Raw genomic sequence first — 144,179 nt, 5'->3', positions numbered from 1 at the left:
TTTGCAACTGAGTTTTATCAGTTATTATATCAGGAAATTTTGATCCAAACTCAATACTTCTTTGAATAGGAATTATTTTCCCTTTTTCAATCAAATGACCAAGAAAACGAATATTAGTTTGAAATAAAATCATTTTAGATTTTGAAATAACTAATCCATTTTGGATAACAATATTTTTAAACATTTCTAAATGTTTAAAATGTGTTTCAATATCATTAGAAAACACTAAGATATCATCTATATAAACAATTATAAAATTGCTATAATTATAAAAAATATCATTCATAATTTGTTGAAATTCTGAAGGGGCATTTTTAAGTCCAAATGACATTACTGTCCATTCATAATGTCCTATTGGAACATTAAAAGCAGTTTTGTATCTATCAGATCCTTTTACTTGAATCTGCCAAAATCCTGATTTTAAATCAAATTTTGAAAATATAATTGCATGTACAGGCCTATCTAATAAATATTTTTTATTAGGAATAGGATGCCTAATCCATTTCAAAACCTTATTAAGAGGTTTGTAATTTATTACTAATCTCGGAACTCCTCTTTCCTGTTCAGAATGTTTATTAACATAAAAAACAGTACATGACCAAGGAGATTTAGAAGGTTTTATTAAACCTTTATCTAATAAAGAATGAATTTCATTCTTACATAATTCTAAATATTCCGAATTAATTTGACAAGAACGAGCCTTGGTAGGAATATTCTTTTCATCAAAATTCTCTTCATATGGAAGAGATATAATATGCTTCTTTCTATTCCAAAAAGCATTTGGTAAATCATTACATATTTCTAATGAAAATTTATTATAAATAATTTTTATTTTTTCCTGTAATTTAGGATTCTGTAATTTATCATCTATTGTAATAAATTTTATTTCTTCTTTTAAAGAATTTATTTGAAAGGTTTTTCTTTCAATCTGTTCTTGTAATTCATTTAGAATTCTATGAACAGGTTTAGTTATGAACTAAAAGGAAATAGGATTACCTTTATAAGTTCCTATTATACCTGTTTCATCAACATAAGTTAAAGGATAAATTTGATAAATAAAAGGAAGACAAAGTATAAGTTGGCTAGAAATATCTTTTGCTAATAAAAAACTGGTTTGAATACAGTTTTTATCTTTGCAAATATAAGCTTTTGGTAATTTATAATTTATTTCTAAAGGTTCTCCTCCTGCATGAGAAAGAGAATGAGTAGTTTTATGAAAATATTTTGTAGGAATTAATCCTTCTTGAATAACATTTAAATCTGCACCACTATCTATCATAGCAATGAAATTCTTCTTATAAGAATTATCAATTAGTAAAGTAATATTAGTATACCATTTTTGAGATATTATCATACTCAAAACAGATAAATGTTTTTTATTTTCATTAGGAAATGAAATATCTTGAATATTTTCAAAACTTTCAGGGATTGAATTATTATTATTATTTTCAATAACTGAAATACGATAATTTAAACTATTATTGTTATGTTGTAAGAATTTTATTTGTTCTTTAAGATTTTCAATCTCTCTAACTAAATCCTGTATAGTAACTGGATTTTGTTGACTATATTTTTTTCTGTAAAAGATTTTTTACTTCTTTCATAAAATATGCTTGTTCTTTTTGACAAGATTATTATTATTATTACAGGTTGAAGCAGTATTTTCCATTTGATCAATAATTGTAGATTTTAATATTGGATCCTTAATCATTTTAAGGAATTCTAAAATATTATTATTTGTTAAAACATTAACATTCAAATCTTGAAATTGAGACATAAGTTTATAAAAATCATCATTATTATCATTATTATTATATATGTGATTAATACAAGATTTTCTTTGTATACAATTATTACATTCTTCTAAATCAGAAATATCTGATTCATTATCTATAATATCTTCTGAATTATATGATTCTGAAGAATTTTCAATAATTTCATTATCACTATCAGAATTATTATTTGAATCCATTATTATTTTAAATAATGTTTCTTTTAGATTATCATCTATGTCTAAATTATAAATTTTGATTTTAGCCCAACATTGATTAGCATAATGTCCTGGCTTTTTACATTTTCTACAAATTATCAATTTATTTTTAGCTTTATCAGCTTTCCTTTCAGCTTTCCATGATTCACGGATTTCTTTTCTTTTCTTCTTTTTATATTTTTGTCTATTAGACAAATGTCTTTTCTTATAAATTTTTTCAACTTTATCTTTCTTTTTTCCTTTATTTGGTAAATCCATACCAAATTGATCACAAAATTTACCTAGTTGTTTTTTCTCAAGTAAATTCTATCTTTTAATCTGATTATTTAATTTTAATTCATTACAGAGAGCTAAACCCTCTTGAATACAAGTATTTATTAAATTACCATAAGTATAATTATCATAAGTAATATTTATATCATCTTTCCTTAATACTTTTCTAACTCTTTCAGCAAATAAGAAAGGTAAGCCATCTATGAATTTAGCTTTCCAAAGACTATTATTACAGTCTGGAATCTCATATATACGAGATAAGAAAGTATCTTTATACCATCTAAAATCAGTAAGTGTTTTACATTTTAGATTACTTAATAAAGTTCTAATCTGTTCACTATTATCAGTGAATTTTCCAGTAAAATGTTCAATCATAGTCAATATTAAAGAATAAACTACATTTTCTGATTGAATATTATTTTTCATTTTTATGGAATTAAAGATTTCATCTTTTTGAGAATAATGTAAATAATTATCCCACCAACCTTTAAGTTGGCCAGTAAAACCTGCTGTTATCATTTTAGCAATATTTTTATCAGTATTGCCTGATGTTTTACAAACAGTACTATACATAAGCATTCTGTGAGCAGTATTATAAATCTGCCTGTCACTTAAACCATCAATATTCCATTCATAAATATTTTTCCCATTATAACTATTAGCAAAAATATATTCATTTTCTTCAATAAGAACATCCATGGGAGTAGGTCTATTATAATAATATTTACTTGTGGTAGGTTTATCTGCCCATTTAAGTTTATTAATTTCTTCATCAGAATGATTATTAATTTTTTCTAATTCTTCAAACTCTTTATTAAGAGTATTTAAATTAAGATTTCTAAATTTTTCTTCTAATAATTTTTCTATATCAGAAACCATCTGAGGCTTGGAATCAAAAGAGGAATATGATACGTGGCATTGTTTTACCAAACTTTTCCTTAGTGGCTTTTGCACACATGGAGGTTATTGGTTTCCAGCCTATATACCATCTTCAACTCATATTGAGCTAATAAATAGAGAAATTTAAATTCCAAAATAAAAATGAATATAAGATTCTTATTTGGACGTTTTACAAAACACAAAGGATTTACAAAAGATATACCAAAGAAATTAAACAACAGAGGATTTATCGAGGGCCCAAAGAATCATAAATTCATAAAAATCACCCATAAACGACTTAAACGCCATTTCTCGGCTAAGCAGGCTGAAGGACTACAACATGAATTTATTCTTCCCGGATAAACTCGAACCTTGTGTTTACCATTCCAGGTTCATCTTTAACCTTATGTTCTAACCAAAGACTCTTATATTACATTAAATTCCAAAAATTTAAATAAATCTTTTATTATATCAATCTGATTCCAAGTTACAAATAAATATAGATCATGTCATAGTAAGGTAATAATTTAGCAAGAATACTTTAGCCTGTCATTCAGGCTAATCTTAAGAAATAAAAATATTAAAACAGTAAATAAAATAGAAAATAAAAACAGTAAACTTACAAAGTTGTATACAGAACACTTGAAGCTTTTATTGATATTCAGAAGGTTTTTTTACAAGTAGGGAATAGAGGGGAGCAAACTCAACCGTGTCCCTCTAGGAATACAGAGTTAGCCTATATATAGATAGAAGAGCCGGACATCAAACCCCGGATTCCATCTTAAAATAAAAATAGTAAATGCTTTATTAAAGCAAAAGCAACTTGGTTACAAAATTCAAAAAGTAAATAGTGATATGCCACCCACTTTTTGTCATGATATTGCATGATGTGTTATTCCACCAACTCTTGAATAGTGAGATTCCACTTTCAACGATTCTAGTCATCTTTGATATTATCTTTGAGAGATTTTTTCAAATTTTCAAATATATCATCCATTTGAGATAATTGAGGAATATCCTCATCTGGATCCTTTGCATCATGCATCTTCATTAGATGTATGAATTGATTTTCACTTGATTCGAAAGTCATTGATTTATCTGATTTTGAATCTGAGCATCCAATGTTGGAGTATAAATCTTTTTTCATTTCTTCAATATAAACTTCAATCATCTTCTCTTTGGAATAAATCTCAGAATATTTCTGAGTCAGAATCTTGAAAGGACTCATAGAGTCTTTCTCTTTTTCCTGTTGATTATTGAAGTCTTTCTGATATAAAGAAATTTTTTCCTCCATATTTAGAAGAGTTTCATAACCATAAATGTAGAACCCGTAATTTAGACTACGTATAAGCCATGCATAATTCTAGTATTTTAAATTTAATTGACTTCATTGCATGATTATTTAAATGCTTTTATTTGAAGTTAATTATTTTAGCCAGCAGTTTGATTTTATTCTTTTCAGTTAATTCAGTGAGGCCGGACCGGAGTTGGAGTAAAGAGATAAAATCTAACGTTAAGAAAACATTTCTTGAAATTTATTTAAGATAAATAATAAGTAAATTTATTGTAAAAGAAGGTTTAAGGAATTATTTAAATAAGTTGAGATAAGTAGTAAATAAAGTTCGATAATTAAATCCTTTAATCTCTAAAATATTTAATGAGTAGATAAAACACTAGAGATTTAAAATTCAGTATTTAAGAAATATTTTCCCTTATATTTCCTTAAGATTTCGGCCATTTTACTAAATTTAAAAATTTAGTAGTCAACTCACAATTTAATGGAATTCTTTCCTTATACATTTCTTGAGAGATAATTATATCTCAATAAATCTTCTATGATAATTGATTGAGCAAGATCCCACCCCACCTAGCTAGATAGAAAAAAAATCGGCCATATTATTTTTTTTAAAAGATTTAATTTTGATGCTCTTTCAACTCATTCTTTATTTATCCCCTTAACTTTCTAGATAGATTTACCCTCCCCATCTTTTAAATCACTAGCAAGATTTAATTAAACCAATTCTCCCTTTGCACCTAGACCTTAAAATCGCCCATATACACCTCTAGTATCCCCAAGAAAATCCTTGATATCACTCTCTTTCCTTATCACTCAAACTAGTAGATGGAAAGAATATTTTCCCTTCCCTTTATCTTGTATCTTCCCATTTAACCTCCTAGACTCCCTCCCACTCTCAATCTCGAAAATTTGAGCCTCCATCAGCACAAAATAATTGTGTGAGACTAGGAAAAAAATTAAGGAAGCAAAACAAGAAAGAACACAAGAGAAGCAACTCCGTCTCCTCCGCGCCGTATCGTCTATCTTTTTCGTTTTTCTTTCAAAAGAAACCAGGAATGTCTCTACTTTTTCTAAACCTCAATCAAGCCATATTATCATTATTTTTAACATCACACGATCATCTTTATATGCAAAACCCGAAATACATAAAGGATTTTCAGAAAAATGCAACATGCAGATTTTTCGGCCCTTCATTACATGCTTCACAGGTTTGCTCTTGTTTTGATGTTTCAGGTGGATGGCTCGACTCCAGGCTCACCAGGCTACATTTAGACACATACTAGGGTGTGTCAAGACCATGATGGTCCATTCAAACAATCCCCATGCATGATAGAAATCGGAAATGACAGCAGCTTTCTTCCTTGTCATTTGAGTTTCGAAAATTCTGTTGTGGGCTGTCAAGGGGGTGGATCTGATCTAGGCTGCCACAAGGCATATAGCCATGGTTAGATCACTCCCCTAGCATGTCTAAGACGTGACTAAGTTTCTCTTTTGGTGGCTTGGTCGGTGGTGCATCGGTTTTAAAATAAAATGCAAGAACAGCCCCTCCCCTCTCGGCTTTCAGTTTTTGACAGCAAGTGTGTTCGTTTTGTTGAGGCGTGGTGTGAATCTTGGTTGGCCTAGGGCCCTTAGCCACGGTTTACACCTTGCCCCTAGATGTCTAGATCGTGCCATGATCAATGAAATGGCCATTGGAACGACACGAGACAACAAGCGAAGCCAAACTCCCTACGCGCGCAGAATTTCCTTCTCGGCTAGGTGTGTAGTCTCGTTTCTGGTGTGGTGCGAATTGTGGCTGGTCTTGTGCCCTTAGCCATGGTTCAAATCATTCCATGGGATGTTAATAAGAGTCTCTGGTTGGTGGTTCACGCCCCTAATGGCCGATAGTCTCGAAACCAACACAAGTCTTGTAATTGCGCAGCTGCTGGAAATTTACAGCAAGTTGCTGTGACGGTGCGAAGGCTCGTTCGAGTTCTTGGTTGGCTTTTAGCCTATGGCCTTGGATTGGACAGTGCCACATCGAGTTAGGAAGGTCACGTTTTTGAACGTTCGTGATTCGGATCATTTTTGAGGTCGTACGAGAATTTATGGTGCGATGTGCCAAATTGACTCTCGAAAGAGCGTTTCTTGTTTTGGCCTCCATTTCACATAGGTTTCGACCCTCATAATTTTAGGAGCATAAATTCATAATTTTAAGTGTATTTTAATCATGACGTCACGTTGGTTCAGTGTTGGTTCGGGTTGGTTCAAAGTCATGATTAAAGTACGAGGTCGTAGACGTTTTTGTCGCATTTTCAAAATTTAATTGCATAAGTTTGCCCAAGAAAATCCATTGCATATTTTCATGGTATAGTTAGGTTGGAGCGAGCCTGGGGACGATCCAATCCAGTTGGTAACATATACAGGAATTTTCATTATGCCAGTTAATTATTTTACGTGCATTAAATAGAAAATGATTATTTTTTAGATTTATGCGATATGACTTGTGGTTCATTCACTATGTGGGAGTATTATTTTATACGGTCGCCAGTGACCGCTCAGTTCAGTTTGGTACCACCCGGTCGCCAGTGACCGGCCAGCTCAGTTAAGTTTCAGACTCCCCGGTAGCCAGCTACCGATCAGTTCAGCTTAGTGCAGTGGCCACAGGCGTAAAACATAATCTCAACAGAAAATTTTACCCGTTATTTCAGTGCAGGGCATCATCCATTTGAGATAATTGAGGAATATCCTCATCTGGATCATGTGCATCATGCATCTTCATTAGATGTATGAATTGATTTTCACTTGATTCGGAAGTCATTGATTTATCTGATTTTGAATCTGAGCATCCAATGTTGGATTATAAATCCTTTTTCATTTCTTCAATATAAACTTCAATCATCTTCTCTTTGGAATAAATCTTAGAATATTTCTGAGTCAGAATCTTGAAAGGACTCATAGAGTCTTTCTCTTTTTCATGTTGATTATTGAAGTCTTTCTGATATAAAGAAATTTTTTCCTCCATATTTAGAAGACTTTCATAACCATAAAGTTTTTCAGTTGCTGGATCTTCTCGTAACATTTTATCCCAGAATTTAGTATAACTGACTCTTTTTAAACAAGGGATACCTTCTTCAGTATAATCACATTCTGGTATCCATCTCCAGATCCATGGAATTCCAAATTCCACGAAGAATAGACATAAAGTCTTGTCGTCAATCCAATGTTCAGAAAAGGATTTCTTTATGCATGGGGACACATTTAACCATGTATTCATAGATTTTATAAAAACCTCTGGCAAAATCTTTGCAGATGGACCAAATATTTTCCACCATATATAAAACCAATTTGGAATGCGATGATGAAAAATATTTTCACATATCTTCAGAAACCAAGTATGTTTCTTTTTTTCATTTTCATAAAATAAAGTTTTATTAAAACTTTCAACATAATCCCAAAAATTGAATTTCAAACTCATTTTATGAGGTTCAGAATAAAATTCTTTTTCAACTAATGGAGATATACCCCATTCCTCAATAGATATAATCTTTTTGATAATGAATTTTGAGAAGTTATAACTTCCTTTCTGCTGAGTATTACTGAAAAAGTGAGTTATATCAACACATTTTGTAGATATGAGAAGATTTTCATAAAATCATCTTTGCTTATAAGCACCATATACATATGATGTATTGGTTAAATGATAGTCCATGTAGTTTTTCCCATTGAAAATCTTTTTCTTCTATAAGAAGAATTAATTCACGATGTTTTGTCTCTGTATAAAGAGCTGAATCATTATCATCTTCTTTTATAATATTAGCATATGATGCTGAAGACTGAGAATCTGTATTATTCTTCTGCTTTTGTTTCAAAAATTCTTGAAACTCATTATATAATTCAGTATTTTGCTCAATATTACTAGCTGATGAACTTGATAAGTTCTGGGCTATTAGCCTCTGTTTACCATGTTGTGCTATAATATTAGAGGGTTTTCCCCTGCCACCTCGTCCTCTATAAGAGGACTCTCCTTTTCCTCGGGAATACATATCTATAAAGGAAAACATTAAGAGAAATATTCTCGAGTTAAGAAATCAGGTAGATGATTATCTTCACCTTTTTTATAAATGATTTCAAAATCAAAAGGAGCTAAATGAGCCTGCCATCTTGCAAACATTTGCTTAGAAACATCATGTTTAAAATCTTTATTAAACATAAATTTTGCAGATTTGCAATCAGTTTTTATAATAAACTTTTGATTATAGAAATCATCTTGAAATTTTAAAATACACCTAACAATAGCTAAAATTTCTTTTGCTACTGTGGAATAATTTTTCTGGGCATTATTCCATTTCCCAGAATAAAATCTAATAAGATATTCTTGTTTAGTTTGGGGATTTTTTGTTTCAAAATTCCACCAAAACCTATATCCGAGGCATCTGTTTCTACAATTTTATCCCATAAGGGATTTGCCAGCATAAGACAAGGAAGATTCTTAACTTTATCTTTAATAATCTGAACATCCTTAGTATGATTATCTGTCCAAGGTAAATGATTTTTTTTAAGTCTATCATATAAAATAGCAGAATCTTTAGTAAGATTTTGAATATAAGGAGAAATATAATTTAAACTTCCTAAAAATCTTTGCAACTGAGTTTTATCAGTTATTATATCAGGAAATTTTGATCCAAACTCAATACTTCTTTGAATAGGAATTATTTTCCCTTTTTCAATCATATGACCAAGAAAACGAATATTAGTTTGAAATAAAATCATTTTAGATTTTGAAATAACTAATCCATTTTGGATAACAATATTTTTAAACATTTCTAAATGTTTAAAATGTGTTTCAATATCATTAGAAAACACTAAGATATCATCTATATAAACAATTATAAAATTGCTATAATTATAAAAAATATCATTCATAATTTGTTGAAATTCTGAAGGGGCATTTTTAAGTCCAAATGGCATTACTGTCCATTCATAATGTCCTATTGGAACATTAAAAGCAGTTTTGTATCTATCAGATTCTTTTACTTGAATCTGTCAAAATCCTGATTTTAAATCAAATTTTGAAAATATAATTGCATGTACAAGCCTATCTAATAAATCTTTTTTATTAGGAATAGGATGCCTAATCCATTTCAAAACCTTATTAAGAGGTTTGTAATTTATTACTAATCTCGGAACTCCTCTTTCCTGTTCAGAATGTTTATTAACATAAAAAGCAGTACATGACCAAGGAGATTTAGAAGGTTTTATAAAACCTTTATCCAATAAAGAATGAATTTCATTCTTACATAATTCTAAATATTCAGAATTAATTTGACAAGGACGAGCCTTGGTAGGAATATTCTTTTCATCAAAATTCTCTTCATATGGAAGAGATATAATATGCTTCTTTCTATTCCAAAAAACATTTGGTAAATCATTACATATTTCTAATGAAAATTTATTATAAATAATTTTTATTTTTTCTTGTAATTTAAGATTCTGTAATTTATCATCTATTGTAAGAAATTTTATTTCTTCTTTTAAAGAATTTATTTGAAAGGTTTTTCTTTCAATCTGTTCTTGTAATTCATTTAGAATTCTATGAACAGGTTTAGTTATGAACTGAAAAGAAATAGGATTACATTTATAAGTTCCTATTATACATGTTTCATCAACATAAGTTAAATGATAAATTTGATAAATAAAAGGAAGACCAAGTATAAGTTGGCTAGAAATATCTTTTGCTAATAAAAAACTGGTTTGAATACAGTTTTTATCTTTGCAAATATAAAGCTTTTGGTAATTTATAATTTATTTCTAAAGATTCTCCTCCTGCATGAGAAAGAGAATGAGTAGTTTTATGAAAATATTTTGTAGGAATTAATCCTTCTTGAATAACATTTAAATCTGCACCACTATCTATCATAGCAATGAAATTCTTCTTATAAGAATTATCAATTAGTAAAGTAATATTAGTATACCATTTTTGGATATTATCATACTCAAAACAGATAAATGTTTTTTTATTTTCATTATATTTTCAAAACTTTCAGGGATTGAATTATTATTATTATTTTCAATAACTGAAATACGATAATTTAAACTATTATTGTTATGTTGTAAGAATTTTATTTGTTCTTTAAGATTATCAATCTCTCTAACTAAATCCTGTATAGTAACTGGACTTTGTTGACTATATTTTTTCTGTAAAAGATTTTTTACTTCTTTCATAGAATATGCTTGTTCTTGTTTGACAAGAATATTATTATTATTACTGGTTGAAGCAGTATTTTCCATTTGATCAACAATTGTAGATTTTAATATTGGATCCTTAATCATTTTAAGGAATTCTAAAATATTATTATTTGTTAAAACATTAACATTCAAATCTTGAAATTTGGACATAAGTTTATAAAAATCATCATTATTATCATTATTATTATTTATGTGATTAATAAAAGATTTTCCTTGTATACAATTATTACATTCTTCTAAATTAGAAATATCTGATTCATTATCTATAATATCTTCTGAATTATATGATTCTGAAGAATTTTCAATAATTTCATTATCACTATCAGAATTATTATTTGAATCCATTATTATTTTAAATAATATTTCTTTTAGATTATCATTTATGTCTAAATTATTAATTTTGTTTTTAGCCCAAAATTGATTAGCATAATGTCCTGGATTTTTACATTTTCTACAAATTATCAATTTATTTTTAGCTTTATCAGCTTTCCTTTCAGCTTTCCATGATTCACGGATTTCTTTTCTTTTCTTCTTTTTATCTTTTTGTCTATTAGACAAATGTCTTTTCTTATAAATTTTTTCAACTTTATCTTTCTTTTTTCCTTTATTTGGTAAATCCATACCAAATTGATCACAAAATTTACCTAGTTGTTTTTTCTCAAGTAAATTCTGTCTTTTAATCTGATTATTTAATTTTAATTCATTACAGAGAGCTAAACCCTCTTGAATACAATTATTTATTAAATTACCATAAGTATAATTATCATAAGGAATATTTATATCATCTTTCCTTAATACTTTTCTAACTCTTTCAGCAAATAAGAAAGGTAAGCCATCTATGAATTTAGCTTTTCAAAGACTATTATTACAGTCTGGAATCTCATATATACGAGATAAGAAAGTATCTTTATACCATCTAAAATCAGTAAGTGTTTTACATTTTAGATTACTTAATAAAGTTCTAATCTGTTCACTATTATCAGTGAATTTTCCAGTAAAATGTTCAATCATAGTCAATATTAAAGAATAAACTACATTTTCTGATTGAATATTATTTTCCATTTTTATGGAATTAAAGATTTCATCTTTTTGAGAATAATGTAAATAATTATCCCACCAACCTTTAAGTTGGCCAGTAAAACCTGTTGTTATCATTTTAGCAATATGTTTATCAGTATTGCCTGATGTTTTACAAACAGTACTATACATAAGCATTCTGTGAGCAGTATTATAAATCTGCCTGTTACTTAAACCATCAATATTCCATTCATAAATATTTTTCCCATTATAACTATTAGCAAAAATGTTACACATGAATTTTATTGTGTCGATGATAACTAAAACAAGTAGACCAGCAGACCAGAACAAACAGAATAACTTATCAGTAGCTGATGTTCTAGTAAAACAAAACCAGTAGAAAAAGGGATAACAATACAAAACCAGTAGAGAACGTTTTCTAACGTTGCTATCTTAATTGTTACCGTTAAAGAGTTCCTAGTACTAGTATTAATTGCAGCATTAAATACTATACGGAGTCATTTAATGCATATTACCCAATTTAGTATAAAACAAGACTGATTGTTTTATAGCTTTTCTGCAGGAACTTGTTTCGGTAATAAAGCTGATTGTATCAGTTATCTGAAGACTTCTCTGATTGTGAACGTTGAACTCAGTCGATTATATATACTTGGATCAAATCCTTGTTCGACACGACACTTCGCTTATTATCATTTTCAAGGAACACAGCTTCTCTCTTATCAGACGAATATCAGAATTCCTTGAGCATTTTAGAAAAAGTTCAACACAAAGAAAAGTAGCACACGCTTCATAGCTTGTATCTGATCTTCTAAATATCATCCTGTGCTACTAATTCTTACACTCTTCACAATCTTTACATCACTTATACTTTATCAAGAAGAGTCTGTAATCTGAAAAGAGTCTTTTCAGAACTTTGTGTTTCGCATTTTTGTGAGTTGAGAAACTAAGAGTTTCAGTAGGCTGAGGTGTAAGTCCTTCTGAAGTGGGTGTGTACAAGAGTTGTACTGTAATATCCAAAGTCTTTTAGTTATACCTTCTGGAACCAGAAGAAGGGGAGACGTAGAAGAGTTTATCTTCGAACTTCCATAAACAACTTGTTAGGATCGTGAAAGAGTTAAGAGGGGGGGTGAATGAACTCTTTCACATTTTCTTCTGTAAAATATATTTTCAACCGTTTTTAGGTGGTTCGAAATACTTCTTTCTCAAACGGTCGAAAGAGGTGAACCACAAAAATGTGCGGAAGATGGTTCACTTCCTTTTGACAGATATTTCTCAAATATTTAATAATCTAAACAACAAGGATATCAATAACAGATTGCATAAGATAAGAGACACAGTATTTTATGGATGTTCGGAGATTGAATACTCCTACGTCACCCCTTCTTCCTTGGTAGGAAGGAATCCACTAAAAGACTTTGACTTTACAAATCGTTTGTAACAGCCCAATCCAATCAGGACTTATCACATTGCCTGTTTTGGAACTCCTAGTGATCACTTTACACTTCTGGATATTTAAGAACCCTTAGTTCACCAGACTTCCAAACTTTAATCAAGTAACCATAGGTTATTGATAAAACAGTAGTTTGTTTTGGTAGCACGAAAGGATCCTTGAGAGATCAAATATATGACTGTAAAGCTGCGTGCAAAAGAGCGATAAAGAAAATGTAAGCTGTGAATGCGCTCAAAAATCTCTGTGAAGGCAAGCCGAAAGATTTCTTTCAATCAGAGTTAGAGTTGTGTAGCTTGCACACGCATAACTTGCATTCCTCTCAGATAATATAGCTAGAACATCCAACGGTCAGAAAGTACTTGTAAACGTAAACCTGAGCTCCTGAAGCAGATAAGTCGTTTTCATATTTATGAGTAATAAATGTCTGCATTTAAATCTTCCTTTTGCTTATCATAAATTTGAGGCTCTTTACTTGAGGTTTACTACTTTAGGCAACTGCACATATGCGAAGTCTGTCTCTGAGCGTCCTTTCAGGGAAAGAGATTTTAATGCACATCTACCTTGGAACTGATGTGAGATCGTTGACTTCGAGAATTTGAATGTTTTCAACCGGTCAGGGAATGTTGGAAAGCAATAAGTAGATCTCTTAAATGAAACGGCTGAACCATAAAGAATAGGCGGTCGAAAACTTAGCGGTTGAGAATTTCTAACCGCGGTTGATTTCCAATTCATCATACACCAAAATTCCTGAGATTTCATTTCTTAACAATTTCCCCCTTTTTGGTGATGATAAAACTTAGCCGCAATTAGAGACAATAGTGCTATTTCTTAGATTCTGATTCTTTAGCTTCCTTTTTCTTTAGCGCGGTCAATTCCTCTTGAATACGCTTTTCTTGCTTTCTCTTTTGTTGCTATTTTTCCCCCTTTTTGACATCACCATTGACCAGAAAGTCCATAATTTCTGTAAGCTGAGCTCCTTGAGCATTCATCCTTTGTTCAATACGAGTGATTTGAGATGAAAGACCAAGGCACAGATTGACATTGATCGAGTGATTGCCAGAAACCTTTGAGTTGATGACAGCAAAGTCCTTAGCTATACTGCTCTTGATAACCTGTAGATCCTCCTTTAGATCAAAATTTTTGCGATTAAGAGCGAGGATAGACTGATCCATATTGCCAAGTCGACTGAGCAGATCCTGATGGAAGTTTGTTTCGACAATTGCTTCAGCGTCAGGGGCGAGCATGTCTTGGACCGCAGGTGCTTCGGGATCATCGAGAAGTTTGCCTTTGAAAGCGATTAATTTAGATGATGTGGCTTTGGTAGATGAAGGCAAGGGATCAATGTCCAGGTGGTCATCCGCGATACTTTCAATAAATCGATCAATGTCGTCAGGTGCTATAATCGATGCTGTCCCAATGAGCTGGGATTCCTCTGGTTTGTTAGTTTGACCATCGGCAGAAGAAGATTTGTGGGAGATGTGTATCTCTGCTTTTGGAATCTCTGACGAAGACGCTGAAGGCTGCGTGTGAAGTTCCAGTGGAGCAACAACTGGAGTAGGATCTAGTGAAGATACAATAGAGTCCTGATACCGTTGAGCAGCATCAAAGTTAGAGAGAAATTGTTCCGCCTCATCGACTGAAAGACCTGCTGCTGGGATGGATTCAACAGAGTGCTGAGGGTGAATGATGCCAGTATCAGACGGTGGTGACAAAGCAAGTGGGACATCAGATGTTGTAGGAACCGTGTCTTCATGAGTTGTTGGATTTGGTTGAGCAATGGCCTGGGGTGATGCCATGATAACATGTGTATCAGGGAACACATCCTGACAAATAGGAGAGGCTGGGTGTTGATCTGACTGTGTGGTGCTTGGAATAATACTTGGCTCCAGCTGATCTGTTGTCGGAATGTCTGGTGCAGTAAATTGGGGAGTATTGCAAGGTTGTGACGAAGAAGCCTTCTGAGATGCATTCAGTGGAACTGGTTCTGTACTTAAGTCATCATGAATATCCATTAAAGAGTCAAACTGATTCTGATTTGTACTTGCTGGAAGATTGAGCGTAATACGCATGAAAGCAACTGATGCAGCAAGAGACCGAGCATCCATTTCAAGTTGAGATATGACTGCAGAGTCATCGTGAGCTGTAGGACTGTTTGGATCAAAATTTTTCCTTTTTAACTGGATTATGACTCTGAGAGTGCTCTCTTTCATCTGAAGTTCTATGAATTCACGTCTTTGAAGAGCGGTTGGGATGTCTGTTGTTTCTGCCCATTCCAAAATAGACCGTTCAAGCTTTGCTGCAGTCTTTATTTTCCCAGTTTCGATGAGTGAATCAAAAGAGACAGTAGTACGATATTTTACCCATTTATCAAACTTCTTGATTTTTGACTCAACAGCTTCACAAACACGCTGACTTGTAAGAACGATGGCTGTATGAACTGCATGGTTTTGCGGAGGATTGATACTCATGACCTCTTTGCCTTTGTCTGATGACAGAATGATAGCAACTCCTGAGTAAGATGATTGGATATCCCGTTCTGTGATCTGAATACCTTTCAATTTTGAAATCGAGGCCGATGGGATAGGTGCAGGAATAAGTGGTTCAGAGATGTGCTTGATCAGCTTAATCTTCGTTGCTTTGACAGGAGCGGTTCGTTTCTTTTTGAACACCTGGGAAACTGGAATGTCATCCTTAGTTTCTTCATCAGAACTCGATTTCAGAACCAGCTTTCTTTTTGTTTCCTTGGGAGTGGAAGCAATTGCTTTCTTTTGTTTCACAAATTCAATCCCAGATTCTGTTTTGACTTGAACGAATTCTTCATCTGTCGGTTTGTTTTTCGAAATAAATTTGTCAACCGATACCCATGTGAACAGCTTGGTTTTACCAACTTCAATCATCTCAACTGGTTGAGCACCGGCAGAAATTAACATGTGGCAAATTGGAACCGCAAATCCTTGAGATTGATTATCTTTCTTGATCATGGCCACCAGAATGTTGAAGAGGATGTCAGACCAGTTAACTCCTAGTTGAGACGAGATGGTTGCCATAACAAGAAATTTTTCAAGAGTAATTTTATCATAAGCACCAGCTTTAGCAAGAATTCCTTTAGCCACAATATCAGCCAACAGTCGATATTCAATCTTTAGGTCGCGCTTTTGACAAGTTGGATGAGAGATAGGAGAGGCAGTAAGGGAGAAAGTTTGACGCCAAATGTCAATATTACCATCTGGTAGTGTAGAGAAGTCAGTAACACCACCGTAGGTAACTTAAACAAATCAGCAAACACCTTCTGGGTGAAAGTAAAATGTTTGTCCTGAACAGAGCATAGAATTTCTCCATTCTTCATGTGAGCAGTTTCAAAGAACTCTTTCAGCAGTATTTCAGAGTATGAGTATCGACAACCCAGAAAAGTTCGAAGCCCAGATTCTTCAATTGTACGGAACATGGCCTTCATTGGTTTGTTAGGCATAGAAGAAACAGATGGAAAGTTGATGGCCACTGTATTCTGAGAGATGGATGCAGCCATTTGAGGATACTTGAAAGGATTTTTGGAAAGTGGTTCCTGTAATGTAGGCTGCAATAAAATGAGAAACGATAAATTAAGTAATAATATGTATGTCCGGTTCAAGGATGTACGAACATGTCCATATGGAGGACTGTTGGTATAGTGTTTTCAAAAATATTTTAAAATTTGGACGGCGGCAAAATGAGTGTTTTTCAAATTTCAAGGAGATAACCGTCACATCATATAGGGGCAGTCGAAAACAGTGTAGAGTGTGATTTAATAGAATGACGTGGATTAACTCTGTCCACATAATATGAACCGGATCATTAATATTATTAGGTGGAACCGGTTACAGATAATGATTATCATTCTTAACCATGTTCCCCCTAAACACGTGCATGAATGGGAGAAAACCGTCGGTTGCATATGATAAAGACTCTTCACATTTCCCACCAGAGGCATGATGACATAAGCCCTTAACGCTTGATCTTCATCTATAAATATCAGCAAAGATGTTAACATTATACTTCAAGTTTAAACAAAATGGATAGAGATAGCAGTCTCGATTTAGCAGAGGAGTTTATGAGGGATGTCTTGGCTTCCCGAAAGAAGACCATAATAGACAGAGTGCATGAAAAGCCTCTGGCCATTTGGGAGAGGGTTCACACAATACAGGCCATCCTTGAAAGCGGGGAGGCTCTCTCTCCCAGAAATAAAGCGGCATTGAAAAGATATCGGCGACGGCTTCGTGTCGCGGATAACGCTGGAGTCTTCTCTGACGACGGTGTTTATCTTCTCATGCTGCTGAAGGAGAAGAGAGCTCTGAAGAAGGTGGCCATCTCAGATGAGTTCTCACGTATTTCATTAGGAGGGATGACTGGATGGTTAACCCTTTGGAGGTTGTACGTAGATAAAGAGATTGAGAGGGTTCGCCTCTGCCTCTGATGATGTACAAAACCCCCTTTCCCCCTTTTTAATGAAATATTATTTTGCTTTGCTTCCAGATGTTTGTTTTGTTCTTTCTGTTTTCTGCAAACTTTATCTAGAACATACTCAATAAATAAACACATTATGACAAATCAGTTAAGCCAAGCATATTCCTAAAATGAGAGAACTTAGCCTCGGGTAAAGGTTTTGTAAAGATATCAGTCGTTTGTTGATCAGTGTGAACATATTCAAGCCGTATATCTTTCTTCATCACATGCTCTCGGATGAAGTGATGTCGAATATCAATATGTTTTGTCCGAGAGTGCATGACAGGATTGTATGTTATAGCTATTGCACTTGTATTGTCGCAAAATATAGGAGATTCAGCCGCTTGAATTCCATAGTCTTTTAACTGTTGCTGGATCCATAACATTTGAGCACAACAGCTTCCAGCTGCTAAATATTCTGCTTCAGCGGTTGATGTAGCGATAGATGTTTGCTTTTTGCTGGCCCATGAAATAAGTCTTTCCCCTAAAAATTGGCATGAACCGCTTGTGCTTTTTCGATCAATTTTGCATCCTGCATAATCTGCATCTGAATAACCTACAAGGTTAAAGCTTGAATCTTTGGGATACCAAAGACCTACATTTGCTGTTCCTTTCAAATATTTGAGTATGCGTTTAGAAGCAATAAAATGAGATTGCATAGGATTAGCTTGAAACCGTGCACATAAGCATACAGCAAACATAATGTCCGGTCGACTTGCGGTTAGATACAGTAGAGATCCAATTAGTCCCCTATACATTTTTGTATCCACCGAAATTCCCCCTTCGTATTTATCCAATTTGATTGATGAACTCATTGGAGTGCTAGCCGGAGAGCAATTTTCCATTCCAAATTTCTTTAACATATCTCGAGTATACTTGGCTTGATTAATGAAGATGCCATTTTCAGACTGCTTGACTTGCAGTCCGAAGAAATAATTTAATTCGCCCATCATACTCATTTCAAATTGTTCCTTCATCATCTTTGAAAATCTTTCACAGAGCTTGGTATTAGTTGACCCAAAAATAATATCATCTACATATATTTGAACAAACAGTAAATGATCATTTTTGGAGAATGTAAATAAGGTCTTATCGATTGTACCAATAGAAAATCCATGATCAAGCAGAAATTTGGTTAGTGTATCATACCATGCTCTTGGGGCTTGTTTCAGTCCGTATAGCGCTTTATCCAATTTGTAAACATAATCAGGAAATATATGATTAACAAAACCGGGTGGTTGTTCTACATAAACTTCCTCATTTAACATACCATTTAGAAAGGCAGATTTAACATCCATTTGATATACTTTGAAGTTTTTAAATGCTGCAAATGCTAGAAATATTCTAATGGCTTCTAATCGAGCAACTGGGGCAAAAGATTCATCAAAGTCTATTCCTTCCTCCTGTCTATATCCTTGAGCCACTAGACGAGCCTTATTTCTTATGATTAAACCACTTTCATTCATTTTGTTTCTATAAACCCATCTAGTTCCTATTATATTAACATCATTAGGTCGAGATACTAAGTGCCATACTTTGTTTCTTTCAAACTGATTAAGTTCTTCTTGCATGGCTTCTATCCAGTTTGTATCTAGGAGAGCATCATCAATTTTCTTGGGTTCAATTTGAGAAACGAAAGCAGCTTGCAAAAATTCACTTATCATTTGATTTCTAGTTCTAAGAGGAGCAGTAGGGTTACCAATGACCAGTTCGAGTGGATGATCCTTTTTCCACCGGAGACATGGTCCATATTTATCTTCCTCGGTTGGTGGAATGATGTCATTTTCTCGTTCTGTTGCCTCTTCTGCCAGTGGTGTAATCTGCGGTTGATGGTTGTTCTCTTGATCATTTGTTTGTTGACAATTTTCTTGACCGGTTGGATTCTCTTTGAAGATTGTTTCACCTGTTCTTCGTAAGTCTATTTCATCCTCATCATTGCTAGCTTCAAGGTTAGCAGCTTCAAAATTATTTATTAGATCATGCATGTTGCTATTGCTATTTTCATGACATATGGATGATTCATCGAATACAACATGTATGGATTCTTCGACAGTGAGAGATTTTTGATTATATACTCTATATGCTTTACTTACTGCTGAGTATCCCAGAAAGATGCCATTTTCAGCCTTTACATCAAATGCAGTGAGATGTATTTTGCCATTTATGTGAATAAAGCACTTACAGCCAAAGATGCGAAAATACCCCACTTCTGGCACTTTGCCGGTCCATATTTCATATGGAGTCTTTTCATGATTTTTATTAATCATAGATCGATTCTGAGTAAAACAAGCTGTGTTAATGGCTTCAGCCCAAAATTTTTGCGAGATACCGGATTCAGCCAGCATGGTTCTAGCTGCTTCTTTCAATGTGCGGTTTCTTCTTTCTGCTACTCCATTTTGTTGGGGCGATCTTGCAGCTGATAGCTCGTGTTTAATCCCATGATCTTCAAGATAGGATGATAGATATTTGTTCAGAAATTCAGTTCCTTTATCACTTCTGATTCTGTTGATGTTTTCCCTCTTTTCATTGTGAAGTCTCTTGAGCAGCTTGATTAGATGATCAGCAGTTTGATCTTTGGAGCCAAGAAATATTACCCATGTAAATCTAGAATAATCATCAATGACAACGAGAGTGTATTTCTTTCCCCCTAAGCTCATTACCGGGATTGGTCCAAATAGATCCATGTGAAGAAGATCTAGACATCTATTTGAAGAATGTCTACCTTTGCTTTTAAAAGTTGATCGAACCTGTTTTCCAAGCTGACAAGCATTGCATACTTTATCTTTGGCAAAATCAACGTTAGGCAGTCCAGATACTAACTTAAGCTTACTAATGGTAGAGATGGATTTGAAATTTAGATGATTTAGTCTTTTATGCCATAGCCAATTTTTATTTCCATTTAAAGCAACGAAACAGGTAGATGCATTTAAATTTTGATCATTCCATTCTACCCTATAAGTATTTTGACTTCGATAACCAGTCAACACTGTGTAACCTGCATTGGTTTTAACCATGCATTTTTCTTTATGAAATTCAACCGTGTACCCATTGTCGCAAAGTTGACTTATACTGATCAGATTGTAGCATAAGTTTTCTACTAACAGAACATCTTTGATGATAATTTTGCCATGAGTAATCTTACCCTTACCCATAGCTTTACCTTTAGAGTTGTCACCGAAAGTGATTGTTGGTCCTTTGAGATCTACAATTTCTGATAAGAGATCTTTATTTCCAGTCATATGTCTTGAGCATCCACTGTCTAGGAACCATGATGACTTTTCTATGTTCTTCTTCTTTAGTTCCTGACAATGAAAGATTGGTACCCTTTTTATTTGGGTCCAGGGTTAATTAGACCCTTAGGAATCCACACTTGAATTATCCTTGCGGATTTTTTGTGATATGTTCCAGGGTAATCATGATCAAAATTTGACTCTGGTGAATGCAGTACATGTTGTTTGGGCCTTTGATTATCATCATTCAATCTATACCTCTTTTGAACTGGTCGGCAATTGTAGTAATTGTAAGGTCTGATTTTTGAGTGATATCTGGTTGGCCCTTCGTATCCAGTTGGATTTGGCCTGAGTTTGCGCCAAAATTGTTTGGATTCATAACCCAAACCACATCGCCTCCCATTGTTCTTAAGATTTATGTTTTGAATGCCTTGAACCGTAGGCTCATCATGTTCATATACCGAGCTAGATCTGACAAATTTAATTGATCTTAAACTGTCTTTTTCTAGCAACGGTTGAGTTAAAGCTTCTGAGGTATTACAATCATTTATGCAGTAACCGAGCCCAGTTCTATCCCCGGCTGTTTTCTGCATTTCATGTATCTTATCAAGAGAAGCAGAGGACTTGTTCCACATGTTGATGGTGCTTAATAAACGTTTGTTTTCTTTTAAAGTAGCATGGAACAGTTTTCGTAAATCATCATTCTCAGCTGCTATCAGACTTAGCTTGACTTTTAAACTTTCAACCTCTTTGTGCTGCGAACAGCTGGAGAGAGTTAGTTTATTTTTCAAGTCTTTCTTTTCTGCATCAGCTTCATTGAATTTCATATATAGTCCTTTGAACTCATTTACCATGTTGTTAAGTGCTGTAACAAGATCTTTACGTGTAAATTCTTCAGAATTAAAATCAAATACCATTTCATCAGTAGCTTCTTGATCTTCCTTGGCCATAAGACATTCGACTCTTTCGTTTTCACTTTCACTCGAAGATTCTTCAGAAGAAGACTTTTCTGATTCTGTTTCAGCCCATTTGCCTTTGTCTTCTTCTGCAACCAAAACTTTTTGATTCCTTTTCTTGATGAATTTCTTGTCGTTTTTGAATCGTCTTCTATTTTCCGGCTTCTTTTCATCCTTCTTTGGCTTATTGCATTCTGCAATAAAATGTCCCTTCTTTCCACAGTTAAAACACCCTTGACCATCCTCAGTATGGTCTCTTTTGAAGTAAGGTTTATTCATTTGAGATTGATTTTTGCGCATAAATTTACCAAATTTTTTAACAAACAAAGACATGGCTTCATTGCTTAGTTGCTCAGCCGATTTCTTACTTGTGGACTCTTCGACCGGAAGAGTCACTGTAGCTGCTGCCAAGGCTTTTGTTTGTTGGGTTGTGGACGGCTCTTCTTCAGTTCGTATCCCTAGCTCAAATTCATATGCCTTGAGATCAGCAAATAAATCATGTAGTTCCAGTTTGTTTAGATCTTTGGATTCGCGCATAGCTATTGTTTTCACATCCCACTCTCTGGGAAGAGCTCTCATGACCTTTAAAGCAATTTCTCTGTTGGAGTATTCTTTTCCAAGAGAGGTGAGTTCGATAATAATACTGCTGAATCGCTCATCAATTTCTGCAAGAGTTTCTCCTGACTTCATCTTTGCATTGTCGAATTTTTGAATAGCCACTGTCAGTTTGTTTTCTTTGGTCTGATCATTTCCTTCGCACAGTTGAGTGAGTTTTTCCCATATTTCTTTTGCAGTGGTGCAAGTCTTGATTTTGGCGAACATGTTCTTATCCAGGGTCTTATAGAGAATATCTTTTGCTACGTTGTCTAAGTTTGCTTTCTTTTTATCTTCAGCGGTCCATTCAGATCTGTGTTTTTCTATCATTTGAGGAGCACCTTCAGTTACACCAACAGCTGTGTTTGCTTTCATTATCTTCATTGGTCCATCAGTAATTACAAACCACATATCGTCATCCTGTGCTGCTAGATGTGCCTGCATGCGAATTTTCCAATCATCATAGTCTTCTTTGGAGAACATAGGAATTTTATTAAAAGATGCCATATTACTCAAGAAATATCAATGTTTGAGAAGAACCCGCTCTGATACCAATTGTTAGGATCGAGAAAGAGTTAAGAGGGGGGGTGAATGAACTCTTTCACATTTTCTTCTGTAAAATATATTTTCAACCGTTTTTAGGTGGTTCGAAATACTTCTTTCTCAAACGGTCGAAAGAGGTGAACCACAAAAATGTGCGGAAGATGGTTCACTTCCTTTTGACAGATATTTCTCAAATATTTAATAATCTAAACAACAAGGATATCAATAACAGATTGCATAAGATAATAGACACAGTATTTTATGGATGTTCGGAGATTGAATACTCCTACGTCACCCCTTCTTCCTTGGTAGGAAGGAATCCACTAAAAGACTTTGACTTTACAAATCGTTTGTAACAGCCCAATCCAATCAGGACTTATCCCATTGCCTGTTTTGGAACTCCTAGTGATCACTTTACACTTCTGGATATTTAAGAACCCTTAGTTCACCAGACTTCCAAACTTTAATCAAGTAACCATAGGTTATTGATAAAACAGTAGTTTGTTTTGGTAGCACGAAAGGATCCTTGAGAGATCAAATATATGACTGTAAAGCTGCGTGCAAAAGAGCGATAAAGAAAATGTAAGCTGTGAATGCGCTCAAAAATCTCTGTGAAGGCAAGCCGAAAGATTTCTTTCAATCAGAGTTAGAGTTGTGTAGCTTGCACACGCATAACTTGCATTCCTCTCAGATAATATAGCTAGAACATCCAACGGTCAGAAAGTACTTGTAAACGTAAACCTGAGCTCCTGAAGCAGATAAGTCGTTTTCATATTTACAAGTTAAGATGAGTAAATTAATAACTGAGAATGAAAGAGCCAAAGCAGATTACCAGAAGGTGCTTTCTGAAAATCAGAAGTTGTCGCTACTGGTAAACGCTTGGAATAAGTCTTCTGTTTCATTGGAAAAGATGCAAGAATTACAAAAACAGTCAGGAGATAGGAGTGGTCTCGGTTTTTGTAATAATGAAGGCACTTCTGAAACGAATACTAAGCCAACACTGGAAATATGCAAAGGGAAATACATTCACTTCTTGAAATCCAGTGTGGTACAGGAACCAGAAGTACCTACTGCTTCAGTTGAAAGGAATGTAAATCTGACGAACAGAAGAATGCACTATGGTCTGGGTTACGTTAAACCTAAGGAAAAAGTTGACCAGAATTCTAGATTCAGAAAAGAATTCAACTCTGGAAGACAACATCCTATGAAGGTTAAAAACTACCAGTACTACAACTCTAAACCTGTTCAGAAGAGATACAGACTGGAAAACAGAAACAGAAAGGAAGAACAACATTTTGGTATGCATACTGTTAGAAATAACAGACCTTCTGTTTCACACACATCTTTGGATACCCGAAGCACAAAGTCACCAAGAATTGTACAAATGTGGGTTCCCAAAGGACTGATAAGGCTTGGACCCAAATAGATTTGGGTACCAGATACTAAAATTTGTGTTTGCAGGAACAGCAGAAAGAAGCAGAAATCAGTAACTCTACATGGTATCTGGACAGTAGATGTTCCAGACACATGACTGGACAAAGAAACCTACTTTCCGAGATAGTGAGCTGTACTGGACCAAAGATAACTTTTGGAGACAACTCAAAAGGTAAAACCATGGGTAAGGGTAAGATTATCCATGGTAACATAACTATTAAAATGTGTTATTACTTGACAATCTTTGTTAATCAGCATTAGTCAACTATGTGATAATGGGTATTCTGTGGCTTTTCAAAAGCATTCATGTATAGTGAGAGATTCTGCTGAAACCACTGTGTTAACGGGAAAAAGAGAAGGCAATACTTACAGAGTTTCTTGGAACTCAAATCATGTCAATACTCCTACATGCTTAGTTGCTTCTCTTAGCAATAAACACTGGCTATGGCACAAGAAATTGAATCATCTGAATTTCAAGTCAATCAATTATCTCAAGAAGCAGAATATGGTTGATGGATTACCTGACATTAATTTCGTTAAAAATCATGTTTGTTCTGCTTGTCAGCTTGGGAAACAGATAAGATCCAGTTTCAAGACCAAAGATAGCTAATCAACTTCAAGATGTCTGGAACTTCTGCATATGGATCTATTTGGTCCTATCCCCATCATGAGCTTAGGGGGAATGAAATATACTCTTGTTGTTATTGATAATTTTTCTAGATTTTCTTGGGTAATCTTTCTCGCAGGAAAAGATCAAACCAATAGTGTAATAGCCGAGCCCGGTGTACGGTATGGTTTAAGCTTTACTGTGTTATTTGGGTTTTTGATTAGTCGTTTATAGTTGTGTTTTGGGCTATAGTATTATTGGTTATTATTTATTTGAGGTATTAGTTGGTGTTGATTGTTCGTTTCAGCGTTTCGGATCGATTTTAGTTGAGTTTGTACTGTTCATTGCCGTGAGTAGAGTGCACCCGCGCTCTTAGATGAGTGCCCCCGCGGTGTACTATTCATCATTTTGCATTTGGAGGGCCGTAGCATGACCGCACCCGCGGCAGTGTAAGCACCGCACCCACGGTGAGACCGCACCCGCGGTAATTGTAGGACCGCACCCGCGGTGATCGTGCATGAGATTTATTTTGGAATGCCGTGAGCATAGCGCACCCGCGGTGCTTGTGTTGGCGCACCCGCGGTGTAAGTATGGGCGAGATATATAGCTACTTTTTGGAGTTGTTGGCCATACCTTATCTACTTCTTTCTCTTCCATTCGAAATTTCTCTCATTTCTCAAGGGTTTTCATCCATTTCTTTTGCTTCCTATCTTTGATTCTTGGCTTTGTTTTGATTTCCGACTTGAGATCAACGTTCTCCGTGGTATAAGGAAGCTTAGGTAAGTTTTTGGTGCGATTCTAATGAGGTTTTGAGTTAAGGGTTATTTTGGATTTGATGTTTTGTTGGTTTTATGGATTATTTGACTTGTACTTGTGGATATAGAGTTGATATTGGTGTTATTTATGGGTTATTGTTATAGGTGGTGTACCAAGAGCTTATTTGAGGTGTTCTATTGGGTTGTAAGTGGAATTTCATCCCTTTGCTCACATGATTGATATATGTATTATGTTTTAAAGATTTTAAAGTGCTATTCCCTTCCATTGAACTATTGTTATGTATTGATTTCATTGATTATCTATTGGAGGCATTGTATATCTCGCCATTGTTATAAAGGGAATACAAGTGATATTATGAGATTGCGAAACGACGGCCTTAAATGCTATTGTGAATTCAAATGTTTTATTGGATTGATTAATCATAGTCAGAGCATTGCATGCAATTAGATGATCATCGACCATAGGCTTTTATCCCCTCACAGTTATCGATTTATATCGATGGGATATTGGCAACCACAGTTACAGATACTATTGATATCAATCCAACCATAGAAAAGAGAATACCATCGTATTGCTATCTATTGCTATGCTATTGCTACAGTTATTGCTACAGTATTCATGTTTCAGAGTCAATGGTATTTATGATTTAAAAGCCATGTTTTACAGTGTATACTATGTATCATTGCTATGTAAGAGTTCCACTTGCTGAGATTTATTCTCATTTCAGTTATTTCATGTGATGCAGATAAGAGCGACAGACCAGGGCAGTGATCGTGGATGGGGGTCATATGCATGCACCGTTGGAAGGAAGAATATTTTGTATCATTTTGGGACATGATCATAAGAATGATTATTTTGTATTTTGTATGTCATTTGAATGATCATGTGTTTATTTTGTAAACATTTTTAATGAAATGTATTTTGAAACTCCTTCCATTTTAAAGAAAATTTTAAATTCCGCTGTATTTTAATTGTAACGGGTCAGGGTGTCACATTTAGTGGTATCAGAGCGGTGTTCTTCGGACCAATGCATATGACTTCGTCTACTTTCAACTGTCCGGGTATGTTTTCTTGCATCTATCCATTGTTATATATTGATTGTGTCTTGTGAGCAATTGTAGAGTATGCCTCCTAAGCGTAAGGCGGCAGAGGGTGAGGATAGTTCTTCCTCGAGAGTTGTCGACGAGTTCGGCAAGTTGCTTAAGGAGCAAGCTAAGGTGCATAGCGATCAGATTCAGCAGTTGCTCCGATTGCAAGGAGCAGGACAGGGTCGAGGCCAAGTGAGAGGTCAGGTTGCTCAGGCCGTTGGCACTGATGCCGTCTTTTCTGCTTTTAAGAGAATGGATCCACCGGAGTTCGCAGGTAGCACCGATCCTCTAGTTGCTGTCGAGTGGGTCAAGGCGCTTGAAGCTATCTTCGATCATCTCCAGTATGAGGACAAAGACAGGATTAGCTGTGCAGTGTTCTTGCTGGTTAAAGCTGCACGTATCTGGTGGAATGCCACGAAAGTTGGAGTTGATGTTGCGACACTGAAGTGGTCAGAGTTCACTGACTTGTTCTACGACAAGTATTTCCCCGACGCACTTCGAGCGAGGAAGGTTACGGAGTTCTTGGAGCTTCGACAGGGAAGCATGGATGTTGGCCAGTATATTCTGAAGTTCGAGGAGGGTTGCCTTTTTGCTCCGTATGTTGCATCCAATGACAAAGATAAAGGCGCTCATTTCATTCGAGGCCTTAGAGCTGAGATTCGTCGGGACATCAACATGTCCAAGGCTGTTACTTTCAAGGAGATTGTGTCCAAAGCTTTGTTGGCCGAGCAAGATGATAAGGACATCGCCAGGGAGAGGCAAGAGAGACACCAGGCCATTGCTCAGAGAGGCCAGGGTTCTAATCAGAGGGGCAGGGATCGTTTCAAGGGCAAGGGCAAGATGGAGTCGAGTCCTAGACCTCCGCCAGTTCCAGTTGCTCCATTTGATCCTGAGAAGCCACAGTGTCCAAAGTGTGGTAAGCATCATCGAGGAGAGTGCAGATTGGGCACTCATACTTGTTTTCGTTGTGGCGCGGCAGGCCACGTTGCCAGGAATTGCCCGAGGGGAGATAGCCAAGGGAAGGTGCAGGGTCGTATCTTTTCAATGACGAAGGAAGGTATTAATCGTGACTCTTCATTGATCCTTAGTACTATTTTGATTTCAGGCAGAGTAGCTACTACTTTGATTGATACTGGTGCTACTCATTCTTTTATGTCTGAATTATTTTTGAGATCTTTGGGTATAGTTCCTTCTATTCTTCCCCTCCATCTTAATGTTGTTTTACCTTCGGGGGATGTCTTGTGCCCGACATCGATTGTCTTTGCGTGCCCTGTTCGTATTGAGGAGCGAGTTTTTTTCGCTGATTTGATTGTTATCCCTATGGTTGCTTTCGATGTTATTCTTGGCATGGATTGGCTTTCGACTTACCGTGCAGTTATCGATTGTGTTGCTAAGAAGGTGACTTTTTCAGATGATGGCCAGGGAGGAGCGCTCGCCAGTGCAGGTACTTCGCTGGTCCTTCCTTTTATTTCTTGTCTTGAGGCTGAGAGATTGTTGTGTAGAGGTTGCGATGGGTTTCTTGCTTCTATTGTGGATGTTGATAGATTGATTAAGTTGAATGTAGATGATATTGATGTGGTGAGGGAGTTTGCTGATGTGTTTGAGGATGATGTTCCGGGTTTGCCGCCGGATAGGGATGTTGAGTTTGTGATTGATTTAGCTCCAGGTACGGTTCCTATTTCTAAGGCTCCGTACAGGATGGCCCCTACCGAGATGAAGGAGTTGAAGGCGCAGTTGCAGGATCTTTTAGACAAGGGCTTTATTCGTCCGAGTTCTTCGCCTTGGGGTGCTCCGGTTCTGTTTGTCAAGAAGAAAGATGGTTCTTTGCGGCTGTGTATCGACTACAGGGAGCTCAACAAAGTAACTGTCAAGAACAAGTATCCGTTGCCTCGGATAGATGATTTGTTTGATCAGCTCCATGGTGCTACTGTGTTCTCGAAGATTGATCTTCGGTCTGGCTACTATCAGTTGAAGGTTAGGGAGTCCGATATCCCTAAGACAGCTTTCCGGACCAGGTACGGTCACTATGAGTTTCTTGTGATGTCTTTTGGTTTGATCAATGCCCCTTCAGTCTTCATGGACCTGATGAACCGTGTGTTCAAGCCTTATCTGGATAGCTTCATCATTGTCTTCATCGACGATATCTTGATCTATTCCAAATCCAGAGAGCTTCATGCCGAGCATCTTAGAGTTGTTCTTCAGTTGTTGCGAGAGAAGAGATTGTTTGCCAAGCTGAAGAAGTGTGAGTTTTGGTTGGATCAGATTTCTTTTCTAGGCCATGTGGTTTCGAGAGATGGCATTGCTGTTGATCCGTTGAAGATAGAGGCGATTCAGAGTTGGCCTATTCCTACCACTGTTTCAGAGGTTCGCAGTTTCCTTGGTTTGGCAGGTTACTATCGTCGTTTCATTTCAGGTTTCTCTAAGATTGCCCTGCCATTGTCCAATCTGACGAGGAAGACTGTGAAGTTTGAGTGGTCTATCGATTGCCAGAGTGCATTTCAGGAGTTGAAGGACAGATTGACGACAGCTCCTGTTCTTTCTTTGCCCAGTGGTTCTGAGAATTTTGTGGTCTTTACCGATGCGTCGAAGAGAGGCCTTGGTGCAGTGTTGATGCAGCGAGGTAAGGTCATTGCCTATGCGTCTCGCCAGTTGAAAGATTATGAGAAGAATTATCCGACGCATGATTTGGAGCTCGCAGCTGTGGTTTTCGCCCTGAAGATTTGGAGACATTATCTGTATGGCAAAAAGTGTGAGATCTTCACAGACCACAAGAGTTTGAAGTATTTGTTCTCGCAGAAAGAGCTCAATATGCGACAGAGGAGGTGGTTAGAGCTTGTCAAGGATTATGATGTGATATCAGCTATCACCCAGGGAAAGCGAATGTAGTGGCTGATGCCTTGAGCCGCAAGTCGAGTGCTTCATTGAGTTCTTTGATTCAGAGACCATTGTTGATGGATTTGCAGAGAGAGGAGATTGATCTGGTGATTCCAGGGACCATTGCTCGCTTTTCAGCGTTGGTCATTCGATCTACTTTGACGGATAGGATCCGTAGAGAGCAGTCGACTGATGTTCAGTTGACAGAGTTGAGAGCTAGAGCTGAGGCTAGAGGGAATTCAGAGTTTGGTTCGAATGGTGATGGATTGGTGACTTTCAGAGGCCGTACTTGTGTTCCTGTTGGCGACGATATTCGTAGAGACGTCTTGACAGAGGCTCATACCGCACCTTATTCGATTCATCCAGGCAGTACGAAGATGTATCAGGATCTTCGTCGACTCTACTGGTGGCCAGGTATGAAGAAAGATATTGCTTTGTTCATTTCTCAGTGCCTTACTTGTCAGCAGGTTAAGATTGAGCATCAGAGACCTGCTGGGACATTGCTATCTTTGCCGATTCCTCAGTGGAAGTGGGAGCATATCACTATGGATTTCGTGACTGGTCTGCCCAGGACGCAGAAGGGTTTCAATTCCATTTGGGTCATTGTTGATAGATTAACCAAGTCAGCTCATTTTCTCCCAGTCAAGACGACGTATTCGATGTCTCAGTATGCCGAGGACTACATTGCAGAGATTGTTAGACTTCATGGTGTGCCCGTGTCGATTGTGTCTGATCGTGATCCCAGGTTTACCTCAGAGTTTTGGAAGAGTCTTCACAGAGCTATGGGTTCTCGATTAGCTTTCAGTACAGCTTATCATCCTCAGAGCGACGGTCAGTCAGAGAGAGTCATTCAGATTCTGGAGGATATGCTCAGAGCTTGTACTATTGACTATTCTGGTAGTTGGGATTCTAAATTGCCACTTGTGGAGTTCACGTACAACAATAGCTACCAGGCGACGATTGGCATGGCACCGTATGAGGCACTTTATGGCAGGAAGTGCAGATCTCCTTTGTTTTGGGATGAGGTTGGAGAGAGGAAGATGTTGGGTCCCGAGTTGGTCCAGCAGACTGCCGATGTTGTTGCAGTTATCAGAGAGAGGATGAAGACTGCTCAGTCGAGGCAGAAGAGTTATGCAGATGTTCGTCGCAGACCTTTGCAGTTCGAGGTTGGCGATCATGTTTTTCTGAAGATAGCACCTCTCAAGGGTGTGATAAGATTTGGCAAGAAGGGCAAGTTGAGTCCTAGATTCATTGGTCCATTCGAGATATTGGACAGAGTTGGTGACCGAGCCTACAGATTAGCCCTACCGCCCGATCTTGACAGAGTCCATAATGTGTTTCACGTATCGATGCTCAGGAAGTATATTGCAGATCCTTCCCATGTTCTTCGCCATGAGCCATTGGACTTGACGCCGAGTCTGACTTACCATGAGATTCCGATTCAGATTCTGGATCGAACTGTCAGAGTTTTGAGGAACAAAGAGATCGGCATCATTAAAGTCCTTTGGAGGAACCATTTGATCGAGGAGGCTACGTGGGAACCAGAGATTGAGATGAGAGAGAGGTATCCTGAGTTGTTCGTGCAGTGACGTCAATTTCGCGGACGAAATTCCTCTAAGGAGGGGAGATTGTAATAGCCGAGCCCGGTGTACGGTACGGTTTAAGCTTTACTGTGTTATTTGGGTTTTTGATTAGTCGTTTATAGTTGTGTTTTGGGCTATAGTATTATTGGTTATTATTTATTTGAGGTATTAGTTGGTGTTGATTGTTCGTTTCAGCGTTTCGGATCGATTTTAGTTGAGTTTGTACTGTTCATTGCCGTGAGTAGAGTGCACCCGCGCTCTTAGATGAGTGCCCCCGCGGTGTACTATTCATCATTTTGCATTTGGAGGGCCGTAGCATGACCGCACCCGCGGCAGTGTAAGCACCGCACCCGCGGTGAGACCGCACCCGCGGTAATTGTAGGACCGCACCCGCGGTGATCGTGCATGAGATTTATTTTGGAATGCCGTGAGCATAGCGCACCCGCGGTGCTTGTGTTGGCGCACCCGCGGTGTAATTATGGGCGAGATATCTAGCTACTTTTTGGAGTTGTTGGCCATACCTTATCTACTTCTTTCTCTTCCATTCGAAATTTCTCTCATTTCTCAAGGGTTTTCATCCATTTCTTTTGCTTCCTATCTTTGATTCTTGGCTTTGTTTTGATTTCCGACTTGAGATCAACGTTCTCCGTGGTATAAGGAAGCTTAGGTAAGTTTTTGGTGCGATTCTAATGAGGTTTTGAGTTAAGGGTTATTTTGGATTTGATGTTTTGTTGGTTTTATGGATTATTTGACTTGTACTTGTGGATATAGAGTTGATATTGGTGTTATTTATGGGTTATTGTTATAGGTGGTGTACCAAGAGCTTATTTGAGGTGTTCTATTGGGTTGTAAGTGGAATTTCATCCCTTTGCTCACATGATTGATATATGTATTATGTTTTAAAGATTTTAAAGTGCTATTCCCTTCCATTGAACTATTGTTATGTATTGATTTCATTGATTATCTATTGGAGGCATTGTATGTCTCGCCATTGTTATAAAGGGAATACAAGTGATATTATGAGATTGCGAAACGACGGCCTTAAATTCTATTGTGAATTCAAATGTTTTATTGGATTGATTAATCATAGTCAGAGCATTGCATGCAATTAGATGATCATCGACCATAGGCTTTTATCCCCTCACAGTTATCGATTTATATCGATGGGATATTGGCAACCACAGTTACATATACTATTGATATCAATCCAACCATAGAAAAGAGAATACCATCGTATTGCTATCTATTGCTATGCTATTGCTACAGTTATTGCTACAGTATTCATGTTTCAGAGTCGATGGTATTTATGATTTAAAAGCCATGTTTTACAGTGTATACTATGTATCATTGCTATGTAAGAGTTCCACTTGCTGAGATTTATTCTCATTTCAGTTATTTCATGTGATGCAGATAAGAGCGACAGACCAGGGCAGTGATCGTGGATGGGGGTCATATGCATGCACCGTTGGAAGGAAGAATATTTTGTATCATTTTGGGACATGATCATAAGAATGATTATTTTGTATTTTGTATGTCATTTGAATGATCATGTGTTTATTTTGTAAACATTTTTAATGAAATGTATTTTGAAACTCCTTCCATTTTAAAGAAAATTTTAAATTCCGCTGTATTTTAATTGTAACGGGTCAGGGTGTCACAAATAGACTCTTGATCAAGCTTCTGAAAAGGATTCAAAATGAAAAATCTACTACCATCATTAAAATCAGAAGTGATCGAGGCACTGAATTCACTAACAAGTATCTTCAGTTATATTTGAATGAGCAGGGGATTCATCATGAATATTCAGCAGCGAGAACCCCTCAACAAAACGGAGTAGCTGAGAGGAGAAATAGAACTCTAAAAGAAGCAGCTAGAACAATGCTAGCAGATGCAGACATCTCTCAGCGCTTCTGGGCTGAAGCTATCAATACTGCTTGTTACACGCAAAACAGATCTATGGTCAACAAAAGACACAACCAGACTCCGTATGAAATATGGAAAGAGAAGAAGCCCAATGTATCTTATTTTCATGTGTTTGGTTGCAAATGTTTTGTACTAAATAATGGCAAAAATCATTTGACGGCATTTGACTCAAAATCAGATGCTGGAATATTTCTTGGTTACTCTGCTGTAAGCAGAGCTTTTAGAATCTTCAACAATAGAACTCTTAATGTTGAAGAATCGATTCATGTTGTCTTCGATGAAGACAGCAGTACTGAAATTTCTAACATATCTGATTTAAGTAACATGTTAGACAGGATTCACTTGGAAATTGACAGTGAAGATGATGTAGAAGCAAATACCAAGGATCTTCAAAATCCAGAACCAGACATTCCAATAGTGGAACCAGAAGTACAGACTTTGGATCTACCAATACCAGCAGAAGATGCTCAAGAACCTACTACTGGTTCTATAGAAGACAATCTTAACATATCAAATCAGGAAGATGTCCATTCAAATCCGTTTATCTGGAGAAAATATCATCCTCCATCATTGGTTATTGGTAATCCAGCAGCGCCGTTGAGAACCAGAAGGCAAATGCTTAATGAATACATGCATGCTGCTTTTATATCTCAGGATGAACCAAAGAAAATTGAAGAAGCTCTTCTGGATCCTAGTTGGATTGAAGCCATGCAAGAAGAGCTGAATCAATTCAAACGTAATGAAGTTTGGTTTCTAGTACCTAGACCATCTCATCAAGCTGTCATTGGAACTCGGTGGGTATTCAGAAACAAACTCAATGAAGAAGGCACAGTGGTGAGAAATAAAGCTAGATTGGTAGCTCAAGGCTTCAGACAAGAGGAAGGCATAGACTTTGATGAGACTTATGCACCAGTAGCAAGGCTCGAAGCAATCAGAATATTCTTAGCCTTTGCTGCTTTCAAGAATTTCAAAGTATATCAAATGGATGTGAAAAGTGCTTTTCTAAATGGTCTGTTACAAGAAGAAGTATACGTCGAACAACCTCCAGGTTTTATCGATCATTTCTCTCCGTATCATGTATTTAAATTACACAAAGCATTATATGGTCTAAAACAGGCACCTAGAGCTTGGTATGACACTCTATCACAATTTCTTATTGATCATGATTTTACCATCGGAGCAGTAGATAAAACTTTATTTACTTTAGTCAAGAATAAGCACATTCTTTTAGTACAGATCTATGTTGATGATATTATTTTTGGGTCAACTAACCCCAAATTATGTGCAAAGTTTGGAAAATTGATGCAGGATAAATTCGAGATGAGTATGATGGGAGAATTAACATTCTTCTTAGGATTGCAAATTAAGCAACTGGAGACTGGAATTTTTATAAATCAAGCCAAGTACACCAAGGAGATTCTGAAAAAGTTTGGAATGGAAGCATGATCTGCTGCTTCTACTCCAATGAGCTCATCCATTAAGCTTGATAAAGATGAAAGTGGTATTCCAGTAGAGGTAACGCAGTATCGTGGTCTTATTGGTTCATTATTATATTTAACTGCCAGTAGACCAGATATCATGTTTGCTGTTTGCATTTGTGCTAGATTTCAATCTAACCCCAAACAATCTCATTATATTGCTGCTAAACATATTTTGAAGTACTTGAAAGGAACTCAAAACGTCGGCTTATGGTATCCCAATGATTCATCGTTAAATCTTATTGGATATTCAGATGCTGATTATGCAGGTTGCAAACTAGACCGAAAAAGCACAAGTGGTTTTTGTCAATTTCTTGGTGATAGACTGATATCTTGGTTTAGCAAGAAACAGACTTCCATAGCCACATCTACTGCAGAAGCAGAATATCTGGCTGCTGGAAGCTGCTGCTCTCAGATACTGTGGATTCAACAACAGTTAAGAGACTATGGGATTCAAGCCTCCGAATCACCTATATTCTGTGACAATACCAGTGCAATTGCAATCACACAAAATCCAGTACTTCATTCCAGAACGAAACACATAGACATCAGACATCACTTTATTAGAGATCATGTGCAGAAGAAGAACATTCGTCTGGAATATGTTTCTACTGATCAACAAACAGCAGATATCTTCACGAAACCCTTACCAGAAAATAAGTTTTCTTACTTTCGGAATTCTCTTGGTTTGATAGATTTAACTTAATCATCTTCTGATATCTTAAGTTAAACTTTTATTATTACTTAATTGTTTATCGCATTGAACTAACAGTGAGATATTTGCAGAAGGAAGCAGAAGAGAAAAGTCAGATAAGCAAACTGGAATTTTATTAGAAACCATTTCAGTACTTTACACGATGCAAAAGTAAAAAACAGTAGATCTTCTTTGCTATTTAACCAGTAGCTTTACATGTAGCGTTTATCTTCTGAAATAGGATCTCTCTGATCTTTGCTTGAAAAGTACTTCAACAGGAAAAAGATGGTTTTCTTCGAAGAGAAAGGCCTAGAAATAATCTAAGCAAGCCTTGGTCTTACAAGAATCTGGCAAGCTTGGGTCTTGTCAGCACTAATATATTGGAAAAAGACTTGCAGGGATTCTACTGAAAATCTCAGTATCATCAATCCACCAGCACTCTTTAATTGCATAAGAAAGCCTCCACCAGCACTCCCTTATTGCATTAGCATGCTTCTGGAAGAAATCGATGCAACATTTCAAACTCAATCGAAGCAAAAGATCTGCTTGACTGTGGAAACTACAACTCCAGGAGTGTATTTCAAGGATCATTACGTAAATAATGATATTCTCAAACATCTCTCTGAACACCTTTACTTCGACTCCAGGATCAAATTCTAACTCTCTGTTTACTTGAGTTTTCACTGTTTTTGTTTAACTTTGTTCAAGCTTTGCAGGTATTTATAGAGGGAACAAAGACTCTTGTGAATCGCAAGATTGCGACTGTTCATTTTCAACGGCTCAGATTGAGAGATGGCCAAAAGTCACTTGTCGCAATTATGACTACTTATTAATTGCATTTACCGAGGGGGAACAATATCTTAGTCAGACTAAGAGTTTGACACCTTTTCAGAAAACAGATAGGATGTTTGTCTTTTCGATAAAACTACAAGTCTGTTGGTTTTGACAAAGTGCTCACATATTTCAGCACCCTGAAACTTCCAGCAGACGTTATCATAAAATGAAAAATCCTTTTCTGATTTCTTTAAGTAACCGTCTGGACAGCCCGCTCTTTTTCAAAATTTTCAAAAATCTTTCGTCTCTCTGACAGTTTCTACAAAACTTTTCAAACACTCAACCAAGAACATACTGACACGTGTCTTTATGTTTATTTGACGGCTGTATATCTATTTCATATTTCACATTTTCACCTTTACTGTTTCATAACTATCGCTATTCAGCTACTGCTTTCTCTATATCATCACTAACTACTGCAAAATTTGTCTGATCTCATCTGCATACAGAAATGGCTGGAGCATACACTCTTAACGCTTATCAAGTTAACTTTGCTTCGGTTCTCAACATCAAGGATGAGAATCTCTTGAAAATGTTTCAGGATATTGAGAAATCGGGACTCCGTAAATTCCTGGAAGCACCTGCAGTTATCTACAAAAATGCTCTCCTGGAATTTTACGCTAAAGCAACAGTGCATGAAGGAAGGATTGTTCATACTCAAGGAGATATTTCTATCTCTATTGATGCCGCACACCTAGGAGCAACCTTACTCCTCCCACTTTCAGGTACATCTGAACTCTCTGATATTCCCAAGACAGATATGTCTGTTGCACTCAGCAACTTCTCAGCATCTGGAGAAGAAGTGCTTCTTGTCACAAGAAATTGCTCAAAATAAAGGAAAAAGATTCTGGCCGATATTGTGGCTAAAGCTATTTTGATCAAGGCTGGCACCTTCGAAAAGTTGACGAAGGAGAAGGTTCAAGTAATGACTGCCATCACCAAGGGGATTAAGGTGGACTGGAGTCATTTTATTTTCAGAATTATGAAGGATATGGTTGTCAGGAGAAGTTCTGGTCTCGCGGTTCAGATCAGTGTTTTGCTCAAGAATGCTGGTTTCGCATCTACCAGTGATCTCGATGCTACTTCCGTTACCATGATTGATGCAGCAAATGTACTGGCTTTAAGGCCTAAGCCAACAGTGGCGGAGTTTGTTGCGATGAAGAAGGAAATTGGGGAAAACTGCTTCTGAGGCTCCATAACCTCAAAAGAAAATTTCAAAGAAACGATTGATTATTTCGACTGATTCAGATAAAACAGCATCAGAAGAGTCTGCTGCTGTTGTTCAACCAGCAGTGCCAACCCCAGCCAAGAAGAAACCGCGCACCATTCTTAAGATTAAGAAGACAGCAGCACTGTCTGAAATTGAGAAAGTACCTATTCGACAGGTCTTTCTAGAAGCGGTTCCTTCTGCGCGATCAACTGCTTCTTCGACTGCACACGCTACTGTGTCAATTTCAGCACCTTCTACTGCTACTATTTTTAAGCCAACATCTGGAATCGTTATTCGGGAACCAGCAAGCGGGTCTTCTGCTTTCCGACCTATTGCGCCTATTTCATCTTCTGACAAAGGCAAAGGGAAAATGGTAGAAGAAACACCTGTTTTTAGTCACAAAACCACTGTCACCATCGGCGTTGATCTTCATCTGGCCGAGATTGAGACCTCTGCAAACGATGACATAAAATTCTTTGATGAATGGCATACTGTCCGTTTGTTTCATTCTTTTGCTTACTTCAAAACAAAAGGGAATTATGGCAAGATGATGAATGCAGAAAAGAAGATTTTTCAGCTGGCAAAGACAGAAAATATCATCGAGGCCTTGCGAAGAAGAAATTTTATCCTCGATCAACTGAAATGTCAGAAATTAGAATCAGTTCTGAAAGTTCTTCAATCAAATTTTGATCCTGCTGTTCCTACTGCTGGTCAGGATCAAAACGTTATTATGATTCTATCTGACAGGTTAAAGCAGATGAGTGAGCAACTTCTTGCTCAAGAACAAGGCTTTGGAGAGCCTACTGTCTATCATGTTGGCCTTGTCCCGATCTTTCAACAGAATCAGACAGTTGAGGAAAGGACTGCAGCCTCCCCCAAGGCTGCTGCTCTTAGTACTCCTGCATCTCCGACTAGGCCCATTCAGTCCTCATCACTATTGTCCGTGCATGAACTGGCTTCAGTTGAGGAAGTCATTGAATCGATTGTCCCTTCAGTCTCCACTACTATGGAAGCAGCACCGGCTATTTCCTTGCCCCCTTCTGGTTCTCCTATCCCAGGGCAACAAATAGCAGAACCAGATGCTACTTCTTCTCTACCGGATTTAGAGTTGTTTTCTGCTGCTCATCAAGCAGAAATGAACATCCTTCTGGAACAGCCTTCTGCACCTTTCACTGGAACACCTTCAGAGTCTCAGGCTGTTATTGCACCAACGGAAGAAGCTCTGGCCTCTGACTTGGCCGTTCCTATTGAAGAAATTGCTCTTCCCTTGATTGCTGTTGAACCTACTGTTTCTGCAATTCCAGCAGAAAGCACAGCAGACCTTGCTCCTTCTACTGCATTGATGGATGCTCCTCCTGTTTCTACTGCGTTGACTGTCTCCCTCCCTGTTTTGACTGCGACGAATTCTCGTCTTTCTGAGATCAAACAATGCATTCTTGCACGTACCCCTTCCCCGGAATTAGATGCATTCAACCTGGAACATCATATTCAGCTTCTACAAACCGACCTCAACAACATCTCTGATTTAGTGAAACGTATATCTTGTGAAAACCTTGCGGAATTCAGTGGTGCTAAATCTTTCCGAGAGCGAATGGGCAAACATATCTATAACACTAAGGAGACCGTGGACAAGATGCATGCTGAAACCTCCGTTTTCAGACAAGCTATATCAAGAAATCACGGCGCCATCATGCTTGCTCAAAATGATATACTCACTCGAATCACTGAGCATGATGATCTCTTTCGATCACTCTCTACTTCTGTGGAACTTTTAGATGCCAAGATTGACTCTCAAAATCAATCAATCACTGCATTAGATAATCGCATCTCTTCTCAGACCCCGTATCTGGAGATGCTGACCGATGGCATTCAAAATATTTCCGGCAGACTGAATGATCTCTTTACCCATGTGATTGTCGCTGATGCCAAAAAAGGGGAAGATAGAGTAGCTAGAGGAGATCAAGCAGGAGTTAGGCAAACAGAAGATGAGGCTGAACCTTCTAACAGAAGATATCAAGAACCTCAGGATGAAGAAATCATTTACAGGGATATTGGAACAGATTGATTTGTTTACCTTGATGATTTATTAACATTATCCTTTTTGTTTAAATGATTATCTGTTTTACTTAACGACTTTCTACTGTTTAGGTTTTGGCATCACCACAAAGGGGGAAATTGTTAGACATGAATTTTATTGTGGCGATGATAACTAAAACCAGTAGACCAGCAGACCAGAACAAACATAATAACTTATCAGTAGCTGCTGTTCTAGTAAAACTAAACCAGTAGAAAAAGGGATAACAATACAAAACCAGTAGAGAACGTTTTCTAACGTTGCTATCTTAATTGTTACCGTTAAAGAGTTCCTAGTACTAGTATTAATTGCAGCATTAAATACTATATGGAGTCATTTAATGCATATTACCCAATTTAGTATAAAACAAGACTGATTGTTTTATAGCTTTTCTGTAGGAACTTGTTTCAGTAATAAAGCTGATTGTATCAGTTATCTGAAGACTTCTCTGATTGTGAACGTTGAACTCAGTCGATTATATATACTTGGATCAAATCCTTGTTCAACACGACACTTCGCTTATTATCATTTTCAAGGAACAAAGCTTCTCTCTTATCAGACGAATATCAGAATTCCTTGAGCATTTTAGAAAAAGTTCAACACAAAGAAAAGTAGCACACGCTTCATAGCTTGTATATGATCTTCTAAAGATCATCATGTGCTACTAATTCTTACACTCTTCACAATCTTTACATCACTTATACTTTATCAAGAAGAGTCTGTAATCTGAAAAGAGTCTTTTCATAACTTTGTGTTTCGCATTTTTGTGAGTTGAGAAACTAAGAGTTTCAGTAGGCTGAGGTGTAAGTCCTTCTGAAGTGGGTGTGTACAAGAGTTGTACTGTAATATCCAAAGTCTTTTAGTTATACCTTCTGGAAACAGAAGAAGGGGAGACGTAGAAGAGTTTATCTTCGAACTTCCATAAACAACTGCTGCCTACTGTTTTATTGTTTTTCAACTACTTCATCAGATTGTTTCCGCACGTTTCATTGTAATCAGGTGAAAGTATTCGCACAAGATCAACTACTATCCTTAACAGTATTTTAGTACCTCATCAGAACGAAAAACGAGTAGAGTTTATTCACCCCCTCTTCTAAACTCAACTTCGATCCTCGACAAAAAATATATTCATTTTCTTCAATAAGAACATCAATGGGAGTATGTCTATTATAATAATATTTACTTGTGGTAGGTTTATCTGCCCATTTAAGTTTATTAATTTCTTCATCAGAATTATTATTACTTTTTTCTAATTCTTCAAACTCTTTATTAAGAGTATTTAAATTAAGATTTCTAAATTTTTCTTCTAATAATTTTTCTATATCAGAAACAGAAGATTTAAATTTAAAATTCTTTATCTCAGGAGGGGATTGAATAGAAGAAGTAGCAATAGAAACAATATTAGTTTCTGGTTCTTCTATATGAACATCTGGTTTAATTTTATTGATAGCTAAAATAATTTTATCTATACGTTCTTTAAGAGAATTTATTTCTTCTCCTATAATTGTTAAATATAAATTTGTATAATTTTGTTTTTCAATTATCTGATTAATATGTTTAACAGTTATTTGTAACATATCATTTTCAAATAATTTTGAAAAAGCAGTAAAATTTAAAATTTTATTATTCTTTTCTATAATAAAAGATTGTTGAGGAGGATAAACAGATTTTTGAATCTGTCCTGAAGGAAGTTTATAATTTCTTTCAAGAATAGAAATATAATCTATTATAAATGTTTTGAAAAACCAAGGAACAAAATGAATTAATTTATTCTGGTTTTCACAATATTTATCAAATGTAGAAACAATATAATCAAATTCTTCTTCAGAAAAACTTTTAAAATACCAATCTCTGAAAGATTCCCATTTGGGTAAATAAAATTCTGCATTGATCTTTGCTCTAGCAAGAGATCCTTTAGTAAAATCAATTTTTGGTTTACTATTCATTAAATACTAAAATTCATTTCTGAAACAGTATCAGTTTCTCTACCTTTTTGAAAGTTACTTTTATGAACAATATTATTCTGATTTATAATTAAATCATCTACTGTATTAGTAGATTCTAAATCTTCTCTGACTTGAGAAATAGATGCTCTAGAGGTTTGTGGTATATCAACCATATAATCTAGAGGAGAAATAAAAGAATGACTAGATCTTGATCTAGCATAAACAGAAGATGGTAATAATCTTCTTTGTTCATTATTAAACTGTATTTGAACAGATCCTTCATTATTTTGTATAACTTGTTGTAAAACTCTATTTATTATAGGATTTCTAGGAACAGCTTGTTCAATTATCCAGTTTTCTGGAAATTCAATTTCTTCCCATTTTATAGATCTACGAGTTGTAATATTAGATCTATTAAAATTAGTTTCTATAAGAATAGTTTCATTTAATTTTTTATCTATTCTTTTACACATAGGATTCAGTGTAAATAATGGTTTATAATAAATACGATAACAGATACATATAACTTCTGTTCCAGGAGTATAATTATAACCATGAGTTTTAACATTTAATGTTAAAGAATATAATATATTTATATCAGACAGAGATAAAGATAAATTAGGATAAACATCAAAATATACTGGACCATGAGCCAGACTAGATTGAATTATTCCCATAAGAGATTGTTTCCAATTTAAATTTCTACCATCTCTTAAAGCTGCTATGACCATGAGCCAGACTAGATTTAAATTTCTGGTAAACCTTCTAAAGTTAAAGGTCTAAAAGCAATTTGAATTAAACCTATATAAATAAATCTATAATTTTTCATATAAGGCATGATATCCATATTTTTTAACAATCTAATGACCATTTCTTCATTATGAAGAGGTACTGAAGATTCTGTAGTTTTAACTACTTGTTTAAAACCAATTTTTTCAAAGGTTCCTAACTTATAGATCATTTTAGATTTTATCTTAGGAATAGTCCATTTATTCAATAAATCTAAATTTTCAGGTAAATCATATTCTTCATTTAAACTGTTTTTAACAGTTTCTTTTAAACTGAAAATATTCATTTGAATAAAAAGTACTAAATTATTAACCAGACTATTTCCATGGCTCTGATACCATCTGAGGCTTGGAATCAAAAGAGGAATATTATACGTGTATTCCCGAGGAAGAGGAGAGTCCTCTTATAGAGGGCGAGGTGGCAGGGGAAAACCCCCTAGTATTATAGCACGGCATGGTAAACAGAGGCTAATAGCCCAGAACTTATCAAGTTCATCAGCTAGTAATATTGAGCAAAATACTGAATTATATAATGAGTTTCAAGAATTTTTGAAACAAAAGCAGAAGAATAATACAGATTCTCAGTCTTCAGCATCATATGCTAATATTATAAAAGAAAATGACAATGATTCAGCTCTTTATACAGAGACAAAACATTGTGAATTAATTCTTCTTATAGAAGAAAAAGATCTTCAATGGGAAAAAACTCCATGGACTATCATGGACAGATATTTAACCAATACATCATATGTATATGGTGCTTATAAGCAAAGAGAATTTTATGAAAATCTTCTCATATCTACAAAAAGTGTTGATATAACTCACTTTTTCAGTAATACTCAGCAGAAAGGAAGTTATAACTTCTCAAAATTCATTATCAAAAAGATTATATCTATTGAGGAATGGGGTATATCTCCATTAGTTGAAAAAGAATTTTATTCTGAACCTCATAAAATGAGTTTCAAATTCAATTTTTGGGATTATGTTGAAAGTTTTAATAAAACTTTATTTTATGAAAATGAAAAAAAGAAACATACTTGGTTTATAAAGATATGTGAAAATATTTTTCATCATCACATTCCAAATTGGTTTTATATATGGTGGAAAATATTTGGTCCATCTGCAAAGATTTTGCCAGAGGTTTTTATAAAACCTATGAATACATGGTTAAATGTGTCCCCATGCATAAAGAAATCATTTTCTGAACATTGGATTGACGGCAAGACTTTATGTCTATTCTTCGTGGAATTTGGAATTCCATGGATCTGGAGATGGCAACCAGAATGTGATTATACTGAAGAAGGTATCCCTTGTTTAAAAAGAGTCGGTTATACTAAATTCTGGGATAAAATGTTACGAGAAGATCCAGCAACTGGAAAACTTTATGGTTATGAAACTCTTCTAAATATGGAGGAAAAAATTTCTTTATATCAGAAAGACTTCAATAATCAACAGGAAAAAGAGAAAGACTCTATGAGTCCTTTCAAGATTCTGATTCAGAAATATTCTGAGATTTATTCCAAAGAGAAGATGATTGAAGTTTATATTGAAGAAATGAAAAAGGATTTATACTCCAACATTGGATGCTCAGATTCAAAATCAGATAAATCAATGACTTCCGAATCAAGTGAAAATCAATTCATACATCTAATGAAGATGCATGATGCACAGGATCCAGATGAGGATATTCCTCAATTATCTCAAATGGATGATATCTTTGAAAATTTGAAAAAATCTCTCAAAGATAATATCAAAGATGATTAGAATCGTTGAAAGTGGAATCTCACTATTCAAGAGTTGGTGGAATAACACATCATGCAATATCATGACAAAAAGTGGGTGGCATATCACTATTTACTTTTTGAATTTTGTAACCAAGTTGCTTTTGCTTTAATAAAGCATTTACTATTTTTATTTTAAGATGGAATCCGGGGTTTGATGTCTGGGTCTTCTATCTATATATAGGCTAATTCTGTATTCCTAGAGGGACACGGTTGAGTTTGCTCCCCTCTATTCCCTACTTGTAAAAAAACCTTCTGAATATCAATAAAAGCTTCAAGTGTTCTGTATACAACTTTGTAAGTTTACTGTTTTTATTTTCTGTTTTTATTTACTGTTTTAATATTTTTATTTCTTAAGATTAGCCTGAATGACAGGCTAAAGTATTCGTGCTAAATTATTACCTTACTATGACATGATCTATATTTATTTGTAACTTGGAATCAGATTGATATAATAAAAGATTTATTTAAATTTTTGAAATTTAATGTAATATAAGAGTCTTTGGTTAGAACATAAGGTTAAAGATGAACCTGGAATGGTAAACACAAGGTTCGAGTTTATCCGGGAAAAATAAATTCATGTTGTAGCCCTTCAGCCTGCTTAGCCGAGAAATGGCGTTTAAGGCGTTTATGGGTGATTTTTATGAATTTATGATTCTTTGGGCCCTCGATAAATCATCTGTTGTTTAATTTCTTTGGTATATCTTTTGTAAATCCTTTGTGTTTTGTAAAACGTCCAAATAAGAATCTTATATTCATTTTTATTCTGGAATTTAAATTTCTCCATTTATTAGCTCAATATGAGTTGAAGATGGTATATAGGCTGGAAACCAATAACTTCCGTGTGTGCGAAAGCCACTAAGGAAAAGTTTGGTAAAACAATGCCACGTATCATATTCCTCTTTTGATTCCAAGCCTCAGATGGTATCAGAGCCATGGAAATAGTCTGGTTAATAATTTAGTACTTTTTATTCAAATGAATATTTTCAGTTTAAAAGAAACTGTTAAAAACAGTTTAAATGAAGAATATGATTTACCTGAAAATTTAGATTTATTGAATAAATGGACTATTTCTAATATAGAATCTAAAATGATCTATAAGTTAGGAACCTTTGAAAGAATTGGTTTTAAACAAGTAGTTAAAACTACAGAATCTTCAGTACTTCTTCATAATGAAGAAATGGTCATTAGATTGTTAAAAAATAAGGATATCATGCCTTATATGAAAAATTATAGATTTATTCATATAGGTTTAATTCAAATTGCTTTTAGACATTTAACTTTAGAAGGTTTACCAGAAATCTTCATAGCAGCTTTAAGAGATGGTAGAAATTTAAATTGGAAACAATCCCTTATGGAAATAATTCAATCTAGTCTGGCTCATGGTCCAGTATATTTTGATGTTTATCCTAATTTATCTTTATCTCTGTCTGATATAAATATATTAGATTCTTTAACATTAAATGTTAAAACTCATGGTTATAATTATACTCCTGGAACAGAAGTTATATGTATCTGTTATCGTATTTATTATAAACCATTATTTACACTGAATCCTATGTGTAAAAGAATAGATAAAAAATTAAATGAAACTATTCTTATAGAAACTAATTTTAATAGATCTAATATTACATGTGACACCTCGACCCAATTTAATAAATAACACAGCGGAATTTAAAATTTTCTTTCACATGGAAGGAGTTTCAAAATACATTTCATAAATATTCAAAAGTATACACATGATCAATAAAATGATACAACAAAAAGCAAAATATCATTCTTGTGATCATGTCAAAATGCTAGAAAAATAATTTCTTCCTTCCATCTTTGGTATGCATATGACTCCGGCCCACAATCAACGTCCCGGCCCGTCGCTCTTTTCTGCATCACATGAAAATAACTGAAATGAGTATAAAACTCAGCAAGTGGAACTCTTACATAGCAATGATACATATCATACTCTGAAAACATGACTTTGAAAACATTAAATACCATCAACTCTGAAATAAATATCATATCAATAGCATAACAATGAGATGGTATTTCTCTTTACTATGGTGGATTGATATCAATAGTAACTCTATCTGTGGTGCTCGTATCCCATCGATATAAATCGACAACTCTGAGGGATATAAGCCTATGGTCGTTGATCAACTAATTGCATGCAATCTCTGACTATGTATCTATCAATCCATAAAACATTTGAACTCTCTCTTTGACATTTCATCAAACACTTTGAAAGCATTAATCTCTTGTATTCCCTTTTCAACAATTGAGACATAAAATGCCTCCAATATATATATCAAATGTAACAATACATAATCATGAAGCAAATGAAGAGAATAACACATTAAAACCTTTGAAACACAATACATATAACATCATGTGAGCACAAAGGATGAAATTCCACTTACAACCACTTGAAACCTTGTATCTAATCTCTTGATAGCAATCCTACAACAATAAACCAAGTATTGAACCATCAACAACTCAATTATCATAAACCCATATCAATCAATCCATAAAACCAACACCAACACCAAACCCATGATTTCTTCCAACACTAAACCAAGAATAAATTACACCAAAAGCTTACCTTAGCTTCCTTGATCCCAAAATAAACTTGTTCTCTCAACAAATAACCAACAAGAAGCTTGGATAAAAGAAAAGAAAGGAGAGAAATTGGAACCCTAGTCTCCCAAGGGAAGAAGAATCGAGAAGGAGGAGAAAAGAATGAGGAAAGGTGAACAAATCTATGCTTTATATCATTAAAATCTCGAAAACACGCTTTTGGTACTGTGCCTGGCGCTCGGGCGGTCAAAAATTACCGCTCGGGCGCCGATGATTCTGTCCAAACCCGAAATTCCAGAAGCAGTGGCGCTCGGGCGGCCATAAATTACCGCTCGGGCGCCACTCTGCGCACTGCCACGGTAAAGATCGCTTCATAACCGCCTCTTCCCGTCCGAATTAGAAAAAGTGGTAAACTACAAAGTTGTAGCCCTATGTCTTATCTTCAATCCCTCAAAATTTCAGATCATTTGAAGCTTTGAGTAAAAAGTTATGTCCATTCTCCCAACATGTGTCACTGGAGGAAAGTCGAAACACACGACACACTTCGGGGCACTTTTGGCTTACCTTCCACAATGATTTGAACAAAACTCAAAACGACAAAGTTAAAGCCTTATGTCTTAGCTAACCACTCCAATTGGCCTCACCTCATTTGGATAAAAATACTATTTATCATGAATTTAATCGTAACGACGCTACAATCGAACTACACAACATCTATCACCAACTATACTATAAGTCATAAATCGAAACTCTTAACATCCAAACTATACCTAAACTTGACTAAGTAGTCAATAAACTTATGAAAACTTAAACCGTACCGTACACCAAGCTCGGCTATTACAATCTCCCCTCCTTAGAGGAATTTCGTCCTCGAAATTGACGTCACTGCACGAACAACTCAGGATACTTCTCTCTCATCTCATCCTCCGGTTCCCACGTAGCCTCTTCGATCAAATGGTTCCTCCAAAGAACTTTAACGATGCCGATCTCTTTGTTCCTCAAAACTTTAACTTTGCGGTCCAGAATCTGAACCGGAATCTCTTGGTACGTCAAATTCGGCGTCAAGTCCAATGGCTCGTGGCGAAGAACATGGGAAGGATTCGTAATATACTTCCTGAGCATCGATACGTGAAAAACATTATGGACTCTGTCAAGATCTGGCGGTAGGGCTAACCTGTAGGCTCGATCACCAACTCTGTCCAAGATCTCAAAAGGACCAATAAATCTTGGACTCAACTTGCCCTTCTTGCCAAATCGCATCACACCCTTGAGAGGTGCTATCTTTAGGAACACGTGATCGCCAACCTCAAACTGCAAAGGCCTACGACAAACATCCGCATAGCTATTCTGTCTCGACTGCGCAGTTTTCATCCTCTCACGGATAACAGCAACAACATCGGCTGTCTGTTGGACCAACTCTGGTCCCAACATCTTCCTCTCACCAACCTCATCCCAAAACAAGGGAGATCTACACTTCCTGCCATAAAGTGCTTCGTACGGTGCCATCCCAATCGTTGCCTGGTAGCTATTGTTGTACGTGAACTCCACAAGAGGCAATTTAGAATCCCAGCTACCAGAATAATCAATAGTACAAGCTCTGAGCATATCCTCAAGAATCTGAATGACTCTCTCTGACTGACCGTCGCTCTGAGGGTGATAAGCTGTACTGAAAGCTAACCGTGAACCCATAGCTCTATGCAAACTCTTCCAAAACTCTGAGGTAAATCTAGGGTCACGATCAGACACAATCGACACAGGGACACCGTGAAGTCTAACAATTTCTGCTATGTAATCCTCGGCATACTGGTTCATGAAATACGTCGTCTTGACTGGGAGAAAATGCGCTGACTTGGTCAATCGATCAACAATAACCCAAATAGAGTTAAAACCTTTCTGCGTCCTGGGAAGACCAGTCACGAAATCCATCGTAATATGCTCCCACTTCCACTGAGGAATCGGCAAAGATAGCAATGTCCCAGCAGGCCTCTGATGCTCAATCTTCACCTGCTGACAAGTTAGGCACTGAGAAATGAACATAGCAATATCTTTCTTCATACCTGGCCACCAGTAAAGTCGACGAAGATCCTGATACATCTTGGTGCTGCCTGGATGTATCGAATATGGCGCGGTATGAGCCTCTGTCAAGACGTCTCGCCGAATATCATCGCCAATAGGAACGCAAATACGGCCTCTGAAAGTCACCAAACCGTCTCCATTCATCGCAAACTCTGAGTTACCCCTCTCCTCAGCTCTAGCTCTCAACTCTAACAATTGCAAATCAGTAGCCTGCTCTCTACGGATCCTGTCCGTCAAAGTAGCCCGAATGACCAACGCTGAAAAGCGGGCAATGGTTCCCGGAATCACCAAAGAAATCTCCTCTCGCTGCAAATCCATCAACAACGGCTTCTGAATCAAAGAACTCAAGGAAGCACTCGACTTACGACTCAAAGCATCAGCGACTACATTCGCCTTCCCTGGGTGGTAACTGATAGTCACATCATAATCTTTGACAAGCTCTAACCACCTCCTCTGCCGCATGTTGAGCTCTTTCTGGGAAAACAGATACTTCAAACTCTTGTGGTCTGTGAAGATTTCACACTTTTCGCCATACAAATAATGTCTCCAAATCTTCAAGGCGAAAACCACAGCTGCTAGCTCCAAATCATGAGTCGGATAATTCTTCTCATAGTCTTTCAACTGGCGAGAAGCATAGGCAATAACCTTACCTCGCTGCATCAACACTGCACCGAGACCCTTCTTAGACGCGTCGGTATAGACAACAAAATCCTCTGAACCACTGGGTAGAGAAAGAACAGGAGCTGTCGTCAGCCTGTCCTTCAACTCTTGGAATGCACTCTGGCAATCAATGGACCACTCGAACTTCACAGTCTTCCTCGTCAAATTGGTCAATGGCAAGGCAATCTTGGAGAAATCTGAAATGAAACGACGATAATAGCCTGCCAAACCAAGGAAACTGCGTACCTCAGAAACAGTAGTAGGAATAGGCCACTTCTGAACTGCCTCTATCTTCAACGGATCTACAGCAATACCATCTTTCGAAACGACATGGCCTAGAAAAGAAATCTGCTCCAACCAGAACTCACACTTCTTCAACTTGGCAAACAACCTCTTCTCTCTCAACAATCGGAGAACAACTCTGAGATGCTCTGCATGAAGCTCTCTGGTCTTGGAATAGATCAAGATGTCGTCGATGAAGACAATGACAAAGCTATCCAGATAGGGCTTGAACACACGATTCATCAAGTCCATGAAGACTGAAGGAGCATTGGTCAGGCCAAAAGACATCACAAGAAACTCATAGTGACCATAACTGGTCCGGAACGCTGTCTTAGGGACATCAGACTCCCTAACCTTCAACTGATAATAGCCAGACCGAAGGTCAATCTTCGAAAATACAGTGGCACCATGAAGTTGGTCAAATAGATCATCAATCCGTGGCAACGGATACTTGTTCTTGACAGTCACTTTGTTGAGCTCTCTATAGTCGATACACAGCCGCAAAGATCCATCCTTCTTCTTGACAAACAGAACCGGAGCTCCCCAAGGCGAAGAACTCGGACGAATGAAACCCTTGTCTAAAAGATCCTGCAACTGCGTCTTCAACTCCTTCATCTCGGTAGGGGCCATTCTATACGGAGCCTTAGAAATAGGAACCGTACCTGGAGCTAGATCAATCACAAACTCAACATCTCTGTCCGGCGGCAAACCCGGCACATCATCCTCAAACACATCAGCAAACTCCCTCACAACATCAATATCATCTATATTCAACTTAATCATTCTATCCACATCCACAATCGAAGCCAGAAATACATCACAACCTCTACACATCAACTTCTCAGCCTCAAGACAAGAAATAAAAGGAAGGACCAGCGAAGTACCTGCACTGGCGAGAACTCCTCCCTTATTGCTATCATCTGCAAAGGTCACCGTCTTAGCAACGCAATCAATAACAGCACGATAGGTCGAAAGCCAATCCATGCCAAGAATAACATCAAAGGCAACCATCGGGATCACAATCAAATCAGCAAAGACCTCTCTAACATCAATACGAACAGGGCATGCATACACAATAGACGTCGGGCACAACACGTCCCCCGAAGGCAAAACAACATTGAATTGGAGGGGAATAACAGAAGGAACTAAATCCAACGATCTCAAAAACAATTCAGACATAAAAGAATGAGTAGCACCAGTATCAATCAAAGTCGTAGCTACTCGGTCTGAAATCAAAATAGTGCTAGAGATCACAGAAGAATCATGATTAATACCTTCCTTGGTCATCGAAAAGATGCGACCCTGCACCTTATCCTTGCTCGATCCCCTTGGACAATCTTTAGCAATGTGGCCTGCCGCGCCACAACGATAACAAGAATGAGTGCCAAATCTGCACTCTCCTCGATGATGTCTACTACACTTAGGACACAATGGCTTTTCGGGATCAACTGGAACTGGCGGTGGTCTAGGACTCGATTCCACCTTGCCCTTCCCTTTGAAACGATCCTTGCCTCTCTGATTCGAGCCCTGGCCTCTCTGAACAATAGCTTGATGCCTCTCCTGCCTCTCTCTAGCGATATCCTTCTCGTCTTGCTCAGCCAACAACGCCTTTGACACGATCTCCTTGAAAGTCACAGCCTTGGACATGTTGATATCCCTCCGAATCTCCGCTCTAAGACCTCGAATAAAATGAGCACCTTTGTCCTTGTCGTTTGAAGCAATGTACGGAGCAAATAGACAACCTTCCTCGAACTTGAGAATGTACTCATCAACGTTCATGCCTCCCTGTCGAAGCTCCAAGAACTCGGTCACCTTCCTAGCTCGAAGTGCGTCAGGAAAGTACTTGTCATAGAACAGATCTGTGAACTCTTGCCACTTCAAAGCTGAAACATCGACACCAACCTTAGTGGCATTCCACCAGATACGTGCAGCCTTTACCAACATGAACACTGCACAGCTGATCCTGTCTTTATCTTCGTACTGGAGATGATCGAAGATCGCCTCAAGCGCCTTGACCCACTCGACAGCCACTAACGGATCCGTGCTACCTGCGAATTCCGGTGGATCCATTCTCTTGAAAGCAGAAAAGACGGCATCAGTGCCAACTGCCTGAGCTACCTGGCCTCTTACTTGGCCTCTACCCTGTCCTGTTCCTTGCAATCGAAGCAGCTGTTGAATCTGCTCGCTATGGACTTTGGCCTGCTCTTTAAGCAACTTGCCGAACTCGTCGACAATTCTCGAGGAAGAACTATCCTCACCCTCTGACGCCTTACGCTTAGGAGGCATACTCTACAATGTGCTCACAAAATGCAAATCAATAGATAACAAAGGATAGATGCAAAGAAAACATACCCGGACAGTTGAAAGTAGAAGAAGTCATATGCATTGGTCCGAAGAACACCACTCTGATACCACTAAATGTGACACCTCGACCCAATTTAATAAATAACACAGCGGAATTTAAAATTTTCTTTCACATGGAAGGAGTTTCAAAATACATTTCATAAATATTCAAAAGTATACACATGATCAATAAAATGATACAACAAAAAGCAAAATATCATTCTTGTGATCATGTCAAAATGCTAGAAAAATAATTTCTTCCTTCCATCTTTGGTATGCATATGACTCCGGCCCACAATCAACGTCCCGGCCCGTCGCTCTTATCTGCATCACATGAAAATAACTGAAATGAGTATAAAACTCAGCAAGTGGAACTCTTACATAGCAATGATACATATCATACTCTGAAAACATGACTTTGAAAACATTAAATACCATCAACTCTGAAATAAATATCATATCAATAGCATAACAATGAGATGGTATTTCTCTTTACTATGGTGGATTGATATCAATAGTAACTCTATCTGTGGTGCTCGTATCCCATCGATATAAATCGACAACTCTGAGGGATATAAGCCTATGGTCGTTGATCAACTAATTGCATGCAATCTCTGACTATGTATCTATCAATCCATAAAACATTTGAACTCTCTCTTTGACATTTCATCAAACACTTTGAAAGCATTAATCTCTTGTATTCCCTTTTCAACAATTGAGACATAAAATGCCTCCAATATATATATCAAATGTAACAATACATAATCATGAAGCAAATGAAGAGAATAACACATTAAAACCTTTGAAACACAATACATATAACATCATGTGAGCACAAAGGATGAAATTCCACTTACAACCACTTGAAACCTTGTATCTAATCTCTTGATAGCAATCCTACAACAATAAACCAAGTATTGAACCATCAACAACTCAATTATCATAAACCCATATCAATCAATCCATAAAACCAACACCAACACCAAACCCATGATTTCTTCCAACACTAAACCAAGAATAAATTACACCAAAAGCTTACCTTAGCTTCCTTGATCCCAAAATAAACTTGTTCTCTCAACAAATAACCAACAAGAAGCTTGGATAAAAGAAAAGAAAGGAGAGAAATTGGAACCCTAGTCTCCCAAGGGAAGAAGAATCGAGAAGGAGGAGAAAAGAATGAGGAAAGGTGAACAAATCTATGCTTTATATCATTAAAATCTCGAAAACACGCTTTTGGTACTGTGCCTGGCGCTCGGGCGGTCAAAAATTACCGCTCGGGCGCCGATGATTCTGTCCAAACCCGAAATTCCAGAAGCAGTGGCGCTCGGGCGGCCATAAATTACCGCTCGGGCGCCACTCTGCGCACTGCCATGGTAAAGATCGCTTCATAACCGCCTCTTCCCGTCCGAATTAGAAAAAGTGGTAAACTACAAAGTTGTAGCCCTATGTCTTATCTTCAATCCCTCAAAATTTCAGATCATTTGAAGCTTTGAGTAAAAAGTTATGCCCATTCTCCCAACATGTGTCACTGGAGGAAAGTCGAAACACACGACACACTTCGGGGCACTTTTGGCTTACCTTCCACAATGATTTGAACAAAACTCAAAACGACAAAGTTAAAGCCTTATGTCTTAGCTAACCACTCCAATTGGCCTCACCTCATTTGGATAAAAATACTATTTATCATGAATTTAATCGTAACGACGCTACAATCGAACTACACAACATCTATCACCAACTATACTATAAGTCATAAATCGAAACTCTTAACATCCAAACTATACCTAAACTTGACTAAGTAGTGAATAAACTTATGAAAACTTAAACCGTACCGTAGATCAAGATTATTACCATCTTCTGTTTATGCTAGATCAAGATCTAGTCATTCTTTTATTTCTCCTCTAGATTATATGGTTGATATACCACAAACCTCTAGAGCATCTACTTCTCAAGTCAGAGAAGATTTAGAATCTACTAATACAGTAGATGATTTAATTATAAATCAGAATAATATTGTTCATAAAAGTAACTTTCAAAAAGTTAAAGAAACTGATACTGTTTCAGAAATGAATTTTAGTATTTAATGAATAGTAAACCAAAAATTGATTTTGCTAAAGGATCTCTTGCTAGAGCAAAGATCAATGCAGAATTTTATTTACCCAAATGGGAATCTTTCAGAGATTGGTACTTTAAAAGTTTTTCTGAAGAAGAATTTGATTATATTGTTTCTACATTTTATAAATATTGTGAAAACCAGAATAAATTAATTCATTTTGTTCCTTGACTTTTCAAAACATTTATAATAGATTATATTTCTATTCTTGAGAAATTATAAACTTTCTTCAAGACAGATTCAAAAATCTGTTTATCCTCCTCAACAATCTTTTATTATAGAAAAGAATAATAAAATTTTAAATTTTACTGCTTTTTCAAAATTATTTGAAACTGATATGTTACAAATAACTGTTAAACATATTAATCAGATAATTGAAAAACAAAATTATACAAATTTATATTTAACAATTATAGGAGAAGAAATAAATTCTCTTAAAGAACGTATAGATAAAATTATTTTAGCTATCAATAAAATTAAACCAGATGTTCATATAGAAGAACCAGAAACTAATATTGTTTCTATTGCTACTTCTTCTATTCAATCCCCTCCTGATATAAAGAATTTTAAAATTTTAAATCTTCTGTTTCTGATATAGAAAAATTATTAGAAGAAAAATTTAGAAATCTTAATTTAAATACTCTTAATAAAGAGTTTGAAGAATTAGAAAAAATTAATAATCATTCTGATAAAGAAATTAATAAACTTAAATGGGCAGATAAACCTACCACAAGTAAATTTTATTATAATAGACCTACTCCCATGGATGTTCTTATTGAAGAAAATGAATATATTTTTGCTAATAGTTATAATGGGGAAAATATTTATGAATGGAATATTGATGGTTTAAGTGACAGGCAGATTTATAATACTGCTCGCAGAATACTTATGTATAGTACTGTTTGTAAAACATCAGGCAATACTTGTAAAGGCCTCTTAAATCCTTACTTTGAAAATTTGCGGAAAATTTAAAATTTTCTTTTTAAAAGAACTTAAACGGTCTCATTCATAAAATCACAGGTGAATCAAGTTCAATGTTTCAAATTATTTCAGCGGAATAAAAATAAAGTTGCCAAAAATAACAACTTAAAGTTTGTCCAACGACTGATAAAAATTATTAGCGGAAAAATAACAACTGCTGCACTGAGGTCCTCGGGTGCCACTACTGCCGACCCAAGCTGGCTCACTGGTCCCCGTCCTCGGCCCTGGCCTCATCAATACCTACAACAATCAAGTCTAGTGAGCCTAAAGACTCAGCATGCATATATCGCAGGTAACGAGTAAAATCTGAAGTAAAATATGCATGGGATAAAATATCATGTCATGAGGCATGCTGAAAATAATCTGTACTCATGCTGAAAATAATCTGTACTGAGCAATTATAATACGTGCATAACTGAACTGATAATCATAGTAAAAACGTTTGCTCCTTGGAGCCCTGTACTGAAATAACTGGTAAAATTTTCTGTTGAGATTATGTTTTACGCCTGTGGCCACTGCACTAAGCTGAACTGATCGGTAACTGACTACCGGGGAGCCTGAAACTGAGCTGGCGGTCACTGAAGACCCGATGGTACCATCCTGAACTGATAGGTCACTGGCGACCTGATGGTACCAACCTGAACTGAGCGGTCACTGGCGACCGTATAAATAATGCTCCCACATAGTGAATGAACCACAAGCCATATCGCATAAATCTCAAAAATAATCATTTTCTGTTTTCATGCACGTAAGATAATTAACTGGCGATAATGAAAGTATCCTGTAATTCTACCAACTGGAGTGGGTTGGATCGTCCCCCAGGCTCGCTGCAACCTAACGGTACCATGAAAATATGCAATAGCTTAAACTTGACCAACTATGCAATTTACGTTCAAAAGATGCGACTATGATGTCTAATGACTTCGTATTTAATCGTGACTCCGAACCAACCCGAACCAACACTGAACCGACGTATAGTCATGATTAAAATACGCTGAAAATAATGAAATAATGCTCCCAAAATTATGATGGTCGAAATCTAGGTGGAATGGAGGCCAAAACAAGAAACGCTCTTTCGAGAGTCAATTTGGCACATCGCACCGTAAATTCTCGTACGACTACAAAAAATGATCCGAATCACAAACGGTCAAAAACATGACCTTCCTAACTTGATTAGGCACTGTCCAGTCCAAGGCCATGGGCTAAAAGCCGACCAAAAACTCGAACGAGCCTCTGAACCGTCACAGCAACTTGCTGTCAAAAAAAATACAGCAGCTGCGCAACTCGGCACATCGCACCGTAAATTCTCGTACGACTACAAAAATGATCCGAATGACGAACGGCCAAAAACATGACCTTCCTAACTTGATTAGGCACTGTCCAGTCCAAGGCCATGGGCTAAAAGCCGACCAAGAACTCGAACAAGCCTCTGAACCGACACAGCAACTTGCTGTAAAATTCCAGCAGCTGCGCACTTGTTTTCCTTGTGTCGTTTTCGAGTCCGCCGGCCATTGGGGCTTACACCACCGACCAGAGACCCTTACCAACATCCCAAGGAATGATTTGAACCATGGCTAAGGGCTTTTGGCCAGCCATAATTCGCACCATTCCAGCAACCTACCGAGAAGATCCACCGAGAGCACATTTGATGCGCGTGTGGTGTGATTTGTTTGCTTGTTGTCTCGTCTCGTTCCAATGGCCATTTGATTGACCATGGCACGATCTAGACATCTTGGGGTATGGTATGAACCATGGCTAAGGGCCATAGGCCAACCAAGATCCATACCAAGCAACCCAAAACCGAAATGCAAATGCTGTCCAACCGAAGGGCCGAAGGGGTATAGGGGCTGTTGTGATGTTTTTGTTAAAAACTGAGGAGCCATGGACCAAGCCACCAAAAGGGCAACTTAGTCACGTCTTAGACATGCTAGGGAAGTGATCCAACCATGGCTAAGAGCCCTTAAGGCAGCCAAGATCAGATCCTTCCACCATGACAACAAACTGAAATTTCGAACTCAAAATCATGCACTTATGGGATCTTGCTGTCATTCGGTTTTCCAGTAAGCATGGGACTGAAACCAACATTCTAACATGTCCCTAACATGTCCTAGTACATGTACATAATCAGCTTTGAGCCCCTGGAACGATCCATCCCTGAAATCGAAACAAAACATACCAATCGTGAAGCACAAGGTGGAACAAAAATCTGCACAGAATTTTCTTTGTTCAAGTTGCTTAAAATTTCGGTTTTTTGCTCAATCAAACATGATCATGTACTGAAAAATATTTGATAATATGACTTGATTGAGGTTTAGAAAAAGTATATACATGCCTTGGATTCGTTTGAAATAGAAACGAGAAGAAAAGACGAGACGGCGCGGAGGAGACGGAGTGGCTAGCTTCTCTACCTTTCCTTCCCTTCCCTCAATTTTTCTTCTCTCTTTTTGGCTAAGCACCTCACGTTTTTCTCTCTGAATTGAGCTCTGGATTTTGGTCATATGGAGGGGAGAGTGATGGTTGGAAAGGTGAGGGGCAAGATCCACAAACAAAGGGCATAAATGCAATACCAAGCCCACCTCTCATTTAATATTTGCACATGCTTGTCAACTATTCTTGGGGATGCCTTGAACGATGGATTCATGGTATCCAAGGCTTGGATATAGCTTAATACTAAATAATTAAGGTTTGGTTAATGATTGAAAAGATTAGCATGCTTAAAGATGTCAAAGAATTGGTCAAAGTTGATGAGTTGGAAATGCATTGCCTAGCACTATGGGGTGGCCAAAAATTCACTTCTAAAAATGGATGGGGAGTGTTGTTTATCTAGTCAACTAATAATCCTTAAAAGTCTTACTAATCCTTTAATTAATTTAGTGAGCTAACCCCTTAATTATGCAACTTAAATGGGCTTATTTCTTAATCACCTCAAGCAACTTAAATAATTCCTTAAACTCTTTTTTTTTATTATTAACTTAAATGAACTTACTTGTTAGTTAAATTAACTCCCGGAAATATTTCTCGAATCTTAAATCCTATCTCAAAACTCCAACTCCGATCCGGCCTCACTGAAATAACTGAAATGCTAAAAATCAACTACTGAACTGAAATAATAAAATAATTAACTTCAAAGAAATGCATTTAAAATAATCATGCAATGAAGTCAATTAAATTTAAAAATCTAGAATTATGCATGGTTTAAACGTAGACTGATTTACGGGTTCTACAATCCTTCCCCCCTTAAAAGAAATTTCGTCCTCGAAATTAGAACTCACCGAATAACTCGGGGTAACGATCTCTCATCTCTGGCTCAGACTCCCATGTAGCTTCCTCCTCTGAATGGTTGAGCCATTTTACTTTGACTCGCTTAACTAGCTTGTTCCGAAGCTTCTTTTCCTGTCTGTCTAGGATCTGCACGGGTCTCTCCTCATAATATAGGTTCGGAGTAAGCTGCAACGGCTCAAAGTTCAAGACATGCGAAGGATTTGCCATATACTTCCTCAGCATAGAGACGTGGAAGACATTGTGTACTCCGGCCAAATTCGGCGGAAGAGCAACACGATAAGCTAGCGTCCCAACTCTGTCAAGGATCTCAAATGGTCCAATGAATCTCGGACTGAGCTTCCCTTTCTTCCCAAATCTCATGACACCCTTCATAGGTGCCACTTTCACAAAGACATGATCGCCCACTGCAAACTCTAAGTCTCTCCTCCGCTGATCGGCATAACTCTTCTGTCGGCTCTGAGCAGTCCTCATCCTATCACGGATCTTGACTACTACATCTGCTGCTTGCTGAACAATCTCTGGACCCAACTCTGCTCTCTCTCCTACTTCATCCCAATGAACAGGAGATCTGCACTTGCGGCCATACAGTGCTTCATACGGAGCCATACCAATAGAAGATTGGAAACTATTGTTATAGGTGAACTCTACAAATGGCAAGTTCGACTCCCAACTCCCTGAGAAGTCAATCACACAAGCACGAAGAAGATCCTCTAAGATCTGAATAACACGCTCTGACTGCCCATCTGTCTGCGGATGAAAGGCTGTGCTAAACAGCAACTTCGTACCCATAGTCGAATGCAAGCTCTTCCAAAATGAGGAAGTGAATCTGGGATCTCTGTCGGATACTATAGAAACTGGAATACCATGAAGTCGGACTATCTCTCGGATATAAAGCTCTGCATACTGAATCATGGTGAATGTCGTCTTAATAGGCAGAAAGTGCGCTGATTTGGTAAGACGATCTACAATCACCCAAATGGCATTTGATCCTCTGACTGACTTCGGCAAACCGATCACGAAGTCCATGGTAACATTCTCCCACTTCCACTCGGGAATGGGAAGAGGCTTGAGCAAACCTGCTGGTCTATGATGTTCGGCCTTCACTAACTGACAGGTCAGATACTCGGACACAAACCGTCTGATGTCTCTTTTCATACCCGGCCACCAATACAATAACTGCATATCCTTGTACATCTTCGTACTCCCAGGGTGAATGGAGTACGGGGACGTATGGGCCTCTGATAAGATGTCTGCTCGGATAGAATCACTGCTAGGAACCCATATCCTGTCTCGGTATCTCACAATACCGTCGCTGACTGAATATAAGACACTGTCCTTGGCCTCATCTCTTTTCTTCCACTGTGCCAATTGCTCATCTGCTGACTGACCGCTGCGAATACGGTCAAGAAGAGAGGACTGAATCGTCAAGGTAGATAGACGAGGAACTCTACCTCGAGGATAAGTCTCAAGATCAAACCTCTGTATATCAATCTGAAGAGGTTTCTGAATCGTCAGGTGAGCCATCACTGCGACTTTCCTGCTCAAAGCATCCGCAACTACATTAGCCTTACCCGGGTGGTAGCTAATGTCACAATCGTAGTCTTTCACAAGCTCCAACCAACGCCTCTGACGCATGTTCAGCTCCTTCTGCGTAAAGAAATACTTGAGGCTCTTGTGGTCGGTAAAGATCTGGCATTTCTCTCCATACAGATAGTGCCTCCAAATCTTCAAGGCAAAAACTACAGCCGCTAACTCCAGATCATGGGTAGGGTAGTTCTTCTCATGGAACTTCAGCTGTCGAGAAGCATACGCTATCACTTTCCCATGCTGCATCAGAACTGCACCTAAACCAAGCTTCGAAGCATCTGTGTAAAGGACAAACTCACCGGGTCCTGCTGGCATGGCCAATATTGGTGCTGTGATAAGAGCTTGCTTCAAAGTATCGAAGCTCTTCTGACACTCCTTGCTCCACACAAATTTCACATTTTTCTTGGTCAGTGCTGTGAGTGGAACGGCAATGGAGGAGAATCCCTGAATGAATTTCCTGTAATATCCTGCCAGCCCAAGAAAACTGCGGATCTCGGATGCATTCTGAGGCACAACCCAATCTCGGACTGCTGCAACTTTTGCGGGGTCTACCTCAATACCACTGCTAGAAACAATGTGGCCCAAGAACGCCACCTTCTCTAACCAGAATTCGCACTTGCTGAACTTTGCGAATAACTTGTGTTTCTGCAAGGTCTGCAACACTGTGGTCAAATGTCTGCTGTGATCCTCTTGACTCTTGGAGTAGACAAGAATGTCGTCTATGAACACTATCACAAACTGGTCAAGATACGGCTGAAATACGCGATTCATGAGATCCATGAAGATCGCTGGAGCATTTGTCAGACCAAACGGCATCACCAGGAACTCGTAGTGACCATAACGAGTCCTGAAAGCTGTCTTCGAGACATCAGCATCTCTCACCCTCAACTGATGATAACCAGAACGCAGATCTATCTTAGAGAAAATCGAAGCTCCCTGCAATTGGTCAAACAGATCCTCAATCCTCGGCAGTGGGTATTTGTTCTTAACTGTAACCCTGTTCAACTCCCGATAGTCAATGCAAAGCCTCATGGAGCCATCCTTCTTCTTTACAAATAAGACTGGCGCGCCCCATGGTGAAAAGCTCGGGCGAATGAATTCCTTGTCGAGAAGTTCCTGAATCTGCTTCTTAAGCTCTGCCATCTCTGTCGGTGCAAGTCGGTATGGCGCTTTGGATATCGGAGCCGTACCTGGCATAAGCTCAATGGAAAACTCCACCTCTCTCTCGGGTGGCATACCAGAGACGTCTTCGGGAAAAACGTCTAAGAAGTCTCTGACAATCGGAACATCTAAGGCTGACTGGCTGGGTTCCTCGGGGACAGATAAAAAGGTCGCTAGAAATGCTCGACACCCTCTATGCATGAGTTTCCTAGCCTGAACATATGGAATAATGCGCGGTAACGAAAAGTACCTGTCCGGCTCAAATAAGAACTGCTCCATTCCAGGTGGTCGGACAAGAACAGATCTCCGCTGGAAGTCTATCAACACTCTGTTCTTCAGTAGCCAGTCCATTCCTAGGATGATGTCAAATTCCGGCATCGGTAGCACAATCAGATCCGCATAAACAAGATTACCGTGCAGCTCAAGGTCTATATCTCTGATAACATTGGTAGCTGCCATCTCCTCGCCTGACGGCAACACTACTGAAAAGGCTATGTCTAGCCCAATGGTCTTGATCTTGAGAAAGTTTGCGAAGACCTCCGAAATGAACGAGTGCGTGGCCCCTGAATCTATCAAGGCCTTGGTAGCTGAGCCGGCTATGAAAATTCTTCCTGAAAGTTCGGAACACTAAGCGGAACCCAAAGATCATAGAAGCTAAGCTTATAGACATGCAAAGGCCACAGTTCTTCTAACTAAGTCCCGAAAATAATACTAAGTAGAGCATGCAATCCTATCGCTGTTCTAAGTTCAAATGCTCAAACCCCATTCCCAAAAACACGGAAATTCAATAATAACTTAAAGCTTAAAGGTACCTGTCAACAACATGGTCTCCGGGTTGGTTTCTGCGGCATGGAGCGCAAAAACCCTGCCCTGAGTAGGCAGATTCCTCTGAGGGCACTGCAGCAACATGTGGTCTGGGCTGCCACACTTGAAACACTTTCCTGAGCCAGACATACATGCTCCAGGATGACGACGTGAGCACCTGGGGCAGACTGGGTGCTCCTGAGTCCTCGGGGCTAAGCGTCCCTGCTGCTGCTGCTGCTGCTGGCCTCTGTTCCTCGGCGGTCCATGGAAAGGCCTCTTGTTCTGCTGCTGATGCTGATGAGGAGGAGGGCGGTGGGGTACCTGGACTGGGCGCTTGCCCTGGCGATCCCTCTCGATGTCCCGCAGATCCTGCTCTGCGGCTAAGGCCTTGGAGACGGCAATCTCATAAGTGGCAGGGTCAGACACCCTAACATCCCGGCGCAAGATCGGCCGTAAACCCACTAGAAAGTGCATCAGCTTCGCTCTGGCATCATTCGCGATCAGGGGCACAAAGTGACAGCCCCTCTCGAACTTACGGATAAACTCCGTAACCGTCATATCCCCCTGTCTCAGGCTCATGAACTCTGTGGTCAGTCTGGTGCGAACCTCCTCAGCAAAATACTTGGAGTAGAAAACCTCCGTAAAGCGGTTCCAAGAAAGTGTAGCCAAAGTCAAGGCTACCGAAGCTCCTTCCCACCATAAGCGAGCGTCTCCAGTGAACAGGTAGGTGGCACATCGGACTCGGTCTGCGTCTCCTAGCTCCATAAACTCGAAAATGACCTCGAGAGATTTGATCCATCCCTCGGCAACCATGGGGTCGGACGTCCCAGAGAATTCCTTCGGACGCATCTTCATGAATCGCTCATAAACAGCCTCGGGTCCTACCGGCCTGGCTGCGGCAGCGACAACGGCATTGTTCCCCGCAAACTGTGCGAAGAACTGCGTCATCCCAGCTAGCATCTGGGCATTCATATCAGGCGGAGGGGGTGGAGGTAAGTCTTCCTCCCGCCTACGATCCTCACCGTACTCATGACAGCGCCTCGCGCCACCTCTCGGGCGCCCAACCTGGCGTCTAGGGGGCATACTGTTCCATACATAACCCGTACGTAACTAACATGCATAATTCCATAATTTATTTTAACTGAACACTGAAATACTGAAAATCTGGAAGTATGCTGACAAAATAATTCATGCTTTAAATAAAATGCTGAACAAAATGCTGAACTGTAAAATTTACAGACCGAAGACGTGGCTTCGTGAGTTTCTCGGAGTCAGTAGTAGTGTAACCCTTTACAAGAACATAGGCTCTGATACCAACTGTAAAGGCCTCTTAAATCCTTACTTTGAAAATTTGCGGAAAATTTAAAATTTTCTTTTTAAAAGAACTTAAACGGTCTCATTCATAAAATCACAGGTGAATCAAGTTCAATGTTTCAAATTATTTCAGCGGAATAAAAATAAAGTTGCCAAAAATAACAACTTAAAGTTTGTCCAACGACTGATAAAAATTATTAGCGGAAAAATAACAACTGCTGCACTGAGGTCCTCGGGTGCCACTACTGCCGACCCAAGCTGGCTCACTGGTCCCCGTCCTCGGCCCTGGCCTCATCAATACCTACAACAATCAAGTCTAGTGAGCCTAAAGACTCAGCATGCATATATCGCAGGTAACGAGTAAAATCTGAAGTAAAATATGCATGGGATAAAATATCATGTCATGAGGCATGCTGAAAATAATCTGTACTCATGCTGAAAATAATCTGTACTGAGCAATTATAATACGTGCATAACTGAACTGATAATCATAGTAAAAACGTTTGCTCCTTGGAGCCCTGTACTGAAATAACTGGTAAAATTTTCTGTTGAGATTATGTTTTACGCCTGTGGCCACTGCACTAAGCTGAACTGATCGGTAACTGACTACCGGGGAGCCTGAAACTGAGCTGGCGGTCACTGAAGACCCGATGGTACCATCCTGAACTGATAGGTCACTGGCGACCTGATGGTACCAACCTGAACTGAGCGGTCACTGGCGACCGTATAAATAATGCTCCCACATAGTGAATGAACCACAAGCCATATCGCATAAATCTCAAAAATAATCATTTTCTGTTTTCATGCACGTAAGATAATTAACTGGCGATAATGAAAGTATCCTGTAATTCTACCAACTGGAGTGGGTTGGATCGTCCCCCAGGCTCGCTGCAACCTAACGGTACCATGAAAATATGCAATAGCTTAAACTTGACCAACTATGCAATTTACGTTCAAAAGATGCGACTATGATGTCTAATGACTTCGTATTTAATCGTGACTCCGAACCAACCCGAACCAACACTGAACCGACGTATAGTCATGATTAAAATACGCTGAAAATAATGAAATAATGCTCCCAAAATTATGATGGTCGAAATCTAGGTGGAATGGAGGCCAAAACAAGAAACGCTCTTTCGAGAGTCAATTTGGCACATCGCACCGTAAATTCTCGTACGACTACAAAAAATGATCCGAATCACAAACGGTCAAAAACATGACCTTCCTAACTTGATTAGGCACTGTCCAGTCCAAGGCCATGGGCTAAAAGCCGACCAAAAACTCGAACGAGCCTCTGAACCGTCACAGCAACTTGCTGTCAAAAAAAATACAGCAGCTGCGCAACTCGGCACATCGCACCGTAAATTCTCGTACGACTACAAAAATGATCCGAATGACGAACGGCCAAAAACATGACCTTCCTAACTTGATTAGGCACTGTCCAGTCCAAGGCCATGGGCTAAAAGCCGACCAAGAACTCGAACAAGCCTCTGAACCGACACAGCAACTTGCTGTAAAATTCCAGCAGCTGCGCACTTGTTTTCCTTGTGTCGTTTTCGAGTCCGCCGGCCATTGGGGCTTACACCACCGACCAGAGACCCTTACCAACATCCCAAGGAATGATTTGAACCATGGCTAAGGGCTTTTGGCCAGCCATAATTCGCACCATTCCAGCAACCTACCGAGAAGATCCACCGAGAGCACATTTGATGCGCGTGTGGTGTGATTTGTTTGCTTGTTGTCTCGTCTCGTTCCAATGGCCATTTGATTGACCATGGCACGATCTAGACATCTTGGGGTATGGTATGAACCATGGCTAAGGGCCATAGGCCAACCAAGATCCATACCAAGCAACCCAAAACCGAAATGCAAATGCTGTCCAACCGAAGGGCCGAAGGGGTATAGGGGCTGTTGTGATGTTTTTGTTAAAAACTGAGGAGCCATGGACCAAGCCACCAAAAGGGCAACTTAGTCACGTCTTAGACATGCTAGGGAAGTGATCCAACCATGGCTAAGAGCCCTTAAGGCAGCCAAGATCAGATCCTTCCACCATGACAACAAACTGAAATTTCGAACTCAAAATCATGCACTTATGGGATCTTGCTGTCATTCGGTTTTCCAGTAAGCATGGGACTGAAACCAACATTCTAACATGTCCCTAACATGTCCTAGTACATGTACATAATCAGCTTTGAGCCCCTGGAACGATCCATCCCTGAAATCGAAACAAAACATACCAATCGTGAAGCACAAGGTGGAACAAAAATCTGCACAGAATTTTCTTTGTTCAAGTTGCTTAAAATTTCGGTTTTTTGCTCAATCAAACATGATCATGTACTGAAAAATATTTGATAATATGACTTGATTGAGGTTTAGAAAAAGTATATACATGCCTTGGATTCGTTTGAAATAGAAACGAGAAGAAAAGACGAGACGGCGCGGAGGAGACGGAGTGGCTAGCTTCTCTACCTTTCCTTCCCTTCCCTCAATTTTTCTTCTCTCTTTTTGGCTAAGCACCTCACGTTTTTCTCTCTGAATTGAGCTCTGGATTTTGGTCATATGGAGGGGAGAGTGATGGTTGGAAAGGTGAGGGGCAAGATCCACAAACAAAGGGCATAAATGCAATACCAAGCCCACCTCTCATTTAATATTTGCACATGCTTGTCAACTATTCTTGGGGATGCCTTGAACGATGGATTCATGGTATCCAAGGCTTGGATATAGCTTAATACTAAATAATTAAGGTTTGGTTAATGATTGAAAAGATTAGCATGCTTAAAGATGTCAAAGAATTGGTCAAAGTTGATGAGTTGGAAATGCATTGCCTAGCACTATGGGGTGGCCAAAAATTCACTTCTAAAAATGGATGGGGAGTGTTGTTTATCTAGTCAACTAATAATCCTTAAAAGTCTTACTAATCCTTTAATTAATTTAGTGAGCTAACCCCTTAATTATGCAACTTAAATGGGCTTATTTCTTAATCACCTCAAGCAACTTAAATAATTCCTTAAACTCTTTTTTTTTATTATTAACTTAAATGAACTTACTTGTTAGTTAAATTAACTCCCGGAAATATTTCTCGAATCTTAAATCCTATCTCAAAACTCCAACTCCGATCCGGCCTCACTGAAATAACTGAAATGCTAAAAATCAACTACTGAACTGAAATAATAAAATAATTAACTTCAAAGAAATGCATTTAAAATAATCATGCAATGAAGTCAATTAAATTTAAAAATCTAGAATTATGCATGGTTTAAACGTAGACTGATTTACGGGTTCTACAATACTGATAAAAATATTGCTAAAATGATAACAGCAGGTTTTACTGGCCAACCTAAAGGTTGGTAGGATAATTATTTACATTATTCTCAAAAGGATGAAATCTTTAATTCCATAAAAATGGAAAATAATATTCAATCAGAAAATGTAGTTTATTCTTTAATATTGACTATGATTGAACATTTTACTGGAAAATTCACTGATAATAGTGAACAGATTAGAACTTTATTAAGTAATCTAAAATGTAAAACACTTACTGATTTTAGATGGTATAAAGATACTTTCTTATCTCGTATATATGAGATTCTAGACTGTAATAATATTTTTTGGAAAGCTAAATTCATATATGGCTTACGTTTCTTATTTGCTGAAAGAGTTAGAAAAGTATTAAGGAAAGATGATATAAATATTCCTTATAATAATTATACTTATGGTAATTTAATATATACTTGTATCCAAGAGGGTTTAGCTCTCTGTAATGAATTAAAATTAAATAATCAGATTAAAAGACAGAATTTACTTGAGAAAAAACAACTAGGTAAATTTTGTGATCAATTTGGTATGGATTTACCAAATAAAGGAAAAAAGAAAGATAAATTTGAAAAAATTTATAAGAAAAGACATTTGTCTAATAGACAAAAAGATAAAAAGAAGAAAAGAAAAGAAATCCGTGAATCATGGAAAGCTGAAAGGAAAGATGATAAAGCTAAAAATAAATTGATAATTTGTAGAAAATGTAAAAAGTCAGGACATTATGCTAATCAATGTTGGGCTAAAAACAAAATTAATAATTTAGACATAGATGATAATCTAAAAGAAACATTATTTAAAATAATAATGGATTCAAATAATAATTATAGTGATAATGAAATTATTGAAAATTCTTCAGAATCATATAATTCAGAAGATATTATAGATAATGAATCAGATATTTCTGATTTAGAAGAATGTAATAATTGTATAGAAGGAAAATGTGGGGCCCCGGGCCCGATATCTAATACTAATAATTTTAAATGTATCAAACCAAACGATTTAAAAAAATATATAATTTCTTGTTCACAAACTGACATAGACATCGTCAGAATAAATTAAATGTCTCAAATGTTTGAAATATAATTTTCAACATGCCAAATTAAAGTAGTGAACCCAAGAAATCCAAACATCATCACATAGCTCCTAAGACCCGAGAATCCCACTCTAACTCGTATCTCCTCGCCTGGAGCTGGACTCTGGCATCCCAAGCCTCGCCTCACCTACCGTCAAGCACATGAAAACAAGAGGTACCGGACATGCCGGTGAGTATAAACCCAGTATGATACAATCCATAACATATGAGAATTAAAATTTCACATAGTTCATATAAATTCATAAAGATGCAATATAATGCAATGCATGATCAGAACCTGTGGGCTATCAATAAATCTCAAGATCAAGTGAATCATCTGGTCATTGGGTACCCAAGGGAATAGAATCCCCCAACAACATCAGTATATCAAGGCGACCTCCGCCATATCAAATCTGAATCAAAAAGTGGCTCAATATGCAATGCAATGATGCATTTCAATCTCATCAAATCAATATCATAATAAGCTCATCTCAAAAGATCAATCATCAACAAATCACCAATAATTCATCAAGCCATCAAATTTTCAATTTAAAATAAAAATGATACTTTTACCTCGTATGTTATCAACCGTAACATACCTTCCGAATATTACCAACAAAAGATCAGAATATATTGTTGAGAAGTCTTGAACCCTTGCAGTCTACTCGATTCGCTATCAACCCACTTAGAGTAATAATCTTGAGCCAAACCAAGTCAATACTTCAATCAAATCTTCAATACATAAATCAAGAACTCGGATTACTTATCAACACATATCACTTTTTGTACAAAAATGCATAATTAATTCAATATGGCTTCAAATCAAGATCCGTAATTTCTCAACCCTAATATGCCATAAAACCTTCATTGAACCATTTTATCAAACACATGGCATATGTGCTAAAGAATTAGCATCCTTTACTATGCAATTTGCTTCAATTCCATTTCTTTTCAAACCAACACAATCACAACATCTCCAACATATCAATATCTCAAATATCAACTTAAATATCAATTCTAACTTCAACCAATTTCCAAACTTGAATAGAAATTTAACATACTTACACCATCTTGAAGATCTTGGAGAGAGGATCACAAATCTAACTTCATTTCATAATTTTCTTGAACAAATCTCCCAAAATTTCAGGTCATTTGGAGCTCTGAGTAAAAAGTTATGCTCAATCTCCCAACATGTGTCATTGTAGAAACGACGATACGCACGACACACTTCGGGGCGCTTTTGGCTCGTCTTCCCTAATGATTTGACCAAAACTCAAAATAACAAAGTTATAGCCTTATGTCTTATCTTTCTAATGAAAAAGGTCTCACCTCAATTGGATTAATATACAAAATATTATGCTAAAAACCACAACTACTGCCACATTTTTCATACCGTTTCTGCACTTCCATTACTTATTTATCTCAAATTCCACCTTTGATTCTACCCATCCATTATCTATTCCATTCTATAACATTCATTACCATTCATATCATAATGTAAAGCCAAGAACCATCACAACTACTGTAATATTATTTCAAAATTCGGGCATTACAATTCCTCCCCTCTAAAAATAGATTCTGTCCTCGAAATCAATCATCTCTTTCAAGTCTAACATGTAATGATCAATACTGAAAATAAAACCGAGAATAGAAGCGTACTTCATTTGAATAACTCTGGATATTTATGTCTCATTTTATCTTCTAATTCCCAAGTTGCCTCTTCGACACCATGTCTGTTCCACTGTACTTTAATCAACGGTATCAATTTATTTCTGAGTTGCTTATCTTTTCTATCTAGAATCTGAATCGGTCTCTCAATATAGCTCAAAGTCTGATCTAACTCGACCTCGTCGGGTGGAAGTACATGAGAAGGATCAAGATGATATTTCCGCAACATAGACACATGAAAAACATCATGAACACCTGATAACGCAGGAGGAAGAGCTAATCTATAAGCCAAATCACCAACACGTTCCAAAATCTCATACGGACCTATGAATCTCGGTGATAATTTACCCTTCTTTCCAAATCTAACTGTACCACAAAAAGGAGAAATTTTTAGAAAAACTCTGTCACCTTTCTCAAAAATCAATGGTCGTCTCCTGATATTTGCATACTTAGCCTGCCTATCCTGAGCAGCTCGCATACGACTCTGAATCAATTTCACATTCTCTGTCATATCTCTTATCATAACAGGTCCTACAATTGGTGCTTCAGATAAATCGTCCTAATACAGAGGAGATCTACACTTCCTGCCATATAGTGCTTCAAATGGTGACATTCCAATACTCACTTGATAACTATTGTTATAAGAAAACTCGACAAGTGGTAACGAATCTTGCCAACCAATACCAAAATCCATCACTACCGCTCTCAGCATATCCTCTAATGTCTGAATAGTACGTTCTGACTGTCCGTCTGTCTGAGGATGATATGTTGTACTCAAATGCAAACGAGTACCAAGGGCCTCTTGTAAACTCTGCCAAAAATGAGAAGAAAATCTGGGATCACGATCTGATACAATGGACTTAGGCACACCATGCAATCTCAAAACTTCTCTGATGTACAATCTGGCCATTTGATCATACCTATATGTCATCTGATAAGGAATAAAACATGAAGACTTGGTTAATCTATCAACAATAACCCAAATTGAATCGCAACCCCTCGATGACCTCGGCAATTTCGTGACAAAGTCCATGGTTATATGATCCCACTTCCATTCTGGAACTTTAAGGCTATGCAAAAGACCTCCTGGTCGCTTTCTTTCTGCTTTCACCTGTTGGCAATTCAAACAACGAGATACAAATTCTGCTATGTCAGATTTCATTCTTTTCCACCAAAATTGTTTCTTCAAATCATTGTACATCTTTTTACTTCCAGGGTGTACACTGAACTTACTGCAATGAGCATCACGCAAAATCTGTATCCTCAACTCTGAAGTATTTGGAACTACAATACGATCATTCACAAACAAAATACCATCATTATTGACCTGAAATTCTGATCGATGTCCTGATCTGATGAGTTCAACTGATTTCTAAATGCTTTGATCTAACCTTTGGGCCTCTTTAATTTTTACAAACAATTCTGGCTCTGCCTGAATCATAAATACTCTTACAGGTTGAGTATCTACCACAAAATCCAAACCAGAAAGACAACATTCTTCTACTAGATCAGATACACTGCTAGTGATCCAAGACATATTACATACTTTTCTGCTCAAAGCATCGGCTGCTGCATTCGACTTGCCTGGATAATATTTTATCTCGCAATCATAGTCTTTCAACAAGTCTAACCAACGTCTTTGTCTCATGTTTAGCTCCGCTTGTGAAAAGAGGTATTTCAAACTCTTATGATCAGTGAATATCTCAAATTTCTCACCATACAAGTAGTGACGCCAAATCTTTAGGGCAAAAACAACTGCTGCTAATTCCATGTCATGCACTGGGTATCTAGACTCATGTGGCTTCAACTGTCTTGAAGCATAGACAAAAACATGGCCATGCTGCATTAATACACAACCCAATCCTTGATGTGAAGCATCAGTGTGCACTGTAAATCCTCCTACACCTAATTGAATAGTCAGAACTGGAGAACTAGTCAATCTCTTCTTAAGTTCAACAAAACTATCCTCACATGCCTGTGACCAAATAAATGGTGCATTCTTTTGTGTCAGCTGGGTAATTGGCTCGCAATCTGTGAAAATCTTTCAATAAATCTGCGATAATATCCTGCCAAACCCATAAAACTACGCACCTCAGGAACTGATGTCGGTCTAGACCAATTGATGACTGCCTCAACTTTACTCGGATCAACTGATATACCTGCACTTGAAATCACATGTCCAAGAAAAACCACTCTATCCAACCAAAACTCGCATTTTGATAATTTAACATACAACTTTTCAGTTCTCAAAATTTGTAAAACAGCTCTCAAATGCTCGGCATGCTCAATTTCAGATTTTGAATAAATAAGAATATCATCAATGAAGATCACAACAAATTGATCTATATACCTTTGAAACACACGGTTCATCAAATCCATAAATACCGCAGGTGCATTGGTCAACCCAAAAGGCATAACCAAAAATTTAAAATGCCCATACCTGGTACGAAAAGCAGTCTTAGGCACATCTGCCTCTCTAACTCTTAACCGATGATATCCGGATCTTAAATAAATCTTAAAATATACTGAAGAACCCTGCAACTGGTCAAAGAGATCATCAATCCTTGGCAAAGGATACTTATTCTTTACTGTGGCTTTATTCAACTGTCTATAATCGACACAAAGCCTCATAGACCCATCTTTCTTCTTCACGAATAAAACCGGAGCACCCCAAGGTGAAACACTTGGTCTTATATATCCTTTAGCCAATAGATCCTCAAGTTGTTCCTTTAGTTCCTTTAGTTCAATTGGCGACATCCTATAAGGAGCTCTAGAAATAGGTTGTGTGCCTGGCATCAACTCAATGTTGAAATCAATCTCTCGGACTGGAGGAAATCCTGGAATCTCATCTGGAAATACATCTGAAAATTCACTAACAATTGGAATATCTGCCAATTTAGGTACTGACCTTGAAATATCAATTGCATAAACCAAGAAACATTCTGCTCCTTTCTGCAACAAACGAGTCATGGACAAAACAGATATCAAAGGAATCTTAGCTCGAGAACCCTTACCATAGAATGTCAAGTGATCTGTCATATCAGGCCTAAACTTAACAACCTTCTGAAAACAATCTACAATAGCCTTGTATCTTGTCAACATGTCAATGCCAACTATGCAGTCAAAATCAGACATCTCCAATACAATACAATCAAGCTCAATAACATTATCCTCATAACAAAATTCACAACCATTTATCATTTCAGCTGACCTCATCACTTTGCCCAGTGGAGTAGAAATAGATAATGTAGATGATAATGGCATAGAATGCAACGAATGCAATGTGACAAAGTGCTCAGCTATGAAAGTATGTGATGCACCAGTATCCATCAAAACATAAGCAGGATAACCTGATAGAAAACAATTACCTGCAATGACATTATTTGGAGCATTATGTGCCTCATCCTCAGTGAGTGCAAAAACTCGAGCCTGCTGTCTAGGTGGCTGTCCTACCCTGTGGCTATCACTCTGTTTGTTCTGATCTGTCCGGTTTGATTGCTGATAAAAATGAACTGTAGGGGTCTGACGATTCTGTTCAGGTGTCTGTCTAGATGATCCCCCACTCTGAGATATTTCACTACCACGGTTAGGACACACTCGAGCATAGTGTCCCACCTGGTTACACAAGTGGCAAGCTCCTGAGATTCCTCTACACTGATCAGTATAATGTCTACCACCACACTGACCACAAGTCGGGGCTGAATAACCAGTACTCTGAACTGAGCCAGACTGTCTCGATCCACTAGAACTCGAAAAATTACTGCCATGTCTCTTAAATTGCTTCCCTCTAGCCTTGAACTGCTCTCTTATGTTTCCACTGTTACCGCCACTATTACCCTGTCTGAATTGCTGTCGGAACTGTGGCTGTTGGGGTCGTTGCGAATACTGAAAACCTCTCTGCCTAATGATTCCAGTTTCAGCTCCCTTGGCTCGATCAAGAGCCTCAGCAAAAGTGTTAAGCCTTCCAGTATTAACCAGGGTAAAGATATCAGGATTAAGGCCATTAATGAAGTGATCAGCCTTAGCTTCTTCATCAGATGCTACATGAGGAGCAAATCTCATTAAATTCGAGAACTTAGCAACATAGTCCTCAATATTCAGATTTCCCTGCTTTAAATTTGCAAATTCGGATCCCCTGTCTTTCCTGTAAGAGGTAGGAAAGAAACGCTGATAAAATTCAGATTTAAAAATATCCCAGGTAACAATCGTACCTCGACCCTCTAAAGCTTTCTTGGTCATGATCCACCAACTCTTAGCAACATCCAATAAATGATGAACAACTAATTTGATTCTACGATCATCTGGATACTCAAGAGATTCAAATAATTGATCCATATTCTCCAACCAGTTCTCACACTCTAATGCATTCTCGGTACCCTTCAACATCGGTGGGTGCAAAGACTGAAATCTGGCTAACAGTATCTCCATCGGAGTCGGAGTTATATCCATCTGAGTATGAGTAGCACTACCCTGATCTTGTGCAACTGGTATGTCCTGTATAGGTATACCACGACCTCTACCTCGAGTAGCCATGTCTGATATAAAATATATCAAACACATATAAAATCACAATATCATAATCATCTCAATCTTGTGTCAATCATCTCTGGCTCTTGAGACTCAATAATCTCCAAAAATCTCGAATATAGCTCAACAATATAATATGTCAATTATGATCATGTATTTCACATCATAGCACAATGAAAATGCTAACAAATATATCACATGATCAAGCAATTAAAACTGACTCGATCTACCCTGTTCCCAAATATCTTACGCTCTGATACCACCTAATGTGGGGCCCCGGGTCCGATATCTAATACTAATAATTTTAAATGTATCAAACCAAACGATTTAATAAAATATATAATTTCTTGTTCACAAACTGACATAGACATCGTCAGAATAATTTAAATGTCTCAAATGTTTGAAATATAATTTTCAACATGCCAAATTAAAGTAGTGAACCCAAGAAATCCAAACATCATCACATAGCTCCTAAGACCCGAGAATCCCACTCTAACTCGTATCTCCTTGCCTGGAGCTGGACTCTGGCATCCCAAGCCCCGCCTCACCTACCGTCAAGCACATGAAAACAAGAGGTACCGGACATGCCGGTGAGTATAAACCCAGTATGATACAATCCATAACATATGAGAATTAAAATTACAAACAGTTCATATGAGATTCATAAAGATGCAATATAATGCAATGCATGATCAGAAGCTGTGGGCTATCAATAAATCTCAAGATCAAGTGAATCATCTGGTCATAGGGTACCCAAGGGAATAGAATCACCCAGCAACATCCACCGACTCATCCGCTCGGGGTGGATTGCTGTGTTCTACAATCCCAGGACTATGGTGCGCCTATAGAGAGTGTTCAGGCCATAGCAGCGACCTCCGCATACACTATGCCAACTCAACTATAGCCCCATACGTCCAACAAATCAGTATATCAAGGCGACCTCCGCCATATCAAATCTGAATCAAAAAGTGGCTCAATATGCAATGCAATGATGCATTTCAATCTCATCAAATCAATATCATAATAAGCTCATCTCAAAAGATCAATCATCAACAAATCACCAATAATTCATCAAGCCATCAAATTTTCAATTTAAAATAAAAATGATACTTTTACCTCGTATGTTATCAACCGTAACATACCTTCCGAATATTACCAACAAAAGATCAGAATATATTGTTGAGAAGTCTTGAACCCTTGCAGTCTACTCGATTCGCTATCAACCCACTTAGAGTAATAATCTTGAGCCAAACCAAGTCAATATTTCAATCAAATCTTCAATACATAAATCAAGAACTCGGATTACTTATCAACACATATCACTTTTTGTACAAAAATGCATAATTAATTCAATATGGCTTCAAATCAAGATCCGTAATTTCTCAACCCTAATATGCCATAAAACCTTCATTGAACCATTTTATCAAACACATGGCATATGTGTTAAAGAATTAGCATCCTTTACTATGCAATTTGCTTCAATTCCATTTCTTTTCAAACCAACACAATCACAACATCTCCAACATATCAATATCTCAAATATCAACTTAAATATCAATTTTAACTTCAACCCATTTCCAAACTTGAATAGAAATATAACATACTTACACCATCTTGAAGATCTTGGAGAGATGATCACAAATCTAACTTCATTTCATAATTTCCTTGAACAAATCTCCCATAGATTGAAGAAGAAATGAAGAAAATGAAAAGGAAGAAGAGAACCCTAGCTTCCAAACCGATAGAGAAAAGAGAAGGAGAAGGAAAATGAGGAAAAATATGATACCATTCAATTTTATGCCTTCCCAAACACCAAAACACGTTTTCTTAAGTTGCTGGGCGCTCGGGTGGTCATTTATTACCGCCCTAGCGCGGAACATTCTGTTAGAAACCCAAAAATCCAGAAGCATTGGCGCTCGGGCGGCCAATTCTTACCACTCGGGCGCCACTCTGCGCACATGCACTGTAAAGATTGCTTCAGAAACGTCTCTTCCCTTCGGAATTAGGAAAAGTGGTAAACTACAAAGTTGTAGCCCTATGTCTTGGCTTGTATCTCCCAAATTTCAGGTCATTTGGAGCTCTGAGTAAAAGGTTATGCTCAATCTCCCAACATGTGTCATTGTAGGAACGACGATACGCACGACACACTTCGGGGCGCTTTTGGCTCGTCTTCCCTAATGATTTGACCAAAACTCAAAATAACAAAGTTATAGCCTTATGTCTTATCTTTCTAATGAAAAAGGCCTCACCTCAATTGGATTAATATACAAAACATTATGCTAAAAACCACAACTACTGCCACATTTTTCATACCGTTTCTGCACTTCCATTACCTATTTATCTCAAATTCCACCATTGATTCTACCCATCCATTATCTATTCCATTCTATAACATTCATTACCATTCATATCATAATGTAAAGCCAAGAACCATCACAACTACTGCCATATTATTTCAAAATTCGGGCATTACTATATCAATTCTAACTTCAATCCATATCCAAACTTGAATACAAATGAGAAATACTTACCACATCTTGAAGATCTTGAAGAGAGGATCACAAATCTATACTTATTACATATTTTTCTTGAAAAAGTCTCCAATAGATTGAAGAATAATGTAAAAATGGAAAGGAAGGAGAGAACCCTAGCTTCTAACCTATAGAGAGAAGAGAAGGAGAAGAAAAATGAGTAGAAAAGTGATCACATTCGATTTTATTCCTTCTCAAACACCAAAACACGCTTTTTCAACTTGCTGGCCGCCCTAGCGAACCTCTTTTTCCGCCCGGGCGCGGAACTCTCGGCCAGAACACCAAAAATTTCGAACAAGGCTCGCCCTAGCGAACATAAATTCCCGCTCGGGCGCGCTTCTGCGCACAGCCACATCAAAGTTTGCTTCAGAAACGCCTCTTCCCTTCGGAATTAGGAAACGTGGTAAACTACAAAGTTGTAGCCCTATGTCTTGGCTTTCATCTCTCAAAATTTCAGATCATTTGAACTTCGGAGTAAAAAGTTATGCCCATTCTCCCAACATGTGTCATTTTAAGAACGACGATACGCACGACACACTTCGAGACGCTTTTGGCTCGTCTTCCCTAATGATTTGAACAAAACTCAAAATTGGAAAGTTATAGCCTTATGCCTTATCTTTCTCATGAAAGTGGCCTCACATCAATTGGATCAATATACAAAACATTATTCTAAAAACCACAACTTGTGCCATATTTTTCAAACCGTTTCTGCACTTCCATTACCTATTTAGCTCAAATTCCACCTTTGATTCTACCCATCTATTATCTATTCCACTCTATAACATCATTATCATTCATACCATAACGTAAAGCCAAGAACCATCACAACTACTGTCATATTATATAAAAATTCGGGCATTACAATTCCTCCTCTCTAAAAATAGATTTCGTCCTCGAAATCAATCATCTCTTTCAAGTCTAATATGTAATAATCAATACTGAAATTAAAACCGAGAATAGAAGCGTACTTCATTTGAATAACTCTGGATATTTTTGTCTCATTTTATCTTCTAATTCCCAAGTTGCCTCCTCGACACCATGTCTGTTCCACTGTACTTTAATCAACGGTATCAATTTATTTCTGAGTTGTTTATCTTTTCTGTCTAGAATCTGAATCGGTCTCTCAATGTAGCTCAAAGTCCGATCTAACTCAACCTCATCGGGTGGAAGTACATGAGAAGGATCTGGATGATATTTCCTAAACATAGACACATGAAAAACATCATGAACACCTGATAACGCAGGAGAAAGAGCTAATCTATAAGCCAAATCACCAACACGTTCCAAAATCTCATACGGACCCACAAATCTCGGTGATAATTTTCCTTTCTTTCCAAATCTAACTGTACCACGGAAAGGAGATATTTTCAGAAAAACTCCGTCACCTTTCTCATAAATCAACGGCCGTATCCTGATGTTTGCATACTTAGCCTGCCTATCCTGAGCAGCTCGCATACGACTCTGAATCAATTTCACATTCTCTGTCATATCTCTTATCATATCAGGTCCTACAATTGGTGCTTCAGATAAATCGTCCCAATACAGAGGAGATCGACATTTCCTGCCATATAATGCTTCAAATGGTGACATTCCAATGCTCACTTGATAACTGTTGTTATAAGAAAACTCGACAAATGGTAACGAATATTGCCAACCAATACCAAAATCCATCACTACCGCTCTCAGCATATCCTCTAATGTCTGAATAGTACGTTCTGACTGTCCGTCTGTCTGAGGATGATATGCTGTACTCAAATGCAAACGAGTACCAAGGGCCTCTTGTAAACTCTGCCAAAAATGAGAAGAAAATCTAGGATCACAATCTGATACAATTGTCTTAGGAACCCCATGCAATCTCAAAACTTCTCTGATATAAAATCTGGCCATCTGATCATGCCTATATGCCATCTGATAAGGAATGAAACATGAAGACTTAGTTAATCTGTCAACGATAACCCAAATTGAATCGCAACCCCTCGACGACCTCGGCAATTTCGTGACAAAGTCCATGGTGATATGGTCCCACTTCCATTCTGGAACCTTAAGGCTATGCAAAAGACATCCCGGTCGTTTCCGTTCTGCTTTCACTTGTTGACAATTCAAACAACGAGATACAAATTCTGCTATGTCAGATTTCATTCTTTTCCACCAAAATTGTTTCTTCAAATCATTGTACATCTTTTTACTTCCATGGTGTACACTGAATTTACTGCAATGTGCATCACGCAAAATCTGTATCCTCAACTCTGAAATATCAGGAACTACAATACGATCATTCACAAACAAAATAATCTCATTATTGACCTGAAATTCTGATCGATGTCCTGATCTGACGAGTTCAACTGATTTCTGAATGCTTTGATCTAACTTTTGGGCTTCTTTAATTTTAACAAACAACTCGGGTTCTGCCTGAATCATAAATACTCTTACAGGTTGAGTATCTACCACAAAATCCAAACCAGAAAGACAACATTCTTCTACTAGATCAGATACACTGCTAGTGATCCAAGACATATTACATACTTTTCTGCTCAAAGCATCGGCTGCTGCATTCGACTTGCCTGGATAATATTTTATCTCGCAATCATAGTCTTTCAACAAGTCTAACCAACGTCTTTGTCTCATGTTGAGCTCCGCTTGTGAAAAGAGGTATTTCAAACTCTTATGATTAGTGAATATCTCAAATTTCTCACCATACAAGTAGTGACGCCAAATCTTTAGGGCAAAAACAACTGCTGCTAATTCCATGTCATGCACTGGGTATCTAGACTCATGTGGCTTCAACTGTCTTGAAGCATAGGCAAAAACACGGCCATGCTGCATTAATACACAACCCAGTCCTTGATGTGAAGCATCAGTGTGCACTGTAAATCCTCCTACACCTGATGGGATAGTCAAAACTGGAGCACTAGTCAATCTTTTCTTAAGTTCAACAAAACTATTCTCACATGCCGATGACCAAATAAATGGTACATTCTTTTGTGTCAGCTGGGTAATTGGCCTCGCAATCTGTGAGAATCCTTCAATAAATCTGCGATAATATCCTGCCAAACCCATAAAACTACGCACCTCAGGAACTGATGTCGGTCTAGACCAATTGATGACTGCCTCAACTTTACTCGGATCAACTGATATACCAGCACTTGAAATCACATGTCCAAGGAAAACCACTCTATCCAACCAAAACTCGCATTTGGATAATTTAGCATACAACTTTTCAGTTCTCAAAATCTGCAGTACAACTCTCAAGTGTTCGACATGCTCAATTTCGGATTTTGAATAAATAAGAATATCATCAATGAAGATCACAACAAATTGATCTATATACCGTTGAAACACACGGTTCTTTATTCTTTACTGAAGAACCCTGCAATTGGTCAAAGAGATCATCAATTCTTGGCAAATGATACTTATTCTTTACTGTGGCTTTATTCAACTGTCTATAATCGACACAAAGCCTCATAGACCCGTCTTTCTTCTTCACAAATAAAATCGGAGCACCCCAAGGTGAAACACTTGGTCTTATATATCCTTTAGCCAATAGATCCTCAAGTTGTTCCTTTAGTTCCTTTAGTTCAATTGGCGACATCCTATAAGGAGCTCTAGAAATAGGTTGTGTGCCTGGCATCAACTCAATGTTGAAATCAATCTCTCGGACTGGAGGAAATCCTGGAATCTCATCTGGAAATACATCTGAAAATTCACTAACAATTGGAATATCTGCCAATTTAGGTACTGACCTTGAAATATCAATTGCATAAACCAAGAAACATTCTGCTCCTTTCTGCAACAAACGAGTCATGGACAAAACAGATATCAAAGGAATCTTAGCTCGAGAACCCTTACCATAGAATGTCAAGTGATCTGTCATATCAGGCCTAAACTTAACAACCTTCTGAAAACAATCTACAATAGCCTTGTATCTTGTCAACATGTCAATGCCAACTATGCAGTCAAAATCAGACATCTCCAATACAATACAATCAAGTTCAATTACATTATCCTCATAACGAAATTCACAACCATTTATCATTTCAGCTGACCTCATCACTTTGCCCAGTGGAGTAGAAATAGATAATGTAGATGATAATGGCATAGAATGCAATGAATGCAACGAAACAAAGTGCTCAGCTATGAAAGTATGTGATGCACCAATATCCATCAAAACATAAGCAGGATAACCTGAGAGAAAACAATTACCTGCAATGACATTATCTGGAGCATTATGTGCCTCATCCTCAGTGAGTGCAAAAACTCGAGCCTGCTGTCTAGGTGGTTGTCCTACCCTGTGGCTACCACTCTGTTTGTTCTGATCTGTCCGGTTTGATTGCTGATAAGAATGAACTGTAGGGGTCTGACGATTCTGTTGAGGTGTCTGTCTAGATGATCCCCCACTCTGAGATATTTTGCTACCACGGTTAGGACACACTCGAGCATAGTGTCCCACCTGGTTACACAAGTGGCAAGCTCCCGAGACTCCTCTACACTGATCGATATAATGTCTACCACCACACTGAACACAAGTCGGACCTGAATAACCAGTGCTCTGAACTGAACCAGACTGTCTCGATCCACTAGAACTCGAAAAATTACTGCCATGCCTCTTAAATTGCTTCCCTCTAGCCTTGAACTGCTCTCTTATGTTTCCACTGTTACCCCACTATTACCCTGTCTGAACTGTTGTCGGAACTGTGGTTGTTGGGGTCGTTGCGAATACTGAAAACCTCTCTGCCTAATGATTCCAGTTTCAGCTCCCTTGGCTCGATCAAGAGCCTCAGCAAAAGTGTTAGGCATTCTGGTATTAACCAAAGTAAATATATCTGGGTTAAGACCATTTATGAAGTGATCGGCCTTAGCTTCTTCATCGGATGCTACATGAGGAGAAAATCTCAGTAAATTCAAGAACTTAGCAACATAGTCCTCAATATTCAGATTTCCCTGCTTTAAATTTGCAAACTCGGCTCCCCTATCTTTCCTGTAAGAAGTAGGGAAGAAACGCTGATAAAATTCAGATTTAAACATATCCCAGGTTACAATCGTACCTCTAACCTCTAAAGCTTTCTTGGTCATTATCCACCAACTCTTAGCCACATCCAATAACTGATGAACAACTAATTTGATTCTACGATCATCTGGATACTCAAGAGATTCAAATAATTGATCCATATTCTCCAACCATTTCTCACACTCTAATGCATTCTCTGTACCCTTCAACATCGGTGGGTGCAAAGACTGAAATCTGGCTAACAGTATCTCCATCGGAGTTGGAGTTATATCCATCTGAGTATGAGTAGCACTGCCTTGATCTTGTGCCACTTGTATGTCCTGTCTAGGTCTACCACGACCTCTACCTCGAGTAGCCGTGTCTGATATAAAATAGATCAAACACATATAAAATCACAATATCATAATCATCTCAATCTTGTTTCAATCATCTCTGGCTCTTGAGACTCAACAATCTAAAAAAATCTTGAATAAAACTCAACAATCTAATATTTCAATCATAATCATGTATTTCACATTATAGCACAATGAAAATGCTATCAAATATATCACATGATCAAGCAATTCGAACTTACTCGATCTATCATGTTCCCAAATATCTTACGTTCTGATACCACCTAATGTGGGGCCCCGGGTCCGATATCTAATACTAATAATTTTAAATGTATCAAACCAAAAGATTTAATAAAATATATAATTTCTTGTTCACAAACTGACATAGACATCGTCAGAATAAATTAAATGTCTCAAATGTTTGAAATATAATTTTCAACATGCCAAATTAAAGTAGTGAACCCAAGAAATCCAAACATCATCACATAGCTCCTAAGACCCGAGAATCCCACTCTAACTCGTATCTCCTCGCCTGGAGCTGGACTCTGGCATCCCAAGCCTCGCCTCACCTACCGTCAAGCACATGAAAACAAGAGGTACCGGACATGCCGGTGAGTATAAACCCAGTATGATACAATCCATAACACATGAGAATTAAAATTTCACATAGTTCATATAAATTCATAAAGATGCAATATAATGCAATGCATGATCAGAAGCTGTGGGCTATCAATAAATCTCAAGATCAAATGAATCATCTGGTCATTGGGTACCCAAGGGAAGAGAATCCCCCAACAACATCCACCGACCCATCCGCTCGAGGTGGTGTGTTGTGTTCTACAATCCCAAGACTATGGTGCACCTATAGAGAGTGTTCAGGCCATATCAGCGACCTCCGCATACACTATGCCAACTCAACTATAGCCCCATACGTCCAACAAATCAATAAATCAAGGCGACCTCCGCCATATCAAATCTGAATCGACAAGTGGCTCAATATGCAATGTCATGATACAAATCAATATCATCATTTCGATATAATAATAAACTCATCTCAAGGCCACAATCATTATCAAATCACAAGTAATTCATCGAGCCATAGAATTTTCAATTTAAAAATAAAAATGATACTTTTACCTCGTATGTTACCGACCGTAACATACCTTTCGAATATTACGAGCAAAAGATCAAAATATATTGTTGAGAAGTCTTGAACCCTCGAAGTCTACTCGATTCGCTATCAACCAACTTAGAGTAATATTCTTGAGCCAACCCAAGTCAATACTTCAATCAAATCTTCAATACATAAATCAAGAACTCGGATTACTTATCAACACATATCACTTTTGTACAACATTCATAATTCATTCAATACATCTTCAAATCAAGATCCATAATTTCTTAACCATAATATACCATAAAAACATTCATTGAACCATTATATCAAACACATGGCATACGTACTAAAGAATTAACTCTTTTTCTCTTTTCTTGGCTTCAATTCCATTTCTTTTCAAACCAACCCAATCACCACATCTCCAACATCTCAATATCTCAAATATCAACTCAAATATCAATTCTAACTTCAATCCATATCCAAACTTGAATACAAATGAGAAATACTTACCACATCTTGAAGATCTTGAAGAGAGGATCACAAATCTATACTTATTACATATTTTTCTTGAACAAATCTCCAATAGATTGAAAAATAATGTAAAAATGGAAAGGAAGGAGAGAACCCTAGCTTCTAACCTATAGAGAGAAGAGAAGGAGAAGAAAAATGAGTAGAAAAGTGATCACATTCGATTTTATGCCTACCCAAACACCAAAACACGTTTTTTCAACTTGCTGGCCGCCCTAGCGAACCTCTTTTTCCGCCCGGGCGCGGAACTCTCGGCCAGAACACCAAAAATTTCGAACAAGGCTCGCCCTAGCGAACATAAATTCCCGCTCGGGCGCGCTTCTGCGCACAGCCACCTCAAAGATTACTTCAGAAACGCCTCTTCCCTTCGGAATTAGGAAAAGTGATAAACTAAAAAGTTGTAGCCCTATGTCTTGGCTTTCATCTCTCAAAATTGCAGATCATTTGAACATCGTAGTAAAAAGTTATGCCCATTCTCCCAACATGTGTCATTTTAGGAACGACGATACGCACGACACACTTTGGGACGCTTTTGGCTCGTCTTCCCTAATGATTTGAACAAAAATTAAAATTGAAAAGTTATAGCCTTATGTCTTATCTTTCTCATGAAAGTGGCCTCACATCAATTGGATCAATATACAAAATATTATTCTAAAAACCACAACTTGTGCCATATTTTTCATACCGTTTCTGCACTTCCATTACCAATTTAGCTCAAATTCCACCTTTGATTCTACCCATCTATTATCTATTCCACTCTATAATATCATTATCATTCATACCATAACGTAAAGCCAAGAACCATCACAACTACTGTCATATTATATCAAAATTCGGGCATTACAGAAAATCTTGTATTAATCACATAAATGATAATAATGATAATAATGATGATTTTTATAAACTTATGTCTCAATTTCAAGATTTGAATGTTAATGTTTTAACAAATAATAATATTTTAGAATTCCTTAAAATGATTAAGGATCCAATATTAAAATCTACAATTATTGATCAAATGGAAAATACTGCTTCAACCAGTAATAATATTCTTGTCAAACAAGAACAAGCATATTCTATGAAAGAAGTAAAAAATCTTTTACAGAAAAAATATAGTCAACAAAGTCCAGTTACTATACAGGATTTAGTTAGAGAGATTGATAATCTTAAAGAACAAATAAAATTCTTACAACATAACAATAATAGTTTAAATTATCGTATTTCAGTTATTGAAAATAATAATAATAATTCAATCTCTGAAAGTTTGAAAATATTCAAGATATTTCATTTCCTAATGAAAATCAAAAACATTTATCTGTTTTGAGTATGATAATATCTTAAAAATGGTATACTAATATTACTTTACTAATTGATAATTCTTGTAAGAAGAATTTCATTGCTATGATAGATAGTGGTGCAGATTTAAATGTTATTCAAGAAGGATTAATTCCTACAAAATATTTTCATAAAACTACTCATTCTCTTTCTCATGCAGGAGGAGAACCTTTAGAAATAAATTATAAATTACCAAAAGCTTATATTTGCAAAGATAAAAACTGTATTCAAACCAGTTTTTTATTAGCAAAAGATATTTCTAGCCAACTTATACTCGGTCTTCCTTTTATTTATCAAATTTATCCTTTAACTTATGTTGATGAAACAGGTATAATAGGAACTTCTGGGTAAACAGAAGATTTAAATTTAAAATTCTTTATATCAGGAGGGGATTGAATAGAAGAAGTAGCAATAGAAACAATATTAGTTTCTGGTTCTTCTATATGAACATCTGGTTTAATTTTATTGATAGCTAAAATAATTTTATCTATACGTTCTTTAAGAGAATTTATTTCTTCTCCTATAATTGTTAAATATAAATTTGTATAATTTTGTTTTTCAATTATCTGATTAATATGTTTAACAGTTATTTGTAACATATCATTTTCAAATAATTTTGAAAAAGCAGTAAAATTTAAAATTTTATTATTCTTTTCTATAATAAAAGATTGTTGAGGAGGATAAACAGATTTTTGAATCTGTCCTGAAGAAAGTTTATAATTTCTTTCAAGAATAGAAATATAATCTATTATAAATGTTTTGAAAAACCAAGGAACAAAATGAATTAATTTATTCTGGTTTTCACAATATTTATAAAATGTAGAAACAATATAATCAAATTCATCTTCAGAAAAACTTTTAAAGTACCAATCTCTGAAAGATTCTCATTTGGGTAAATAAAATTCTGCATTGATCTTTGCTCTAGCAAGAGATCCTTTAGTAAAATCAATTTTTGGTTTACTATTCATTAAATACTAAAATTCATTTCTGAAACAGTATCAGTTTCTCTAACTTTTTGAAAGTTACTTTTATGAACAATATTATTCTGATTTATAATTAAATCATCTACTGTATTAGTAGATTCTAAATCTTCTCTGACTTGAGAAGTAGATGCTCTAGAGGTTTGTGGTATATCAACCATATAATCTAGAGGAGAAATAAAAGAATGACTAGATCTTGATCTAGCATAAACAGAAGATGGTAATAATCTTCTTTGTTCATTATTAAACTGTATTTGAACAGATCCTTCATTATTTTGTATAACTTGTTGTAAATCTCTATTTATTATAGGATTTCTAGGAATAGCTTGTTCAATTATCCAGTTTTCTGGAAATTCAATTTCTTCCCATTTTATAGATCTACGAGTTGTAATATTAGATCTATTAAAATTAGTTTCTATAAGAATATTTTCATTTAATTTTTTATCTATTCTTTTACACATAGGATTCAGTGTAAATAATGGTTTATAATAAATACGATAACAGATACATATAACTTCTGTTCCAGGAGTATAATTATAACCATGAGTTTTAACATTTAATTTTAAAGAATATAATATATTTATATCAGACAGAGATAAAGATAAATTAGGATAAACATCAAAATATACTGGACCATGAGCCAGACTAGATTGAATTATTCCCATAAGGGATTGTTTCTAATTTAAATTTCTACTATCTCTTAAAGCTGCTATGAAGCTTTCTGGTAAACCTTCTAAAGTTAAAGGTCTAAAAGCAATTTGAATTAAACCTATATGAATAAATCTATAATTTTTCATATAAGGCATGATATCCTTATTGTTTAACAATCTAATGACCATTTCTTCATTATGAAGAATTACTGAAGATTCTGTAGTTTTAACTACTTGTTTAAAACCAATTCTTTCAAAGGTTCCTAACTTATAGATCATTTTAGATTCTATCTTAGGAATAGTCCATTTATTCAATAAATCTAAATTTTCAGGTAAATCATATTCTTCATTTAAACTGTTTTTAACAGTTTCTTTTAAACTGAAAATATTCATTTGAATAAAAAGTACTAAATTATTAACCAGACTATTTCCATGGCTCTGATACCATCTGAGGCTTGGAATCAAAAGAGGAATATGATACGTGGCATTGTTTTACCAAACTTTTCCTTAGTGGCTTTCGCACACATGGAGGTTATTGGTTTCCAGCCTATATACCATCTTCAACTCATATTGAGCTAATAAATGGTGAAATTTAAATTCCAGAATAAAAATGAATATAAGATTATTATTTGGACGTTTTACAAAACACAAAGTATTTACAAAAGATATACCAAAGAAATTAAACAATAGATGATTTATCGAGGGCCCAAAGAATCATAAATTCATAAAAATCACCCATATACGCCTTAAACGCCATTTCTCGGCTAAGCAGGCTGAAGGGCTACAACATGAATTTATTCTTCCCGGATAAACTCGAACCTTGTGTTTACCATTCCAGGTTCATCTTTAACCTTATGTTCTAACCAAAGACTCTTATATTACATTAAATTCCAAAAATTTAAATAAATCTTTTATTATATCAATCTGATTCCAAGTTACAAATAAATATAGATCATGTCAGAGTAAGGTAATAATTTAGCACGAATACTTTAGCCTGTCATTCAGGCTAATCTTAAGAAATAAAAATATTAAAACAGTAAATAAAAATAGTAAACTTACAAAGTTGTATACAGAACACTTGAAGCTTTTATTGATATTCAGAAGGTTTTTTTACAAGTAGGGAATAGAGGGGAGCAAACTCAACCGTGTCCCTCTAGGAATACAGAATTAGCCTATATATAGATAGAAGAGCCGGACATCAAACCCCGGATTCCATCTTAAAATAAAAATAGTAAATGCTTTATTAAAGCAAAAGCAACTTGGTTACAAAATTCAAAAAATAAATAGTGATATGCCACCCACTTTTTGTCATGATATTGCATGATGTGTTATTCCACCAACTCTTGAATAGTGAGATTCCACTTTCAACGATTCTAGTCATCTTTGATATTATCTTTGAGAGATTTTTTCAAATTTTCAAAGATATCATCCATTTGAGATAATTGAGGAATATCCTTATCTGGATCCTGTGCATCATGCATCTTCATTAGATGTATGAATTGATTTTCACTTGATTCGGAAGTCATTGATTTATCTGATTTTGAATCTGAGCATCCAATGTTGGAGTATAAATTCTTTTTCATTTCTTCAATATAAACTTCAATCATCTTCTCTTTGGAATAAATCTCGGAATATTTCTGAGTCAGAATCTTGAAATGACTCATAGAGTCTTTCTCTTTTTCCTGTTGATTATTGAAGTCTTTCTGATATAAAGAAATTTTTTCCTCCATATTTAGAAGAGTTTCATAACCATAAAGTTTTCCAGTTGCTGGATCTTCTCGTAACATTTTATCCCAGAATATAGTATAACTGACTCTTTTTAAACAAGGGATACCTTCTTCAGTATAATCACATTCTGGTTGCCATCTCCAGATCCATGGAATTCCAAATTCCACGAAGAATAGACATAAAGTCTTGCCGTCAATCCAATGTTCAGAAAAGGATTTCTTTATGCATGGGGACACATTTAACCATGTATTCATAGGTTTTATAAAAACCTCTGGCAAAATCTTTGCAGATGGACCAAATATTTTCCACCATATATAAAACCAATTTGGAATGTGATGATGAAAAATATTTTCACATATCTTCATAAACCAAGTATGTTTCTTTTTTTCATTCTCATAAAATAAAGTTTTATTAAAACTTTCAACATAATCCCAAAAATTGAATTTGAAACTCATTTTATGAGGTTCAGAATAAAATTCTTTTTCAACTAATGGAGATATACCACATTCCTCAATAGATATAATCTTTTTGATAATGAATTTTGAGAAGTTATAACTTCCTTTCTGCTGAGTATTACTGAAAAAGTGAGTTATATCAACACTTTTTGTAGATATGAGAAGATTTTCATAAAATCCTCTTTGCTTATAAGCACCATATACATATGATGTATTGGTTAAATATCTGTTCATGATAGTCCATGGAGTTTTTTCCCATTGAAGATCTTTTTCTTCTATAAGAAGAATTAATTCACGATGTTTTGTCTCTGTATAAAGAGCTGAATCATTGTCATCTTCTTTTATAATATTAGCATATGATGCTGAAGACTGAGAATCTGTATTATTCTTCTGCTTTTGTTTCAAAAATTCTTGAAACTCATTATATAATTCAGTATTTTGCTCAATATTTGTGGGGACCCGGACGCTACTCATCTTCTTAATCATAGTTGGGATTTAATTATCAGTTAAGATAACACAGGGTCTAAAAATTTTTTCTTTTTAAAATGCAAATGCGGAAGGTAATGGAATCTAAACAATATACATATCTGTATAAAACTACAGTTCAGTAGAAAAGTACAATACTGTACAACCTAAGTCTAAGGTTCAATTACTAAAATTCAAGTAATAAACCAAGTCTGCTACAAGTCCGGAATCACCACGCTAACTCGTCTTCTCTCATCGTCATCTTGACCCTGATCCAGCCCCACCTGTTGTCATGCACACATACAAAACAAGACAACAGCCGGATAACTCCGGTGAGAACAAATCCCAGTATAAAACATGGTAGACATGTATATACATAAAATAATTCATGAAACATGCTGTCACGAATAAAATCAAAACATTAGATTTCATAAGCTATGAAATCTAATCACAACGAGCATGCATTTCAAATCAGCTAAACATGCATATAACCAATCTAATCATAAAAACATGCTAGCACAACTGGAAGCAATAACGATGGGTTCCATGATCTAGGAAGCCACATCCATATAATCATGCAGTCCTAATCAAATCATGTCTAGACTTGACTCGACTAAAACTCTAGGGATCCCGGGGTGAATAAGACGTCACTACCTACCCTCCAATCGGGGTAATGTACGTCTCATTCCTAGACTTCGGTCTGAACTGTATCAACGGCGGCAATAAGAGTAATGCCTACTCCTATGCTGAGATACACCGAAACGTCTAGATATTTGACAATGCCTGTCAAAGACTCTCCTATCTTAGATGCAATGAATATCAATATGTAAACAAAGTATAATCATATTCATATCTGAATATCACACTGATCATACGTGCTTGAATACAATTCTGAAATCAAAGCATAAACAGGTAACAATATAAACAATAATCTAGTATGTGATTTTATTGGGGAACTCAAAATTATATCTCATTTGAGTTGTTTCTTCCCGAATATCACATGAATTATACCTTTATCTTCCCCGTCTGAGGAAGACGAAGTCTCGAAGTCGAATTTGTCCATATCTGATCTGAAATGATAAAACCAATACACTGTATCAATGTGTAATCCAATTCACAATCTGTCTGGTCAATATCTGAATAAACTACAATCTGATTCATATCAACAATATCACGAGATAACAGAAACCAATACTGAATCTGATCAATCTGTACCAACTGATGTTTAGACGGCATAACACTACAGTCTTGTAACCCCGTCAGTCTCAATATTACAAATATAATACCAGAATTCATATTCAATCTCAGTACCATCTATAATCTCAATATATGTACACTCTGAATTAGTAATAACACAATTCTGATATTAAATCTCAGTCAATTTATTTCTAAAAATCATAACAATTCCATAAACCATCTGTTTCTAAATCTGACTTCGATTCTACAATCTCTACGGTAGTAGAAACACCATATCTGAATCTTATGCAATTCTAACAACATCATAAATTCAAATCTTGTCTAAATGTAATAAAACTTACATCCTTGCGTAGCCTGTATTGATACAAACACAGTACCGAAGTCGGATTTCAATTTGGATAGACGGTTTACTCGCAAATCAATTTAGGAACATATGAACGAAGCTTTTCTCAAAATTCTCGATTTCTCCTTCCATTCTTCTGAGGGAGATGCTTGTTATATGTATATATATATACTCCATGCATGAACAAAACGTGGCATACTTCTTCACGCAGCACGTCGCTCGCTCGGGCGGACAAAAGTTGCCGCCCGGGCGAGTCATTCTCGGCCTCGCCCATTCCAGCAACCTCGCTCGGGCGGTCAAAAACATCCGCCCGGGCGAGTAATTCTCGGCCTTTTTCTCCTAGTCACTCTCGCTCGGGCGGTCAAAGACGTCCGCCCGGGCGAGTCACTTTCGCCCAAATTGTCTAATTCCATATACTTGCTCAAATCTTATCTCGAACTGGCCCGGCTATAACTACATCAATTCATAATCAGTAAATCATATCAGATTACAATAATTAAATTCTCGGGCATTACAATATTACTAGCTGATGAATTTGATAAGTTCTGGGCTATTAGCCTCTGTTTACCATGTTGTGCTATAATATTAGGGGGTTTTCCCCTGCCACCTCGCTCTCTATAAGAGGACTCTCCTCTTCCTCGGAAATACATATCTGTAAAGGAAAACATTAAGATAAATATTCTCGAGTTAAGAAATCAGGTAGATGATTATCTTCATCTTTTTTATAAATGATTTCAAAATCAAAAGGAGCTAAATGAGCCTGCCATCTTGCAAACATTTGCTTAGAAACATCATGTTTAAAATCTTTATTAAACATAAATTTTGCAGATTTGCAATCAGTTTTTATAATAAACTTTTGATTATATAAATCATCTTGAAATTTTAAAATACACCTAACAATAGCTAAAATTTCTTTTGCTACTGTGGAATAATTTTTCTGGGCATTATTCCATTTCCCAGAATAAAATCTAATAAGATATTCTTGTTTAGTTTGGGGATCTTTTTGTTTCAAAATTCCACCAAAACCTATATCCGAGGCATCTGTTTCTACAATTTTATCCCATAAGGGATTTGCCAGCATAAGACAAGGAAAATTCTTAACTTTATCTTTAATAATCTGAACAGCCTTAGTATGATTATCTGTCCAAGGTAAAGGATTTTTTTTAAGTCTATCATATAAAATAGCAGAATCTTTAGTAAGATTTTGAATATAAGGAGAAATATAATTTAAACTTCCTAAAAATCTTTGCAACTGAGTTTTATCAGTTATTATATCAGGAAATTTTGATCCAAACTCAATACTTCTTTGAATAGGAATTATTTTCCCTTTTTCAATCATATGACCAAGAAAACGAATATTAGTTTGAAATAAAATCATTTTAGATTTTGAAATAACTAATCCATTTTGGATAACAATATTTTTAAACATTTCTAAATGTTTAAAATGTGTTTCAATATCATTAGAAAACACTAAGATATCATCTATATAAACAATTATAAAATTGCTATAATTATAAAAAATATCATTCATAATTTGTTGAAATTCTGAAGGGGCATTTTTAAGTCCAAATGGCATTACTGTCCATTCATAATGTCCTATTGGAACATTAAAAGCAGTTTTGTATCTATCAGATTCTTTTACTTGAATCTGCCAAAATCCTGATTTTAAATCAAATTTTGAAAATATAATTGCATGTACAAGCCTATCTAATAAATTTTTTTTATTAGGAATAGGATGCCTAATCCATTTCAAAACCTTATTAAGAGGTTTGTAATTTATTACTAATCTCGGAACTCCTCTTTCCTGTTCAGAATGTTTATTAACATAAAAAGCAGTACATGACCAAGGAGATTTAGAAGGTTTTATTAAACCCTTATCTAATAAAGAATGAATTTCATTCTTACATAATTCTAAATATTCAGAATTCATCTGACAAGGACGAGCCTTGGTAGGAATATTCTTTTCATCAAAATTCTCTTCATATGGAAGAGATATAATATGCTTCTTTCTATTCCAAAAAACATTTGGTAAATCATTACATATTTCTAATGAAAATTTATTATAAATAATTTTTATTTTTTCCTGTAATTTAAGATTCTGTAATTTATCATCTATTGTAAGAAATTTTATTTCTTCTTTTAAAGAATTTATTCGAAATGTTTTTCTTTCAATCTGTTCTTGTAATTCATTTAGAATTCTATGAACATGTTTAGTTATGAACTGAAAAGAAATAGGATTACCTTTATAAGTTCTTATTATACATGTTTCATCAACATAAGTTAAAGGATAAATTTGATAAATAAAAGGAAGACCAAGTATAAGTTGGCTAGAAATATCTTTTGCTAATAAAAAACTGGTTTGAATACAGTTTTTATCTTTACAAATATAAGCTTTTGGTAATTTATAATTTATTTCTAAAGGTTCTCCTCCTGCATGAGAAAGAGAATGAGTAGTTTTATGAAAATATTTTGTTGGAATTAATCCTTCTTGAATAACATTTAAATCTGCACCACTATCTATCATAGCAATGAAATTCTTCTTATAAGAATTATCAATTAGTAAAGTAATATTAGTATACCATTTTTGAGATATTATCATACTCAAAACAGATAAATGTTTTTTATTTTCATTAGGAAATGAAATATCTTGAATATTTTCAAAACTTTCAGGGATTGAATTATTATTATTATTTTCAATAACTGAAATACGATAATTTAAACTGTTATTGTTATGTTGTAAGAATTTTATTTGTTATTTAAAATTATCAATATCTCTAACTAAATCCTGTATAGTAACTGGACTTTGTTGACTATATTTTTTCTGTAAAAGATTTTTTACTTCTTTCATAGAATATGCTTGTTCTTGTTTGACAAGAATATTATTATTACTGGTTGAAGCAGTATTTTTCATTTGATCAATAATTGCATATTTTAATATTGGATCCTTAATCATTTTAAGGAATTCTAAAATATTATTATTTGTTAAAACATTAACATTCAAATCTTGAAATTGAGACATAAGTTTATAAAAATCATCATTATTATCATTATTATTATTTATGTGATTAATACAAGATTTTCCTTGTATACAATTATTACTTTCTTCTAAATCAGAAATATCTGATTCATTATCTATAATATCTTCTGAATTATATGATTCTAAAGAATTTTCAATAATTTCATTATCACTATCAGAATTATTATTTGAATCCATTATTATTTTAAATAATGTTTCTTTTAGATTATCATCTATGTCTAAATTATTAATTTTGTTTTTAGCCCAACATTGATTAGCATAATGTCCTGGTTTTTTACATTTTCTACAAATTATCAATTTATTTTTAGCTTTATCAGCTTTCCTTTCAGCTTTCCATGATTCACGGATTTCTTTTCTTTTCTTCTTTTTATCTTTTTGTCTATTAGACAAATGTCTTTTCTTATGAATTTTTTCAACTTTATCTTTCTTTTTTCCTTTATTTGGTAAATCCATATCAAATTGATCACAAAATTTACCTAGTTGTTTTTTCTCAAGTAAATTCTGTCTTTTAATCTGATTATTTAATTTTAATTTATTACAGAGAGCTAAACCCTCTTGAATACAAGTATTTATTAAATTACCATAAGTATAATTATCATAAGGAATATTTATATCATCTTTCCTTAATACTTTTCTAACTCTTTCAGCAAATAAGAAAGGTAAGTCATCTATGAATTTAGCTTTCCAAAGACTATTATTACAGTCTGGAATCTCATATATACGAGATAAGAAAGTATCTTTATACCATCTAAAATCAGTAAGTGTTTTACATTTTAGATTACTTAATAAAGTTCTAATCTGTTCACTATTATCAGTGAATTTTCCAGTAAAATGTTGAATCATAGTCAATATTAAAGAATAAACTACATTTTCTGATTGAATATTATTTTCCATTTTTATGGAATTAAAGATTTCATCTTTTTGAGAATAATGTAAATAATTATCCCACCAACCTTTAAGTTGGTCAGTAAAATCTAATGTTATCATTTTAGCAATATTTTTATCAGTATTGCCTGATGTTTTACAAACGGTACTATACATAAGCATTCTGTGAGCAGTATTAAAAATCTGCCTGTCACTTAAACCATCAATATTTCATTCATAAATATTTTTCCCATTATAACTCAAAAATATATTCATTTTCTTTAATAAGAACATCCATGGGAGTAGGTCTATTATAATAATATTTACTTGTGGTAGGTTTATCTGCCCATTTAAGTTTATTAATTTCTTCATCAGAATGATTATTAATTTTTTCTAATTCTTTAAACTCTTTATTAAGAGTATTTAAATTAAGATTTCTAAATTTTTTATTATATTATATTATTAAATATAATATAATATATAATATTTAACATTTTTAACATCGATACATCCATTTGGACTAGTCAAACGATCGAATTTTCCAAAACTCAAACATGGAACTTCTATATCTTTGAGTTTTTTACGTTATATCCAAATTTCAAAATATTTGGACTTCATATGACCAAAATATGTCATATTTCATTCTTTAAAAATCATATTATTAAATCAAACACTTGTGATATTTAGTTCATGCATTACAATCTGCGTGTGCTTGTTATAATTAGTTGGGCTCTCGAAAATTGTTTTGAAATCGAAGAACTTTTCGTAGACAAATAGAAAGATTGAAGCAAGAAGGAAATTTCTTAAGCATGCCTCACTGATGTATTTATAGGTATCGTCCGCAAATGTTGTCTTTTTGAATCTGGTGATCATTTACAAATACAGACGTTGTTGTGCCATATCATCGTCCTTTCTGACAGATATCACACTTTGGGTAGTGTGCATGGACTCTAACATTCAACGAACTGAAAAAGCTGTTACACGATATCTTATCCAATAATTAACTGGACTCTGCTCTTCAAGAATGATCAACAGATGTTAATGGATTGTCCGTTGTTTTGACTAACTAATCTAACAAAGTATATTGTATTATCAGTTGTCCTTTGATCACCTCGGCTTATATTACCGACCCTTTCTATCACTTAGACAACCGTTAGGATTCTTATTAACAGTTCTGGTTTGGAAACATATGTACAAATGGATAAGCAATTTCTTTCTTGAATTCAGTTCGAGATGACTTGTAATTATCCATTAGATCAGCAGTCTTGTTAAAACAACAAAACGTAAACGTTGTAACATTTATAAACCTAATTTTTCATAATTTGATGACTTTATCTCAATTTTATTTTGATGAAATTTTTTTCATTATTAAAAAAATTATTTAATAAAAATATATTCTTTTTTTACGTCTATAAATAATTTTTCTCTTGGGTGTGGGGTCCCGGGTCCGATATCTAATACTAATAATTTTAAATGTATCAAACCCAACGATTTAATAAATACATAATTTCTTGTTCACAAACTGACATAAACATCGTCAGAATAATTTAAATGTCTCAATTATTTGAAATAAAATTTTCAACATGCCAAAATAAAGTAGTAAACAAAGAAATCAAACATCATCACATAGCTCCTAAGACCCGAGAATCCCACTCTAACTCATATCTCCTCGCCTGGAGCTGGACTCTGGCATCCCAAGCCTCATCTCACCTACCATCAAGCACATGAAAACAAGAGGTAGCCGACATGCCGGTGAGTATAAACCCAGTATGATACAATCAATAACATATGAGAATTAAAATTTCAGATATCTCATATACAATTCATAAAGATGCAATATAATGCAATGCATGATCAGAAGCTGTGGGCTATCAATAAATCTCAAGATCAAGTGAATCATCTGGTCATCGGGTACCCAAGGGAATAGAATCACCCAACAACATCCACCGACTCATCCGCTCGAGGTGGTGTGTTGTGTTCTACAATCCCAAGACTATGGTGCGCCTATAGAGAGTGTTCAGGCCATAGCAGCGACCTCCGCATACACTATGCCAACTCAACTATAGCCCCATACGTCCAATAAATCAATATATCAAGGCGACCTCCGCCATATCAAATATGAATCGACAAGTGGCTCAATATGCAATGTAATGATGCAAATCAATATCATCATCTCGATATCATAATAAACTCATCTCAAGGCCACAATCATCATCAAATCACAAGTAATTCATCGAGCCATAGAATTTTAAATATTAAAATAAAAATGATATGTTTACCTCGTATGTTACCGACCGTAACATACCTTTCAAATATTACCAAAAGAAGACCAAAATGCGTATGTGAGAAGTCTTGAACCTTTGAATTCTACTATAACTCAAGGACTTTGATCATCTATCAAAATAGAGTAATTTCTGTTCAAAATTCATAATCAATCCAATACGGCATCAAATCAAGATCCACAGATTTCTTAATCATAATATTCCATAAAAACATTCATTGGATCATTTTGTCAAACACTTGGCGTGCATGCTAAAGAGTTAGCTCCTCTTCAATTCTATTTTAAATTCAACCCAACACAATCACAACATCTCCAACATCTCTATATCTCAAATATCAATTCAATTATCAATTCTAAACTTCAACCCATTTCCAAACTTTAACAAAAATCGGAAAAACTTACATCCTTGTGAAGCCCGTGATGAGAGGATCACAAATCTAACTTCATTTCATATTTTCCTTGAACAAATCTCCCATGGATTGAAGAAATTAGAAGATGAAAGGAAAAATAAAGAACCCTAGCTTCCTTGCTCTGAAGAAACCGAGAGGATGGGAAAGAAATGAGATAAAAATGAAGTCTCCACTTATTTTATACCTTAAAACACCAAAAACACGACTTTACTATTCACAGACCGTGGGTGCGCTAGCCTAAGCACCGCGGGTGCGGTGTGCCTTCGTCAAATCATCCAAAATTTTGATAATCAAGACCTCGGGTGCGGCAGAGTAAGGACCGCGGGTGCGCTCTCCACTCTGCGCACAGATTCTCCAAAGATCGCTTCAGAAACGCCTCTTCCGGTCAGAATTAGGAAAAGTGGTAAACTACAAAGTTGTAGCTCTATGTCTTGGCTTTCATCTCCCAAAATTTCAGCTCATTTGGATTTCTGAGTAAAAATTTATGCCAATTCTCCCAACATGTGTCATTGTAGGAACGACGATATGCACGACACACTTCGGGGCGCTTTTGGCTCGTCTTCCCTAATGATTTGAACAAAACTCAAAACTGGAAAGTTATAGCCTTATGTCTTATCTTTCTAATGGAAAAGGCCTCACATCAATTGGATCAATATACAAAACATTATGCTAAAAACCACAACTTGTGCCATATTTTTCATACCGTTTCTGCACATTCATTACCTATTTAGCTCAAATTCCACCTTTGATTCTACCCATCCATTATCTATTCCATTCTATAACATCATTACCATTCATATCATAATGTAAAGCCAAGAACCATCACACTACTGCTATATTATATCAAAATTCGGGCATTACATTGGGTGTATATATATAAATAATAAATGAGTATTGGATATTATTAATAAAGATGGGATTTTAAAAACAATTACGCTACGTAAAATTAGGATTCAGTTGTTATACATAGACTTAATTGATCAACTTAGTTTTCGCTCGTATCCAAAGCTTTCAAGCCATCTTTCTGTCAATGTTTTAGTACGGGACTGCTCATGATGTTCATATTGATCTATTATGCGTCTTTGCAAAGCAAGGGTGACAACAAGATGGGTCTGGGACGGGTTTGGCCAAACCCAAGACCCATCCCGCCTCAAAACCCATGGATCCAATCCGGGTTGGACCAACTTAAAATTAAACTATTTTTTAATTTTAGTCGTCATATTAAAAAAAATAATAAATCACTAAAATTTTTGTCCAAATTTATATTAATAATATTTATGAAAAATATATTATCACGATTTAAAATTTATTAATTTATATTCTACTCATAACAAAATAAAAATAAAAATTATAATTATATATTTTTATTTTAAATACATTATTATAAAATAAAATTATTTAATTCTAAAATATTATCAACTAAAATTATAGATTAAAGTGTACATTATTCAATAAATAAGAATAAAAATAAAATTAAAATTATAGGTTAAAGTGTACATTATTGAATAAATAAGAATAAAAATAAAATTTTAATAATATAAATACCTATACATGTATATTTATATACAATTATTATATATGTGAGTATCGATTATGTGACACTCAACTATTTAATATGATAAAATATAGAAAAATTTGTATATCGAATAAGTGAATGTCAATTTATCATGTTGATATAAATATACATAAATGTACGACATATTAAAACTTACCTAAATATATATATCTCGGCGAGACAGGTCCGGTCCGTTCATCAAATTTCAAAACCTATCCTAAGCCCGCTTGAAACCCGCTTATCCCTCCTTTAACTCCATTTCCCGCGTTCAAGGAATCCCTAAAAAAGGAGAGGATTCTGGCCCTAACAAACAAAGGAAGCAAAGAAGATGAATATCAGCACGATGAAGCTCCCAGAAGCCCACAAGAATGGTGAGAATTTAAGGCCCTCCTGCTGCTCCATTCTCTGGGATTCCGAAGCCGACCACATAGTTACGGCTTCGTCCGCCGACAACTCGATCTGCATCCACGATGCTGTTTCGCCGTCAAATCCGCCAAAGATTCTTGATAATCATCGTGAGGGTGTCACGGTTTTGGCACTTAGTCCGGATTCTACCTGCCTCGCTTCGGGTTCTCTCGACCATTCCGTTAAGCTATACGAGTTTCCTGGTATTATTCATTTTTGATTAGCCACAAGAGCAGCCCGATTGCGATTTTGTGGATCTTTTATTCTGAATTTGATGGTTGCCAATTTAAAGTCTTTTTTTAAGCTTATAGTTATGTAGGAAGCGATCAATTTAGACTTGCGAGTTTTGGAAAATAGCAAATGTGAAATAGATCTTATGTTTGCTAAAAGCTCTGGATTGCTGTGTTTGGATGTGCACTACTAAAGCTGACTGTTGCGGCACATAGTGTTGTGTACTTTCATCTTCCCGCGTTTTCAGTCTTTTTGTGCTTGTAAGAAGATACCAGATCCAGGACAAGAATCAATTTGGCCTTGGTAAATTCTATATAGGCTATCAAATTATGACAAGATATAGGGCTATTGCAAGTGAGTAAATTGGTAAACTGAAATTCAAATAGTCAATAAATTGCATCGTGGATAACCTGTCTGTTTAATCTCAAGATGCTTGTAGGGTACTTATCTTTGGTCTTGCTGGTAATCTGGGATGCATGTGTAGTGTTGCCCTTACATTTGATCACAAATTAGTTAAATAGCTGGTTGTATTAACTCATACCCAGAAAAACTGGGTTAATAGGACCTTAATGTTTTCCTTTCCTCTCCCTCGCCTTTGTATTCTCACGATACTATTTGTTTACTTTGATCAAGGAATTTACATACTAGGAAGGTAACGGCGTGCTTATGCTACACAATCATCTTTCTGCAGGTGGAGATTTTAAGACCAACATCATTACACTCAAGTTGCCCGTTTGTGCTCTTGCGTTCAATAACAAAGGATGGGTTTTGGCGGCTGCTGGTGATGATGAGGGCATCAAACTTGTGAATACATTCACTGGAAGGATTTCTAGAATTCTCAAAGGACATGAAGGATCTATCACTAGCATGGCTTTTGGTCCTAAGAATGATTACTTTGCTTCACTTGATTCGACTGGGACCTTCATTTACTGGGATCTTGTGTTTGGGTGTACCCTTTATGTCCTCAAAGCTATAGCTCCTAATTATGGTTCTGATGTTTCATTAACGAATATACTTGCATGGAGTCCTGATGGGAATATGCTAGCAGTGCCAGGTCTGAAAAACGATGTTGTAATGTATGATGGAGTCACCGCTGAGAGGTTGTTTTCTCTTCGAGGTGATCATCTACGACCTATTTGTTTCTTATCTTGGTCACCTGATGGAAAATATTTGGCTACTTCTGGTTTAGACAAACAGATTCTTATCTGGGATGTTGATATGAAGCAGATAATTGGTAAGCAGGAATTTATTGAGTGCATATCTTGTATGGCGTGGAAGCCACATGGCAAAGCTCTTGCAGTTATTGATGTTATGGGGAAGTATGGTGTGTGGGAGTCAGCTGTACAATCGCCAATGAAATCTTCAAGTGAAGATGTTCCTGGATTGTATGTTCGAAATGGCTTTCTGTTGTTTGATGAGGAAGAAGAGTCGGGTAATCTTAATGAAGATAGCTTTGGTGAATCAGTGCCACCCTGCAGAAAAAGGTTACGTCAACGACATAAAAATGAGGATGAATGGAAAAAAGAAAATGATGATGAGTTGGAATACATTCTAAAGTTTAAATCTTTTGAAAAGTCCTACCATGGTAGAAAAGATAATGTTGCTAATGGGAAGAGTGGGTCAAGAAATGTGATATCGAACGTGGTGCCGAAAGTGCAAGAAGCTTTTCAGCCTGGAGCTACTCCTGCAAAGGCTGGACAGAGAAGCTTTCTGTGCTACAATATGCTTGGAAGTATTACCACAATGGAACATGATGGGTATTCACGTATAGAGGTATCCTGAAGGAAGAATGATAAACTGAATATCTTTTTATAGATATTTAAGATGAAGAGATTGATGCATGAGACTTGCTTTAACAGAGTGAGGTTTGTTTACAGAATTATTTCATGATTACCTGCAGATAGATTTCCATGATACTAGCAGAGGTCCACGTGTTCCTGCTATAAATGACTATTTTGGTTTCACAATGGCTTCTCTGAGTGAAAATGGCTGTGCTTTTGCTAATCCATGCAGAGGAGAGAAGAATATGAGCACACTTATGTATCAACCGTTCAGTACCTGGGATAATAATAGTGAGGTTAGGCCTCTTAAACATAATTCTATTATGCATTATCGTCTCCATTGCAACCAGGATCATAGATGTTCTAATTTGCCTCCCTGGTCTTGTGATTTGACAAAATTAATGCTTGGTCAACCGTAGCTGATGTTAATCTATCTGTTCAAATTTAGTGGTCTATGCAATTTGAAGGGGAAGAAGTCAGAGTAGTAGCATTAGGAGATTCATGGGTTGCTGCTGTAACAAGCATTAATCTTCTCCGTATTTTCACTCATGGTGGTTTGCAGGTTTGAAAAATTTATCACTAGTTTCTGAATTTCGTTGATCAGTCCGACATAATTTTCCGACATTGTACTTGCAAATAATTCAATGGACGGTGTAATACTATATTTTTCTTGTTGCCAGTTTCACTTGAATAATCTGACATCTTAATTTCACTTGTTAGAGGTATATACTCTCTCTGGAGGGACCAGTGGTTACAGCAGCGGGCTTCAAGGATGAGCTCGCGGTTGTCATGCACATTTCCCCTTCGCTACCTTCAGACGACCCGGTACCACAAAAATATTCTATTGATGATTGTCTAGAATAAAATACAGGACGACATATCGTTCTATTCTCTCGAGTTTGAAAGGGGTTTATTTTTTTGTTCGTTTAAAACTTTTCGAATGGGCATACTTTTGTTTCTGGAAGCTGGAGATAATTTCATCTGTAAGTTTGATAAACGATTTATAACTCCACTCGAAAGACATTTGGATCCCGCCTATAGTTGCACTATGTATGATCCTAAACCTGGATTATGGGTTTGTGGGATCGATCAATATCGTAAGATCTTACAGATCAAAAATACGAAAGAAATTGCTGTTGAAACCTTTGAGCAAAGTAGGCCTAGTTGCACTAAAAGATCAACGAGGATGTTAGATTTGATGTTGAAATTCTGTATTCCTGTTCTTGATGGCCTTAAGACAATCTACCCAGGATATCCGACATCCACATTGCACTTTTAGTTATTATTATTGCTGAGACTCACTAGGCCTAATTTGCTCATGAATTATGTTATGAAGTTGGAAATATGTTCCAAGAAGGTCAACTGGTTCTAAATTTAAAACGTTTCCTCTTGCAGATGTTTGAATATAGAGTGTTCAACATTCCAAATGGGACACGACCTCTAAGAGGAAGACTTCCATTGACTCCCGGGTCATGTTTAAAATGGTTCGGTTTTAGTGATGAAGGCCAACTGAGTTCGTTTGATTCCAAGGTGCAAATCTCTGACGTCGGATGCATGACTTTTTTTGTTCTTTTTTTTTTTAAATATATAAATATGCCTGAGTGTTAAAAGCAAATATAAATGTAGGGTGTCTTGAGGGTGTACACAAATCTATATGGGGGTAGTTGGCTACCACTCTTCAGGTACGACTAATATTTTTTTGAAGTGTACCCTTTTTTATCGGAATTTTCGATGCGTAGGTATAAAACTTGCAATTATCAGTGCCAGCAAATTAAACAAGTCTGAGGAAAATTATTGGGTCGTTGGACTGAACACGAGAAAGTTATTTTGCGTTGTTTGCAAGTCTCCTGAATCCTTCCCCCAGGTATTATGATTATTCATAAACTGCAGCCTTACTGAGTCAGCATCTTAACTACAAGGAATTATATCATTCCATTATGGTTTTTTTCAGTGCACTCCCAAGCCCATCCTCACCTTGCTAGACTTATCATTTCCTCTCGCTTCTTCTGGCCTGGGCGCAGATTGCCTCGAGAATGAATTTATGATGTACAAAATGCATCTCTCCCAGGCAAGTTTGCACTATTTCGGTGAATTTGCTTTGTGTTGTTTAGAGCATCATCAGCATAAGATATTTTGATATCAGCAAATGGTTCAGCTATATTGCCAATGCTATATCAGATAATCAGGCTAAGAATTAATATAAATGTTTAGACAGTGAATAGATGGATTCACTTCATTTCCTTCCCCCGTGTTTTGTTCTGGAATTCGATTATTGTGTGATTTCTGATCATCAACGAGGTATTTTCACAGATTAAGAAAAGCATACAAGAAATGGGGGCTCTCGGCCACGATACAACCTCTCTTGAAGATGAGACTTTCAATTTGGAAACTTCCTTAGATACATGCATCTTGAGGCTCATCGCTTCTTGTTGCAATGGTGAGTTTTTCGCTAATACACACTGATTATCATTTCTGTTTTCCCTTGTGTTTATTATGTTTTGTACTTTTTTCAGGCAACAAACTTGTAAGAGCAACTGAACTTGTGAAACTTCTTTCACTAGAAAAATCAGTAAGAGATGCCATAACGCTTGTGACCGCATTAAAACTGCCAAATCTGGCCGAACGATTCGGCAACATACTCCAGGTGAGACCCCAACCGAGTTCTTTCTGGTGGATGTATTATACGCCTCTCGCTTAATTTGAATATTTTCAAATTTTACGATTGTAGGAAAAATTGCATAATGAAGCCATTGGAAACACAGTCCTCCCTGACATCAAATCCAACTGCGAAGATTCTATCAGAACTAATAATTCTGCATCTTCTAAGTTCTTTACTGCACCAAAGATCGGTAAAACATCAGACAACATCATTTCATCTCCATTAAAACATCAGACAGCATCATTCCACCTTGTTGACAAGGAAATAAAATGAGAGACCAGCCATGGATGCAAATGGAGCACCACGTTACTAAAACTTCTTCGAACTTCATTTTACCTCCACTAAGCGTGAAGCACGCTCGTGAAAATCGGTGACAGTCAAAGATGTATTTATTCTGTCACATTAGTTTAATTTTCTTATTTACTTGTGCTGGTCGTAGATTGGATAATAATTTTTAAACGGGTTTTTTGAATATATATAAATAAGGTAAAAAAAATAGGGCTTTTTCTAATAATAATTTTAAAAATAAGATAAGTGACAATTGAGGCAAAGTAAATGGGGTGTCAAAACTATAGTGAAACGCAGCTTATGCTTTTATTTCCAAAAAATATACGTTTTTTTATTTTGAAATTTAAAATCAGGATCCAATTGATTGTTGTGGTTAGAGATGGTGATGTGGTAGGGCGGGGGCGTGGATAGGGAAACAAAACATGTCTTCATTCTCGTCTCATTCATCAATTTATTCATGGTTTTAAATGTTCGTTTAAGTCTTGCTTAATCTTGATTAAGCTTGAAGCTTCTTAAAACTTTCGCTTTGGTCAAAAGTGGCCAAAGTGTAGGTTGATCGTATTAAGCATCTTTAAATACGCTCAAGTGCGATTTTTTTAAAAAAAAACGAAATAGATGATTAAGTAGGAACACAACTTAGCGATTTTCTTGGCAAATGATATTAGCAATGTACAAGCTTAATAACATTGAAGTCCAGTTTTTTTAATGCAATTTTTTTTAATCAAAATTGATGAACAAGAAGAAGAAAAATATGAATTAGAAACTTTACTAGCAAGTAATGCTATGAATGTACAATCTGATAGCTAAATGATGATGAATATGTGATAGATATCGACACTACATAACCTACAAGAGATATTAGGGTCGATGTTTTAAAATAGTCCAATTTAAACTGTGTTTGTATTCGATGACACGTGAGATTAAATGAATGATATAATATATTAGATTAGAATTTGACAAAAAATTAATATAATACAATAAATTTATTATATTAGTGTTTTATTTACTCCATTAATTTGTTTGAGATTGTTGAGGATCGAAGTTGAGTTTAGAGGGGAGTAAATAAACTCTACTCGTTTTTTCTTTCTTTGAATGAGGTACTACAATCCTATTAGAGATAGTAGTTTATCTTGTTACGTATACTTTCACCAAGATAACAATTATAAGTGCGCAAATAATCTGATGAAGTAAGTGTGAGACAATAATAACAGTAGGCAGTAGTTGTTTATGGAAGTTCGAAGATAAAATCTTCTACGTCTCCCCTTCTCCTGTTTCCAGAAGGTATAACTAAAAGACTTTGGATTTTACAGTACAACTCTTGTACACACCCACTTCAGAAGGACTAACACATTTGCCTACTGAAACTCTTAGTTACTCGACTTAACAGAATGTGATACACAAAGTTCTGAAAAGACTCTTCTCAGATTACAAGCTCTTCCTGATAAAGTATAAGTGTTGTATGAGATTGTGAAGAGTGTAAGAAACAATAGCACAAGATGATCTTCAAGAGATCAGATATTTGCTATGAAGCGTGTGCTACTTTTCTTTGTGTTGAACTCAAAGTTATCAAGGAATTTCAAGATTATCTCGTTGAGTGAAATAGCGTTGATCCTTGAAAAGATATTGTGCGTAGAGTCGTGTCTCTGTAAAGGTTTGTTCCATGTATATATAAGCGACTGAGTTCAACGTTCATAATCAGAGGATGTCTTCAGGTTTCTGATAGAGTCAGCTTTATTACCAAAAATGGTTCCTGCAGAGAAGCTATAAAACAATCAGTCTTATTTTATACTAAACTCGGTATAGTGAATTAAATGACTCCGTATAGTAATTAATGCTGTAATTAATACTAGTACTTGAAAACCTTAACGGTAACATTTAAAATAGTCACGTTAGGCAACATCTTCTACTGATTCTGTTTTTCTATCTTTCTACTGCTTTTGTTTTGCAAGACCAGTAGCTTCTGATATTCTTGTTGTCTACTGTTTTCTCAAATAATGCTGCTGGTTTGCTGGTTTTTATTTTCATCGCCACAATTAATTTATGTCTATCAGAGATAATTAAAATTGTTGTGAATAGTAGAGAATATAGAGAAGAGAGAATGATTTTGTGTACTTTATTCATCATTGGATACCTCTATTTATAGAGTAGATTTACAGAACTTGAATAGGTAACAATATCAATAATCATCTATAATATCTTTTCTATAACACTCCCCCTTAGATGATTATCGACTCATTAAATTACTTCTAAGAGATATGGGAGTTCAAATGTTGTCTCGTTAAAACCTTGTCAGTAAAAACCCAATGGGAAAACCTGAACGAAGGAAAAAGTGTACAACAATAGATACTCCCCCTGATCTCAATCATCTGAGATCCTTCAACTGATGCATCCCTATCTTGTGCACCAATTTCTTGAATGTTGAAGTTGGTAATGCCTTTGTAAATAAGTCAGCTACATTGTCGCTTGAGCGAATTTGATGGACGTCAATATCACCATTTTCTTGAAGCTCATGTGTATAGAAAAACTTTGGTGAAATATGCTTTGTTCTATCACCTTTGATGTAGCCTCCTTTTAACTACGCAATGCAAGCAGTATTATCTTCAAATATTACTGTTGGGTCATCTTTGGCTGTTGGGAGTCCACATGATTCTTGAATATGTTGTGTCATAGATCTCAACCACACACACTCCCGACTTGCTTCATGCATTGCAATGATCTCAGAGTGATTTGAAGACGTCGCTGTTAAGGATTGCTTCACCGACTTCCATGATATAGCAGTGTCTCCTCGTGTAAACACATAACCTGTCTGGGATTTAGCTTTATGTGGATCAGAAAGATATCATGCATCTGCATATCCGACTAAAGGAGACTTTGATTTTGTCGAATAAAATAATCCCATATCAATTGTACCCTGAAGGTAACGAAATATGTGTTTTACACCATTCCAACGTCTTCGGGTTGGACATGAGTTATATCTCGCTAAAAGATTAACAGAAAATGATATATCTGGGCGAGTACAATTTGCGAGATATGACAGTGCACCAATGGCACTTAGATATGGTACTTCTGGACCAACGATTTCTTCTCCATTTTCAGGTGGTCGAAAAGGATCTTTGTTAGCATCAAGTGATCGAACATACATGGGTGATGCTAATGGGTGTGCCTTGTCCATGTAAAAGCGCTTTAATATTTTTTCTGTATATGATGATTGATGAACAAATATTCCCTCTTGCAAATGTTCAATTTGCAATCCGAGACAAAATTTTGTCTTTCCTAAATCTTTCATCTCAAACTCATTTTTCAAGTAATTGGAAGTTTTAGTAAGCTCTTCTGGAGTACCAATAAGATTTAGATCATCAACATATACTGCCACAATTGCAAAACTCTCATCTGTTCTTTTTATAAAAGCACATGGACAAATAGCATTATTTGTGTATCCTTCTTTTAACAAATATTCACTAAGACGATTGTACCACATGCGACCAGATTGCTTTAATCCATATAAGGATTTATGCAGTTTTATTGATAACATAGCCTTGGGTGCTTCACCATTTTCTTTCGATAGTTGGAATCCTTCAGGCACTTTCATATATATATATCACTATCAAGTGAACCATAAAGATAAGCAGTTACAACATCCATAAGTCGCATATCAAGAGTTTCTGATACTGCTAAACTGATTAGGAATCAAAAAGTAGTGGCATCCATCACAGGTGAATATGTTTCCTCATAGTCAATTCCAGGTTTCTGCGAGAAATCTTGGGCTACGAGTCGGGCCTTGTATCTTACAATTTCATCATTTTCATTCATCTTTCGTACAAAAACCCATATGTATCCTACTGGGATTACATTTTCAGTTGTTCGTACTACAGGTCCAAACACTTTATGTTTTTCTAGTGAGTCTAATTCAGTTTGTATGGCCTTCTTCCACTTTGGCCAATCATCTCTTTGTTGACAATCCTTAACGGATTGTGGTTCTGGGTCTTCATCATGTATGATGTCAAGGGCGACATTTAGGGCAAAGACAGTGTCAACAATTGTGTTATTTCGATCCCACAATTTTCGAGATGATATATAATTTATTGAAATCTCATTATGTTCATGAGAATTTGATTCTTCAGGAATAATATTATCCAAGTTTGGTTCATTGATCTCTCTTACTATATCATCCAAGATTTCTTCTTCGGGAGCTTTTGAATTTTCTTTCTCTTGTACCTTTCTTTTTCGAGGTACAATATCCTTTGAACCAATTGGTCGACCACGTTTCTGGCGTATTTTAGATTCATTTGCAGGTTGAATAATAGCTGGTCCTATGGGGACATCAATTTTGACAGGGGTATTCTCTGCATGTATATGTGACTTTGTCACATTCTTTGTATTAACAAAAGCATCGGGCAATTGATTTGCAATTCTTTGCAGGTGAATGATTCTTTCAACTTCTTGCTCACATTGATTATTTCGAGGATCATAATGAGATAGTGTTTTCTCATTCCAACAAATCTTTTGTTGTTCTTCGGGACACAACTTTATTTCCCCTAGATTTGGAAATTCCAATTCATCGAAGTGGCAATCTGCAAATCTCGCAGTAAACAAATCTCCTGTTAAAGGTTCCAAAAATCTAATAATAGATGGTGAATCATATCCCACATAAATCCCAAGTCTACGTTGTGGGCCCATTTTGGTTCGCTGTGTAGGTGGGAGAGGGACTTGTACTGCACAACCAAATACTCGAAGGTGAAAAACATCAGGCTCTCGACCATAAGCAAGTTGTAAGGGTGAGTATTGGTGATAATTAGTTGGCCTTATACGAATCAATGATGCAGCATGTAATATGGCATGTCCCCACACAGATGATGGAAGTTTGGTTCTCATCAATAATGGTCTAGCAATTAATTGCAAACGCTTAATGAATGACTCTGCTAAGCCATTTTGTGTATGGACATGAGCAACCGAATGCTCAACTGAAATCCCTATTGACATACAATAGTAATTAAATGTCTGCGATTTAAATTCAGCAGCATTATCAAGACGAATTGTCTTGATTGAGTGATCTGGGAATTGAGCTCGTAATTTAATAATTTGCGCAAGTAATCTAGCAAAAGCTATATTTCGAGTTGAAAGCAAACTAACATGTGACCATCTAGTAGACGCATCAATCAATACCATGAAGTATCGAAATGGTCCACATGGTGGGTGTATAGGCCCACAAATATCCCCATGAATTCTCTCCAAGAAGGTTGGGATTTCAACATCAATCTTTGTAGGGGAAGGTCTTATAATTAGTTTGCCTTGTGAACAAACTACACATGGATTATCATTGTGTAAAAGAATCTTCTGGTTCTTTAGAGGGTGTCCATGTGAGTTAATTATTATTCTGCGCATCATTGTTGCCCCAGGGTGACCAAGTCGATCATGCCATAATTTGAAGCTCTGTTGGTCAACAAACTTCTGGTTTGTGACAATGTTTGCTTCGACTGTTTTTATTGTTGTAAAATACATTCCAGAAGGGAGTGCGCATAATTTTTCTTTTATCTGCTTCTGGCCAGATATAATAGATGTTATGCAAAGGTATTCGAAATTATTTTCATTTAATGTTTCAATATGGTATCCATTTCGGCGGATGTCTTTAAAGCTAAGCAAATTTCTACTGGATTTGCTTGCATATAGGGCGTTTTCAATATATAGGCTTGTATTATTTGGTAAAATAATTTTTGCCTTTCCATAACCTTCAATAATTTTTGATGCACCCGATATTGTTGTAACATTATTTTCAGCTAATGTTAACTCCAAAAAATACCTTTTATTTTGAAGAATAGTATGTGTTGTACCACTATCCACTAAGCATTCATCCTGACATTTCATCGTTAATCTAAAATAAAAATATAATTCAATAAGCTAAATTCAATAAATAATGTGTAAAGTTTTCAAATGAAATATTTTATTGAATAATGAAAACATTTATTGAATAACAAAATAAACCTCCATGACAAATCCTAAACATGAACTGAACATCAAAATAAAAACGAGACCACGATAACCTAATAAACAATAGAAATTCAAAGTAGGAACAAGATCAATGAAAGTAATTACTTATTATTTTCTAACACACCACCACCAATCAAATTATCTATATTTCCATCTGGATTAGCAAAGAAATCAGAGACGTCCAAGTGAGTTATATCAATTGGATCATCATTGTCCACAAAATTTATCTCCATTTTTCCATTTTCCTTGATTGATTTTTGGTATAGATCCAAAAGATGTTTTGCCGTACGACAGGTACGAGACCAATGCCCTTCCATTCCACATCTATAACATTTTTCTTCATATACTTTGGAACTCTTCTCCTTTGCTTCTTCATTATTGGAATTCCACTGCTGGTGGCTTGTTTTATGTTTCTTTCCATTTTGTTGCTGATAGTATCTTCTTTGGCCACGCCCACGTCCACGTCCACGTCCACTTTCATTGTTATGATTTTGAGTGGAATTAGCATTCACTTCAGGAAATGCAATTTCATATTCTTCAGGAAATGTAGTTCCATTTGCTTCGGGAAATGGTGTGGATCCAGTTGGGCGCATTTGGTGATTTTTCATGAGCAGCTCATTGTTTTGTTTAGCAACTAGTAAGCATGAGATGAGTTCAGAGTACCTTTGAAATCCACGTTCACGATATTGCTGCTGCAGGAGCATGTTTGATGCATGAAAACTGGAGAATGTTTTTTCTAACATGTCTTGATCAGTGACTTTCTCTCCACAAAGTATCAGTGTGGAACTAGTCTTGAATAATGCAGAGTTATAGTCACTTACGGACTTAAAATCTTGTAACCGTAGGTGCATCCATTCATATCGGGCTCTTGGGAGAATTACAGTTCGTTGATGGATTCTTTTAGATTTTTCCAAAGCTCTCGTGGCTCTTTCACAGTGAGATATTCGACTTTCAACCCATCATTGAGGTGATGACGGAGAAAAATAAGTGCCTTTGCACGGTCCTGCTGGGACATTTCATTTCCTTCTTTTATTGTATCTCCTAAATTCATAGAGATAAGGTGGGCCTCGGCATCCAAAATCCATGATAAATAATTTTTTCCAGTCAAGTCAAGTGCTTCAAATTCAAGTTTGGTGATGTTCGCCATTGCAACTTAAAAAAAAAGAAAAAAATTATATAATTAGAATCATGACATAAATAGAGTAAAATTGCATTACTATTATTGAAAATAAATATTATAACAAATTATGCATGTTATTACTTTTACTATGCAATTTTGAAATTTTGTTATTCTATTTGTTAAACTAACATCGATGCAGGTGTACATTGAGATGTGCTCAATTAATAATTTATGTATCTATTAGAAATTGCACTAATTACAAATTGTAGCATTATAAACTAAAGAAAATAAAACTCTTTTACGCACAATTATTCTAAATACGTAAAACAAATATCACAGAATCCTGCCCAACTTCGTAAACAAGCCATATATTTCTTGAAAATGAAAAAAAAATCCAACACTTTGGACTTAAAGAAATTATAAGAAAATTTATGTCTTAAAAAAAAAAATTACTCCCACACCTAGAATTTCACACATCGCTGCTGCGGTTGTGAAGAATTTTTTTTTTTTTGGTCCAATTGATATCAAATATAGTATTGTGATTGACTCAAAAATTATCATAAAACTAGTAAATACTAGTATTCACACAATATTTTAGCGACTAGTTAAATCATCAAAATCCAAATAATATAAATCTTAAACAACAATACATTTATAATCAATATTCTTCAAGAATATTGTCGAAACATATGATAGTTATCTAAATTCTTCAGAAATATGATAACATTATATTTTATATCAATATTATTCATAGATATTGATAGATCTTTATGATTTTAGATCAAGATTCTTCGGGAATATTGATAAATCTTATTCATTAATATTTTATTCATAGATCTATCAATATCTTCAACATAAAGTCGTGTTGTGCTACTTCAGGAGCATCAACATAAAATTAAAAGTTGTGCTTCTTCAGGAGCATCAATATAAATCTATAATTTGTGCTACTTCGGGAGCATCAATATTAAATCTAAATATTGTGCTTCTTCAAGAGCATTCATACAAGAATAAGAATAAATTATTTATAAATTTTATCTTGAAGAGCACTCGTGCTGATAACGTGTTGTGAATAGTAGAGAATATAGAGAAGAGAGAATGATTTTGTGTACTTTATTCATCATTGAAGACCTCTATTTATAGAGTAGATTTACAGAACTTGAATAGATAACAATATCAATAATCATCTATAATATCTTTTCTATAACAAAAATTATATTTTAAATTGAATTTTTTTATGTTTAAGCTCATATTAATTTCGCTTAATCGTAAAAATCTTGAAGCTTCGCTCATGTTTTGATGCTCTTCGTACTTTCTAGAACTTTGATTTTTTTTTCTAATCGAGAGGTTGCGAAGACCATGAATTTCACGTACATGACTCGAAATTTCGAGTCACATGCATGTGGCATGTATGAATTTCGAAAATGCATGTACTAGAACAACGCTAAAGTTTGAAAATGAAGAAGCAAATTGAAGGCACAATGGACCAGTTTGTAACTGCCGGATTGACCACCATAATCAACCACTTAATGGCTGAATAATTAGCCAAATAATGGCTGAATAATGGCCATAAAAGAGGGTCTTAATGGCCATTATGAGGGACCCTTCACCTTGCCATTCTTCCCCTATGAATGGAGGACACAAGGCATGAAAAATAATCCACACCATCCTCTCCATATTCTTGAAATTCCTAGCTTTATTTTCGTCCAATGCTGCTGAAACTTTGTTCAAGTGCTACATATTTTCGAGCCAAAGTCCTGTCCAAGGTGTCATCCAATTTCGAGTTAAGGTTATATTCAAATATCCAATACCTTGCACTCACAGTTTTGTGGCTATTGTTTTGATTGACATTTAAAAATTTAAAATTCGTCCGGTATGTATATTATGATATGAAAGCATAAGAACGAAGAAGAATTGGATGATGAAGAACATAATTGTTTTGGGGCTGCCGATGAGATGAACTCGTTGCTCTTTTTAGTTTAGTTTATCTTTTATTCTGTTGCATTTGATAGACAATTTTGTTGTTCAATTTGATTTGAAGTTGTAAGAATAATGTAATTCTCTATTATGAATGAATGGACTGGTTTGTATTCTGAAACTGTACTTGTGAGGCTTGTTGTTTTCGAATGTAAAATTTGAGAACAATGACGATTAACTGAGCTTAATATTGAAGTGGTATCAGAGCCTCAAGCTTCGTAATATGATCGAGATATAAATATAAATTGAAAAAGGTGCCAAATTTGTTTCTGGAAAATATTTTATTTCGATATATTTTATTTTAAAAAAATTCACCAAATATTTTTTCGTAATCTATAAAAATAAAATTATTAACATAAAAATATTGAGCTCCATATATCTTCAAGCCTATTCTTGAACCATTTATACCTTTGTATACATGATTTAAAGATGGGCTATTTTAAGCCCGAAATGGTGAAATAGGATATGGAGCTCACAGAATTTTGTTATATTGGGCTTAAATAGCTCAAGTTAAAGCCCAATATGGGTATAGACCCAAACAAAAAGGGATCATTGGTATTAGGCCTTTATGATATTTTTTAGGGATTCTGAGAAAACAGGGATACATACGTAAAAATAAGATCGTCTTCTCCATCTACCAGCACCTTTGCATCGTTGGCGGAAAGGCGAGAAACTTGAAGTAAATGGCGGCTCCGGCTACGACCCTTTCGGAGAAGGAGGCCGACATACAGATGATGTTGGCAGCTGAAGTGCACCTCGGCACCAAAAATTGTGACTTTCAGATGGAGCGATATGTTTTCAAGCGCCGCAATGACGGTAAATATACACGCACCAATTTGTTGAGTGAATCTGATTTTTGAACTCTATTTTTATGAGAAATGGTGTTGCTTTGGTTGCTACAAGTGATATATGACTCTTAGTTTGTGCATTGATTTTCTCAACCCTATATTTGAAGCTTAAATATGCTGTTTTTAATTGTCTTTGTTAATGCTTTTTCTTCTTTTTTCACGCTTCTATAAGCATAATCGATAGTGATGATGCTACCCTTGCCTATGATATGTCTTAAATTTTGAATCTGAAGGCAGTGAAGCCCTAGATTTGGCTTAACCATATGTTGATGTTGATTCATGCATTCGAGACAGTAATCATGATAAATTTGGAACAAGTAAACGACAAAAAAATGCGTAAATTTTACTCATCTTGGAATGACAGAATGAGCATGATCGAAATGAAAAAAGGTTGTTATATTCTCTCTTTTTGTTCTAATCAGCTGGAATTAAGTGTGTAGATTATAGTCCAGGAGGAGTCACGGGCCAATTTGCTTCATTTTTGTTTCATTAGCAGCATTTTACTTCTTATTTGGTTGTAAAGTACGTTGTGGGGAAACAATCACTGACTGAATACTATTCAGTTAATAGTTTCTACTTTATGTTTATGTGTACAAAGTTTTTAAGTGTGCTACCGTTGCTTGGTTGTTGGTTCTTCTGGTTTTGAATTTGCCTTATTTTTTAAAATTTTCAGGAATCTATATCATTAACATTGGGAAAACATGGGAGAAGCTTCAGTTGGCTGCAAGGGTTATTGTTGCTATTGAGAATCCTCAGGACATAATCGTTCAGTCTGCCAGACCATATGGTCAAAGAGCTGTCTTGAAGTTTGCGCAATATACTGGAGCTCATGCGATTGCTGGTCGCCACACGCCTGGTACATTCACCAATCAACTTCAAACATCATTCAGCGAACCAAGACTTCTCATTCTAACAGACCCAAGAACTGATCACCAGGTCTCTCATTTTGAGCAAATAGATGGTGTATTGCTTTATTGGTTCTCATATCGTTAAATCGAGGGGGTTGTAAAATTCTGTCGCGGTTTTGATACTTTATCTACTTTTGCAGCCTATTAAAGAAGCTGCTCTTTATAACATCCCAACCATTGCTTTCTGTGACACTGATTCCCCAATGCGCCATGTTGATATTGGTATCCCTGCCAATAACAAGGGGAAGCACAGCATAGGTTGTCTTTTCTGGCTCTTGGCCAGGATGGTTCTGCAGATGCGTGGTGTCGTTGCTCCTGGTCACAAGTGGGATGTCATGGTGAGATGATTTTCTTCAATTTTTTTCATATAGCAATTTTCTTCATGGGCAAATGCTGCACTTGCATAAGCATTATTTATGGACTACATGTCTTATTTTACAATTGATTTCATGAAACATTTGTGGTTTTCTGTAGCAGATTTGAAGTTATCGTCAAAGTAGTTTGATTATGTGTTTTGTTTACTTGCACGGTGGCTGTAGTTTCTTTTTCCGACATTTAAGCGTTGAAGCTTTTTGTTTATGAGTTTTGAGTGACTTTATAGTGTCTGGTTGATTCCTACAGTCATAAACTCGTGCATGAAATTAAAGGTGGCGAAGGATATTTGTTCGATTTATTATCGCATGCCATCTCATTTTTAATTTTATTTTTGCTCGCAGGTTGATCTATTTTTCTACAGGGAGCCTGAGGAGTCTAAGGAACAACAAGAAGAGGAAGTCCCCGCACTCCCTGATTATACTGATTATTCTGCTGCTGCTGCACTGGCCCCAGATTGGTCCACTGGCCAGATACCAGATGCTCAATGGGCTCCTGACATGGGTGCTGCTGTACCACCTGTTGCTAGTGGATGGACTGGTGATGGGGGTTAGTGTTTTTTTCTTAATTATAGAAGTGGTGATATCTCGCCAGTCTAGTTTCATACTTAATTTTGGTTTGTTCCAATTGATAACTTGAAATGCAACTTTCCCTGAAAAGATTTAATTTATGGCTTATGTTGGAGCGTTGGAGACAGAACTTGCTAGTCCTCAACATTGCATCAGAGCAATGAAAAACAATAGCACCCGGCATATTTTTTATACTGTTGATTGGACCCGATCGCCCACATATGGTTAATTAATCAGCTTCAGGAAATCAAGTTCTCTCTTGTGCTGAGATGAATCAGTCATCCGCTCCCCCACCAAAATTTAGGTCTTGTTTGTTTTTTATTAATCAAAACCATATTTATTTGAAAAGCTATTTGTATGTGTAGGTGCGGATGGATGGGACGTAGCTGCTTCCCCAGCAATGCAACCTCCTGCTGTTGATGTTGTAGCCCCAAGTGGCTGGGAATAGAAGAAAGACTTTGGCTGAAATGAACTTGTTTTAATTGGTGCTTTCCTTTTTCCATTCAATAGATGATTTCCCATGTTCTTGTGATCTCATTGCTGTTGGAATTTTGTAGCAAATATTTGTGAAGAACTATTACTACAAGTTTGATAGTTTTAATTTAGTCAAAAATGCCTCTTTGAATCCGACTGTAAAATAGATATTGTCTTGGGAGGGCTTAACATAGAAACGAGTAAGATCCTCCGTGTGCTAGAGAATTGAATTTGAGTGCTTAATACACACTTTATATTCGAAATTTTGTTAGTTTAGAGTGTGAAGCAGAGGAAGAGAAGATGACATCTGAAGGTAAACAAGAATTACTAAACTCGGAATTTTATAGTGGCGCCGAGTTTCCTAGCTAATTGGTGTGCACAAGTGTGAGCTGTGTATCAATTCTCATACATCTCGTGTGATGACATCTCTCATTTGTTGAATATGATTCTGCCAATCATTAGACTTTTTACGCAAAAGTGGTTTCTAAAAACCCCGCATTTTTCGTGTTTTCGAGAAGCTCGTTATTTCGTTCGTGGTGTTATATAGAACCCAAGGCATGTAAAGCATGCCAGTACTTAGTGGTGAAATGGTTTCTAGCCCAGTGTACCGGTGGAATTTTCTCGAGTCATTAACATGTTATCTCTCGGCTAACATTCACTTTAGGATCCACCAGTGCAACTTTGTTCATATGTTCCTCAAACTCATTTTTGTTTGTTGTAGCTGCCTCCAAAACAAGTCTTTAAAATCCAAACTTTTGATTTTTTTTTTAAAAAATTGATACATGTCTAAAGCAATGTATATGCTCAAAATCAGGAGCAAGTTCTTTAAATGCTTTCATTAGTCTTTTATGTAAGTAGGGATGTAAACGAACCAAACCGTTTGTGAGCTATTCGAAGCTTGATTCGATAAAAGCTCGTTTGAGCTCGTTTAATGATGTTCGTTAAGATAAACAAACCAAACTTAAGCTTTACAGTATTCGATTCGTTAGCTCGTGAACATGTTCGTTGGTAAGTAATGAGTAATCTTTTAGATGAAAAAATAATAGTTTTTGATATTTGATTTATTGATTTTGCATATTATTTATGAAATATATAGAAAAATCTATTAAAATTATTTATTATAATAAATTTATAAATTTTAATAAGAATAATATATTTTTCTTTAAATATATAATTTAGTTTTTAATTAATTTAAATGTATAATTCATATTTATTAAACTTGTTTAGGTTCGATAAAGGTTTGAATAAGCTCGTGAGCCATGTATATATTCGTTAAATAAAGCTCGACTCGTCTCGGTTCGGCTCGGCTCGGCTCGGCTCGGTTATAAACGAACCAAGCTCAAACATTCAAGAATTCGGCTTAGCTCGACTCGATTACATCCTTATTTGTGTCTATATGATATAAAAGTCCATTTATCTTCTCTCATTCATCAAGATAACCTATAGGACTGGAATTAACAAATGTTTCAACAGATGTAATGTTTCCTAATTGGTCTAACATGATTTTAGGGTCTACCATTCTCTTCTATACAAATCGTTACCAAGTCTGAATCCTGATACAATGCATACATGTTTGCCATATCTGCATCTCTATGAATATTTATCAGACCATGTTCAATCACTAAACCAGGAATTGTGTAAAAGAAATTGATATTAAATTTATTTCCACGACACAGATTGTACATATCATATAAATCTTAAAATTAAACTTCGAAGTTTACATTCTCAAACTCGTATTTCTTACTTCCAACATAGATTATTTTCTGATACGAATTCGTAACCTCCATACCATATAACAAAATTCATCGACAAATCCATACCATGAAAGTGAAATAGAACATGAAGATATGTCGGATTTGGGAACACCACTAAAGATTTGTGTACGATACCACAGTGGTGATTGAATTGAGGATTAGGGTTTTCTTCCAAATCTCCTCCGCCACTTTCGGGAACAATGTTGTAAAAAAAAATGTGTATTTTGTCTACTAAAAAGTATGAGGGTAAAAAAGCCTTTACAAAATTCCAAAATGATTAAAAACTCAGCAAAAATCGATTGGGACACGTGAGCTACATTATAATGACACAGGGTGTGTTTAGCTGTTTACTCGACCCTACTTCTGCTGGCAGTGCCCGCAAAGGTCGATCCAACGGCTCGGATTTTTCCGAGTCAATTTTTTTTTTTACATGGAGGTGGGCCCGGATCACTCATGTGGAGTGATCCGGGCCGTTCATTGCCCGTGCAGTGAAACAATCCATGTTTAGCCTATTTAATTTACACAGAGTTCCATCATTTTTACAAGTTTCACTGGAGGTAAAAAAAAAACATTATGATCATTTTTGGAGGGGGATTGGGCTTCAACTCCAGTCCCAGAAAAACCATTGAAGAAATAAATGTGAACGATTAGTTTTGGCCTTGTCGGATGATAAGGTCAAATTCCCGAGCTTCATCTGTGCCACCTAACAATAAAACTGATGGGGAAAGGCAATAGCAACGGGTTCTTCAATGAAGATCGTTGCCAAAATTGTAACAATTTTCACAAAAATCGTCTTTGGAATCAATGACGATACAATTAGGACGTTTTTCAAACTCATCGTTAATCGATTTTAACAATAGATTTGACCGTTACAAATTCGATTTTTTTTTTGTATTTTTAAATCAGTAAACTAAGTTTATATTATTTAAAATAAGATGAGCAAATACATTGGATATACCTAGGTGAAATTATAATCATCAATGATCAACTACCCTTGGACACTCGTGCAACTATATTTCCCTAGCCGAGCTTCTAGTTAATCCGAATAAAAAATTCAGGACCAAAAATACCCCTACTTTAAAGTAAAATTACGGGCTCTATCACGCACACAAGTTTCTCATGCTCCTTTAACCACGGTTACCAATGCAACTCTGGTAATTTTCTCTCTAACCAGGGTTTAGCTCTCAATTATATATATATATACTCGTCGACTTCTCTCGTGTCCCGCCATTTCATTTCCTTCCAAATTCTAACTCATTTCTCTCAGATTGCTCGAAACAATGGTGAGCTGAGACCTTTCTCTATCGAGTAAACTCATCCAAATTTCCTCCTTATTTTCCATTTCTAACATTTTCTCCTCGAATTTCAGGTGGTTGCACAGAAAGTGAAGGAATCAGAGATCACTGAGCAGGACTCGCTTCTTCTCGTAATCACTTTTCTCAGATTTTTGTTTTATCGTCATTTTATATCTTCTTCTGTAGATTTAGCCAGTGATTATTTGAATCTTAGTTAACCAGGTTTCAATCGATGTTTGGTGTTTATTTTTATTTTTTTTTGTATTTTGCTGTGATCGCGGTGTATTTGTCCGGTTTTATGCAAAATTTGCCTCTGTGTTCGACATTTTGTGACTCTGTTTGATTTTGATCGCGTTTTTGTTCTATTTTTATGCACCTTTGTGTATACGTTTTGTTACTCTACGATTGGTTATGGTGTTATTCAAGCTGTGGATCTACTGTTTTAGTGCATTGAAAATTTACATGAACTGCTGTTTTGATATGTAAATTGCTGTCATGCTTTTGGAATCATGCTTGAGTGTATTAAACGAGTTTTCGAAGACTGTGAAGGCTGTCTGTTGTGTTGGTCGAGCTAGTGAAATTTTGCTTCGGTTTGATTGATCTGTAATAGTATAATGCCATTGATGTGTGAAATTTTTTTAATCAATCACGTGAGATCCGAATCAGAAAATGTCAGAAAGTACGTCAATAATTCGAAGCTGTTGTCATACTGACTTAAAAATTCAGTGAGGTAGGAGTGATATGCATTTGGTGCTTCATATTTTGAAGAATCTAAGCTTTTGGTCATTTATTGTTACGCATATTATATATGAAAATTATTCAGAAATTGATTGTACTATTCAGATTTCATGTGTAGATAACCTCTGAAGATTTTCCAATTAGTTCGTGTGTTCTCTATTAGCTTAAGTTATACACAAAAATATTTAGAGACTCGAGTTTTTTTCATCTGAACTACAATGTATTTCGTCAACCATGATTGCAATTGCTTGGTGTCAAAAGATTTGAGTTGAGAAAACATCCCGGTTTGACAACAACCCAAGCCTGTCTAGTTGAGGAAATAGGAGGATTAATATCAGAAAACACAGCAGTAACCTTACAGATCTATATTTTTGTTACCAGCCAATAGCTGCCTTTGATGTAGCTAATTGTGATGATGTTGACCTTCTCTTTGTTTTGAATCATTACATCATAGAACATGTGCATCAGTTGGACTTTTGTGTTGTTTCTATGTTAGTAACAGAATTTTTTTTCCCATTTCCTTGTAATTCCACATGTTACAACATTATTAAAAATCATTACGAAAATGCTTTTTAATTTGAACAGACAAGGAATCTGTTACGCATTGCTATATTTAACATCAGTTACATCAGAGGTCTTTTCCCCGAGAAATATTTTAATGATAAGTCTGTTCCGGCCTTGGGTGAGTCTACTACACTCCTTGTGCATTCTGCCGCAGTTTTAATCAGTTGATGATTTGAATTCATTTATCTTCACACTGCAACAGACATGAAGATTAAAAAACTTATGCCTATGGATGCTGAATCACGCAGACTCATTGATTGGATGGAGAAAGGTACGTTAAACAATCCACAAATGCTATAGAGTTTTCGCAATAAATAATTATTGCCCCAACCTCTTCAGCTCATCCATCTTCTGTATTTTCTTTTCTTGATAGGTGTTTATGATGCGTTACAGAAAAAGTATTTGAAAACACTCTTGTTCTGTGTATGTGAGACAGTGGATGGCCCAATGATCGAGGAATATTCATGTAGGTCCTTTTATGTCTTGCAAAACATATGAGATAGAGAATAATTCTAGAATAAGATCATCTGAGAAATCATAATTTGTTATTGAACGTTTAACAATTGTTCGTCTTCAGGGTGTATTTGATTTGTCAATATTGTTATCTCCAAAACATAAAATAGTTTTAAGCTAATGCTGATGCTTGAACTTCTTTTTCTGGTTTATCGATTTCCAATGTACATGTGACCAGTTATTCGACATCATTTTTTCATTTATGCAGATATTAACAAAGTACCTTTCTTGCAGTTGCATTCAGTTACTCTAATTCTGATAGCCAAGAGGTCTCAATGAACATCAATCGTAGTGGGACCAAAAAGGGAGGGTCATTCAAGTGTAACTCCACAACAGAGATAACTCCTAGTCAGATGAGGTATTTAAATCATTGTAAATTCTGAAAATCATCCATTTTCTGCAATCTTATTCTGGTTGAGTCTATAATGAAAATAATGCGTAAATTTATGAGACAAATGCTACTTTCAGGAGTTCTGCATGTAAAATGGTTCGCACATTGATTCAACTAATGAGAACTCTGGATAAGATGCCTGAAGAGGTCCTATTTCTGGAGACCTACACTGGCATTGACCTTTTAAATTCACTTCACTACCGATGTGGGAAACTTTTATAAAGCTAATTTTATGCATTTCATTCTTTCAGCGAACTGTATTGATGAAGCTACTATATTATGACGATGTTACGGTAGGACTTTTTATTTATAAACTATGGGGAGTTTTATCTCTTGTTGCGAACATGTGGAATTGTTTAATGCCGTCATATCCTTATCCCAACTATGACGTTTAAAAATTTACCCCTTGTACTTGATATTTCAGCCTTCGGACTATGAGCCCCCATTTTTCAGAGGCAGCACGGAAGAGGAAGCTCATAATCCATGGACTAGAAATCCCTTGAGGATGGAAGTTGGCAGGGTCAACAGTAAACATCTAGTACTAGCTCTGAAGGTATGAAATCTCAACAACATAGTATGATTTCATGTTGTTTTAGAGATCTTATAATATTCCTATACTCGTTGACTCAACAGGTTAAAAGTGTGCTTGATCCTTGTGAAGATGAAAATAATGACAATCCCCATGATGAGGTAAGCTTGGGAGTTGATTCTACCCAAAAAGTTGAAGATAGTGAATCTGAGAATGAGGTATTAATTAAATTCATTTTCTCCTTCTATTATTAAGTTACTGGTGCTTGGAAACTAAACCCTTTTTTTTTCACCACTCAAAAACTTGTTATTCTACTTGTTTCTTCAGATCAGTGATTCAGATGATGATCGATACATTGTTGCACCTATAGGTAAATTTACCTCTACATTTACAATCTTGTCGGTTTATATTTATCGTACTCTCGGTGTAACCAGATATCTACGACATTTTGTTGATAGGAAAACAACAATGTCAAGAAAATGGTGCAAGTGATGAAGGTTCTATACAAATTGCCAGAAGAAATTAAAATGAACTTCCATGTCATTCAAGTTTAGATAGAATATTGATGCTGCTTTCTATTCAGATAATACTCAGGATCCATCAGAAGATGAAAAACAATTTGGAAGGGTGAAGTACTGGATAATCTCACACCACCTTGAAACTGTTGAGCTCACTGATGTTCTCTCATATTTTCCAGATATCTCTGTGGTGAGGATATTTTTTATGATTCAATGACGTCATGGAGATGAAAATAGTTCTTTCTATACTTAAATGGAGTTTCTGTTTGTTGAGGCCATCCAAGTTGTACTTGTTTGTATACCTGACCAATGTTTCAATGTTTGCAGATCTTGATTGAAGGTACATATCGAGGATCCTCTCACTTTATAACTGATAACAGAGTTCTAGTCCTGTAAGTTTTGCCGTTGAGCAATGCTAAATCTTCCTTCTGGTCCAGAAATTATGGAGAGGCTGGTGAATGAAGGTATTGTATTAAAAGCTGGAGCAGAAAGTTACTTCATCAATAAGAAGGTCAGGTTTTTTTCTTTCATTTTTCCCTCTTTGCCTTGGCTCATATCCTGAAACTGTCATATAATGTTCTAACCTTGTGAATTATATCCGAATATTAGAAACTTGAGTACGAGTTTGATGCTGTGAAAGAGGAAGATGGTGGCAAAGCTAGTAATATGGGTTTAGATCACATGTATATGAAGGTGAAATTTTCTCCACTTTTATTACTTGTATGGTTCCGGGCTCTCATATCTAAAAGAAATGACTCCTCCAACTTATCTGTAAAATAATGTGGCGTTCCTCTACCATACCTGTCAAGTTCTTATACTTGAGAACTGATAATTGTAAAAGTATCAATAGTTTTACTTTTTCATGACTTGAACGACTAAAAGATTTGAACTTTCACACTTCATAAATATCAAACACCTTTGTCTTGAACTCAAGGGGAGGACTATGTATCCATTGTAATTATTTGTAAAACAAATTAGTGATGCACGTGATATCCTGCAATTCATGTTCATCTGTAATTTCATGATCAGTGAATGAACTGTGGCTTTTGTCTCAGGCTTTGTATCATGCTCTTCCAATGAACTATGTAAGTATCTCAAAGCTTCAGAATAAACTTGAGGGTGAAGCCAACCAGGCTACAGTTCGCAAGCTTATTGACAAAATGATCCAAGATGGCTTTGTTGAAGTTAGTGGCAACCGCAGACTAGGTAAACGTATTATTTCCATGGCATTTTCTAACCAAAGAAAGACATTTCAATTAACACGTCATTTATGTCATAGGAAAACGTGTGATCCATTCCGATCTTACTAAAAAAAAGTTAAACGAAGTAAAGAAGATCTTAGACTCAGATGCTATGGTAAATATCATAAAACTCAATTTCCTTCCATATCTCAAAATATCATTAGATTGTCTGCGTTGCTGCCATTTTTATGCATCAACTTGTTCAGGATGTGGATTTGAAGGAGCCATTTAACAAGTCCAATCACCCAGAGGCTGAGACTATTGGTGCTCAATCCTATTTTCTTAGCTAATTCCCGAACATATATTGATGCCTTAATTACATCGATGCAGTGGATACTAAACAGAAATCTGTGTCGGCTATTAGGTAACAATCACAATGACTTGTCCACCTGTGGTGGCCTCCACTCGATTGGATCAGATGTCACACGCACCCGGGGCAGATCTGATGCACACCAGAATGGCTTGATTAGGACTGAATCAGGTGCAACTAGGCGAAGGGAACGTGTACATACTCCTACAAGCAGGATTGAGGTAAGTTGATTGTTTTCCAACATCAATTCCACTTACAGAACAGATAATTTCTGCTGTTAACAATAATTTTTTTAAAAAAACATCAATCACCCTATTGAAATATTAGTAGCTCAATTTAGAGTTCTTGATATGGTTGGTTACAGCCTGCTGCTTCTAGAGAGAGCTTTGTGCCTGGGGCTGAAGATGGCAGAGCCAATGAAAAAACTAACCACTGTGACGAGATGGACATTTTTGTAAGCAAGTCAACTCAGGACAAGCGTTTCAGGAAAGCAAGCACTGTATGCTCCAAACTAATTCTATTCTTTGAATGCAATTAGAAGCTCTTCTCGTACAATGATTAAATTCTTAATCTCCTTGTTAATTTAGCATATCTCAACAATTTTAGGTCAAGGAGCCCATCCTCCAGCACGCAAAGCGCCAGAAATCTCAAGCTGCGTAAAGCTCGTCAAGTTAGAAGAACCAAGTGGATGGACATCAACTTTTCCAGTCATTTTGTGGTTTTTACATTAGGAACCTCTCTTCTTCAATTACTTGTCTTTATAACAATCGTTAGATATCTAAAATCTGCGGCGGTATATTCTTATATGTGCTGTCAATGAAGTACGTACACGGTACATCTAAACTATATGCTGTTCCTAGACTACTGTAAGTCTGCTGCCTTCTAAGAAATATCTTGTCTCAAACCTCGCTGTCAAGCTTTTGTTTCGGAGCTATTCGTACAGTTTAATGAGTTTATAAGTTCCGTGTCGGCAAATTTCAGTATGGATCTGAAAAGGGATAATCATCTTGTGATGTTATTTGACCTCTCCGTTACGGCTTTTCTTCAGTTACTTCATGCAGATGTTCGTTTTCCAAAAGTTTTCCAAAACTAGTACAATTAGGTTCGTTTGAGTGGCAACATTAACTTACGATGAAAGCTCAAATCTGCAGGTATGAATAACAGATAGATTAGATATGAAATGCTTTCACGCTGTTTGTATAAAAAAAATTCAAATTTATCTTTCCTCTATCTGTTGGTCGAATGTATATAGGTCATATATTATTCCAAACATAAATAAAAAATTATTGAAAAATCAAATTTTACAAAAAACAATTTCATATTACCCTTGAGTGTTTTAATAGGAAATAAAAAATTGTTGAAGATGAATAATATATTTAAAAGTAGGGATAAATTGGTACAAAATATATAAACTAATATAAACATTGCACTGTATATTTGAGATGAAAAAAATTCATAATATGAGAGAAATGGTCTTGCTTACCATCTCTAAGAAAGTTCCTGTTTAGAGGTCACAAGGAATATTGTGGTGCAAATGCAATCCAAAAAAAAAAAGTAAAAGGAGAAGCCACGGATACGGGCTTGAAGAAAGTTCAAATTTAATTCTGGGGAGAATTGATAGATGAAATTTTTAATCATTATGGCGCGCAATAGACGACAAAGAAGTATGGTTTAATCATGTTTGGATAAGCCCATTGACTAATTGATTTAGGGACTAAACGAAAACAGTCAAATCGAATCTTATTCAAAATTTAATGTTTGTATTAAACTCAAATTAAATATATTTGAGATCCGATTCGAAGATCGACAATTTTAAATTTTTTTCTCAAGTTCGAGTCTGACTCAAAATGTTTGAACATATGTGTAATGTGTGAGCTATTTGAACTATTGCTTGGATATTAAGATTCAAGAATGAAGGTATGAAAACTCAAAACATCCGAAAAGCTTGAAATGTTATATTTAATATATAATTATATTATATTAATAAAATATCAAGACTCACAAACTATCAAACAAAATAATTTTGAGTCGAGTTGGACTCGAAAAAAAATTGAACATGATCTAGCTCGACTCTAGTTCGATAAGTTCAAATACAAATCAAATATTTATAGAGTCGGCTCGAAAAACTCAAGAATCGATTCGATTCATTTACATCTATGAATTGATTGACTTCACAAATAGAATGCACATAATCAGGTTTATCATTGAGCTTGATGGCACGCTTTAAAATTCTATCAAGCATAGATTTTGGAACAAATTTTCGATTGTGCTACATTTGCTCAAACAAACTTCTTTGAATTTTTTTTTAAACAACGATAAATAAAAAGTCATCAATTTATATACGTGTTGATCAAACAACAAAACTTAAGATAAACTATTATATATATATATATATATATATATATATATATATATATATATATATATATATATATATATATATATATATATATATATATATATACAAAAAAACTTTACAGTACAATTTGCTATTAAATGTTATCTCTTTCGTCACCTTCCAGCATCCATCAACCAACCAAAACAGGTTGTAGTTTATGATAATTTCATCTTCTTACAATGGACATGATTTTTTATTTTGTTCAACAAAAAATTAGATATGGCATTGGAATTGTTCTCATCATAAAATTATTTTATTGATATCCCTTAAATCTTATTTAGCCTAGGAACCCGAGCCCAATTAAATATCCTAACCCATAAATCCGAGCCCAACCTAAAAGGATTCATAGCCCACCTCGCGGTTAGGAAGCCATAACCCAATGGCCGACCCCATGATAGCATAACCCAATGGCCGGGCCCAACCCAAAAGAGGCCGAGTACCATAACCCGAGGGCCGAACCGGACAGGATAGCATGTATGTGTGATCATCAAGGAGCAGAGTTAGAGTCCTAGCCGCCGTAAAACAAGAGTCCTAGCAGTTTCAAATCCCCTATCTTCGGGGAAGATCAGATTCCGATAAAGATTCGTTGCGTTCTCGAGTCCTTGATCTTCGGGGAAGATCATCTTGATAAGGATTTGACCTTATCATGAAAACCCCTTCTGGGGCTATAAAAAGTCGGACAGAGAAGGCAAATGCATTCATTGACTCTCTGAAAAAAAAAACTTGGTACTCAAGATAAATCGCTCTCCAGACCGAACCCGAAGGAAGAATTTTGGTAACATCAATTGGCGCCGTCTGTGGGAACTTGAAGAAAAGAGATAAGATGGTGAGCGGAGAAGACATGGGCAACGGAAATTTGGAAGATACAAACGTCAATAACAACCAAAGCTTCACGTTGGCCGACATAACACAGATGATTACGGCCACCGTGGAACAAGTATTATCCAGGCGCGGAGAAGAAGGACTCCAGCATGAAACCCAATTAATGGAGGTAAAAAAATTAAGGGAAGAGATTAACCAGCTGAAGAATAATCGAAAGGAAGGCCCCCCTCAAACACCCAGAGCAATACCATTCTCGGCTGAAATATTGGCCGAAGAATTACCTAAAAACTTCAAATTCCCGAACATCGCTGAATATGACGGGAAAGGAGATCCCGAAGACCATCTGGCGCGATTTGAGAACGCCGCATTACTACATCAATATTCGGACCAAATCAAGTGTCGGGTTTTTCTCACAACATTAATAGGATCGGCACAACAGTGGTTTAATCTCCTTCGACCGGGGGACATTAAATCTTTTTTGGACTTCAGCAGGGCTTTCCTCCATCAGTTTGCCAGTAGCAAAAAGCATCATGTCACTCCCTTTAGCCTCTTCAATATGAGGCAGCAAGAGCATGAAGGGCTACGGGCGTACATACGAAGATTCAGCGCCGTGGTCATTGAAATACCATCGGCGACATCTGATCTACTAATCAGCGCATTCGTACAAGGGCTTGTCACGAAGGATTTCCTCAAATCATTGATAAAAAAACCGGCAAATACATACGATGAACTCCTATCCCGAGCAGAAAAGTACGTTAATCTCGAGGAAGTCCAGATTGCCCGGGCCAATCAGTGGGACGAGCCAATCAATAGCCCCAAAAAACTGAAAATCGTTAAATCTGACTCCCGTCCTGATTGACCAGCCCGGTCAGAACCCCTGGGCCAGTTCGCCACCTACACACCGCTTAAGGTCAGCAGACTCAGAGCCCTTCAAATATGTAAGAACAAGCATCTGGTACAAAGACCCAGGGGAAGTGATCAAGGGCCGAGAAGACCCCGGTCAGACAAGTACTGTGATTTCCACAATGACTATGGACATACTACTGACGAGTGCAAACACTTGAGCAACGAGATAGAACGCATTGTCCAACAAGATGCCCGAATTAAAGACATCTTAACACATCCGGAATCGAATTATCAGCACCTTAAAAGGGGGAGAGAAAGCCGCGATTCAAGGGAAAAAAGAGGAAGAAGCCGACCTCGAGAGGACCAGCACCCTGCGCCAGGACAGAATCGGTCCGGGTCCGGTGAACATCCACATCTACCCCCTCGAGGAGTTATAAACATGATATCGGGAGGACCTACTGATGGGGACTCCAACCGAGCCAGAAAAACGAATAGTAGGAAACTAATAAATGCGGAAATCACCGAAGCAAAGCACCGAACAGGACCGCTCCTATCGTTCGGACCGGAAGGTCTGACCGGAGTATCCGACCCTCATAATGACGCGTTGATAATCCGAGCAATAATAGCCAATTATGACGTGGCTCGGATATTTATTGATTCCGGAAGCTCGGTGAATGTGCTTTTCCAGGAAACTATGGATCAAATGGACTTGGGCGAATACAGGATCGAGCCAGTGTCCACCTCGTTGTTCGGATTCACAGGGCATGCCATCCGACCTATTGGCATGATAAATTTACCGCTCACGCTCGGGGAAGATCTCACGAGGAAAACCAGGATCATCAGTTTCATAATTGTGGATGCCCCCTCAGCGTATAACGCTATACTGGGTAGACCAGCCATGACCGCCTTCACGGCCGTTGCTTCCGCCCTGCACCAAAAGATCAAATTCCCGGTCGGAAAAGAGGTGGGAGAAGTAAGAGGGGATCAAAGAATAGCACGAAAGTGTTATGTGGAGGAGGTACGGGTCGAGCAAAAGGCCACTAAAATTGCTCATCCGAGCCAACCAACTCTCCGGCCACATGATCATCTGAAACTGATAGGGGACACCGTCCCCACATCCTCAGAAGAAGAGTGCGAAGAAATCGTCATTTCCCCCCCTTCAGGGACAGTTAAGATAGCAAAAACGCTGGAAGATCCTATAAGAAATCAGTTAATAGCATGCCTACAAAAGAATAAAGACATCTTCGCTTGGTCTACTGCCGATCTGATAGGGGTCCGGAAAAAGGTGGCCGAACATAAATTAAATATTGCAAAGGAATTCCGGCCCGTCATCCAAAAAAAGCGTCACTTCGGAACTGAAAAGGACGCTATCATTAAGGAACAGGTGGAGGACTTACTGAAGGCCGGGCATATTCGGGAAGTACGCTTCCCGACTTGGTTATCGAATGTAGTTCTGGTACCAAAGTCCGGGGGAAAGTGGCGGATGTGTGTCGATTTTCGTGATCTAAATAAAGCATGCCCTAAAGACTGCTATCCCTTGCCAAGGATAGACCAATTAGTAGATTCCACCGCAGGCCATGAACTTCTGAGTTTTCTGGTCGCTTATCAGGGATACCACCAAATTCCCCTCGCAAGGGAAGACCAAAGCAAAGTGAGTTTTGTCACCTCCAGAGGAACTTTCTGCTATGTTGTTATGCCGTTTGGCCTGAAAAACGCCGGAGCAACATATCAAAGGCTAATGGATCGGGTGTTTAAAGCACAGATAGGGAAAAATATAGAAGTATACGTGGACGACATCCTCGTTAAGACGAAAGTTGCCAATCATTTCATAGCCGATCTGGAGCAAACGTTCCAGACACTACGCGATTACAGACTCAAACTCAACCCCAATAAATGCACATTAGGGGTCCGGGCTGGAAAATTCTTAGGATACATGGTTACGAGGAGGGGAATTGAAGCCAACCCCCAAAAAATCCAAGCTCTAACCACCATGGGTTCTCCCCGGAATCTGCAAGAGGTCCAGAGATTGACGGGAAGGATAGCCGCCTTGGCTAGGTTCATAGCCAGGTCAGCCGATCGGAGCTTTCCATTTTTTAAGGCACTCCGGAAAGCAGGAAACTTTGAGTGGAACGAGCAGAGTGAGGAGGCTTTCCAAGAACTGAAAGCATATTTGAAGGAGCTGCCCGTCCTCCACAAACCAATCCAAGGGGAAGATTTGCTCGTATACCTGTCTGTCACTCCCCGAGCTACCAGTTCGGTCTTAGTGAGAAGAGAAGGAACGATCCATCAGCCGGTTTATTTCGTCAGTCACGCATTAAGGGGGCCTGAGCTGAATTACACGACCCAAGAGAAGTTAGCTCTAGCTTTGGTAATCACAGCGCGAAAGTTAAGACCTTATTTCTTATCGCATCCCATAATAGTCCTCACCAACAGCACCCTGGGCCGAATCGCAACACACCCAGATACTTCGGGAAGATTGATCAAATGGGTTACCGAGCTCAGCGAATATGATATCATATATGAGCCCCGCCGAGCAATAAAGGCGCAAGCCTTGGCCGATTTCGTGGCGGAAACAGTCCAACTGGAAGAAGAAGAACAGTGGAAAATTTTCGTTGATGGATCTTCCTGTCATACGGGAAGTGGGGCTGGCATAGTACTTGTTTCCCCTTGGGGAGAAGAAACTAGTATATCAGTCAGACTAGACTTCAAAGCATCTAACAACGAAGCAGAATACGAAGCACTTCTTCTGGGACTGAAGGCGGCCCGCGACTTGGGTGTTTCCCGAGCTATCTTATACTCAGACTCCCAATTGGCTGTCCAACAAAGCAACGGGAAATTCGAAGTAAAGGACGGCAGAATGATCAAATATGCTCAAGCAATGAATAAAACTAGAGGAAGTTTCTCCGAACTCATCCTAGAGTTGATTTCCCGGACCGAAAACGAGAAAGTCGATCGACTAGCAAAGATGGCTAGTACTTTGAGTTGGGAGACTGAACCAGGCCCAACGGGTCGGGAGCTGGTCTCTCAATTAGAACAATTGGATGACATAATAGCCGACGTGAGGGAAGGAGATTGGAGGTACGACATTCATCAATATCTGAAATATGGGAAGTTGCCTGGGGAAGAAAGAAAAGCAAGAGAAATCAAAAGAAGGGCTCTCCGCTTCGTAATGATCGGGGACATACTGTTTAAAAGATCATTTTCCCGACCACTCCTAAAATGCTTAGGAGAAGAGGAAGCTAATTATGTGCTGAGAGAAATACACGAGGGGTGTTGTGGAAATCATTTAGGGAGCATGGCCCTTGCCCGAAAAACACTGTTGGCTGGTTTCTTTTGGCCAACTTTGAAAAAAGACGCCTCCATCCTGGTTAGGGCCTGCCATAGCTGTCAACAACATGCCAATCTACAAAGACGACCAGCAGAGTTCATGAAGACGGTTATTGCATCATGTCCCTTCGATCAATGGGGCATAGACATAGTAGGACCATTTCCACCGGAGACAGGGCAAAGGAAATTCTTGATAGTGGCAATCGACTATTTCTCCAAATGGGTGGAGGCCGAGCCCTTAGTCCGAATTACAGAAAATGAAGTGCTGAAATTCCTATGGAAGAATATCGTATGCCGGTTCGGCATACCTCGAAAGCTTGTTTCAGACAACGGAAGACAATTTTGTGGAGCAAAAGTCAAAGCTTGGTGTGAAGAAATGAAGATCCAGCAGTTGTTCACCTCCGTAGCTTACCCTCAAGGAAATGGACAAGTTGAAGTCACCAATCGAACGATAGTCCAAGCGATGAAGACCAGGTTAGGGAAGGCCCAAGGTAATTGGGCAGAAGAGCTTCCAAGCGTGCTATGGTCATACAGAACCACACCTCACAGTGCCATGGAAGAAACCCCCTATAGCATGGTATACGGAGCAGAAGCAGTGCTGCCCGCCGAAATAGGACAAGAGAGTGCTCGGATCTCTGGGTATGGCCCAGATAATAATAGCTTTCGAGACATGGAGCTGGATCTTGTGGAAGAAAAGAGAGAAAGAGCTAGAATAAGGATGAACGCTTACCGCAAGCGAATGATCCGGGCCTATAACAAAAGGGTCTATCCCCGAGTCTTCAAAGAAGGAGATCTGGTGATGAGGAAGATCCAACATCATGGAGAAAGAGGAAAACTTGATCCAAAATACGAGGGCCTTTTCAAAGTGGTAGGGAAAGCCGGAATTGCAGCCTATTATCTGGAAGATGTGGGAGGAAAAAGGGGAAAAAGGCCCTGGAATGCTCAACATTTGAAGAAATATTACGCTTGAAACGTATGTGAAAATATCAGACAAAGCATTTTTTACTTTGCGCATTTTTTACATTTCTTTAGACATAGTCATCGAGGTTATTTGGAACTTAAGTCTATCAAGTAAGTTTTATTCTATACCCACGCCTAAACAAATAAAAAGCTCGCGAATATGGCGCGAGCCGACCGCTAGCTCGGCACAATCGCGAACATGATTCCTTTCGAAAGCCCACGAATGTGGCGCAAGCCGACCACTAGCCCGGTAAACTCACGAATGTGAGTGTTATCAAAGAATCCACGAATGTGGTGCCAATCCAAACAAGCCGACCACTGGCCCGGTAAACTCACGAGTGTGAGTGTTATCAAAGAATCCACGAATGTGGTGCCAATCCAAACAAGCCGACCACTGGCTCGGTAAACTCACGAATGTGAGTGTTATCAAAGAATCCACGAATGTGGTGCCAATCCAAACAAGCCGACAACTGGCTCGGTAAACTCACGAATGTGAGTGTTATCAAAAAATCCACGAATGTGGTGCCAATCCAAACAAGCCGACAACTGGCTCGGTAAACTCATGAATGTGATTCTTATCGAAAAATCCACGAATGTGGTGCCAATCCAGACAAGCCGACCACTGGCTCGGTAAAGTCACGAGTGTGACTATTATTGAAAAGCCCACGAAGGTGGTCCTAAAAATGAATGTAATTCTCCTTAAAAAACCACAAAGGTGGTATTAACACCAAGGAAGCCGACCACGAAGGACTCGGCATCATCACAAAGAGGATTACACAAATAAAAGTCCACGAATATGGCTCGGAAACATTGGCCGACCATGGGCTCGGAAACATTAGCCGACCACTGGATCGGTCTTCCTTTTTTATTACGTTTATTATTCAAAGGATCGTTCAGATCAGTCTTTTTATGACTATAACTTGAAAAAGATAATTTTTGATTTTCGCGCCCGGACGACCGGTTAGCTAGAGTTACTTATGTGTTGGACGGAAGAGAATGTTACGACGCAAGAACACAGACAAACATCATGTTCGAATGAAACCAAAGGTGATAAAAATTAAAGAAGTGTCAAGTCATAAGTAGCATACATCAAAAAGAAGCGATACAAAAAGCCGAGCTCGGCCTACAAAAAGACAAAAGCTAAACTAAGGGGGACGGAGGATCAGTAGCTTCAACATGTTCAGTTTGGTCCTCTGGCTGGGACAACTCTCCTTCCTCGGGCATGGCATCCAAAGCCTTGGAAGAATCCAAGAAAGAGGCAGGGTGGTCGGCGGCCGAATAACCATTGGCTCGGAATTGAGCCAGACACCCTTTAAAACCCTCTTCAAAATATACGGCCGCTTTTCCAGCACAAAGCCTATCGAAATCCGAGGATTGGATGAATTCCGCTTGTTTCCGAGCCCAAATAACATCATCCTCTTCCTCGCGCTTCCGAGCTGCCTCCTCCAAATCCCGAATTTTTTGTTCGGCCACTTTCAGACGGTCCTGAGAACCCTCCAGTTCGCAGCGAACCCCGTGAAGCTCATCATCATGCTCGGCCTTCAGAGCTCGGATTCGCTGGGTCAGCTCTCCGTGCCGGGCCAGGATATCGTTCATGCTCCGAGCACTGGCTTGGGCTTCGGTACGAGCCTTGTGAGCTCGGATGGTGTATTCTCCAACCCAAGCAATTGTCTAAAAAAAGAAAATAAAAAGGGTGGGGGGCGAGTGAATCAAACCGGAATAAATTCTAAACAAATAGATAAAAAGAGGTACCTGCATCAATCCGAGGGCTATAGACTCTTCAACCAGGGAATCTGGAGCAGAATGCAAAATCCCTATATCCCGAGAGGAGACTAAGTGTTGGACCATTCCCAGAGCCCCACGCCCATCAGGCTGAGCCAAGAAAGAAATATCCGGACTGAGGGGACCCTCGCCGCCCTCCAGGATTACCAGCTCGGGATCAGAAGAAATCCCACCTAGTTTGTTTTTTCCCTTGCCTCCGGAGGAGCTTAGCGCCTCGGATTTCGAGCGGGTTATGGTCGGGGAACCCAAGCCCGAGCCCATTTTGATAACCTTTTTCTTAATATTAATTATTTGTACGATTCAAACATGCCCTTAATTAATATTTGTTTGAATCGTACAAATAATTAATATTATACATCAATATTATATATATATATATATATATATATATATATATATATATATATATATTATTCTTTATCATACGGCTTTCACCGTATGGTCCACTTGCTTAACAACTGAAAAGTATCTGTATTGGTATGCTCAATCTGAATTACAAAAAAAATATAAAAAAACATATCATATTAAAATCAAATATTTTTAAAAATTCAGATTATATTATATACACATAACATATAATATTTATTGAATATGTTTATTGTTAAATGACCTCTCACATCTTTATTCGTGAGACGAATCAATCATGTTCATATTTACAATAAAAATTACTATTTTTGACATAAATAATAATATTTTTTATAAGTGACAAAAATAAAATATATGTCTTACAAAATGTATCCATAAAATTATTTTACAAAAAATTTTGTAATGTTTATATATTACGTTATATACACAGGTACTGTTTAGTTCGCTATATTATTTATCAACATTTTTATCCAATCTAATCTCATGTTCGATGCACCATATATTTATCCATCTACCAATTATTTATCTCAAATCAATCAAATCATCAATGGTTTATCTCACATCAATCAAATCATTGAATTAAAATTATAATATTACATTTAATAAATAATATTATAAATTTTTCATTAATATTTTGCAAAAAAATAAAACGTTAATATCACATTATCTCAAATTTAATCAAATTAATCCATCAAAACAAACATTATATCAACAATCATTTTTATATATTTTATGGCAAAAACTTGTGTGAGACGGTCTTACGGGTCGTATTTGTGAGACGGATCTCTTATTTGGGTCACCCATGAAAAAGTATTACTTTTTATGCTAAGAGTATTACTTTTTATTGTGAATATGGGTAGGGTTGACCCGTCTCACGGATTATGACCCGTGAGACGGTCTCACATGAGACTCACTCATATTTTATTATTAAAAAATATTACTTATTTTATACCACAAATCAAATGTACAACACTGAATATCGTTTCGTCGACATAACCCGATCGTGAACTAAAGAAAGAGTAAAAAATAATAGAAAATTGAATGCCCCGCTCCCTCTCCTTCACATTCGTAAAGTTCAACGGTTCCTTTCGCCAGCGATTATATCAACGATTCCCCGTGGCTTCACCTCCACCTCTGTTAAGTGAATTCCCGAAATTGCCCTTTTCTGTCCCCCGGGATTCCCCCGCCCACGATATAAAATTCCCATTTTCCCCTTCTCCGAAACCAACCGAAAGATCCCAAGAAATTCAAAAAATTTCCCCTCGTAGTTTCTCTACAAGATATGGCTTCAGCTCAGGTAATTTAATTTAATTTAGTATTCAATCATGCTTTTTTCTGAACTTTTTGATTCTAATATAGTAATATTGTTTGATCATTGATCGGTATGTATATTATTTCTGATATGTTTGCGATTTTCTTCAGGTCGAGGTCGAGTCGGAGAGGAGTACTGATGTACAGCTGAAGCACCTGGGCTTTGTGAGGATTGTTGCGATAAACGCCGTGGTAGTGTTGTTTAATATCTACGGATACGTGAAACGGAACTCTGGGCCGCTCAAATCCACCGTCGGGACGGTGGAGAACGCCGTGACGACCGTTGTGACCCCTGTTTACGACAGATTTAAGGGCGTTCCCGGTGATCTCCTTGTCTTTGTCGACGAGAAGGTGCGTCGTAATCCTTGCGTGGATTTTCTCGATCTTCTGCTTTCGATGTTTTCTGGTTTGAGCATTTTTTTTCTGTTTAGTGGTTATTCTGTTAACCCATAGGATGCACTCTCTTTTTATTTTTGTGATTCCTTTTCTGGCTTTCACGTTGGTAACTTACAATTATTCTATTATCCTAATATGCTGTTAACCTCGGAAAGGAAACTTACAATTATTCCTTTCAGCGATTTTTGGGTTTGTTTAGCACCAGTTGAAGTTGCATGAACCTCCCGTTATGAGTTTTGTCTTGGAGTTACTTTTTGGTGTATTTTGTTAGCTGAATATCTGTTTCGAAACAAAAAATACCGATGAACTTCATATTTTTTGGTTGAATTCAGATGTTTGCTTGAATATCTTGTATAAAAATGTATTGAGAACAACACTTCTAATGTAGCATAGAACGAGCCCTCGTTATAACGTGTAAAAACCGAAAAAATGCCCATTCCCACCTATCTCACCGCTGCTTTGTAGTAAATCGGAAAAAAAGAAAAAAAAATACTTCTCTAGTATCTCTGTACACCAATTTGATGGGTTAAGATTCAAGAACATAGAGATAATGGCCAACTAAGTTACCAATGGTAAAATCTACCAGTTTCCTGAACTCGAATTATGAATTCTTTTTTTCTTTTTAAAAGATACGGGGAGGAGTATTATTAAGATTGGAACCCTGAACCTCATTTAGGTTTCAAGTGTAAAGTACATATGATCATTGCTGCCGACTTACAGTGTCGTATTTTTCGAAGTGAATCAACTCTAGTGTCTTGCTACCCATGAAAAAATTGGAACTTTATTGTCTTGCTCAGGTCTGAATATTCTCATCACTCGAAACAGCGTGTGGATTTTGTTACATTAGACCGTACTACTAGAGAACGGGAGATTTAATCCTTCATTTTAAGTTATGTAAAAGCACTGTAAATGATGTAATAAAAATCAAGGAATCATGGATTCAAGTTATTAAGTTTCTCTATTCTTCAAAATCATTTCCGACTTCCAAGCACATCCTGATAGATAGAATTTGTTGCATTGGAACTGGGAGAAAAGTTCATACGATGGTGAAAATTTGTGATATACACATTCTTGATCATGTAATAAATTTTGGTGGAAACGTGTACGTCCTTATTCTTCCGTAAAGTTCTCTATTTCTAAGAGCGTCTCAAGTTGCAGCTTCATCACAACTTGTATTTGTGTGCAAAGCGTTTGTACAAAAATATATAAAAATAGTATTCGTTAGACAAGGGCTTGATGGACTAACCTCTATATTTTTATCATTTTAGTTTGTTTCACCATTAAAATGTTTTATTTTGTCAGGTCGATAAAGCAATTCACACATTTGACGAGTGTGCTCCTTCCGCCGTCAAGAACGCTGTCTCGAAGGGCCAATTGATTGTCAAAAGGATATCCCAGATAGCACAAAATTTGGTGAAGGAAGCTCAGGTTTCCGGTCCCCTTTCTGCCATTTCTCACGCTGCTACAATATCCAAGCATTTTGCGGTGGGTCAACTAGCTGTGCTGTGGTACAAAGTTAACAAGTATCCAGCTTTGCATGGAGTGTCTGAGACGGCTGTTGCTACAGCAGCACATTGGTCTGAGAAGTACAACAAATTGGTTATAGATTTGGCAGCGAAAGGTAATAATGTCTTCAACTATGTTCCGTTAGTGCCTGTTGACGAAATGGCCAGAGCTTACAAGCAAGTAGAGGCAGCAGCAAATAAGAAAGTGCATGCAAGCAGCTCGAGTGGAAGTGATTCGGATAAGGAATAAGGCAGCCATGTTTCATTCCAAGTCTCTTTGTAAAATGTTGGTGTGTTCCAAGGCTTGTTATGATATGTGGAAGATCAATTTTATTCGTATGGACTTATATGTGAATAATTATATGTTGTTAGTTGTCTATTAAGTTAAGTCCAAAATAAAATGATCAACTGATATTTCGGGTTATTGAACTTTAATATATTTTATAGGTTGTAGGTTTTGAATTTGCAGAGATATAAGGGTTGGAAATCAAAGCTTTATATCATATTTTTTTATAAAAAAAAAATTGAAGTAATTCGATAAATTTAAAAAAAAATTAAAGTTTGTAAACGTTATTAAAGCATTTTTATTTTTGAATCTAATTTTATTGGGAAACAAACAAGTTACCTACCAAGATATAATACATGGGAAAGGCAAAAACTTGTGTGAGACGGTCTCACGGGTCGTATTTTGTGAGACGGATCTTTATTTGGATAATCCATGGAAAAGTATTACTTTTTATGCTAAGAGTATTACTTTTTATTGTGAATATGGGTAGGGTTGACCCGTCTCACAGATTGTGATCTGTGAGACGGTCTCACATGAGACCTACTCCATGGGAAAATAGAAAAATTCATATGATAAGATGAACTAATTTTTATTTTAATAATTTGAATTTTTTCATCATTTAATTAGTGGAATTTTAATTACTTAATGAAATAATATTGATCTTTGAAAATATCACTTTTAAAAAAAATTGATAGTGCCAATTGTTCTAGATAACACAAGATGCTTTTAATATTGTTTTTTGAATTAGTTTTTTCATAAAATAATTTTAAATTAACTCTTTGAAATGTGTCACTGATATATAATTTTATGACTTAATATATAGACAATAAATACGAATTAATTTTGAAATAAATAAGTGTCTTAAATGTACCTAAAAACTGAAAACGATCAATTTATTTGAAACAAATACATCTTAGATTATGGCCCTATCTTTGAGATATTTTACCTTAAATTTATGCTACTAAGATAATTGTAACACATATTCTCCGGGTTTCTAATAATAAAATAAAAGATCATGACGATAAAAAATTTACAAATAGAAACAGCATACCAAGAAGCTTGCTAACTAAGGATGATAATTTTCTTCAAATCCAATCCGATCTTATCCGATCCAAATGAAAGAAGGTGTGAAGGTGATTTTTACTGGATTAAATAAAGAGTAGGTCTCTGGTGAGATGGTCTCACAAATATTTATTTTGTGACAGGTCAGTTCTACCGATATTCATAATAAAAATTAATACTCTTAGCATAAAAAGTAATATTTTTTCATGAATGACTCAAATAAGATATCTGTCACACAAAATACGATCTGTGAGACCGTTTCACACAAATTTTTGTCTTAAATACATGAGTAATCGAGTATGGGGATTTTCGGCTATAGAGATGGAGACGGATTTTAAAGAATCCTAGTCATACTTGACATGAATGATATTAGTTGGATAGAATGAAAAAAAATTATTAGTATAGAGTTTATGTTATTTTTGTTGGATAATTGTGTTCGGATAAACTGATTATAATATTTTGTTATTTCTTCTATAATTTTTGTAATTTTTATATATATATCTTTCTTTATTGTTCTTACCTATTTAGTAAATATCCATAGTTTACTCGAAATAATTCAAATTTAAAAAAATACAATTATAAGTCCTATGATATTTGAATAGAATATGAATATATGATCATTCGATAGGTTTGGAGATGTTGATAAAATCGAATATCTGGTGAGATTGAAGATAATATCCGGTGAGATTGAAGATGACGTTAAATAAAATAAATAGAAACGACAGATATGAAAAACCTACTAGATGGTCATGTAAGTCATGTTAGTTGCTGCGATGTTTCGCTGTCCTAATTGGACGATCGAAACTGATGCACTCACAAATCTCCCACTCTTTCACTAATCCTTCGGGCATAGCTAAGATAGTAGCACACTTTTTTTATAACAACAGCTTTGCATGAAAGAGAGCATTTATCGTTTATAGATTCGGTCCCATTATTTTTTAGAGTAGATCTTTTGTGAGATGGTCTCACGAATATTGATTTGTGAGACGGATCAACCTTACCGATATTCATAATAAAAAGTAATGTTCTTAGCATAAACATTAATATTTTTTCATGAATGACTCAAATAAGATATATGTCTCACAAAATACGACCCGTGAGACCATCTCACACAATTTTGCTTATTTCTTAAACAATTTCTAAACTTGGAAACAATTTTCCGATAAATGAAATCCTGATCTTTCAAAAATTAAAAAAAAAAAAGTCAGCTGAGCTCGCAAAGATGGGCATGATCGCCCGGTCCACCAATTGATGGGCCGGAAAAATCTGTACTCGATCCAATCTATTTTGGGTTTGGGGTTACACGGGCTAACCCATAAAAAACAACAATCATAATTCATATATATTATTCATTATATTTAATAAATAGTTCAACAATAAATATCATTAACATAAAACATTTGTAGTGTATTAAGTTTAATAAAATCTAAAAAGCTAAAAAAAATTCTTCAAAATTCATCAACCATTATATCATTTGACATTTTTCTTCTACGTATTTTTCCTTTTTTTCTTTATTAATAATCTCTTGAATTCTTGATCGCCTATGATAAAGTTGTTTTTAATACTTTCACTATCTTAATTTTTCAGAAATAAAGTTCTTGTTTTAATAGATATTTTTTAATTTATTTTGTTAAATAAGTGGGGTTTAACCCATTTTTTTAGTTGATTACAAGATTTAACCGAAATCACTTTTATATATGAGATTGGATCAATAATCATTTTCTTAAATAAATAATTGACCAAATTTATTCGTCAAATTTCCACGTCAGATAGCATAGACTCAGCTGACCGAAGAGAGCTCTGGGCTATGAATATAATTTATTCAAATTTTTTTTGTGGCAAAAACCTCAGCCAGACAAGAGTTGGAAGTAGGTTTGCCTTTGATTGCGGCCGACCTATCTTAAATCCTGAGTTAATATAACCGTTTGTCACTGTCCATAATCTATACAATACGTTTTTTCCAACAAGGGTTTTTATGTACAAAATTATACGCATTGTTTCTATATTTGACTTGCATTTTTGTTGGAAGTTTAGTACACGTGGTGATGCAAATTTACACATGGCTAAATAGCAAACAGACACTGTCTGTATACTCTTTAATTTTACTTACAAATTCACTATTATTTTGACGCATCCACTCATATGTTGGCCCCATGCAAAACTCTAAAGAAAGGTTGCCCTTGGAGACCAAGACCACGATCAGTGGAATTATTTCGTATTTTGATTCTTAAATTTCTTGTCGACAGCGACGAAACAAAGACTTTGTATATCGAGTTCAAACATCATGTTTCGATCAACAATATCACCTACAAGATTTGTGATTAGAAACGGAGGATTTCAAGAATTGATGTGGTTGGTTAAGGGTACGTCTCTTGTGAGACGGTTTAACGAATCTTTATCTGTGAAACGGATCGATCCTACCGATATTCACAATAAAAAATAATATTTTTAACATAAAAAATAATGATTTTTCATGGATGGGCCAAATAAGATATCTGTCTCACAAAATACGATCCGTAACACCGTCTCACATAAGTTTTTGTCGGTTGGTTAATTATGAAGATCTTAATAATTAGATGGATTTGCAAGCAGCCTGTTTGTTTTATATTTTGAATATTATGTTCGATTCACATCATTTGGACCATAAAGAACTAACCTTTTCATGATGCATTTCCCACCACTACATAATTCAAAGCCCATCAAAACTATCCTTGTTATTCAAATGTGAATTCACATTCTAAGTTCGATGCTAGTTCTATGCGATTGCTTCGGCTTCTTCGTTTAGATTAATCAGAGCGTTCAAATCTCCGTAACGGTGAAGTGCTCGTCCGTTACCATTGGCTTCCGCCCCTCCTTCGTTTCCGCACTCCGCCTTGTGCCGGTATTTCCAATCAAGCGCCTGGCAAGCACGAGTGCAGTAGTTCACAGTTCCGCATACGGAGCACCGGCGGAACTCATTCATCCTCGTCTCCGGCCGCCCGCATCCCGAGTGAGAGCACAACCGGAGCCCTGGAGATGGATCCCCGCCACGACTCGAGAACCAGTCGTACAAGAACTGGTTAGCCGGGTGAGTCTCCGCTGCGGGTATGTCACACCCGAAGTCACTCATCAACGGGCCCTGCAGGTGGCGGTGAGGGCTCCAACGCAGCCACGCACGGGGTACCACGGCTCCCGGAGTGGTGGTTATGACCAAGGCTAGCTCGCGTGCGTTGGCTTGGAGGAGGAAACGCCGCCCCTCCAAGACGTTACGGTTCACGCCGTAGCCGTCTTGGAAGCAGTGGCCCAGCTCCCTCATCGCATCGACGTGGCCGAGGAACGCGGCCCGCGAGCAGAGCGCCACTCCGGCGCGGAGGTCCTTGTGGTTCTTCGAGCCGCCGCTGCCGTTGAACTGGATCACGGCGAGGGAGTAAAGGGCGTGCGCGTGGGAGGTAATCGCCGCCCTTGCTAGCAATGCCACCCCGTCTCCTCGGTTTTGAAAACAATAGAACAGAATCTGCAACAAACAACAATAAAAATCAAATCTTGTGAATTAAAGAAACACACACCACAGATTGCTCCAATCCAATTGACTCACCATGCCCAGAATGAAACATGCCTCGACACTTCCAGAATCCACACATCGTACGAGGAATCGGTTGGCGGATTCCGACCATTTCTTCGCTTTGATTGCCAGCATTTTGTGACAGGCTTTCGATAACACCACCGGCTGGAGGCTTAAACTGTTCAGCCTTTTGCATCTGCAAATGAACAACAGAAAACGACAAAATCAGTCCAACTTTTAATTCACGCAAATTCAAATTAAAGTTCTTTTCTCAAAAAAAAAATCTCATGAAACTGAGAGTAGATCACATACGTTATCAAGACATTGATGAAATCCACGGGGCATCCCGCGGAGGAACTCAGTTTACAGAGAATACAAAGAACGATATCATCCGGCAAAGCATCGAACAAATCGCCGCCACCGTCTCTCTCGGGCGACCCCTTCAGCCTTTTCCGGCCACCATTTTCCTCACCGGCTAATCCACTTCGGTTTCGCTTCGCCGCCACATCGCCTCCCTCCACGCACATATCCCCCCACGTCTCCATTCCTCACCAATTCATACAAATTTCAACCCACCCACTCTATTTTCGTGCATATATATATTATATAGTTGGATTTTTGGGTTTGAATGTGTGTGTGTATCTGATATGTCAATCTTTCTTCAGTTTTCTGTGTATCATTTTTAGTTGTCGTGAGAAGGAAAACGAAGAGGGGACGATATATATACAGAGCGGGCAGAGGGAGGATACGAATTGACGGAAATACCCCTGCTTGTCTGTATTTACCTAAAACAGCTTGGTCAAATGTGGATTGACCGGATCCGCACTTCCGTCTTTGCCCTTTTGCATCTTTTTGTTTTTTCGTAATTTTAGGAAAATATACTTTATTTTATTAAATTCAATTTCATATTATAAATATTTTTTTCATCCACTAATTTGAATTTTTTATTTAATAATTTTTTTACTAAAAAATTTATTCTCATCAAATATTATTTATTTGACAATGATTTTCTCGTACTACTTAGATTATGTAGAAAATTTAAACAAAAAAAAGTAAACAACATCTGTTATTTCAAAATAAAAAGAAGAAAATTTATCATTTCTCTTTATTTTTAATTATATATCTTTTAATATGCATAATATAGGTTTTATTCTAGGTACATGAACTATATAGAATAGTATCTATATAAAAAAAAAGTAATATTTGATAGACATAACAATTTCGGACAAAAAAAATGACCAAAGCAGAAAAAATTGAAGTTAATCAAGGAAACGATACATTAACAAATTACAAGATTATAATCATAACATGTCAACTTATAAGAGTAAAGTTGTAATTTTTCCTAAATCTATCTATTCAGGATTGTAAATGCAGATATCTTTGCGGTAATTTATTTTGATATTTTTAAATATGATGTATTTACCGGATTATATCAAATACATTAATTTTTATCAAAGATACGATAATCTGAATATATTTAGACAAAAACTGTGTGA

General features: G+C 36.5%; 9 protein-coding genes and 2 long non-coding RNA genes across 12 annotated transcripts; 4 read left to right on the top strand and 7 right to left on the bottom strand.

Moving 5' to 3' along the window:
* Positions 1-63,323: 63,323 nt before the first annotated feature.
* Positions 63,324-66,501, bottom strand: LOC140836095 (uncharacterized). The gene is made up of 2 exons (XR_012118977.1): positions 65,616-66,501; positions 63,324-63,523 (listed from the first exon to the last, which is right to left on the bottom strand). It is a non-coding gene; the product is annotated as an uncharacterized lncRNA (long non-coding RNA).
* Positions 66,502-69,310: 2,809 nt separating this feature from the next.
* On the bottom strand, positions 69,311-73,810 carry LOC140835656 (uncharacterized). The gene is made up of 8 exons (XM_073201056.1): positions 72,646-73,810; positions 72,292-72,576; positions 71,947-72,180; positions 71,009-71,308; positions 70,500-70,561; positions 70,148-70,388; positions 69,451-69,643; positions 69,311-69,350 (listed from the first exon to the last, which is right to left on the bottom strand). The coding sequence occupies exons 1-8, from the start codon at positions 73,808-73,810 to the stop codon at positions 69,311-69,313; spliced, it is 2,520 nt and encodes an 839-aa protein (XP_073057157.1).
* A 3,494-nt stretch (positions 73,811-77,304) lies between these two features.
* Positions 77,305-81,615, bottom strand: LOC140835655 (uncharacterized). Its single transcript, XM_073201055.1, has 7 exons — positions 80,992-81,615; positions 80,536-80,782; positions 80,182-80,466; positions 79,837-80,070; positions 79,044-79,355; positions 78,320-78,776; positions 77,305-77,533 (listed from the first exon to the last, which is right to left on the bottom strand). Exons 1-7 carry the CDS (start codon positions 81,613-81,615, stop codon positions 77,305-77,307), a joined length of 2,388 nt encoding a protein of 795 aa, XP_073057156.1.
* A 475-nt stretch (positions 81,616-82,090) lies between these two features.
* LOC140836094 (uncharacterized) lies at positions 82,091-97,190 on the bottom strand. Its single transcript, XR_012118976.1, has 3 exons — positions 97,052-97,190; positions 96,674-96,762; positions 82,091-82,241 (listed from the first exon to the last, which is right to left on the bottom strand). It is a non-coding gene; the product is annotated as an uncharacterized lncRNA (long non-coding RNA).
* A 1,641-nt stretch (positions 97,191-98,831) lies between these two features.
* LOC140837089 (protein ENHANCER OF LHP1 1-like) lies at positions 98,832-104,141 on the top strand. Its single transcript, XM_073203098.1, has 12 exons — positions 98,832-99,222; positions 99,942-101,023; positions 101,151-101,327; positions 101,480-101,593; positions 101,752-101,856; positions 102,427-102,561; positions 102,658-102,713; positions 102,793-102,895; positions 102,983-103,099; positions 103,342-103,468; positions 103,545-103,675; positions 103,760-104,141. The coding sequence occupies exons 1-12, from the start codon at positions 98,943-98,945 to the stop codon at positions 103,961-103,963; spliced, it is 2,631 nt and encodes an 876-aa protein (XP_073059199.1). The 5' UTR covers positions 98,832-98,942; the 3' UTR covers positions 103,964-104,141.
* Positions 104,142-110,064: 5,923 nt separating this feature from the next.
* On the bottom strand, positions 110,065-111,110 carry LOC140835654 (uncharacterized). The gene is made up of 2 exons (XM_073201054.1): positions 110,845-111,110; positions 110,065-110,749 (listed from the first exon to the last, which is right to left on the bottom strand). Exons 1-2 carry the CDS (start codon positions 111,108-111,110, stop codon positions 110,065-110,067), a joined length of 951 nt encoding a protein of 316 aa, XP_073057155.1.
* A 2,550-nt stretch (positions 111,111-113,660) lies between these two features.
* On the top strand, positions 113,661-116,491 carry LOC140837088 (small ribosomal subunit protein uS2-like). Its single transcript, XM_073203097.1, has 5 exons — positions 113,661-113,873; positions 114,579-114,841; positions 114,954-115,151; positions 115,530-115,734; positions 116,120-116,491. Exons 1-5 carry the CDS (start codon positions 113,741-113,743, stop codon positions 116,200-116,202), a joined length of 882 nt encoding a protein of 293 aa, XP_073059198.1. The 5' UTR covers positions 113,661-113,740; the 3' UTR covers positions 116,203-116,491.
* Positions 116,492-119,207: 2,716 nt separating this feature from the next.
* Positions 119,208-125,112, top strand: LOC140837092 (meiosis-specific protein ASY1). Its single transcript, XM_073203099.1, has 22 exons — positions 119,208-119,265; positions 119,352-119,408; positions 120,601-120,697; positions 120,782-120,850; positions 120,953-121,045; positions 121,327-121,450; positions 121,561-121,630; positions 121,735-121,776; positions 121,908-122,036; positions 122,117-122,230; positions 122,340-122,382; positions 122,471-122,509; positions 122,596-122,720; positions 122,858-122,870; positions 122,968-123,041; positions 123,140-123,223; positions 123,586-123,736; positions 123,810-123,886; positions 123,978-124,035; positions 124,136-124,302; positions 124,446-124,580; positions 124,688-125,112. Exons 1-22 carry the CDS (start codon positions 119,263-119,265, stop codon positions 124,739-124,741), a joined length of 1,818 nt encoding a protein of 605 aa, XP_073059200.1. The 5' UTR covers positions 119,208-119,262; the 3' UTR covers positions 124,742-125,112.
* An 8,431-nt stretch (positions 125,113-133,543) lies between these two features.
* Positions 133,544-134,490, bottom strand: LOC140836093 (uncharacterized). Its single transcript, XM_073201505.1, has 2 exons — positions 134,187-134,490; positions 133,544-134,105 (listed from the first exon to the last, which is right to left on the bottom strand). Exons 1-2 carry the CDS (start codon positions 134,475-134,477, stop codon positions 133,575-133,577), a joined length of 822 nt encoding a protein of 273 aa, XP_073057606.1. The 5' UTR covers positions 134,478-134,490; the 3' UTR covers positions 133,544-133,574.
* A 1,141-nt stretch (positions 134,491-135,631) lies between these two features.
* LOC140837087 (REF/SRPP-like protein At1g67360) lies at positions 135,632-138,292 on the top strand. Of its 2 annotated transcripts, none has more exons than XM_073203095.1 (3): positions 135,632-135,879; positions 136,005-136,244; positions 137,592-138,292. In XM_073203095.1, exons 1-3 carry the CDS (start codon positions 135,865-135,867, stop codon positions 138,042-138,044), a joined length of 708 nt encoding a protein of 235 aa, XP_073059196.1. In that variant the 5' UTR covers positions 135,632-135,864; the 3' UTR covers positions 138,045-138,292. The 2 variants fall into 2 exon arrangements, with proteins under 2 accessions (XP_073059196.1, XP_073059197.1); XM_073203096.1 differs by having other exon boundaries at positions 135,633-135,879; positions 136,011-136,244.
* Positions 138,293-141,715: 3,423 nt separating this feature from the next.
* On the bottom strand, positions 141,716-143,373 carry LOC140836092 (F-box protein At1g67340-like). Its single transcript, XM_073201504.1, has 3 exons — positions 142,996-143,373; positions 142,717-142,879; positions 141,716-142,635 (listed from the first exon to the last, which is right to left on the bottom strand). The coding sequence occupies exons 1-3, from the start codon at positions 143,226-143,228 to the stop codon at positions 141,898-141,900; spliced, it is 1,134 nt and encodes a 377-aa protein (XP_073057605.1). The 5' UTR covers positions 143,229-143,373; the 3' UTR covers positions 141,716-141,897.
* Between the last annotated feature and the right edge of the window lie 806 nt (positions 143,374-144,179).

This window comes from Primulina eburnea, chromosome 7 (assembly GCF_022965805.1).
Source record: "Primulina eburnea isolate SZY01 chromosome 7, ASM2296580v1, whole genome shotgun sequence".
Taxonomy (NCBI): domain Eukaryota; kingdom Viridiplantae; phylum Streptophyta; class Magnoliopsida; order Lamiales; family Gesneriaceae; genus Primulina; species Primulina eburnea.
This window is presented reverse-complemented; position numbering and strand designations above follow the sequence as displayed.

What these genes read in the sequence shown, in the direction of transcription:
- LOC140835656 (XM_073201056.1), bottom strand. Translation starts at nt 73,810, where the DNA reads ATGGCTACTCGAGGTAGAGGTCGTGGTATACCTATACAGGACATACCA. An exon ending in TTTTGCCCTAAAGATTTGGC is followed by an intron (nt 70,562 to 71,008) that starts GTCACTACTTGT and finishes ATCGTATTGTAG; the next exon opens with TTCCAAATACTTCAGAGTTG. An exon ending in CTTCCACCCGACGAGGTCGA is followed by an intron (nt 69,351 to 69,450) that starts GTTAGATCAGAC and finishes ATTAAAGTACAG; the next exon opens with TGGAACAGACATGGTGTCGA.
- LOC140835655 (XM_073201055.1), bottom strand. Translation starts at nt 81,615, where the DNA reads ATGGATATAACTCCAACTCCGATGGAGATACTGTTAGCCAGATTTCAG. An exon ending in TCAGACAGGGTAATAGTGGG is followed by an intron (nt 80,783 to 80,991) that starts GTAACAGTGGAA and finishes TTGTGTAACCAG; the next exon opens with GTGGGACACTATGCTCGAGT. An exon ending in AGATCACTTGACATTCTATG is followed by an intron (nt 80,071 to 80,181) that starts GTAAGGGTTCTC and finishes TTTCAAGGTCAG; the next exon opens with TACCTAAATTGGCAGATATT.
- LOC140837089 (XM_073203098.1), top strand. Translation starts at nt 98,943, where the DNA reads ATGAATATCAGCACGATGAAGCTCCCAGAAGCCCACAAGAATGGTGAG. An exon ending in TAAGCTATACGAGTTTCCTG is followed by an intron (nt 99,223 to 99,941) that starts GTATTATTCATT and finishes ATCTTTCTGCAG; the next exon opens with GTGGAGATTTTAAGACCAAC. An exon ending in CATCGCTTCTTGTTGCAATG is followed by an intron (nt 103,469 to 103,544) that starts GTGAGTTTTTCG and finishes TACTTTTTTCAG; the next exon opens with GCAACAAACTTGTAAGAGCA.
- LOC140835654 (XM_073201054.1), bottom strand. Translation starts at nt 111,110, where the DNA reads ATGGCGAACATCACCAAACTTGAATTTGAAGCACTTGACTTGACTGGA. An exon ending in AAAGAATCCATCAACGAACT is followed by an intron (nt 110,750 to 110,844) that starts GTAATTCTCCCA and finishes ATTCAAGACTAG; the next exon opens with TTCCACACTGATACTTTGTG.
- LOC140837088 (XM_073203097.1), top strand. Translation starts at nt 113,741, where the DNA reads ATGGCGGCTCCGGCTACGACCCTTTCGGAGAAGGAGGCCGACATACAG. An exon ending in TTTCAAGCGCCGCAATGACG is followed by an intron (nt 113,874 to 114,578) that starts GTAAATATACAC and finishes TAAAATTTTCAG; the next exon opens with GAATCTATATCATTAACATT. An exon ending in ACCCAAGAACTGATCACCAG is followed by an intron (nt 114,842 to 114,953) that starts GTCTCTCATTTT and finishes CTACTTTTGCAG; the next exon opens with CCTATTAAAGAAGCTGCTCT.
- LOC140837092 (XM_073203099.1), top strand. An exon ending in AAATGGTGCAAGTGATGAAG is followed by an intron (nt 122,510 to 122,595) that starts GTTCTATACAAA and finishes CTTTCTATTCAG; the next exon opens with ATAATACTCAGGATCCATCA. An exon ending in TAGATCACATGTATATGAAG is followed by an intron (nt 123,224 to 123,585) that starts GTGAAATTTTCT and finishes CTTTTGTCTCAG; the next exon opens with GCTTTGTATCATGCTCTTCC.
- LOC140836093 (XM_073201505.1), bottom strand. Translation starts at nt 134,477, where the DNA reads ATGGGCTCGGGCTTGGGTTCCCCGACCATAACCCGCTCGAAATCCGAG. An exon ending in TAGCCCTCGGATTGATGCAG is followed by an intron (nt 134,106 to 134,186) that starts GTACCTCTTTTT and finishes TTCTTTTTTTAG; the next exon opens with ACAATTGCTTGGGTTGGAGA.
- LOC140837087 (XM_073203095.1), top strand. An exon ending in TTGTCTTTGTCGACGAGAAG is followed by an intron (nt 136,245 to 137,591) that starts GTGCGTCGTAAT and finishes TTATTTTGTCAG; the next exon opens with GTCGATAAAGCAATTCACAC.
- LOC140836092 (XM_073201504.1), bottom strand. Translation starts at nt 143,228, where the DNA reads ATGGAGACGTGGGGGGATATGTGCGTGGAGGGAGGCGATGTGGCGGCG. An exon ending in TTCATCAATGTCTTGATAAC is followed by an intron (nt 142,880 to 142,995) that starts GTATGTGATCTA and finishes GTTCATTTGCAG; the next exon opens with ATGCAAAAGGCTGAACAGTT. An exon ending in CATGTTTCATTCTGGGCATG is followed by an intron (nt 142,636 to 142,716) that starts GTGAGTCAATTG and finishes TGTTTGTTGCAG; the next exon opens with ATTCTGTTCTATTGTTTTCA.